The sequence below is a fragment of the Choloepus didactylus genome, chromosome 2 (assembly GCF_015220235.1).
Source record: "Choloepus didactylus isolate mChoDid1 chromosome 2, mChoDid1.pri, whole genome shotgun sequence".
NCBI classification, from domain to species: Eukaryota; Metazoa; Chordata; class Mammalia; order Pilosa; family Megalonychidae; genus Choloepus; species Choloepus didactylus.
The window spans coordinates 20,192,584-20,299,145 of NC_051308.1; the positions used below are offsets into that span (position 1 = coordinate 20,192,584).

At 42.0% G+C, this 106,562-nt stretch overlaps 2 protein-coding genes and 1 long non-coding RNA gene across 3 annotated transcripts; 2 read left to right on the top strand and 1 right to left on the bottom strand.

The window, feature by feature from the left end:
* Window positions 1-655: 655 nt before the first annotated feature.
* LOC119511144 (MICOS complex subunit MIC27-like) lies at window positions 656-2,158 on the top strand. The gene is given in 6 exon segments (XM_037805585.1): window positions 656-687; window positions 1,011-1,239; window positions 1,355-1,423; window positions 1,476-1,649; window positions 1,651-1,904; window positions 1,999-2,158. Coding segments are annotated over 6 exon segments (918 nt in total).
* A 7,717-nt stretch (window positions 2,159-9,875) lies between these two features.
* Window positions 9,876-95,949, bottom strand: GNG4 (G protein subunit gamma 4). Its single transcript, XM_037821555.1, has 4 exons — window positions 95,567-95,949; window positions 44,755-44,868; window positions 39,193-39,301; window positions 9,876-13,494 (listed from the first exon to the last, which is right to left on the bottom strand). The coding sequence occupies exons 3-4, from the start codon at window positions 39,289-39,291 to the stop codon at window positions 13,366-13,368; spliced, it is 228 nt and encodes a 75-aa protein (XP_037677483.1). The 5' UTR covers window positions 39,292-39,301; window positions 44,755-44,868; window positions 95,567-95,949; the 3' UTR covers window positions 9,876-13,365.
* Window positions 11,937-30,965, top strand: LOC119522871. Its single transcript, XR_005214554.1, has 3 exons — window positions 11,937-11,991; window positions 29,631-29,711; window positions 30,942-30,965. It is a non-coding gene; the product is annotated as an uncharacterized LOC119522871 (long non-coding RNA).
* Window positions 95,950-106,562: the final 10,613 nt, after the last annotated feature.

The window sequence follows — 106,562 nt, forward strand, 5'->3', positions numbered from 1 at the left end:
TGAATTGGTGCACTGGACTGACAGAAACCAGTAGTGCTATCCTGTGTGAAACATGAAAAGGAATGCATCTATTCCTGAGAGGGAGGTGGGGGGAGGATAGAAGGGACCAGGTCCTGCACAGGGAGGTGAACGACGAGCACCGTCAGTTGGCAGGGCAGACATGTCCCAGGGGACATATAAAATTACGGGTGATGTAAAACCCTCCTCCATCACCTTTGCCAAATCTCTAGTAAAACCTACATTGGGCATTAGTGCTTTTGGTGTGAATGGGCCTTTTTCTGGAGAATTCAAAGGCAGCTAGCCATCACAATCAAACATTGCATAAAAGTGGTTTTTGAACTGCTGGTTAGGATCCATTGATACATGTGAAAACAGTTTAGTGTGTCATACCCAGCATTTAAAAAATTAAATAGAAGAGAACAGAAAACATCAAGACACCCTGCACACAGTAAAAAAAAAAAAAAATTAACAATGGTTTTTGAAACTTTTGTTTCAGTAATATATATATATATATATATATATATATATACTGAGTTGTGATATCAAATGTGGGTTTTTTTTTGGGGGGGTCATGGTCAAAAAAGTGAGAAACTCAGGATTACAATATAATGTGATAACAATAGAATTAAGGTATACAGTGCATAGGATGCAAACCATGGTAATCCTGACAACTCAGTCCCCTAACAGGTACCCAGAATCCTTGTAAATGGAGGTTCTTGGTTCTACCTTTCCCGGTAGCGAGAATTAGAGCCTACCTCCCGTTCTTCCCACTCCTCCAAAAGGCCGTGTTTTTTGTTGTTGTTTTTTTTTGCCTCTGCCCACTGCCCTCACTGGCCGAGCCTACCTTGCTCAGACGGCTGCTTTCGATTTAGCCACAACTCCACTCCGAGCTGGCTGCAGCCCGGGAGACAGGAAAGGGAGGCACGAGGGAATCACGTGACCTGAGCACGTGTTACACGCCCGGCCCCCTGCACATTAGCCTCCTTTACCTCATCTCATCCTCCAATCAGACCTTCCCCTTCTACCCAAACTGCCACTTCGCTGGGAAATACGGAGAGACTCCGCCTACTACTGGGCAATGTGGGAAAGTACCTGAGGAAAGCCGAGAGCCCTTTCCTTCCTTCTCTCCCCGTGGTGAGAGGCTCCCAGGCTGGCGGACCACCGGGCCGGCGTGGGCCCTTGGGTCCCGGACCTCAGCCCCTCCGCCTCTGTATTCACGCGGGCTTTAAAGCTGTGCAGGTAATGAAAACTTGGGCGGAGAGGGGCACAGACGCAGCGACTGTTAGTATCATTGCTTCAGATATGTGAATTTGGAGAGAGACGGCGCTGAGCGAGCTACTGGTGATTGAGCTAGGTCTCCGATGAAGAGCGGAGTTCAGATGTGAAAGCTGATAACCATGCCTCCGGGTCTGATGTGTGCAGGGTAAGTGTATGTGCAAAGAAGAGGAACCCAAAAAGCAGATGGTAAACCATAGCAGCTGCCGGTATATACTGCACAGCCTCTCCAGTCTAAATATGTTGAACAGCCTGGTCATTTACAAATGGGCTTTGCTTCTATTTGCACTACAACTGGCCATTATATTCACTGGTGCAAGGGTGTTAATGTGTTTGTGGAAAATGGGATAATGGGTATAGTTTAATTTGGAAAAGGTAGATGCATATGTCTCTCTGAAGAATCTGCTTCAAGATTTTCTTCCAAAAATTGGAGTGATTATAATTTCAGGATTGACAGGCTTGGTTTCAGCCAGAAAAGATTCTAGATTTAAGAAAATTGCTTATCCTTGGAGACTGGCCACTTTAGGAGCAACTGTTTGCTACCCAGTTCAGTCAGTAATAATAGCAAAAGTAACTCAGAAAAAAGCATATACTGCAAGCCAGCAAATTTATGAAGCCATTAAATCATTGTGGGGAAAAAAAAAAAATCTCTCCCTGAATCTAAAGAGAAAACCAAACCAGAAAGCTATACTGAATTTGAAATAACTACAGTGACAAATCTAGACAGAAACACTCCGTACCTTTGCCAACAGATCTCAGCTCTGAAACAAAGATCAAATCAAAACCTACCTCAGGTGCTACGCAGTTTATGCCTGATTCCAAGCTCATGAATCACAGGCAGTCCCACCCAGAAGATACAGGCATGTATAGCACTAAAAGCTGAAACAGACTGCATACAAACTACAATTTTGTGAAGTTGCAAATAATGTTGAAAAAATCATGTAATAGGTAGCTGTGATGTGTAGAGTATAACTTAAATCAAGTTTCTTCCCTCACATCTTCGAATGTACAGTTTGACCAGTCACACAGTGATTAATACACAAACTGTGAATGCAATTCAAACAATACTAAATGATTGATGAGGAAGCACAGGTAGAAGTATGAGGATGCATTTGATGGCTTTTAAGAGCATTTATGAAAAACCAAGTGGAATAAAGGCATGATGAATACTGATGAGACTAAAATCTGAAAATATGTGTATAAATATACATATTTATGAATATGTGTATATAACTGCTTTATATTTTCTGAATTAATGTCAGCAAAATTTAGAATGATATGTGGAAGGATGTTCCCCTACCTTTTGTTTTTGGCATTTCCCAGAGCTGGAGTAAAGTATGCACATTTTATGGCAAAAACAAAAAAACAAAACAAACCTCAACAGGTCATGGGCTCTGGAATTGGTGGGGGAGCTGTTTATCTTGCAGAGGGGAGTGAGCAGACGCCAGGGCTGCTCTGGAGCACGCACTTTGGCACACTGTTGCAGACCCTCCAGATGAAATGTGCACGACCTTAAGAGTGAAGCTTTATACTTGTAATCAGAACAATTGAATTAATCAATTAAAATAGTTAAGTAGGGGGTAGAGAAGATGAGATCAGGGGAAGAATAATCACATGATTTTTCAGTCCCCTCTTCTCACTGTGGTCATGATAGGTCCAAAATGCAAATTGGACCATGTCACTGCCCTTCCCTCAAATCTTCTGTGGCTCCCCATTACCCTGGGGAAAATGTTCAAACTCCTTTCCTTGGTTTCCCAGGACCCTCACCACCAGCCCAGTCCTCCCTCCTGTGGCTCATCCTTTGCCACTCCTCCATTTCCAACTGCTTGCTCACGCTTCCTGAGCAGCTTCTAGAGTGCCCCCATCCCACACCTCTATGCTCTGCCTGTTCTCTCTCCCTACAGCTTTTTGATCTGGCTAATTCCTACTTTTTTTTTTCCCCAGGTTCTTTGTACAAAGGGATTTACCATGAGGCTAATAAAACTGAAGCTTCAGGGAACATTCCAAGGTTTTGCACCTAAGTTTGTGATTTGGTATTCCTTTCCTTAAAGGGGATGCCCAAATTGTACAAGTTTTTCATCTCAGAAAACCTGAATCTGCCTCTGTCTCAGTTTAGACAATTGCACCTTACCAACTCCTTAAAATGGGGATCTCATCTCCTAAATGCCTTCACTGACCCCATGTCCCCCTGGGACAGCCCTGTACATGCTTTCCCACCCTTAAACTCTGAGAAGCAATTTTGTCTGTCCTTGTACCTAATGCGCCGAGTTGAAAAGTGCCTAGTAGACAGTAAATAAAAATTGGATTAAATGCATTCATAGTTTGGTTTGGGAAAACAATACTCTTTATGTTTTCACAGGTATGCTATAAAACCTAAGGCAGGAATGAAGAGGAGTCGGGACTGGCCAAGACAGCAGTTCCAGATCATTGACCTCCCTGGGTCCAGTACATGCCTGGAGTGTGCAGCACAATCCACACAATGAATTGTGTCCCATTTCTTAGTGGTTAAAGGAATTTGTGGCAACTCCACCAAAGAAAGGTGTCTTAAATGTCTGCCCCGCCACCTAAGGATCTCTGGGTACAGACCATTTTTATGGAAAACACAAAAATAAAAGATACAAGCACCTCTCCAAACTTAAGAACTGTCAAATTTTCTTCCATGGAGAACTTGTTACATTATAAAATTTGCCTTTTCTTCTTTTTTCTTACTGAAGTCTCAAGTTACAGCAGTGAACATGTATCCATACCTAGTTACAGAGGTTGAGCCCATAACTCTTGCTCTGGTGCAGCCCTTGGAGTAGTGTTGTCCCCTTTCTCTTTTCTTTTTTCCCCCTTGTGGATTATTCTCTACAACAGGAGGACATAGTGGACTAAAGGACAGAGTAGTTGAGAACATGGGCTCTAAAACCAAACTGCCTGAGTTCAGATCACAGCTTTCCTATTTAGCAAACATGTGACTAGTAACTTAAGCAAGCTACTTGGCCTCTGTGGGTTTCTGGAGTTTTGTTTGCCTGTGACAGCTGCCTGTTAAATTTTCAGGAACTATGCAAACCTGTTGATGTCATGTTTGTAGCTTGAAATCAGCCTTGGTGGAAATATTCATACCATGGAAATGGGCAAATGTTGCAAAGCTGGTTATTACCATTTACCAGTGTACCACTACTCAGTTTCTTCATCTGTAAAATGGGAGTATTAGGAGTGTCTACCTCCGGGAGAATTCTGTAGGAGGAAGTGAGTTATGCATGGCAAATGCTCAGTAACTGTGAGCAGCTCTTGGTATTTCCCCATTTTACATAGTCCAGTGCCTTTTTGTTTCCTGTGCCCCTTTCTAACATAACTTTTAACATAGGATCAGCCAGGTCCAGCACATATATTAGTAATAAAAATTTTTTAAATCACTTAGCTTGATTAGGGCCTTAAAGCAATCAGTCCATTATTGATAGGAAATGTGTGGTCTAATATTGTTTATGAGGTATATCCTGATGACATATATAAAATTAAAATTCTTCTAAAGCTAGCCCTGTTTATGAGCAGACACTGATGACACAAAATTCTTCTAAATCTCACACTGATAATTTTTGTTATACATATTCCATTTCACTAGGTATTAGGAAGAATTTCTTCTTTGGGGTTTCTATTTTTCTTCTCCCAGTTAAGGCTAAAAATGTAATGAGAATTTATTACAGCATTTGGTGGTTCAGTAAACAGACATGTTTTTAAAAATTCAAGTAGCTGAGGTGAAGTACTACTTCTCATTAATTATACACATGTTAATAAAGACTTTGGTGAGCAAATAAACTCTTGGTAATATATTATTGCTATCTGAGTGCTAAAAATATAATATATATTAGGAATATCTGACTCACTCTGTTCATTAATGCATTAATCACTTATGTATATTCAAATATGAATGTTATGCTGATAAAGCTTAAGTGCAATGTTTTCTTAAATGTGTCCTTAATTTACTCTCAATAGGTGGGGGGGGGCTTATTTTCTATTAGTTTTAATGATTAATAAAATATGTATATCTTAATCTAACTTTATCAGCAATTAAAATATAGTAAGTGAAAGTGTCATTAATCTGTAGTCTGTGATCACAAAATCATCATATATTCTGCAGCCAAGCTGGCTTTATATTGGAGAATGCTTCCTCCAAGATGTTTATAAGTTCATCTCTTCAGACGACTGCCTCTTCAGAAAAAATATACTGTAATAGCCTGCTTAGTGTGATGTTTACAAAATACCAGATATCACCATTTAAGAGTCTGAAGTAACATCAGTGTCTGCGTCCTGGGCTGGGGAGGTTGAACTCGATGCCACTGAAGCTCCTCTCGCTCAGGATGCTCTCATGTTACCAGATAAATAAATACCTTTGTTTGCCTCTGGGAATTCTCTCCTCTGCAGTGACAAACTTTTTGCAAACCTCCTTTTCTGTCAGTGGAGATGAGTCCAGTCTCTGCAACCAGATTGCAGGAAAATCAATACAATAGATTGCTTGCTCTCAGGCAACAAGGGACACCGCCAGAGGCCCCAGGGATGCCCCATGGAGTCCAGCTTCCCCACACTTCCCTGCTCTGCTTCCCAGCCCCCATAGCTGGGGTTCCCGAGTCCCTTATGGGTCAGTTCCAATCTGTGCCTAAATAGCCATGTCCCCTCCCTGAATGATTTGGTATCCACTCCTCCTAATGAGGCCTACCTGGGATGCGGGATCTGGAATATTCTCCTGACCCCAGCTCACCACCACGAGGTTTCTGCCCTGGGGTTTCCAGGCCTGAGTTCTCCTATCCTTTGTGTGTCCTGGTTGGCAGGATTAGGCTTCTGCTTAGATCTCCACCCCCAAGTTCTTTTCCACCAAATTCTAGTCCTCCAGACTCATGACATGAACCAGGATCTTGCTCTAGCCAAGCCCATCATCGGGGCTGGGGCTTGGTCCCGGCTATCTGAGGGTTATATCCCCTTCCCCGCCCTCCATGTCTCGAGTCCCAGTGATAACTGCCAACCTGCCATGACTCTTCACCATCATCTTCCAAGATGGCCCAACTCTCCTCTGTTCAGTTGTTTCCTATTTCCATCTGTACCCTTGTGTGTAGTAAATAATTTGGCCTCACTTAGAGAGAGGTGTGGCTTTTGTCCTGGCTGCAATAAAAACTCTGGACACTGAAGCTTGGATGAGCGTCCCTGGTTGGTAACACACATGGATGTGAAGCATCCTGACTCCATGGGCAAAAACATGGAAACTGTGTGTTTGGGGACCCTCTGCAACCTAGCTCTATGCATCTCTTCTTTTGGTTCCTTCTTATTTGTATCCTTTTTGTGATAATAAAACTGTGATCCTAAGTATAGCACTTTCCAGAGTTCTCTGCGTCATTCTAGCAAATTGTCAAACCTGAGTAGTGGGAACTCTGGTATTTGTAGCCAGTTGGTCAGAGGTAATAGTGGCTCTGGGAACTCCCAAATATGGGGCCGGTGTCTGAAATGAGGGTGGTCTCGTGGAGGATTGTGAAGTCTGTGAAGTCGGCTTTAACTGGATGTGTCAGAACTGCCGGGCACCCGGGTGTATCACAGCAGCAGACAAAGCGATCGAGAGCACGCACTCTGGCACCAGACTACCTGGGTTCAAGCTTTGCTTCTTCCTAGTAACGTGACTTTGGCGAGTTATTTGTCTACTAAATACCTACCGGCTCAGTCATTAATTGTGTGGAGACTCTCCTTTCTGCTTGAGTATTTCTTATTCCTCTGTAATTTTAACTAAAGAGAGCTGTGACAATGTAAAGACCAATAATGGCTAATATGAAACAACTAATTATTTGATCAGGAAACAGGTGTTATAAAAGTGGCATCAGCTGCAAGGGCCTGAATTTATTCAGGACAATGGATTCGTTTCTTCTGCCCTGGAGATTAGTTTATACTTAGAACTGAGGTAAGTGAAGTCTAACTTAGCTTGAAAACAAAAAACACAACATAAAATAAAATGGAAAAAATAATAAAAAATGTAAAGGCTCTGAGCAAATGAAGGGAATTGTACTAAATAATTTGGAAAGAAAAAATCAGAGAATTAATACTTGCACACAAACCTGGCCAGGGTAATAACAGGCTTCTTTTCTCACAGAAACCTTTAAATACCCCTACGCCAAATGATCAGCATTAGGCATAAGCTAAACCCACAAATGTTACCTTTGTACTTCACAGGACAATGTCTCCTTCCTCTTCAAGCTGCTCTTTCATTTCTCACCCAGAAGTGGTGCTTCCCTGGCTTAAATGACCACAATTAACCCAATGTTACGAGGTGCATTTAGAGTATGCAGGTGCTTCATGCTTTTTAAATGGCAAGTAACTGTGAGGATGCTCTAAAATCAATAGTGACCCTTATGGTTTCCTAGTTTGTGTGTCTGTGTAGTGGGGTTTGAGGAGATGAGAGCTTTTGGCTCTTAAACTCCTTGGTTTAATGACAGGCAGTATGGTATGAAGGCAGGAGGACTGATTTGTATTCAATTCCAGTCATTTCATGATTGCAACTGGGGCATGTTCCTTAATTTGAACCCCAGTTTCCTCATATATATACAAAGAGTATAAATCTACAGGGGATGACAAATTTTACAACATAGTTGTAAGGATTAAAAGATTAACTGCTTTGCTCAGCACCAGTGCCTGGCATAAGTGAGTGCTCAACAACTATTGGTGGCTCTGTCTCCTTCTCTTGGTTACTATTTCACAGGCACTGCTGAAGGTTCAGTCTCACTGGTCAGCAGCTTATGGAGAACGTTGAAGGAGAGGCACTCAAGCCAAAAGGTATTTACCTTTCCCTCATTTACTGAGTGTCTCTCATGTGCCTGGTGACATGTGAGGTGCTGGGGATACATACAGCGGTGAGTAAAACCAGGGCCCCTGCCTGCAGGGAGTTTATACCGCTATGGGGGAAACAGATCTTCATTGAGTAATCACATACACAACTGTAAAATTGCACTGATGACGTGCTGTAAAGGAGAGGTTCACAGTACAATAAGAACCTATAAAGAGTTTTGACCTAGTTAGAGAGGTCAGAGAAGGTTTGAGCTTTCAGGGATGCTTGAATCAAGATCTAAAAATTAAGTAGATGTTTACCTGCAAAGTGAGCCGAGTGTGGTAGGCGAGGAAGCAGCAGGTGCCAAGCCCCTGTGGCAGCATGGAGCAGGGCTGATAAGAAGGCTTGAAGAATGACCAGGGTGGATGGAACACAAGGCTTTGAAGTGGGGGACTGAGGTCTGAAAGTGAGCTGGAAATTAAGTAGGGGTGACAGCATGCATGGCCTTGTGGGCCAACCTCTGTCATCAGGAAATCTTTGTAGGTAAGTGATTACAGTAAATACAGTAACATCAACATATGTTTAACTATCATCCAAGGGCTTGAAATTCTATAAAGTTAGTATATCTAAAACAGAATCAAAGGTAGAGATTTTACTAGAAACCAGCTGGAATGTCGGGGTGTGAAAATGGAAGCTGACACTGGTTTGTCCACACTTACCTCCAGAAGCTTTAAAATTGGGCCAACACCAGCTTATCCTCCCCTCCCCTACTGTTCTTGACCTGGGGAGGGCAGAGAATTGTTCTGATCCTTCATGGAAACTGCCTGTGATCTGGTCTTCTTGCCACCCTAAAGACCTGACAGAAATGGAAGTGTAAATAAATTCTGCCTGATTTATTACCTTAGTTCATATTCATCTCAGGTTGAAATGTTAGTTGTTCTCATCATCCTCATTATTATTTTAGTCTTGATTTTGAAAAGTCACCAGAACAAAATTCTTTCTGACCTTTGTTTTGCTCACCTCCCGTGACTCCCTTGGAGGAGGGCTGCTGACATCCTATAGATTCATTGTTGAGTTCAATGGGGCCGAAGCTCAGAATCAAAGGTAAGACCTTCTGACTCATGTGGTAGGCGTTCCAGTGTGAAGCTACTCCGTGATCACCCTGGTTTGCAACATGTCAGAGCTGAGAGAAGGAAAATGGCAGAGACTACATGGATACGTAGAGCATATACGAGAGCACCAGGAACCCTCGGAAACAACTGGGGGCTTTGAAGGGTGGCTAGAGCTCCCTGGGGGTGGAGAGCAGAATCAAAGGAGCAATGTTTGTGATTGTTAACCTGACCTCAGTTGTCTCTTTGGGCTGGTAGGTTGGGGTCGCTGTTAGAAGATGCGTCATTGCAGAGCCTTTAGTACTGCTCCTTCCCTCAGAGGTGGTGTTTGGTAAATGGGATTTTATGGCAGCTTTTTCCTTCTTTTCATTCCTGATGGCCAGAAGGCAAGAGAGGCTGAAAGGATTTCTTTTGCCTCATTAATAAAGCAGCTCATGTAAGAGGGAAATCCCAGTAGGATTCCTCAGCTTTTCCCCAAAAGACACTGATTCCACAGCATGGCTTTCACATATCCTATTCATGGGGAACCGTCTGCCTAAGGCTTAAAGCCTCTCTGTTCGGGCAGTTGTAGACTGTATTTCAGATTTCGGCATGTTTGTCTAGACGTGGTCAAACACACTTTTAAAAATGCCCTACTCGTGAGGTTATATCTAAAGAGGAGCAAAAAGTTGAGCAAAGTGACAGAGAAGAAAAACCAGTAGGATTCTTGGTTGCTAGCCACAGACACCAACTTTTTATTGAAGTATAACATACATACAGGAAAGTGCACAAATCAAAGTGTACAGCTCAAAGAATTTTCACAATGGAACACACTCAGGTAACCAGAACTAGATCAAGAAATGGAACATCCCACAAGCAACTTGTGCCCCATTCTCATTATTGTCCCCTCAAGAGTAACTACGATCCCTACTTACAACAGCATAGATAGTTTTGCCAGGTTTCTACTTTACGTAGATGGTTTCACACAGTGCCTACCCTTGCCTTCTCTTGCTAACCTTAGGCTGGTGAGATTCACCCATGCTGTGGTGTGAAGGTGCAGATCTTTCATTCTCATGTTGTATAGGATTCCATCATGTGAATATACCATAATTTATCCATTCAGCATGGGCATTGGGATACTTTCTAGTTTGGGGTTATTATGAACAGTGCCTCTGTGAATATTCTAGTACATGTCTTTTGGTGACTACTTGTACACATTTCTGTTGGGAATACACCGAGGAGCGGAATTCTTTGGTCACAGGGTATGCACGTCCAACTCCAGCTATTTCCTGGAAGAATAGGGATTTTATTGGATGGAGCTTGGAGGCTCAAAGAATTGACAGCAAGTGAGAAAGGAGACCTAGGAAGATGGATAGGAGCTGAGACAGCTCTGTGGGGCCGAGGAGTAGAGCAGGAATGTTCTGCAGGACACTGCCATTCCTGGGCGTTGATACCAGTGGACATCCCATCCCTGCAGACTGCTGCCACCCCTGGACACCACAGCAGTAGCCAAGAAGTGAATCTCAGCATCCCTTCCTTTCTGTGTCTCTTGTGCCAGGTTCCCAGTCCCAAGCAGGAGAGTCCTAATAGTCCGTCCTGGGTCACTGACCACTCCCAGGCTGGTGCAGTGCTGGAACAGGGGTGCACCTAAGAGAGAGAGAGGTCTCCACAGGGTGAGAGGGGCCCTGCATCCCACTAAATCTCTGTGTAAGGGTCATCTCCATCCAATAGGAAGGAGGTCAGATGCTGGATAACCAAAGTGAAAGGGGGAAAAAAAAAGACAAATGTCTGCCTCAGGTGCACTCTGTATTACAAGCTGGTTTTATTTCATTCCTCTTCTAATGGCTTTTAAAAGGGGGAAAGGGGCTTGTTCATCTGTTTGTGTATCTCATAGTCCATGTGCATAAACTCGTCCTGTAAGAAGAAGGAATGGAGTTCAGGCACTCTTCAGAGAGGGGAACCACACAAAATGCCATAGGTTTGGAAGGAAGAGGTGTAGTGAAAGGACAATAAAACGTTTCATAGAGGAATGTAAGGAAGAGAGGAGAAACAGGAAAGAGAGGACAATGGGAGGCAGAATATGGAGGAACCATAAAAGGAAAAACTAAGGGGAAGGATTTTGTGGCAGTCCCAGAGCCAACTATTTCTTGATCTGGTTTCACTGGATATCTGTGCTGTCCCACTTTCTCAGCTCACCTGATGTGCTTTTATGAATTGTGCTTTGCTTCATCACGTTAATGATGTTGAGATGGACCACAGAACAGAGATTCTGGCATAAATCCAAATATAGAAGGATCGGAATCATTATGACAGACAGCAAACAATTCCACTAGAGATTGAGTCTGCAGCTTCCTAACAATACTGGTGTCATCAGTGAGTTTTAATGAAACCAATAATGGGGTTCAACAAAAGGATCAAAGAATTCAAATGTACTAAAACAATTTTCAAGGTAGCAAGTCAATAATTGATTTGAAAATAATATTTGATTCTTTGTAGGCAATTTTACATTATTCCTTCAACCCAAACCATGTTATCTTTGAAGTCACCCATTCTTCCTTATATTACGTCTTGGCATATCATACATTTATATGTTTTAAATAATAATCAGAGCTTTCATCTAGGCAGCACCTCTCTTATTTCTTCCTAGACAGAAAGGCAGGAGGAGTAATTATCATTGTCCCCAATTTGCAGATCAGAACACTTCAGGCACACAATGGCTTGCCTTACACCACACAGAAAGCTGCCCTCAGAGTCAGGGAGAGTCTGTTTCCAAACAAACGGAATAGGAAAAACTTATACAAAGAGCTCTCTGCCTCCATGGTCTACCCTCCTCTTTCAACAGGAAAGGTACGATTTTTGTGTTTTTTTTTTTTTTTTTTTTTTTTTTCCGGGGAGGGGGCCTTAAGCTCTTCTTCAAACCAAGAGCTTAAGTCACTGCTGTCTAGTCTTCCCTGGGGGATCTGCGTATCTTCTGCAAGCTGTCAAAATATGGGATCAACGCACCTTCTACAGGCAAAGATGGGAAGAGAAGTGCACTGCTGAGCAACACAGGTGTTTGCTGCACTGCACGGGTTCATCCTGTTTGCAGTTCTACCTGCAGGGTTAGCAGAAGGCAACACAGTCCAGGGGCTAAGAGAGAGGGCTCTGGGACCAAACCTCCTGCACCCACATCCCGGTTCTTCTGCTTACTCTCTATAACCTTGAGCAAATGACTTAATTTCTCTGTGCCTCAGTTTCTCTGTCTCTAAAACAGGTATACACTCATGGGATTGCTGGAGGATTAAATAAATTAATACATGTAAATGATTAGATCAGTGCTTGGCACATAGTAATCTGTAGCCACTATGACTCAATCCTGCAGGACAGAGTACCCCCTGGTGAAACCCCAGAGGCCCTTATGATTGGAAACCATGTTAAAACTACCCAGTAGGAGCCAGAACAGAAGGGAGCAGGGAAAGGTGGCTCATGGAGAGGGGAGATGGCGCCCTCGGGCAGGTCTCAATGGAGCACACAAAACAGAGCAGTCACGGTACACCGATGGTCAAATCTGGCACAACACTCCTCTAATGTCTACATCTATAGAAGGACCACCTACAAAATGTCAGTAACAAGCTGTGGGAAAACAGGGGCAAGGACCCTCCCCCAGGTTCTGGGTCACACAGCCCCAGCTCCAGGAAGATACAAGTTAAGAAAACCACTCAAAGCCACTGGATGGTTTCCTCTGTAACAGGATGATGGAAACGTGGGACCTGGAGACTTCCCAGAACTGCTCTCCCCAGCAAGGGAGGTGGGAACGTTACCCATATATTTCAGTCGGTCAAATGCTCTAATTAAATCTGAATGAATTACTGTGACTGGGGAGGTCTTGGGTACAGTGTTCTTTCCAATCAATTATCCACTGAAATTTATTAACTTGATGTATTTAAACTTGGCAATTGATGTTTAAAAAATGTAAACCCTCAAATCCATACTTATTTTACTTGGCACATTTGTTATTTGGCTATAAAAATGTCTATTTTTTTTTTCCAATAATGAAAATAAAATGAAGATGAAAAGAAAAAAGTGAAACTGGATGCAATGGAAAAAAAAAAACGTCAAACAAAACCAATAGTGAGTTGGCAGGGAGGGGTGTGGGGCGAGCTCTCTAAGGCTAAGGGCATGCGTGAGCTCTACGAGGGATGGTTCCCGACAGAAAAGGAGACGTCTTCATAACCAGCAGAGTTAGAGAATGGTACAAAAGAACTTCTTCTCTCGGAAGGGGTTTTCCGATGCAGGCACTGGTACGATGAGAGGGTCTTCCCGCACGTGGGCTTCACAGTAGGCCAGCAAGTCGGCTGCGGCCTGGGAAACCTGAGAGGGAAAGAAATGCACAGGCGTTTCTGTTAAAGGCCGGTTCCCAGAGGGTGGTCCACGTGGAGCGCGGAAGGGCCCCGAGGACAAGCTGTATCTTGTGCATGGCCCAACACAAGGCCATCCCCAGCCGGCAGGAGGGTTTGTGCAAACTGGAGGTTTCCTAGGAACAGCTAGAGGCATGAAGATGTGGACGCCCTCATTCTCTTAATCGAGTGATGAGTAGAAACTCCAGGCTGGTAGCCACTAATTATGCTGCTTAACCATCCCTAGAAGAATAAGACAGAGTCTGCCCCTTGTCAAGCCAGGGTGATTATATTACTGAAATCCATGCTCCTGAACAATACATAGAGAGATTTTATCCTCCTCAGCAGAACATACATTTAGCTATGTATTTTAAGCACATGTGTTTGAATGCTTAAGTTGGAATCGGCTTTCCCCTGTGGAGACAGTTTCTCCCCTCCTTTATCCTTCCAGAGTTTTCTCAAGCCTGCCGATGAAACTGTCTGCTAGCTTACGTCCAGGAGTTCCAGAGGAAAATCTGGGTGACAGCGGGCAGGGCACTGATAAGCACTCACTAAGACGCAGATGAAGTTGCAAGCTCATTTTGCCTGAGGTCTGTGTCATGTGTTTGATAAATGCATGGCCTGTGCATGAACTCATCCTGCCAATTAGATTGTTCTGCCTGTAAGTGCTGATTAGAGGCTTAAGGCAGGGCTAAGTATATAGCAGTCAAATGAAGTCCTTTTAGTACTTTTCAATGTCTAAACCTTCTCTAGAATGAGAAAAACACTCCACACAAGAAATAAAAAAATGTTTTAGAGCTTCCAGTACACATGAGCCACACACTTTCCTGTCTGGGTTTAAAAGATTGGCTTATCTTCCAAAATATTACAGAGATTCTACTTATGATTTCCAGCCCAGACCAACCCACTTTAGCAGCGACTGGAATTCTGCAAGTAACACATTTGTAGTTGAATGTTCCATGGAGAAAGACAATGAGATAGAAAAAGGGTGTCAGTAACCCAGTCCAATCCCTTTATCCAGAGGCTGGTCCACTGCCTTATGGGGCCCAGAAATGGCCATATAAAAACCATAATAAAAGTAAGAGTTAACATTTACTGAGTGTTTATTATGTGCCAAGTACTGTAATAAATGTAGCAAATACAGTACCTCATTTAATTCTTTGGTTAAGTACAATTCTTTTTTTTTAAATTCAGTTTTATTGAGATATATTCACATACCGTAAAATCATCCACAGTGTACAATCAACTATTTACAGTACCATCACATTGTTGTGTATTCATCACCACAATCAATTTTTGAACATTTTCATTACTCCAAAAAAAAAGAATGAAAATAAAAGTAAAAAAGAACACCCAAAACAGTCCATCCCCCATCTCCCCTTATTAATTTAATTTTTGTCCCCATTTTTCTACCCATCTCTCCATACAATGGATAAAGGGAGTGTGAGCCACAAGGTTTTCACAATCACATAGTCACACTGCGTAAGCTATACAGTTATACAATTGTCTTCAAGAGTCAAGGCTACTGGGTTGCAGTTCAACAGTTTCAGGTCTTTCCTTCTAGCTATTCTAATACACTAAAAACTAAAAAGGGATAGCTATATAATACATAAGAATAGCCTCCAAAATGATCTCTCAAATCCATTTGAAATCTGTCACTGAAACTTTATTTTGTTTCATTTCTCTTTCCCCTTTTGGTCAAGAATACTTTCTCAATCCCAAGATGCTGGGTCCAGGCTCATCCCTGAGAGTCATGTCCCACGTTGCCAGGGAGATTTAGACCCCTGGGAGTCCTTGTCCCATGTAGTGGGGAGGGCAGTGAGTCCACCTGCCCCATTGGCTTAGAGGGAGAGGCCACATCTGAGCAACGAAAGAGGTTCTCTGGGGGTGACTCTTACGCACAATTATAAGTAGGCTTAGCCTCTCCTTTGCAGTAACAAGTTTCATAAGGGCAAGGCCCAAGATCGAGGGCTAGGACTTCTAAACTGGTAGTCCCCAATGCTTGTGAGAATATCAGTAATTACCCAGGTGGGGAAGTTTAATATTTCCACATTTTCCCCAAGTGACTCAAGAGGGCTTTGCAAATAAATTTTTATTCTCTGCCCAAATTACTTTGGGACATATTGGGGCTTCACACTAACCTGTAAAAACCAACTAGATCTCACGCCCTATTGAAAGTTCCGTGTAATTATGGTGTTTGTATAAACTGACCATACAAGTTAAATTATATAGTGTGTTACAGAAAATATAGATTTTACACAAAAAGACATCTCTTCCTTTGGTCTTACACAGAAGTTGAAGTTTTAAATCACCATAAATATTGCCCTTTACCCTTTAGGTTGATTTGCCTTAGTCCTAACCATACTGGCTCATTCATATCTCTAATTGAGGTCTGAGCTCTTTTTCAGCTTTTTTTTAACCATTGCTGTATGAGATAATACTGACATTCATAACTGCCAAACTCTAGCTCTGAGTCTCAGGTGTCACACAGATACCTGAGGTTTCAGGAACTGACCAGTTATACACAAAGAGCCCAGCATCTCAGAATTTAGAGATAACTATTACAACTCAGGAATAGACATGACTGCTCTAAGAGTTTACAATGTAGGGACCTTTACAATAAGCCTTCCCCTGATAACCTATGCTCTCAGATTCAATTCGGTATTAGCGAGGTGTTATAGTGTTTGTCTTTTCATTTCTGACTTATTTCACTCAAAATGCTGTCCTCAAGATCCACTCACCTAGTTTCATGCCTCACAACTTCGTTCCTTCCTGTAGCCACTCAATATTCTATTGTATGCATACACCACAGTTCGCCATTCTGTTCGTAAGTTGATTACCCTTAGGCTACCTCCATCCACTGCAAATCGTGAATACTGCTGCCATAAACACCCGTATGGAAATATCCATTTGTATCCCTGCTCTCAGTAAGTACTATTCTTAAAGCCCTTTACAGATGAGGAAACTGAGGCACAAAGATTAAGAAACATGCCCAAGGACACACACCTGGTAAGAGAGGAAGCTAGATGATTGTGGTGATAAATGTACAACTTTATTATGATACCATGAACAACTGATTGTACACTGTGGATAAATGTATGGTATGTGAATATGACTCTATAAAATTGTAGGAAAATATATATATAGGAGTAAAAGTGTTGGAGGAAACATGGTGAGAGGGATGATGCCTCACCAATATGGACTAACTACAATGTGTAAACTCAGAATTGAATCTTAGAACATAGCCTAACGTGGACATAATAATTGTAATAGTCCCTAGATTGTAAGCTCTTACAGCAGTTAACTCTATCCCTGAATTGTAATGCATTTCTCTAAACTTTGAGATGCTGATCCCCTAGCGTATAACCTGACTGGTCTCTGGAACAATGCATATCTCTGAGACACCTGAAACTCAGAGCTAGAGCTCGGCAGATATGAATGTCAGTATTAGTGCATACAGCCACTGTCAAAAAAAAAAAAAAAAAAAAAAAAAGCTGAAAAAGAGCCCAGACTTCAATTAGTGATATGAATGAAGCAGGTCTGGTTAAGACCAGGGCAAGCCAGGCCAAAGGGTAAAGGTTGAAACTGTTGTGTTTTAAAACTTCAGCTTCCATATGAAACCAAGGGAATAGATATCTATTTGGTACAGGATCTAAATTTTCTAAATGGTACAAGTCTACAGTCGATTTGTTCAAACACCACAATTGCATGGAACTTTGAATAGGAAGTGAGATATGGTAGGTTAGTATAGGCTAGAGTGAAATAGTGACACATCTCAGAGTAATTTGGGCAGATAATAAAAAATATATTTACAGCCTCCCCCTCCCCGGCCCCGAGGATCTGGGGGAAGGTGCGGATGTGCTGGACACCCTCACCTGGGCTGGTGTTGATGTTGTCACAAACACTGGGGCTGGCGGTTTGATGAGCCCTTCCCCATGAGCTCCTTGTACAGTTGGTTTCCGAGTGGTTTAATTCTCCAAAAGCAACCTCAGGGAGGTGCTTCAGTGCCTGCCCAGGCACTAGAAGGAGGGGAGCCAAAAAAAAAGCTGGGGCTCTGGGGGACCGCCAAGTGAAGAAGACATCTGGCTAGGCCCACATTCTGGTGTCATATCAGTTTATCTTCTTCCCTCCCAGCCCAGTGTCTGCAACACCTTCACAGACACTCTGTTAATGTCTGACCTTGCTACTTCTAAGTAGGCCTAATCTAGGAATTTTTCTATCACCTCCCAAAGGTGATATTGTATTTGCTGTCACATTTTTTTCCCCAAGAACACAAGTGGTTCTTAGATTGCCTCCTTTTGTTGTTGTTGTTGCTTTAAGATCACAGTTGCGTGTGCTTAGTTATAACCATAATCCTGTGGATTACCAAGTCCTGTCTGCTTACTTGTACAACAATAATCAATACAAAATTAGTTGGTATTAGTGCCAAAGAATAAGCACTCAGTTTAAGACCAAATGTACAGACGTAAGGTGGTTTCACACAACACTAATTTCCTTGATGTATTCAGAATTATTGAAAAGTAACACCAAGGATGATCTACTTATAAGCAGCTAGGTTTAACAGAGCATAAGTCATAACAAAGTAATGAAGAGATTTTTCCATCTTAATTGTCAATCCCCTTATTTCATTTGGTGTTCAGTGTCCCTTAATTCCTGTATTACCAAAGTATCTTGGACAGCACCTGAAGTTTGTCGTAATGTTATCTGAAAAGATAAATATATGTAATGAACACATATTTTACAAACATCTTCATGAGACTTACACATGATAGGTAACATCCTGACACACAGTTTAGAATCCAGGCGTTATTTAACCTAAAGCTGCTCCTTAGGTTGAGTGGGAGGGTTTTCATTATCAGCCCTAGATTGATTTTTATGGTTTGAGGTTTCCTTCAATGCATATAAAATATAGATTGCAGATACTGCCAAATCTTATAAGATAATCTGTCATTTGTGAAACATAATAGATAATTAGCTTTCAAGGAGATTTTATTCAGTTGAAAATTTTAAACTTCCTTACCCTTTATACTTGCCCCTCAAATCTAAAGTCTGCTCTACCTAAAGTGCTCTGTGATGAAATGCGCAGACTCCCCTCTTTGGTATTTAACTAAGTTACAAGAGAACAGATGTTGAGAAGAATCAGCAGCCTGGGAACAAACGGTGGAATTTTACCATTACATTTTAGAGTAAAAGAGGTGATTAAAATAGCCCAAGTTAGCACATAATCCTGTTAGCTGTGCTATAATTACAGGCTTCAATGATGGGAAAAAATGTTACAATTACTATAGTCACATTCCATGACAGGACAGATGACATAATTACTATTCTGGCTGTAACACTCACTGCATTTATCCTTTGCATCTAAAGTAGACAGACCCACACCTATTTCTCAGCAATCTGAATCTCTCTAGCAATACTATTTGGAATCAATTAAAAGCATCTTTGTTGGCTTTGCCTGTCCCTCCCTCTGCCCCAAGAAAACAAAGCAGGATCACAGGTTGCAGTCACCAGGATGCCATGTCAAAGCAGGTGTGTGCTCCAATAGTTAAGAAAGCATAAGCCAGTTATCCCTTGTGTGATCCTCAGGACATTACAGTTCTATGACTCAGCTCCAAATTTGGAGCAAAGACTGCAGGGTGAATCCTCGTGATTTTTTTTTTCTTCAACTATCGGAAAATATTTGAGACCAACACACCAGTTCCTAATGGCAATCTCTAGATACATCCATATTATGGCTTCCAGTGCATCTCAGCCACTACTTTGCATAGGTCTGGATGAATACAAGCAGTGCTCAATCATGGGTAAAGGGCCTGTAAAGGCAGAGGCTTCTGTTGGCCCAGGACAGTGAGGCTGAAGATGGCATCTGGTTGGGAGAGGGTGAGGTTACACATGGAGGTGGAAACCAGAACTTTGGAGGAGAGGTGGGGTGCAGGGGAAGGGAAGATATGTGTGAATAAATGAATAATGCAACAGAGAGTCTCTAGACTCTAGATATACCTGGACCTTGACTTAACCGAGCCCTTTCAGCTGGTTGGTACATGTCCTGACAGTTATCTCTCAGTTTTGATAGTTTCCAATTTTCCACAAGTGTGCTGGTTTGGAGCTGTTATGTACCCCAGAAAAGGCCATGTTCTTTTAATCCATTCCTGTAAGTGCAGATCTGTTGTGGGTGAGACCTTTTGATTATTTCAATTTAAGATGTGACCCACTCCATTCAAAGTGGGTCTTAATCCTTTAAGCACAGAAAAAAACAAGAAAGCGTAGAGAGAAAACGCCCCTGGAGGAGCTAAGAGAGGGAGCCACTGAAGCCAGAAGCTGAAAGCAATGAAATCTGGGAGACAAGAACCAGCAGATGCTGGCCATGCGCCTTCTCATGTGACAAAGGTGTCCCAGAAGCTGGTGGTCTTTCTTCAGAGAAGGTATCTTCCTGTTGATGCCTTAATTTAGACATTTTTACAGCCTTAGAACTGTAAATTTGTAGGCTATTAAATCCCCATTGCAAAAACCACCCATTTCTGGTATATTGCATTCTGGCAGCTTTAGCAAACCAAAACAACAAGGAAAGCCATAATTCAGTCATTTTGCAAGTTTAAAAGTACAACACTTTATTTTGTGATAGAGACTAGTTTGCCACTCGTGACTTCTGGGACTTAGAGGTGACAGAGGAATAGCAACAGAAGGTTCTAGCTCTGGAAAGATTGTGGAGAGGAGGGGTATCTAGACAGGCAGCACTAGGTTTTGAGTCAAGAAACAATGTCCCTATGGGGGAAGAGAAATGAAACAAAGTTTCAGTGGCTGAGAGATTTCAAATGGAGTTAAGAGGTTATTCTTAGGCATTATATAGATATCCCTTTTTAGTTTTTAGTGTATTAGAATAGCTAGAAGGAAATGCCACTATCCTTGATTCTTGAAGATGATTGTATAACTATATAACATATATGGTGTGACTGTGTGATTGTGAAAACCTTGTGGCTCATATTCCCTTTATCCAGTGTATGGTCAGATGAGTAGAAAAAAGGGGGACAAAAAGTAAATGAATAATAAGGGGGGTGGGAAGGAGTATGGAATGTTTTGGGTGTTCTCTTGTACTTTTATTTTTATTCTTATTTTCATTTTTGTTTCTTGGAGTAATGAAAATGTTCAATAATTTGATTGTGGTGAAGAATGCAAACTCTATATAGTTATGTGTATATATATATAAAAGAAACAATGTCCCCAACCAAGCTGTATTCAATGGTAATAGCTGTGTCACCCTGGGCAAGATGAATGCTCTGTACACTCAAATGTCATTTTTGCAAAGAGTAATGGCAATATCTGCTGGTTCATGGATAAATGATAAAATGGATGTCATTATACATACAGGATGTTATTATTTCATTCTTAGTATGGCCACATTCAAGAAGAACAGAAAAGTTATTTGAGAAATACATGTGAGGAAGTTTCTCAGAAATTATCAGAGCAGTTTGATGTCCACAGTGTCCATAAACAAAACATCACCTGGGGGAGGAAGAGCCTCTTTTCTTTTTCAAATGCACATTATATTAAGGGCAGTGTTCCGGTTTGCTAATGCTGCCGTTTTGCAAAACACCAGAAATGGATTGGCTTTTATAAAGGGGATTTATTTGGTTACACAGTTACAGTCTTATAGCTATCAAATGTCTAAGGTAAGGCATCAACAATCGGGTACCTTCACTGGAGTATGGGCAATGGCATCCAGAAAACTTCTGTTAGCTGGGAAGGCACATGGCTGGCGTCTGCTTGCTCCCAAGTTGTGATTCAAAATGGCATTCTGCAAAATGTCTCTGTTTCAGCTTCTTGGGGAAAACTCTGGGCTAGTGCCTCGAAAGCATCAGTAAAACTCTGGCAAAACTCTGCCTTCAACAGCTGTCTTCAAAATGTCTCTATAAGTTGGCAGCAGCTAGTGCCTTCTGTCTGAGCTCTTACATAGGGCTTTTAGTAAACTAATCAAGGCCCACACTGAATGGGCGGGGCCACACCTCCATGGAAATTACCTAATTAGAGTTATCACCTACAGTTGGGTAGGTCACATCTCCATGGAAATGAGTTAATCCAATGATTTTAATTTAATTAACACTAATACATCTGCCCCCACAAGATTGCATCAAAGAACATGGCTTTTTCTGGGGGACATAATATATTCAAACTGGCACAGGCAGCATTCATCTTTTCCTAATCTACTTCTAATAGTCTACTCTTTGATTGAATTAAAAAAATGTTCTTCTTTTATCTGATACTACTTCTAGAATTTCTTGTTCTGATCATCTTTTCCTTGAGTTTATTTCTAAATTTGATTATAAAAAGTTATCATTGGAATAGTTTAATTTTTAAAGGCCTATGTGAGAACTTCAACCTTTTCTGACACAGGATGGGAACATGAAGACAAAGGTTAAACCTAAATTTCTAAACTAGCAGAAGGTGGAGTGAGAAAGCATCACTATGCACGGTTCATACTAGACTTACTGAAAAGGCAGAATCTATAACCCTTGTCACTAGATTCCTGGCTGGTTCATTCTCTGGTTTGGCTTCACAAACTAACCCAGTAGTGTTTTATCTTCTGGATAAAAGCAAAACCATAAAAAACACATTTTGTTCTTTCATAAGAATTCACAAACTGGCAGTGCTGCTGAAGATTCCTAGGAAGTGGTAGAAAAAATAAGGGTAAGACACTTGTTAAAGATATATTTGTTGGAAGAATTACAAGGAAAAAACTCTGGTCCTAATGTAAATATGATGTAAGAGACAAAGCAAACTTCTGGCCACTTACCATTTGGCTCCACTAAACAGATTGGATTATTCACACTGATGGAGGAAACCAGCAGTAAAGACAATTTCAACCTAATTTATGCTTACATTGGAATATTATGATTTTTATTAATATGTTTACATAAAACTATTGCCATATTTTGCACTAGGCTTTCAGTGCCTAAGGGAATGGGGAAGGAAGACATGGATTCTATACAAAATGAATAGTGTACATGTGGATAGTTAAATTTGTTTAATTTGATTATCAGTAGTAAAAACAAACTCGTGGATGTGTAACACAAATTGCTTGAGGTTGGTGGGGTGACGGTGAGATCCTATGTGGAAAGAACAGAAAGAGTCCCTTTTTCTGTTTACTACAGCATGTGGTCACTGTTCTCTCATGGTGTCATAGTTTCCCAGGCTACTATAACAAATACCATAAAATAGGTTCGCTAAATGATGGACATTTATTGGTTCATGGTTTTGAGGCCAAGAGTAGTCCAAAATCAAGGTGTCAGCAAAGTGATGCTTTCTCTCCAAAGTCTGTAACATTCTGGCGCTGGGTGCTGGCGATCCTTGGGGTTCCTTGGCTTATAGCCCTGCCTTGCACCACATGGAAATGTTGTTTCCTTTCTCTTCCTGGTTCTACTGACTTCCAGCTTCTGGCTCCTCCTTGTGGATTTCTGTGACTATGGCTGAATTTCTTCTGCATGTGAAGGACTCCACTAATCTGGATTCAGACTCACTCTCATTCAGTTGGGCCACACATTAACTAAAAATAACTTCAATAGTTCCTATTTACGATGGAGTCACACCCACAGGAATGTAGATTAAGATTAAGACCATGTCTAAATTGGGGTACATAGTTCAATCTACCACAGTCTACCCTTTGGGCCCCAAAAAGACATGTTCTTCCCACATGAAAAATACATTCACCCATTATAACATCCCAAAAGCATTAAGACATTTCAGTAATAACTTTAAATCCAAAGTCCAATCAAAACCAGCTATGGGTGTGGTCAGTCCCGAGGCAAAATCCCTCTCCATCTGATGGACCTGTGAAACCTGGAAAACAAGGTATCTTCTTCCAGAATACAATGGTGGGACAGGCAGAGGCTAGATATTCCCATCCCAGAAGGGAGAAATTGGAAGGAAAACAGGACTCACAGGCCCAAGCACATCAGATACCCAGCAGGGCAAACTCCATTAGATCCCAAGGTTTGAGGGTCAGCTGTGGATCAGTTTTGTCGTCCAGGTCTTCTGGAGTGGCAGCTCCACCCATTCCAAGTGTTTGTGCAGAAGCCATGCTGTTCCTAAATGCTGGAGCCTAGGATCCACCCTCTCCAAGGCTTGCTCTGCTTGGTCTTGCTTCTTCTGAAAACTGGAGTGTCAGTGTCACTCTCTTCAAGCATCGGGGTGGCATTCAGACTTTTCCCAAGCTCTACAACTAGACCCCACCCTCTTTGAGCTCTGGTGTGGTGGCTGAACTCTTGAGCGGCAAGCCTTCCAAAACTGAATGCCAGGGCAGATGATCTGCTCCTCCAAGAGCAGGGCAGATTCACTCCTACAACACAAGTGGGTGGGTCCTTTCTCTTGGCCCAAGTAGATCTTTTTGGTTCAGCCTTCTGCTTCCATGGTTCTTCCCTTGAAGTTATTCTTCCTTCGATTTGTCCCTTCTCTGTTCCTTTCAGACCAGGCAAGCAGTTCTTTTTTCATACAAATTTCACAACAACTTTTTGGTTTTGCGTGCCGTTGAAAGGGGTCCAAACCATCAGACAAAAGGACCTTCCACAAATCCTTCCTGGATAACTGCATTTCCCATCCTGGCTTCCTCTGAAATGGCTGACTAGATCCATGTGCAGCTACAACCTCTTTAGCAAAAGGTTGTTCAGTTAAACCTCTTGTGGGGCCCTGTTCTCTGGGGAGTCACTTCCCAGAAGCTCAGGGAGGTCCCTGATGGAGCTGCTTCTGGCCCTAGTCTCAGAGCACACTATCTGGATAGGCTGAGAATTTTCCAAATCATCAGTTGCTGGTTCCTTTGGGCTTAACAGTTCAGTTCTCAGCTTATTCCTTTCCACTCATATTTTACCTTAAGCTATAAGTTGAAACCACATGGCATTTTCTATACTTAGCTAGGAAATCTCTGCAGCTAAATATCCAAGTTCATCACTTACAAGTTCTGCCTTCCATCCAACAACAGAATACAATTTTGTCACGTTCTCTAGTGTCTTATAATAAGGATCATCATTTTTTGAGTTCCCAAAAACACTTTCATCATTTCTTTCTAAGGCCTTACCAGAAGTACCTTTAAAGTCCATACAACTACCAACAGTCTCTCCAAGGCAACCTAGGCTTTTTTTTTTTTTTTTAATCAAGCATCTCAAAATTTTTCTAACCTCTCCCCATCAACCAATTCCAAATCTGTTTCTACATTTTAGCTATTGGTCATAGCAGCACTCCACTTTCTAGTATCCAAAACTGTCTTAGTTTTTCTGAGCTGCTATCACAAATACCATGACTGATTTTGGGTTAAACAATGTGAATTTATTGGCTCACAGTTTTGAGGCTAGAAGAAGGCCAAAACTGAGGCATCAGCAAGGCAATGCTTTCTCTCCAAAGTCTGTAACATTCTTACGCTGGCTGCTGGTGTTCCTTGGCTTGTATCCCTGCCTTGCATCATATGGTGATGTCCTCTCCTTTCTCTTCTTGGTTTCATTGACTTCTGGCTCCTCCCTGTGGCTTCAATGACAATGTCTGAATTTCTTCTGTTTATGAAAGACTCCAGTCAAGCATATTAAGACCCACCCTCATTCAGATGGGCCACACCTTAACTAAAAATAACGTCTTCAAGAGATCCTATTTACAGTGGATTCACACTCAGAGGAATGTTGATTAAGATTAAGACCATGTCTAAATTAGTGTACATAATTCAATCTACCACACATGGAAGGCTCCTCCACCTTTCAAAAACCACCACACTCCATAGATGATAAGAACAGAGTAGGGAGTGATTAACTGGGTTTTCAGGGCTGCAGGGGGTGGGGGGTGGTAGTGGCGGTGGTGGGGGAAGCACCTCTGTTGAGGAGGTGAATCCTAAGAAGGAATTTATTTTTTGAAACCACTATTTTTTTATGTTAATAATCCTTATTTGCTAATTAATTAAAAAGTTATTTAATTAAATAATTTTTAACAAAAAGTACAAAGACCGAAGTAAAAATGGATGAAACCTTCCTATTTGGAGACGACATTTGGTGAAAGACATCTTACTACACATTTTCGTACATTTTCATGTAAATAGGATACCATGCATGCTATTCTGTAACTTGCTTTTTTCACTCAATACAGATCGACATCATTGCTTTTAATGAAAATATAGCATAACATACTAACCAATCCCTATGGACAGACACTTGATTTAGCTTCATGTAAGTCTTGAAGTGTTGGCTATTGTGGGTCTTTTCCATTTCCATATAAAGCTTTAGAATTAGTTTGTTGATAGCCACAAAATATAACTTCCTGGGATTTTTATTGGGATTGTGTTGACTCTCTAGATCAAGTTGGAAAGAACTGATATCTTAAAAATACTGAGTCTTTCTATCCATGAATATGGGATATCTCTCCATTTATTTAGATCTTTTGATTTCTTTCATCAGAGTTTTGTTGTTTTCTTCATATAGCTCTTGCACATATGGTATAAATTTGGTATATTATTGCCCATCCTTTTACTCTCAGCCTGAGTTACTTTATTTTAGGTGTATGTCTAATGCAAAATATATATATATTTTTAAAATTACATATGAGAGTCTAATTAGTTTTCCCATTTACATTTATTGTTAAACCAGATATATTTGGTATTGCTTCTGTTTTTGCTTTTTTATTTTTACACTTTTTTTTGGTTTTCTAGTTTCTGTTATATGGTATTTATTTCTTGTCTAGTAACAAGTTTTTATATCCTTATAGCTTTAATATGTTTAAAATATATTAATCCATATCAGAAATGAAGTTGTATCTGTTGATTCACACCTATGAAATATAAAGAAATTGGCTATAATGGACAGTTGTCATTCATCTTGTCCCCCAGCAATGGAATCCTTATCTATATGGAGGAATTATCTACTTTATGAGTCCCAGTGTGGGGAAAAGATTACCTTTTGTTACAGGATCTGAAAATGTTAATCCTCACTTTCCTAGAATCCTTTGCAACTTGGGCACAAGCATGTGACAATGGTTCTATCTATCAGACACAACTGTGTCAGATTTTGACTAATGATATAGGAGGGGAGGGATTGGGAGTTCTGTCTCTGGTGGAGTGGCAGCAGCCGTGGCTACAAGGTTGAGTTCTGGCTCAGAAGTGGCAGTGTTATAAAGTGTAGCATGAAGTGCTTGGTCAGGATTGCAGTGGTTCCCTCATCGAACTATTCTGCAGCACAGTTTTGAGCATTCTTCCCAAAAGCTTAGCCTAAAGTCCCTTTCTCCAGCCCTTCCAACAATTCTATGAGCTATCCAAAATCTCTTTAATGAATTCCTTTTGTATTTACTCATCCAGGGTCAGCTGCTGTTATTTGCAACAAAGAACCTTTACTGACAGGTTGGCACACTTATACTACCTACGCTTCTCCTGCCCCCACTTCATATAAATATTGTCTGGGACTGTCACAGTCTGTTACTGACAAATATTTATTTTTACATCATATAGATTTTTCTGAGAAGAATGACAAAAATGACATTTTATTGTAAATGTGATCACTACAATTATTCTTAATTCTAAGTTTGCATTGATTCAATAATTATTGCTGCTTCTTTTATAACATGCCATTACCATTTAGAAGTTATTTTGATTCAGCCTTCGGTTGGCCATATTACATGTTACATACAAATATGTGCAGAGTACAGAGGAGGCAGCATCCTACTGGGCCTGTGGCGCTGGCAGGAATCTTGAATGGGAAGGTCAACTCTGAGCAAGGGAGAGACTGAAGAACCGAGTCACTGAGATCAGGAGCAAGGAGCTAGTTTCATATCAGGCCTGGCAATTTGAAAGAGTAGCAAGAAAGAGGATACAAATCTTTATAGAGATATGAAGTTGAAAGCCTCTAAGGGATAGAAATCAAAGCCACTTGTATTAAGTTACCAAGAACAGTAACAGAAGCAGCGACATTAAAATACATTACATTTTTAAATGAAGGCTCTAGTAAACATGGATTCATAGTGAAGTTGCCTTTGGATTCAGAGAATCCATTAACATAAAAAAAGTTAGCAATGCTACTGTAACCCAAAAGAATTTGGCTAGATCAATTAGCAACAGTGGCTGAAAAACTTGCTAGACGTCACCTAAATGACTGGTCTATTCCTTATGTACCTAAAATAAGCTTGCAACTCTTCAAAGAGACAGTGGTGCAGATTGCTGGTAGGCATTCAGTGGTGATATGGTGCAGTAAGGGATTTGGTGCCCCAACCATGACTCATTTCTATAAAACAATTCAGAGTAACCACGTGCCACTCAAAGACTACCATTCTGGATGTGGAAGTAGTAAGGCTATAAAGAGTAAGAACTGAGAAGACTGACCCTATTCCATTGACAGATAATTAAGCAGAATTCCAAGATCCAGAAAATATAACCTGGCAAAGACTATTGGCCACCAGTGGTAGATTCTCGAGGAAGAACACCAGTGGAGAGCGATGGCTCAGGCTGACCTCTCTGTGGTGAGTGAAATCATGGCTGTTCTGGCTTTCCCCAGTACTCTAAATGATAAGAAAGAAAAGACTGGCAAAATGGTGGTGGTGCTATCTAATGAGAAGGGGGATCTTATTAGTGCTGAAGATCTGGGGACCCATGGTGCTCTGACAGTGCTTATGAAGAATGGAATCAACGTCAATCTCATGTAGACATTAGTGGGAATTCTAATATTTATTCTTGCTGGGGAATGAACTGCTTTAGTGTAGCAGACTCAACCGCACTAAAGCTTGTTTGCCCTGATGGCTCTACAGTTACTGAAGCTGAATTTGGAGCAAGCCTTGCACTGAAAAAGTTTTTAACAGCAAATGCTGATATTCTGGTCTCTTCTCTCCTGTGGTACTATTTGTTGCTACTGTCAGAACTCTTAAAATGCCTGGGGGAGACCAAAAGATACAGCTGGATTGACTCCACCAAAGGCTTCTATGGAGGAAAATCCATAGCTCATGGAAAAAGGCTTTGGCAAGTTTTAGAAACAAATCAAGAATACCAAGATGTTTGGGGTTCCAGCAGCAGTGACTTGAATGCATTCAAAATGGATACAGAGGCTGTGTTGGATCTCAGCCGTTGCCTCACCAATGAACATAGGGCTTCTGATACTTTGAAGAACACTTCCTGGACCTGGGCACAGGCTGTTCAGAGGGCTCATCCTGCAATGCCAACTCCTTTATGATGCTGAGCTTTCAGCTGAAGCCTCATCACACAGATCTGTGGGACAGGTAACACTGAAGTGGTCCTAGCAGCTGAGCACAAAGCTGAAGACTATACAAAGGCAAGGGTTTAGACATCTGCCAAAAAGCACGGTCTTCATTTTAAAACTCTGATCTAAAAAGAAGTGCCTGCAGGTTTTGTTTTATTTGTGATGTCTAAGCCAATGTAGTTGCAGGTTCCCTATATCCCTTTATCCCTATATCCCATGCACAAAGTGTGTGATGGCTGGACTGTTGTCTCACCTGCCTCTGATTCTTTGATATCGATTTGAGTTGGAAGGGTTGTTCTAACTAGATTGAGTCCCCTCTCCAGCTTGACCAATGCCTGCTGTGCCCCAGGCAGGTGTGTGGGATCCAAAGATGATCATCAAAGATGATGCTCATTTCAATCAACCTCTCTTCACAGCTTCGATCAGACTCATCTTTTTCTCTTACGTATTTTCTTAAGTCTGTCCTCCATGTCGTTAATTAAGTTTCTACAGCATGTGTCTTACTCCTTGCTCCTTTTAATGGTGTTTGCCCCCCCCATTCATTCCTTAGCTTTTCTATCTCCACATTCAACACATTATTTCATCTCTTCTTTGAGCTCTTGTTTCACAGATTCTATGTTTGCTTTAATTTTTTTTTGAGATTACAGAGCAGTTACTTTATGTTTTCTTTGGTTTACTAGAAGAAGACTTCTTCCTAAAGGAATGCTTTTGTGTGTTGTACCCTGGTCCTTGACATTTTGGTAAAATATTCATATAGGTCTAATGTTTCTTTTTTTTTCTTTTTTTCTTTCATTCTTTTATTCTTTGAAAAGGGGGCAGTTCTAACTAAGTCTGTTATTTGACCAAGAAGTGTATGAGTAGATTCTCCTTGACCTCCTCAGTTTACTGAAGCAATATTTGAACACTGTCTTTACAGCATGGCTGGAAGGCTATCATTCCCTCATTCAGCATTTTGAGTAGGAGATGAGATTGGAGGCAGTGGAAAGTCAAAGTTCAGGTAAATTGTTCTTTACCATTTTCCCTCGAAAAATGTTTTATACTTTCCCCAGACAGTGTGTCTAACCCCACGTAGGATGTCTTCTTGGACTTTTGGCTAGTTCCCACTGGATAAGCAGGCCGCTTTTATGTCAGCCAGGTGGGTGGACTGCAGAGGCTCACAGGTCAGTGCCTATTTTTCTCTCCGAACTGGCATTCGTGGGCGAATAGGTTTTTTCCAGGCATAAGAGGAAAAACCTTCCAGATGGAGAACATATTGTGTGAAAAGGCAAAAGGGCATGTTACAGCATGGTGCATTCAAGGGATTGCTGGAGAAGGTATGTGTGTGGATGTGGAAGGGGGTGCTAAGAGATGAGGCTGGAAGGGTACTGATGTTTCCTAAATATAACAAATGGGCTGAATCAAGAGTTTCATATGACATGCTTAGGCGTTCATATTTTATTCACTGAAGAGTTTTAAGTAGGGGAATGCACAGTCCGATTTTTATATTATATCCATTTAAAAGGGAAGAGGATGGATGTGAGGGGGTCAAGGCTAGAAGCAGGGCAACCACCCAGCTGATCAGTGTGACTCAGGAAGGAGAGGAAGGGCCAGAGCTGAGCAATTTTCAAGAAGCAGGAGCAGTAGGATTTGGGAATATAGTAGACATGGGGGATGAAAGAGAGATAACTCTCAAGTTTTGGGTTTGAGAGACTGGGTGTTTGGTGGTATAACCAAATAAGGCAGGATAAAATTAAAAAGTTTAGTTTGGGATGAGCTAATTTTTAGGCTTTGAGGGATGGAACAGAAGGCACTTGGATATAGAGAACCAGAGCTCAGGGGATTGGACTGGAGATAGAAGTATGTAAAAAAAGTCACAGGAGTAGATGAGTTTACCTAAGAATACCCTGAAGGATTAAAAGAGAAACGGGCTAGGGATAGAATGTGGAGACTAGCACTTAACACAGCAGAAAGAAGAAGACCTAGAGATGGAGACAGGAAGGAGCAATCCAAGACAGGAGTAGAAAAAGTTACCACATTTCAGATCAAGGTGGGCAGGGGAATTACGGGTTAATTATGGATCAGTTTAAATTTTGAAACAAAAAATACTGGTTAAACACTTTGAAAAAAAAAAATCCTTATCTTGAATGCAATGACAAAACACATTTTGACGGCTTCAGTAGTTAAATGTAAAAAGTAAATGAATAAAAGAACTAGAAAAAAATGTAGGTGAATGTTCATCTGATTTCAGTATGGAGAAGGCCTATGTATAAAGCAAAGGACAAGGAAAATATTGACAGTTCGGACTACATAAAAGATTTGAAACATTGGTACATCAAAAGTAACCGAAGGCAAACAACAAATTGGGAAAACGATTTGCAAAATATGATATGCAAGGAACTCTTACTAATCAAAAAGAAAAAGGTAAGCACCACAATTGAAAACTGGTAAAGCACTGGAACAGGCAATTCATAAAAGAGCTTGAGTTCATGTAGCATATATTATATCCACATAAAAGGAGAGATATTGTATGTTACCACTTCTATGAACTATCTGAACAATGTAAAATCAATGTCTTATAAGAATATTGGGGACTTAGTGATAGACAGAAGCTAGTGAGGAGAATGATAATCTAGTATGTTCAGATATGTTAACGATGGTGAATTCAAAGGTATGGTAACAGATAGGGGTGATGATTGTTTGTTAATGGGATTATAAGTATCAGAGCTGTATTGAAGGTGAATAGGAATGAAAGTGGTTGTTTAAAGGCATATTTCCCACAGATCAGCACCACAAATATAGATAGGTGCTTGCATGATATACTTCTAAGGTATGACACGAGTACAGAGAGTTGACAACAGGGGGGTACATGGGAAAAATCTTACACATTGTATACTAGGGACTATAATTAACAGGAATACCATACTAGTATTACACAAATACTAGGGATAAATAATTAAGGGCTGACAAGAGCTATGAGATGTTTTGGGTCATGAGAGTCGTTTAAAATGGAAAGTGATGAGGATTGTACAACTAAGTGATGATAATGTGAGATATGGATGGGTTATCATGGATATAACATATGCTATGTGAACTTAGGAACCCCCTACTTTATAAGTCAAGCCTTCAATATTGAGGCTTGCTCAGGTGAAACTTATGGCTGTAAAGAGGAGGCTTGGCCCAGCTGTAAGCCTAACTCTGCAAATAAATTCATCACCCTCCCCATGATGCGGGCCAGGACCCCCCAAGATGAATGAGCCTTCCTGGCGACCAACGACCAACGTGGGACATGGATTCTGGGAAGGAGCCTGACCCTGGCATCAAGGGATTGAGAGTGCCTTTTAGACCAGGTTGTCCTGGAGGTTACTCCTACGTAAGCTTCACCTAGATTTGCCAAATGACCATAATATGATAAGCCCAAGTCCACAGCGGTCCTGAAAACCCTAAAGAATACCCAGATTCCTATCTGAGATTGTATAAAAATTTCATCACTAAGTTTATTCATCAGAAACTTGAATCCTTCATAGTGCGCCAATGCCAGCTAAGTCCCAAAACCCAGGGGCAATAATAGCCTCTTCAAGAACATCAACTAGATGTGTCCCCTTTGCTCATAAAATCAACACCCCTTCCAACATGAACAAGTTAGGGTGGTCACTGCCTAGACATCCCTGAAGATTAGGAAAGTGATTAAACTAGAGGAAGGGGCAGCAACAGACAAGAAGGAATTTAACTAAGGATTATGAATATTGAATCTCTATGTAATTTACTTTTTCTTGGTTTCTAGGATATTAGAATAGTTAGAAGGAAAGAATTGAAATGGTGGAACTGTAACCCATAGCATCCTTTGAAATTTGTTCTATAGATACTTGTTAAATTGTAACTTGAAAGCTATACCTTTTTGTATATATGCTATATTTCACAGTAAGGAAATAACTGAAACTATGGTACTATAACTCATAACTTTGGAAATTTCCTATTTTTCTATTTGTTAAATCATACTTTGAAAGATATTACCTTTTTGTATATATGTTATATTTCATAATAAGGAAATAACTGAAACTGTAGAATTGTGACCTATGATATTCTTTGAAATTTGCTCTCAATTTGTTGCACTTGGAAAGGTATCACTTTTATATATATAAATGTTATATTCTACAATAAAAAATAAATAAAAAAGAAAGAATATTACAATATTACTATTAACTATGGTCTATAGTTTACATTATTTGTATTTTTTCCATATACCACCCGATCTTTTGTTTATAACTTGTAACAGTGATGTACATTTCTTCTAGCTCATGGAAGAACATTCTTATATTTGCACAATTAACTACAGTCATCATCCATAGCAGGGTTCACTATCTTACACAGTCCCACGTTTCATCCTCTAGCTTTCCTTCTAGTGACATACATGACCCTAAACTTTCCCTTTCAACCACAGTCACACCCATAATTCAGTGCTGTTAATTACACTCACAATAATGTGCTACTATCTCCTCTATCTATTTCCAAACATTTACAATCAACCTTATTAAAAACTATGCACAAATTATGCATCAGCTCCTCATTCTCTAACCTCATTCCACCTCCTGGTAACCTATACTCTAGATTTTACCTTCGTGAGTTTGCTCATTATAATTAGTTCGTATTAGTCAAAGCTGCACTTTCTCAACCTTCTCAGCCAAGGCAGCCCTTCACTGTCCTGGCAGCTCTGAGGGAGCCTATTATCTTAAGTCTCCTCCTCTGCCTTTGTCTAGGGCCGTTGGAAGGAGATAATCAAAACCCGTGATCAGTGATCAGCGATTGGTGATTGGCCCGTGCCCACCCTGGATCTTGGGGGAAATGGATTTTTATGCCCCTTTCTGGCACCAGCAATATACACCGGGGCGGAACCCTGCCACTGCCTGCCGTGAGAGTGGGGGATGGGAGACGGGAACTGCCTGGCAGAGAGAGCAATTCACTGGTGCTCACCAGCCTCTTTCTCCAGCTCTTCCTGGATGCTGTGCAGTGTTCTCCTGGACTCTGAGGAGTCAAAATAGTTGATTCAGAGCATTCCTGCCTGTTTAATAGTCATTTTGGAGATTCCTGCTCCACCACCTTCCCACAATCTTTGTACTAATGTTTGAACACTTGTAAATTTAATTTTTGGATCATTTTCTGACCAAAAATTTTCTTTTGATAATTTATCATCTTTTCATTTAAGCACCAAATTAAAAAACCTCAATATCAAAAAGTAAATGGGAACTTTTATTTTTTTTTAGCTAGTTCCCTTTTTCTGTTTTCTCCAAATTTTTATTAATATTTATTGAAGGAAATTGTCAACAATTGTCATTATTAGTCATGATACAATGTCTTTTCTTTGATGTTAATATCTTACAGCACTAGTCACACTTCTAAATACCTACTTCTGTTGCTGTCCCTCAGGCTTTTAGTGCATCTATCATCTGAAATTCCTCTTTTCTTGTCCTCATTTAAAATATATAGTCTATAGAAAGCAGTCCCAAGAAGGGATTGATCTCTCTCTCAACAAACAGCAAATAAGGCTTGTGTTGACAAAATTAATCCCAGGCCAGTGGTTTTTATTTGGCAGCCCTTTTAGAGATTATTAGCACACAGCGCGGATGTTTGTGTTACCTACCACAGACCAAGGGCAAACAGAAAGAATGTGGCCATGAGTTACCAGTTTTCCTTCACAAGTTAATCAGTTGCCAGTGCTGCCTGTTTTCTCGTTCCTGGCTGAGAGTTACACATTCCTGGCTGGTGTCCACAGCCCATGGGACAGACATTCCGTTTTCCTCTGAAGCACAGAAAATCAGGCACCCTGAGAGGCAGCAAATGGAGAGGGGCCGCCGTTTGGCATTCCTTCCCTTCCAGCTCCTTTCCCTCCAGGCCTGGGACTGAGCAGGAGCTCTGACCCTCTCTTCCATGGGAGAGCAGGTCCTTTGGAGCTGAGCTCCGTTCTCGGGCTCTTCAGGCACGTTCCGGAGGCTCTTTTCTCCGTTTAAGTCTCATACTCTGCTCAGCTCCGAGCTGCCATAACTAATTGTCAGATTTCCCCTATTTGGTGGTAAATGTCATACTTACACTTTTCTGCTAGAATTTTAGATTGTTTATATTGTGAGAAAAAGAATAAGGCTACAATGGTGTACTTTCCATGGGGATCAAAATACTCCCTAAATTCATCTTTTATGTGCTCTTCATTTATTTTTTAGGAACCTGAATCTTATTTTCCTAGTTTTTTTTTTCCCCTTCGCTTTTTGCAAGCCTATACAGGTTTTGTATTGAGTCTTCTTTGTGTTTATGATGATGTGGGGAACATTTACATCTTTTTTAGGAGCTGATGTGGGTTCTTAAAGAGGAACACCCCACCTTTGCTGGGAAAATGTCTTGATGGACTTCTAGGGAGTGAGACCTGAAAAAGCATGCTAAGGAAACAAAACAAGCAATATCCTGCTTTTTAAGTGGGGCTTGTAAACTGCCTTTTATTTTTGCTGAGTACTAGCCTGCCATTTAGGGACAGAAGTTGTAGACTAACTGAAATCCTTTGCATGACAGAGAAGAGTGGCCTGGGTGGGGGGAAGAAACCAGGGAGGGGGATAGCTCAGGAGGAGGACAAAGCAAGGGGGGCAATCGATGAACATGACACGAATGAATGGAGGGAGGGGGGCAAGAAGGGTGTGTGTGGGGAGAGTCTCTGAACTAAACTGTATGTAGGTTTGGGGTCTTACTGTGGGCTATGAGGTGTAAAGCCTCCCCTCTATGTCCCCTACAGACTCTAGAATAAAGTCTACATTTGAACTAGTGCTTTTATGTAAATGATGTTTTGGGGGGCAACAAACAGGACTTTAGCTACAGTTTTCTTCTGCTCACTGTCCCGGCCTCTGGATTATTACTATTATTTTCTTACTTTGCCACCTTCTCTTTCCTGTGATGCACCTCCCCTTTATTCTCTCCCTCTCCCCCTCATGAGTGGCAAACACAGTCCTCTCCTTCCTTCCTCCTTAGACACACTCTCAAGCCAATAAACTACAAAGCCCGGAGGTGGGTTCTGAAGTTGGCTACAGACTGTGCCAGCTGTGGGGCTCCCTTTTGGTTTCACGCCTGTGCCTGCCCCAGTCTGGGCTGTCCTCCCTGGGTCCCCATCTGTTGTATTCCCACCTGGGAGCCAGCTCTGTGGGACTGTAATTGCAATTATTCTCCCATGGAACCTCCAGCCGTTTCCCCTCCGGCTTGTCCTTTCCTCTCTCCTGGTTCTGATGAAAGGCGATGCACACTCACCTCTTTGGCCTCCTCACCATGCAGTCAGCTCAGGTCTGATCTATTTCCCTCTTTAGAAAACCGGTCTCAGCATTTTCATCCATCTGAACTGGGCATTCCTTTCATAGTTTGTAAGAGTACACTGAATTTTATGAACTGTTCCTTTCCTCCTTTCATTAGGTTTCCCTCTGCCGTGCACTGCCCAGGCTCCTTTTTGCTCCTTCCTCTCCTGCAGTTACCTCTGATCCATCCTAGAAAGACCAATTCCTCTCCCTTGTGACTCTCTTCCTCTTTCTTACCTCAAGGGTATCCTTGATGACTCCTCTTTATTTTCACATTTTGTTTTTACAGTCCAGGTATTGGAAATCAATACATGCCTTCGTTTGCCAGGAACTGCATCAAATAGATTTTTCTCCAAAGCCATACTGTGCCCTTTTTTTCCCACTCTGAAGCAAGGGGTGTCCAGTGCTTAAAACCAAGTGTGATTGCGCAGGGATGGCTGGGATGTGGTTCCTCAGGTGCCTCTTTCCTCGGGCAGCCAAGGGATCATCTCTCCTACAACAGAGCTCTGCAACTCTGTCCTGAATAAACACCTGACATGGCCATGACCAGCTAACTCCCTGGAATCACCACAGAGTCTGCAGATGCCCCGGAAGGCCCTCCCAGTGATCCTGTAACCACGTTTCCATAACATAACCACCACATGAACATGTACCAACTATTATGGGTTGAATTTGCACCTCCCCCCCCCCCCAATAGATGTGTTGAGGTCTTAATCCCCAGTGCCTTAGAGCGGGACCTTATTTGGAAACAGGGTCATTTCAGATGGAATTAGTTAAGTCAAAATAAGGCCAAACTGGATTAGGGTGGGCCCTAATCCAATACGACTGGGATCCTTATAAAAGGAGGGAATTTGGACACAGACCCAGTCCTACAGAGGCAGACACTGAAGCCCACGGATTGGCAGCCACCAACAGAAGCCAGGAGAGAGGCTTGGAACTGATTCTTCCCTAGAGCCTTCAGGGCGAACATATTTGATTTTGGACTGCTAGACTCCAGAACTGTGAGACAAAAAATTTCTGTTGTTTTAAGCCATCCAATTTGAGGTATTTTGTGATGACAGCCCTAGGAGATGAAAACACTGACCATACCTTTGAATACCATATTAGTAATGAACTTTTCCTTGGATGGCTTATGACTTCTTTTCCTTCCTTTAGAAGCAGTGCAAAGCCTTTAGTGATTCTTAAAGGGCCTTCCACGTGGGGACATAAGGTCCCCCCATTGACTCCTGGAGTGCTGTTTGTAGCAGGTGAGGATCGGTTATTGCAGGATTTGATCTTTCTCACCAAAGTAGAACTCCCTGGCACAGCAACTGTCTTATGGTCAAAAGTGGTGCCACCATCTTTCCAGTCCTCTGCTGTGGAACTTGGTGGTTGAGCTCCAATTTCTCTCTCTCTCTGGTGTCTCCCACAGCTAGTCTCCAATCTCTGCTAATTCTCCTGGTGCATTTGACTGTCAGACCCTGCCTTTGCTCTCTGCTCTACATCACGCCCTATTTCTGCTCCTCCTTACCTCTTCTGATTACTTCAGCAACTTCAACTGCCTCCTCTCCTCTGACAAGTTTATCTGTTTGCTGACAGGTGAGTTCACCTTAAACACCTGTCATCTCATGGCCTCTCCCTCACCCCAAATCATTTTCACGTTCTGCGCCCCGTGTACTCAAGATGTGGCTTATGAATGGCAACCCCCCAAAAGCTGCCCACAGTGTGTTCCCAGCACAACCTGCAGCTCTGCCAGTCAAGTCCGATGGCTCAACACTAGCCATGATTGGCTAATTGTGGCCTTTCCTTCTCCCTCACTTATCACCTCAGAACCAGCTCACAACTCACCACTTCAACAAGTCTTCTCTGAGCAATATAGTAGAGTCCACCCCATTCATGTTTATATCTGAGAATGGTGCCCAGTGCAGGGTGGGTGCTCAAGGAATGTTTATCAAAAGAGTGACTGTTACCATGTCTTCTTTCTCTTAATATATCTTTTTCCAGACTTTAAGCCTGCTGGCATACTGAATGTCTACACAGGCATTTTTAAATTCCTTGCTGTACTATTGACATGTGACCTGTTTTAATAATTGTTTTATGGGTGTTAACCTCGCTCCCTTCTCTAGCCTAGAGATCAAGGACTGGTGTGTAATTTGTAGCTGGTGTCAGTGTGTGCAAAATGTAGACACATAAGTAATACCGGTCCTGCCATACCAATTTACATAGTGCTGAATTACCTCAGTGCTTCATAGACCATTGTGTCATATTCTGAGCATGTTTTCTATTTCCTTGGAAAATTGTACCCAAAACCCCGGGGAAGAGAATAACTACCCTTCTAGAGGTGGGAGCTGGTGCTCTCTGGCTGGAACTCTAGAATGAGAGGTGGTCTCGGTGACGGAAGCTCCAGGAGGGGCGGCTCACATTGCCCACAGAAGGCTTTAGGAGCTGCTTGTTGTGCCCATGGATTCTGCCTTTTTAAAATCCAGATGCCTGGGTGAGGCCCCTGGTTTTGGGTCCCCCAAGACCATAGAACACATTGGACTTGAGTCTCTTGGTGCCAGATTCACGACCGCATTCCAACTCTACTACAGTCGATGCACCAAAACTGCATGTGAGAGCCACAGGCTTTTCCTGGGCCCCTGCTTGCCTCTAAGTGGCCTCTGGGTAATAGCTGGCTTCATCTTGCTTCAGCTCTCCCAGCATGAGCAGATCTATACTCATCAGTGAAACGAACACAGTGAGAGGTGGCTGGCATCTTTCTTCACTTTCCCCAAAGGAACATTTGACAAACACAGTGTATGGTTCAATGCTTCGCTCCCAACAGTGCCCCTGTCAAAACATCAGATGTTGTCTAACCTCAAAGTCACTGTATCAGACAGAAAAGCTGTGACTGATCTCATTGTTAAATGCTCTTTCTAGCCTATTGGCATGACAACAGAGCTAAATAGAGCTGATATGAATATGAGTCTATTTTTGGCAACTCCTTAAGGAATCCGTGCACACTGTGTATTTTGTATCAGTTGAATCCTTGGGCACATTCAGAACTCTGAGGCAAACACTCATTTGTAAATGTTACAGCTACCGAGGTTGGCTGGATGTTCTATTGGGTGACCTATCGATTCTCAGGAGCTGCTGTGGAAATGGGGTAATGCTTCAAGTTGAATTGCAGCCCGAGTTTGGCAAGGCTGCCTGGGGCGTGCTTACCTTGACCCTGTCCATGCAGGCTTCCATCTTCAGCTGCTCCACAGCTTTCCTGGCTTGGGAGATGCTAGTGGTGCTGTTATTAGACATGCCTTCTTTCATTCTGCGGCCCCTAAAAGCAACCAAGGTTAAAGAGTTGGAGTGCTGCTTTTCCAAATGCAAGGTTAGGTCCAAACCAGGGAGCAGTTGAGAGCACGGTTGCACTTGGCAGCAAAGGCTCATGTGAGGAGAGCAAAGAGGGCTTTACTAGAGCCATGGGAGCAAGACGCTTATTCTTTCCTTTCTAAAGAGCTTCTCAGGACTGGGGAATCTGTTGAAGATTACAGATGGTACCAGGTTTACTTTCCTATCATCACCAGGACCATAAGTGATACTTTGACACGAGTACAGCTCTTTGTTAGAAATAAATCATTTTCATAGATATTTGTTTACTCATTCCTTACAGAAGGCAATTCTATTAAGCAGAGCAATATTAATTTTTGTTTTATAAATGAAGCAAGTGTAAAAATTAGAGGAATTGAGCCAATAGCCAAAGGTCCCGGAGTCAAAATTTGTGGATCCGGTATCCAAAGTCAAACCTTTGAATCCTACCTAAGTGTTCTTTCTACTGTCTCAAAAGGACATTGCCAGGAATCTAAGACTCCAAGCACAAGTTTCCAAAGCATAAAATTGCTTTATTGTTCTTTAATTTGCTGTCATTCAAAAAAGTTTACTGACCTCATATTAGGAGTTTGTTTTAAAACAAAATAACACGCACACCCCCTTATTACACATAAATTTGCTTTTTGAGAAGGGGGAAGAGATTCTCCTAGATCTGCCACAAATTGACGTCACATGACTCAAAACAGACCACTGCAAAGCTAACTGTTCATAACACAGCACATGCTTCATCTAATGAGAAGCCGCTTGGAGGAGGTCTAATAATTCAAGTCTGGGAGCTGGGAAATGTAAGTGACAACAGCTTCTGATGGTGCTGTGGTGGGAGAAGGCTTGGCCAGTATCTTGGTGCACAGGCCAAGCTCTCTCTGTGGCTTTCGTCACGTGAGCTAACAGTCTGGCTCAGATGGGGCATGATGACAACTTCATTTGTCCACAAGCAATTTTTTAAAAAGAAAAGATTCTCATAATAACGCATAGATCAGCCACCTAAACCAGAGTTTAACAGGTTTGTGTTCCTATCTTGGTTGGGAACTTTTACTCAACAAGAAGGGGAGAAGCAGCATGACTAGTTGGGGGCTTTGAAATTCGGGGAACATCCTCCTAAACCCCCACTGTGTAGAGACGTGCTTGCATTACTGCATGTGTGTTTGGGCCCGTGTGTGCCCACATGCCTGCAAGGATATGTCTTGTGCCCGTCTGTGTGTGTGGCCATCTCTGCATGGAGGTTTATGTGTGTCTGGGTCCCTGTGCATCCTTCCAAAACTAGGGAGGGAACACAGTCTAGTTTCCAAGGCTTCCTAAACTGAAGCTAGTAAAGGACTCTAAAATCATTGCCCTCAAATCCTGACCATCCCTCCCCATTCCAAGGTGTGTTGTCTTTGGGCTTTTAGGAGTTGGGAAAGTCAACAGGAGCAGTAATCGCTGAGGATGAGGAAGCAGAGCCTGGGATCAGAAGGAGTGGAGAAAGTGAGACCTAGGGGAAGGAAAACGGAGGGGTCAGGGGCTCTGCAGCTAGCTGTATGTGTGTGAGTGTCAGTGTGTGAGAATGAGTGTGTCTGTGTCAGTACATATATGTGAGTATGTGTGTAATGTCTGCGAATGAGGGTTTGTGTGTGAGTGCAAATGAGAGTGTGTGTAGATAATGTTACTACCAGAACCAAAGCCTCATCAGAGCCCCTTGAACTGCCTCTTCCTTCTTCCAGGCCCTGGGACTTGCTGCATTTAAAATGCCCTGAGCCCACAAAGAAGGGCACATTTCAACACTCTCCACTCCACTACACCAAAGGAGAACTCTGGCTGAATGCTTTGTATTTGAAAAAGACCTCACCAAGCTATAAAGATGGAGATAAAGTAAGCTGGTAGGGGAGTGGGGCTCCCACTCTCTGGGTGGCTCCAGTAGCCAGGAATACGCAGCATCTTCCTCATGGACTGTAACCCTCTCATGTCCTCTCTGCTCCATTCTTCAATCTCCTCAGTTCTCACCACCTGCGCTATGCTCCAACCCACTTCTGCCACCCACAGCCAAGGCCTATCCTGGACCTGGTCCACGGTTAGGAGGCCTCAGTATCGTATCCTGCCTCTGACCACACCCTCTGATAGCTTCGTTCTCTCACTCCTTTTTCCTTTTTCTTCGATGTAAAGCACCATCCCCTCCATTGGTGTCTCCGAAAGACAAGGCCTCTCCTAGCTTCATTCAATTCCATATTTAGCCTAAATGATGGGAACCAACATTGCAACCCCTCTTTCCCAACAGTTCCTGACTTGCCTTGCCCCTCCCTCTTTCCCCCAAACCTCACTCTGTATCAATCCACCTCCTTCCCGTCTCTTCTCTGTTAAGCACCACTGGAAACCAACCCCCCAAACTCTGGGGACTCCAACAGCCACATTCCAGCATTAGTTGGATGCTTCAAAGCTGTCTGGAAATATTATTCCATCCTGAATCACCCCTCCCTCCCTTTCATCTTCCTATTTCTTCATCACTTCCTCACCACCTCTATCCTCTCATTCATAGTAAAAGTTCTCAGCCCCATCTGTATAGAGGAAAAAAGGCCATTAAGGCAGAACCCTCCTTAACTCTCCCCTCTCTTCCCGCCACCTACAGCTCATGTAATCGACATCAACCCCTCTCTCCTTCGGCGCAGCAGCTCTTCGCCTGCATCCGGTCCTGCTGCTGCCTGCCCAGCAGCTCCTCCCCCTCCACGACAGAGGCTGCAAACATCGGACTCCCACGTCCTCACCTCCCTTGCAGAAGGGCCGGAGCCTGTGACCAAGCTCTAATCAACGGAATCCGAGGGGAAGTCCGCAGGGGACTTCCAGGAAAGGTTTTTCTGGCTAGTAGAGGCACGAGAGGACAAACTCCTCTCTTTGGCTGCCTTGACTGAGTGATGTCCAGAGCTGCAAGAAACACATTGACCAAGAGAAGGAAGTCAAGAGACCCACGGACAAACCAGCCCCAAGCTCTGCGCTGAACAGATCCTGGAAAGTCCACTCTGACTCCTCGCTGTGCAAGAGAACATTCTCCATTGCCTGCAGCCGAAAGAATTTTCTTGTCCAAGGCTGATACTTCCACCTGTGGATGGCCTGTCCCATTCCCCAAAGGCTCTATTAACCTCCCTCCTTCTCCTGTAAGGTCAGCGTCTCTGGCTTCCTTCTCAGAATATAAAATTATATTCATGTCTTTTTCCATCTGACCATCTTAAAACAAACAAGTAATAATCACAACAAAACAGAAAACTCTCCCTCCCCCCACCTCAATTTTCATTCTTGCTCAAGAAGGAGGTAGAGAGGTAATGACGAATTCCCATATAAAGGGACCCCTTAGGTAACTAAACAGGAAGAGATTCTAAAAATAAGGACGGAAAGCTCTCCTCCTGGTACACAGGATAAAAAAGGCTGCAACACCTTCTCTGTTCGCTTCCTCAGCCCTCTCTGATTCCATTTATAGGACATTTACTCGTTGCCATCAATGATTCCTAGGCTGTTTCATGCCTGCATATTCATTCTCTCTTTTTCCACCTGGACAATAAGGTTTCTCACAGCACAATACCAGGAACCCCGATTGCGAGCAAACAGACCTGGACATCTGCATAGTACAATTTTCCTAGGTGATTCTGGCACATACCAAAGGTTGAGAACCACAGATGGCTGTAAATACTTCCTACCTTATCATTCCTTTGTATTCCCCCAAGTTACCTTCCAAGGTGTTCCATGTACCTCAAAGACTCTCTAAACCAGTCCTTTTTGAATATTAATATGTATATGAATCACTTGGGGGCCTTAATAAAACACAGACTTTGATTTGGTGGTCCAAGATTTTGCATCTCTAAAAAACTCCCAGTTGCTACTTTGAGTAGCAAGGCTCTAAATCACAGAATGCGAATATTGGAAGGGAACATAGAAGTCCAGGTCCAATCCTCATATTTATCAGATGAGAAAACATATTCAGGGATGTTAAACAGCTTAATTCCAAAGGCCCCTTTAGTGGAAGTGGAAGGTAGCATTTCCCTGATGTTGCTCCCAGCCTGTCACCCCTCCTAGGCCAAGTGGAGCCTCTGGGGCAGGACTTGGTCCATCCCGCTCTCCTAGGACAGACTCACCCTCAAGTGCTCCTACCCCTCACCTAACTTGGGGGAGAGATGGCAGGGAGGGCCCACCACCCGTGGTGAAGGCAGGAAGCTGGCAAGGGAGAAGGAAGTGGCTTTTTCCAGCTAAACTAAAATCAAAAGACAATGATATGACCCAGAGAGAAGGTTTCTGAGGCCCTCCCTCCCCCTATCTGGCCAGTGACCTCCTAGATTCCACTTTAATAACAGCTCTATCCTTTCAGGACTATCTAGATGCCACATTTCTATGTGAATTTTTTTATGTATCTCTACACATATGTATATATCCATCTGACCTTGACCAAGAAGGCAGTTTTACAAGAAGAAAAATAGAAGTTGGGACAAAGTAGAGTTGGAATAAAGCTAAAAATTCCCTCTGACTATCCATGGGCCAAAAATTTGGCTCTTGAGCTTTTTAAAACACAAGGCTAAACAGAAAGCAAGCCAACTGCTCAGGGACTGGCCTCGGTACTGCTGTGCTCAGACACTGCTTTCTTCTTGGGCACACAGGAATGCACTCAACTCACAGGTTTCACAGGAACGTTTCTTATGGGCTGTATCTTGTGATGCACAGCTCAGAAAAATCAAAGTTGGAGAGAAGACCAATGCAAGGTGATTAAATCCCCAGCGTTGCTGATCTGACTTGATTCGGGAAGGTCGACAGGATTTAGAATACCTGGAAGTGTGGATGTCATCATGTCTTTTCAGCCACCCTCCTTAAGAATGATTTATCACTAAGGAATTTTTGACAACTATCAGCTGGCTGAGTGCTGCTGTTGGTCTCCCTGGCAATTGCCTGGAAGTCAGCTACTGGCAGTAAAGACAGACCCTGGGCCTCAAGGGACCAATCAACTTGGGTCAGAGGGTGTGGTGAGGGTGGGGGTGTTGGCCTTTGTCAAAGCGAGATGCTGAACCGAGACGCTTGCCCGAGTAAACATCTCTTTTGCTCTGGGGGAAGCTGACAGCATGGTCACCAGTGGAGATGGCTCCGTACCCCTCCCCTGAGTCCCCCAACAGGGGGCACATCCATTCTCACCGGGGATAATGTGAGGTGGTGCACTGCCCCCACGGGTAGTGTGGTGGTAATTCGTAAAATGGGCTCCATAAGGATGCTACACTGGAGTGTGGGAGAGGAGGACAGGAAGGCAGTAACTGCTGGAAGAAGAAAACGACTGGGGTGAGGACCTAGCCATGGACCCAGGTTCCCAACAGCCAAATGTCATTCCAAGCCCACTTGGGCACTCCTGGTAAAGATACCTGTTCTCCAGAGAGCACCCGCCCTTGGACCTGTCACTCTCCTTACCTGAGAGGGCAGCACGGTGGGAGCTGGGGCAGGTGGCGGAGGTGGAGGGCAGCGGCAGCTGTCGGTCTGTCACCAGACGAGAGGCTGGCTCAGGTCTTCTGTGCTAAGCTTCACCTGAAAGCACAACCAAAGGTGTGTCTAGAAGTGCAGATGGAAGCCCAACTCTTTGTTCTCGGGGTCCCCCAACCGCCTCCTCTCCCATCGTAGCCCTCTCTTCTCTCTCAGAAGCTTCCTTTTTAAGCCTGAGGACTCGTCTATCAGAGCCTGGGCTAGACGGCTTGCTACAGGCAGAAAGAGAACCCTTAATCTGACAGAGAGCAGGCTGGGGAGGCGACTTCTCCAGGCACAGCCCGGAGGTGGGAATGTGCTGTCAGTCTCTCCCCTGCCCCCAGCACACCAGCCAGGTTACTCTGCAGTTTATCTCCTGCCCGACACTCGCCATCCCAGCTCCAACCAAACCTTCTGCCAAATGGAAATCATTCCAGGTGTTTTTTGCATATTATAAAAGTAATATTAAAACCCATTGAATTTTACACTTTAAATAGGTGAATTGTTTGGCATGAGAATTATATCTCAATAAAGCTGTTATTTAAAAACCATGTTCACTATGGAAAAATGTGAAGACAGAGAAAATTACGAGACAATAAAGACCAATTACAATTCCTTTTCCCAGAGACAATGATAGTTAACATATTGATGCAATTATTCTTACAAGTATTAGAAATAGCTTGATTTGAACCAAAGGACATTTAGCACAGAGGAGATGTCTAAATCAGATGACTCTTAAGGCCTCTTTGAACCCCAGGCTCTCCATATAGAGACGGAGTCCCCTGTCCCCACCCCCACCCCCCCCAATTGCCTGACTTGGGGATAATGCGTTCATTCCTCAGGGGTTTTCTTAGTGCCCTGACCTACAGCAGGATCCTGATGAATTTAGAGCAAATGTAAATGCCTGACTGGGAGGGACTAATAGCCCTGGTTGCTCCCCTGGCAAAAGTGGAATCCAAATTAGTTTTGACTTTGAACTTCAGGGGAGATTGTGTGTGAAGTGGTGCTTAGTGTACTTTACTCAGCCTCTTTTGCATTTTCACAAACCCCACATGCCTGCTGTTTTGAATGTGACTGTTACTTCCTGTTAATGTTATTTGTTGGACTTGGGTCCTTCCTACCTACCCAAAACTGTTTGCCTTTTATGTAGTTTTATTCTATCTCCTTTCCTATTTTCTCACCCCTCTGCTATTAGAGGAAACTTTTGTTCACATTTCTTGTCAATTTGCTAACAATGCTCTTGAGAACCATTTCATTCTGTTTCTAAGTCACTGATGTTCCAAATTGCTGGTTGATCTCAGCCACCTGGGGTGGGCCCAGAGGAGCCTCAACTAGAGAAATAAGGAGGTGCTCTCATTTCCCCCCACCCCCCACCATGAGCTCCCCTATCCCATGGTCAGCTTCCAAGGGGAGGGAGACAGATGGACAAGTCCTCGAGGGGAGGCCTGCTGAGAGGGGCCAGGACTGCTTCTTGCAGGTGTGAACCCTAAATCCTGCACACTAGAAAGGTGACTTTCAAGTCTAGCCCCAGGAATCTTCTGGGTCCACCCTTCCAGAAAGGCATGAAACCTTGGGGACAAAAACAACTCGATAACTCCTCTCTCTGGCCTGCTGGTACGTTCTGTCCCTGGGCACCTCCCAGATGCCCGTCCCAGCCTGCGGACACAGCCAGAACAACCCAAACCCCTCTTCACATAGCAACTTCTATTCTGATCATCTAATCTTTGTTCTATAATCAGATTTGCCCAAGGGGATGTTCTCTACTCTCAGTATCTCCATTCTTAAAAGACAAATATTCCTCTGACTGGGTGTCCACATCACATCTCATCACATCACATCCACATCACATCTCCCAAAAAGCATCCTGCAATAAATGCTACAAACAGAATGAGAAAAGAACAAGAAAAATACAGATGTGATGTTCATATTTGCTTTATTAAATAAATTAATTATTTCGTACATCTACATATCTTTTCTGAAAAAAGGCCTACGGCTTTGTTCCAGTTTGCTAATGCTGTCCTTTTGCAAAACACCAGAAAAGGATTGGTTTTTATAAAGGGGGTTTATTTGGTTACAAAGTTATAGTCTTAAGGCCATAAAGTGTCCAAGGTAAGGCATCAACAATAGAGTACCTTCACTGGAGGATGGCCAATGGCATCCGGAAAACCTCTGTTAGCCTGGGAAGACACGTCACTGACATCTGCTGATTCCGGGTTGTGTTCCAGCTCCTATCTCAGCTCTTGTGCATCTTCAAAATGTTGCTCTTGGGGTGTTCTGTCCTCTCTTAGCTTCTCTGGAGCAAACTCTGGCTAGCAGAAGTCTGCTTTCAATGGCCATCTCCAAAATGCCTCTCTCAGTTGCTCTCCAAGATGTCACACACAGCTGCTCTGCTTCTAGGACTGTGTGGCTCTTTTTAAAGTGCTCCACAGTGATCCAATCAACACCTACCCTGAATGGGTGGGGTAATATCTGCATGGAAATTATCCAATCAGACGTTTCACTCACAGTTGATTGAGTTGTATCTCCATGGAAACCCTCATTCAAAGGATTCCAATCTAATCAACGCTAACATGTCTGCCCCCATAAGATTGCATCAAAGAACATGGCGTTTTGGGGGGCATAATACATTCAAACCAGCACAGGCCTTGTGCAACATGTTCTCTTGACAAGCTCCACGAAAAAGGGTTTTCTAGTCATAGAAGTATGAGAAATGGCCATTACGTTACTCCTCTCTTTGGAGACGCAAAATGTACACTGACACATTAAAGACTTCAGAGGAGTCCTGAAGGAGCTCCCAAAGTTGTTTTGTTTGTTTTTTTAAATATAACAGCATGTTCTGGTTTGGTAAAGCTGCTGGTATGCAGTATACCAGAAATGGGTTGGCTTTTACAATAGGGATTTGTTAACTTCCAAGTTTACAGTTCAGAGGCCATGAAAAATGTCCAAATCAAGGTCTCAGTAGGATGATACCTGGACCCAGAAGGCCAGCTACCAATGAGTTCGGGCTCCTCTGTCACACGGGAAGGCACATGGCAGCATCTGCTGGTCCTTCTCTCCTGGGTTTCGTTGGTTTCAGCTTCTGGCTGTGTCATTCCTCAGCTTCTCTGGGTGCTTCTCTGAATTTCATCCCTGGGGCATTTTTCCATGAGCTTCTCTTAGTTTTCTGTGTGACGTTTACCCTCTCAGGAAGGACTCCAGTAAGAGAATCAAGACCCACCCTGAGGCACTCCTCAACTGAAATAACCTAATTGAAGTCTCACCCAAAATAGGTCCACACCACAGGAATGGATTAGCTGATCTTTTCTGAACATGATCTTTTCTGATCTACCACTTCAAACTACCACACAGTGCTTCCCACACTTTTCATCACACAGTGGGGTAAACCAGCCGAGGCAACTGGCTCCACTGATCGATAACTCCCATCCACCTTAGACCATTCAGACACCTCTGCTGCCACACCAGCTCCCTGTGGGATGCTGTCTTTGGCTAGTGTATTAGGGTTCTCCAGAAAAACAGAACTGACAGGATACATATATGCAAACATTAAGAGATTTGTTATAGGGATTGGCAATTCTGTAGAGCAGGCTGCATTTTCGGAACTCAATGAAGGTGACATTGAATTCCCCAGAAGAAGCTGCAGGTTGGAAACTCTGATGAAGGTGATGTTGAATCTCTCAGGAGAAGTTGGCTGGCTGACGTAGACAGAGAAATTCTTTCTGACTGCTGAAAACTGCAGTTCTCGCTTTAATGCATCTAACTGGATGAGGAGATTCCTCTCACTGCTGAAGGCACTCTCCTTTGTTGATTGTAGGTCTAATCAGACTTCAACTGACAAATGGTTTAAATCCATCTATGAAATACCCTCAGGGTATCAATCAGGCCAGTGCTCACTTGAGCAAAAACTGGGCACCATAACCTGGTCAAGGGGACACATGAACTTAACCATCATGGCTTGTATCAGAATCGCCTGGGAACTTGGTAACAACACTATTGCCCTGGCTCTATCCCACATCAACTCTGGGCCTTTGTGTTCTTTATTAGCTCTCCTAGGGATTCTGATACACAACAAAGTTTTAGAACCACTGCTCTAGAAAGTCCAGTGGTTCTTAAAGTTTGTTGTACATTTGAATCACTTGAACAGCTTTAAAAAATCCAGATGCCTCAGTTATAGCCCAGACCACTAAAATCACAATCTCTGGGGAGGACTCAGTAATCACTGCATATTTAAAATCCCCAAATGACACCAAAGTGCAGCAAAGTTTGAAAAACACTGCTTTAGTCACTGCCTAGGTCAGTGAGTCTCAGACTTTAATGTGCATGTGAATCACCTGGAGATCTCAGATTCCTGTTCAACAGATCTGGAGAGAGGCCAAGGAAAAGGCTAGCCCATGGCCCCGGTTCCCCAAAGTGTGGTCGGATACCAGCAGCATTTCCTAGGAGCTTGTTAGAAATGCAGAATCCCAGCCCACCTGGGACCTCCAGAATCAGAATCTGCATTGGAACCCGTGATTCCTGTGTACATTAGAGTTTGAGAAGCTCTGTTCTAGACTAGACTAACCTAGTTCTGCTGTACGTGGGATTTTGAGCATAAATGAAAGGATTGTACTGAAGACGCCTGAGTCAGTAGTAAAAGTGGGGAATAGTATAAAGTCCCCACTCTCCTGACCCCTAATGTTATTCAGCTTTTTTGGGCTCCTCTTTAATATAAAGTTTTAATTAATTCTGGTAGTTCTTTGAGCATCCATCAGGAAAACACTATTCAATTTCTCCTCATTTCCTTGGCATTTGCATAACATCTTCCAGCCAATGCTTTGAACATATTTCAGAGTCAACCCACCAACCTACTCTGCACCCCAGGAAGAGGTGCTAGACACCTTCCCTGTTCATTGCTATTTCTCAAAATAAAACAACTGCTTGGTGCTGGAGAGGACTCACCTCCTGACTGTCTTTCTTGATCTACTTGCTAAAGCCAGACGCTTTAGAAAGCACTGAATTTTGCCAAGAAGTTTTAAAAATTGTGTGTGTGCGTTTTTTTTTTTCCTAAAGAGAAGAAAATATACTCGTCTCTAAACAAGATCCTTGGTCTCACTGTGAGGATATGGGATTGAGGATCCACCACTTTGCCTTCAGTTCAGCCCGTGAGGGCAGAGGCTGTGTTTTACTCATGTCTCTGTTCTCAGGGCCCAACACAGGCAGGTGCATGTTCGACAGTCTACACAAACATGGCTAATGTGTGTATGAAAGAACAAACTCTGGTTTCAGAGGAGTGATTTTAATTCTCTATGTTGCTGTTTCAGTTCTTAAATGGAGCTAACTTAGCTCCCTGGATTGTGAGCTATAATGAACTAGTCCCATGTATTTACCGATGGCATTGTGCTAGGTCTTGACGAACTAGAAAAATCACAATCTCCATTCTCAGGGAGCTTGCACTCTGGTGTGGGGGTGACACACATTGTTCAAATAATTGTGCTGATGAACGGAATCTTACAAATGGAAGTCTAACAACTAGACCTGGCCAGAAGCATCTATGTCAGTTTCTATGATAGATTCTGAAGCTATAAGGGGGGATGAGATCATTTTCCTGCCCTTAAAGAGCTCAGGTTATAAGGGGGAAAAGATACATAAACAAGTAATGTTCATAGCATGATAGGCATATGTGGGACTAGTCATCTAAAAGAATCCATTCTCCCCTTTCTCTCATAATTTAGTAAGGCAGGTGACTGCCTAGCTAGACTTTTCCTAGCTTCCCTTATAGTTAGGTGTGTCTATGTGGCTAATTCTTTGTCAACAGAATGTGAGTAGAAATGATGAGTGACACTTCCAGGCTGGGCCTTAAAACACTGTGCACCTCTGAGCTCCTTTTCTATCCAGGAACCCAGAACATGGACATGTCTTCAACTTAACTTCAACAAGGGCTGGCAAGGACAACGTCCTGGGTGGTAGTTATCCAAGTGTGGTCTCTGGACCAGCCCCATCAGCACCAGCATTCACTGGGGCTTATCAGAACTGCAAGTTCTCAGTCCCCACTCAGACCTACCAAATAGAAACTCTGGGAGTGGGAAGTGTTTTAACAAGCCCTCCAGGGATTCTGATACTCACTAAAATTTGAGAACCACAGTCCTAGGAGATGGGCAAGAAACAAAGTAAATGAACCTGCATCCTTGAAACATCACCTGGAGCAGAGCTGCCCCATCAACCTGAGCTACTCACCCCTCCAGCTCTTATGAGAGAGAGAAATACATTTCTATGTTCCTTAAGTCATCACATTTTGGGGTCTCTTTTTCACAGTAGCTTTACATCTACCCTAACTAATATAGTATTTCAACAGAAATCTGGATAAGGTACTACGGGAACACTCAGTCAAGAAAATATTATAAATCTCGAGACCAAAATACTAACTTAAGATACTTGATTTGGGAAAGCAAATCCAATAAAGCATATAATTACAGCAAAGATTCCTCCTTGAGAGTAAGCTGTGTTCACTTCTAGGGTTTAACACTTCTGGGGATGGTAGACAGACAGGTGGGGCAGCCTTTCAGGCCCCTCATTTCCATAGGAAACAATCAGCTTCACTGGAGACAGAGAGCCCCGAACACAAACTTGGTTTATTAAAAACACCATGGCCTTGAGTTACTATTTCTAGTACCGCATAGAGTCTATGTGCAGATTTGTCGCTTGGTCCAATCTCTACAATTTTGTGTCTGGGTCTTAGGGATAAAGGGGACTACAAGAAGAAATGTAAGGAAGTTGGTGTTTTTCACCCTAAAATCTCTGTTAGATATTAGGTGCATAGGTAGCATTGCTTTTGTCAAAAAGTTGAAGTTCTGATACCTGTGACAGCATGGAAGCACCTTGAAGAAACCATGTGGAATGAACAAGTCAGACACAAAAGAACAAATATTGTATGATCTCACTGATATGAAATAATTAGAATAAGCAAACTCATAGAGTCAGAATCTAGAATATAGGTTACCAGGGGACGGGGTGGGGATAGGGAATGGAGAGTTAAGGCTTAAAATATAGAGTTTCTATTTGGGGTAATGGAAAAATTTTGATAACGGATGGCACTGATGGTAGCACAACATTGTGAACATAATTAACAGCATTGATTATATATTTGAATGTCATTAAAAGAGGAAATGTTAGTTTGTACCAGAAAAAAAATTTTTTTTAAAAGTAAGTTGAAGAGTTCTCCCAAATTTCAGAATAATCATTTAAGATAAATTGCTTTTGAATTGGATTTCACTTATTGAGGTGACACCTTAGAGTATTACAATGGAGGTCACACTCGCTTCCACACAAGGAATCTAAACGAAAGAGAGATCCTAATTACCCAAGACGTCTCTGCAGCACAACAGGCAGTCTTTAGCAAGGACGCCAACTTTCTATATGCACGTACGGAAATCAAAAAGTGGCATTTTAGCATCTGTATTAGTCAGGGTTCTCTAGGGAAACAGAATCAACAGGAGATATCTGTAAACACAAGATTTTGTAAAAGCGCCTCATGCAACTGTGGGGATGCACAAGTCCAAATTCCGTGGGGCTGGCAGTGAACTGGCAACTCCGAAGAAGGTATCTGATGAACTCATCAGGAGATGCTGGCTAGCCAAAGGGAAGGTTCTCTCTCTTCTCCCTTAAAAGCCTTCAACTGGTTGGATCAAATCCAGCTGATTGGATTCTCTCATTGCAGAAGACACATCCTTAGTTGATGTAATCAGTCACAGATGCAGTCAACTGACTGATGATTTAATAAACCAGCCTTCTAGTTTATTATCCAGCCACAAATGTCCTTGCAGTAATGGCTAGGCCAGTGCTTGCTTGACCAGACACCTGGGTACCATCACCTGGCCAAGGTGACACATGAACCCAACCATCACAGAATCACATGACAAATTTGGCTCTTTCTCACAATCATTCCAGGACAGAGCTGATGAAACCATGGGTAGGCCAAAACTGACTTGTGGGGATGTCCTCTATTCCTTTAACCTTTTCTTTTGAGCTTGTTTAACCACAGGTCATATAACCTGAGCATGCAAGAAGCACTGACTCTTGTCCTTTAGATGACCTTTGAGACACCAGGAACAAATATCACCTCCCTTGAACCAAGTTTACAAGGACAGGGAAACATTGGAAGCAGATCAAATGTGAAAGGTCCTACCACATATGAACAACTCTACAATGAACCAGTTGGACTATGCCACTTCTGTCCCCACCTCTCACCTTCCGTTCCCATAAAATCTCCCTTAACTCTCAGATCAGGGAGACAGTTGAGCCTTGCTTCCTGTCTGCTTGCTGGTCAACCTTGCAATCAAACTCTTTCCTCAAAATTCCTTTGTCATAGTATTGGCCCCTGTGCACATCGGGCAGCGAGCCCTTGCTTGGTAACACTGACAGGCTCCAAAACTTGAGGGGAGCAGTCAAGAATCAGGCTTGATGTCTACAGTGGGAACAGTCCTGCTTGGCAGGGACAATACTATCCCCACTGCTGCTCAGACCATTTTGCAAATTAAATACTGTGGTAGTCAAGCTTGATGCATTTTACAATTTGGGTCTCAATTACTCAATTTACATTCTGATTGCCTGAAAGCATCTGCTTGATCCAATAACATCGAATCACACAGATGCTAAACAAGCGCAGGGATGAAAAGCTTTTAGCACGGTGTGTATTGTAATGTACTTGAAAGACCAGAAATAGGAAGAACACACTGGGTTTGAACAATGATGGGGCCTGCTGGTCACTGGTTACCAGGATGCCCTCCTTACCTGGCCTCTGCTAAGGTCAAGAAACCTAGAGATGGTTAGCAGACCAGGTAATATATTTGCAAGCATTTGACAAATTAGTGCAGAATAAAGAACAGAAAGAGAAACCAGATCCATCATCCATGTGACCCTAAACACTTTCTACTCTTTCACCTATGTGGTCACCCTGGACACCTCCTAAGCATTTCTTTGGCCTTGTTGACAGAGTCCCAAAATCTTAACCAACAGAAACAAAAGTTTAAAAGTCTACTAGTGTTCTGATGCATTCTTGTCAGTCCTTGAAGAGTATGAAGTTAACTCTTTTCCTAATTGCTGAATCAGGTATTTAAGTTGCTCAAACTGGACTATGAAGTTTACCAGTGTAAAAAGCAGTGAAGATCAAAAAACCATGCTCTGTGTGGGGTGGCTTACTGTTTATACAGATTTTTTATAATGAGATAATTTTCATTTGAGTCTCAGGGTAATTCTACTGAAGTCATTGTAGAGAGGAAGAAAGGCAGTTCAGAGATTATATGGCTGGGCCACTACCCAGGATTGTAGGTACAGGTCTGTGCTTATCTTTACAAAGAATTATACATTTTTTATTCTTGAGAACATTCATAAGAAACACTTCCTGAGAATTGCATGGTGGTTTACAGCTGCATGAGAGAAATTCATCTTAGGTTAGTGGGAGCATGGATTGAGAAGCAGCCTACACTACAGAACTTATAACCTATATCCCTATCTCAATTTCCTCATTTTACAAATGAGATCACTGGGGTTTAGACAGGTTAAGTAATTTGTCCAATGTCATTAAATAGCTAATAAGTAGTGAAAACATGAGGAGGACACAAATCAATTATTCAATCATCCATTCATTCAGCCCTTACCATGGCAGGCATTGTGTTGGGCACTGAAGAAATGAGGAAGTGAATTGAACATGATTTCTGCCCTCTATTTAGTGTGGGAGACAAATTTAACAGCAGCAAATGCAATGAGAAATTCAAAGTTCTACCATAGAAATCTGTAAAGGTAGAAGGGCCAAACAAGAGGAGATGATAGATTCTGGTTGGGGGGTGGTGGGGTGAGTAGGGTAGGGGTGGGTAGAAGGTGGTTAAAAGAGCCTATACAAAATAAGTGGATGGCTCAGAAAACTCTGGATAGTTCATTATGTCTGTAGCCCAGGAGGGGCAGGGGTCAGATTAGGGAGGGTCTCGAATGTCATGCTAAGAGGGTGGGACTCTGTATCAAGCAGGCAGTTGTAATCAAGCGAAGAGTATTTAAGCAGAGAAGTAATAAGATTTCTCTTATATTTTAGAAAGATCACTTTCACCTAGTGTGGAGAATGGACTGGAGGTAAACAAGATAAGCAAGTGGGCAAGTTAGGAAACTACACAGGAGATGGGGTGAAGGGGACTCACGGAATGTTATTATGAGGATGGAAGACTGAGAAGACGTGGCTAGGATGTGGGTCCTAGGGAGGTGGGGAAGGAAGGCTGCCAGGGCACTGAGCCACGCATGGTTCCATTCGCCAGGTTTAGGAACATAGAGAGTGGGCTTTTTGGGGATGTGCAATGAGATCAAGTGGGGGCACGATGGATGTAGGGTACCCTTAGGACAGCTGACAGTTGGCCTAATAGGAATGCAGCTCAGAGGCAAGTTTGGACTGAGGATGGAGAGTTGCAATTCATGTCCTTGGAAGTGGTGGTAGCAGTCTTGGTGCAGGACTTAGCAGGTGAAGGTGGAGCATGAAGAGAAGGCAGAGCTTTCTGCGCAGAGCTGGGACACAGGCCAGCCTGGGAGGACTGGGCAGAGGAAGGAGACGCCATGCTCACACCTCTAGTCTGTTTCTTTCAAAGGACTAGATTTTGCACTTCCGTCTGCATTTTCAGATTTGTAGACGTAAAAGATTTTACAGCCAATAAAACAAATAAATTATTCTGTACAGACCACACGGCACAAAATTGCAAGGCTTGGTGTCTGGGGCTTTGAAAGGTGAAAATTTTCAGAATGGAAGAGTGAGAGAAGAGCTATCATGTCAACACTGACATCAAACTCTTACGTAGTACTTAGTAGGGCATAATGCAGCTGTTGGCTACTACCGCTCGGTAAAATCTGGTGCCTCCATCTACAGACGAGTCCATTCTGTGAATTAGCTCAGCTATGTACATCGTACATCACACACTTTATAGTCAAAATGCCAGTACAAAATTAGTGGGTCATGTGCTTTGATCCATGGGAATGAATTCATGCCAATTCATCCACTGACCCCTCCTGACCAGAACCCTTTTCATCTCACTAGTGTAGTTTTCCAGGCATCTTGCTAGGGTTAGGGACGTTGTGCCCAATTTCAGAGCAGAACAATCTAGTGTTATCAATGAGGGGAGAAGCCCTGCCCCTCCCCTGGAGGGTTTCTCCTGCCCAGGGCGGTGGTCAGCCCTGACTCCTCACACAGGGTGGGCCATTTGAGACAGGTCCCCCAACACCATGGCCCACCGCTGCCCTGCTGGAAACAGCGCTCTCAGCAGACAGGGCAAGCTGTCCTATTAAGATGGGGTGGCTCCCTCCTCTGGGATCACTTACAGGAGATACTGTTTTAAAGACCCCAGTCCCTGGGAGTTGCATTTTCTCTGTTATTTACTTTTAAAAATGTTTTAATATTAAAAAAAAAATTATTTGGTAGCAATCTCATGTTTACATAAAGGTTGCAAGTATGTTTCAAAGGATTTTTTTCTGAACCATTTAGCATGAGTTGCCAGCCTGACTCCCCATCACCTCTGAATACTATGTACAAATGGACCCTCATTATTTGTGATTTCCTTACTTGTGAATTTACCTACTCACCAGAACTTATTTATAAGCCCAAATTCAATTCTTGCCATGGCTTTCACAGCCTGTCACTGACCTGTGCAGAGCAGTGAAAAATATGAGTGGTATGATGCTCACCTTCCCAGCTGAGGTTGAACAAGGCAACGCTCTGCTTCTTGTCTCAGCTTTCACACTGTAAACAAGTGTCCTTTGTGCAGTACATTAAGTGCTGCGATTTTGGCATTTTTGTGCTGCTGCTGATTGTGCTGTTTAAAACGACTTCAAGGAACAGAGCTAAAGTGCTGTCCAGTGTTCCTAAGCACAGGAAGGCTGTGATGTGCCTTACGGAGAAAATATGTTAGAGGAGTTTTGTTCAGGCATGAGTTACAGTGCTGCTGGAGTGAGTTCAATGCTATTGAATCCACAATATATGTCAAATAAGGTGTTTTTAAACAGAAACACACATAAAACAAGGTTATGTATTGAATGACTGATGAAAATGTTGCAACCAGAGGCTCACACACCCTGTATTTTCTCTAGGAGAAATGGTTTACTACTCATTACTTCAGCGTTTGCAGCAATCATATAGAACATAATTACCGCAGATAAGGGATTGAATCGGCCGTATTTCCTGCAAATATGGACATTTTCCTACATCACAATACAACCCACAAAATCAAGAAATTAACATTGATACATTACTCCCATCTACTCCAAGACCCCTCTGAAGTTTCACCAAATGTACCAATAAGTCCTTTCTAGCAAAAGGATCAAATCCAGAATCCTATGTTGCACGTAACTGTCATTTTCTTTAGTCTCCTTCAGTCTGGAACAGCCCCTCACCTCTTCCTTAATTTTCATGGTCTGCAACACTTTTGATGATTATAGGCCATTATTTTGTAGAATGTCCTTCTATTTGGGTTTATGTTTCCTCAATAGATTCAGGTACTATTTTGTGGCATGAATCTCACAGAAAACATACTTGATTCTTCTCATTGCTTACTATCAACAGGCACAAGGTTTCAATTTGTCCCATTACTGATGATGTTCATTTTGACCAGTTGATTAAGGTGCTGTCTACCAAGTTTTTCAACTCTAGAGCTACTTTTTCTTTTTGTAATTCATAAGCATTTTGTGGGTAACTATGTAAACTTGTTCTTCATCAAGCTTTCAGTATTTTCATTTGTTTACTGATATAAGTAAGGACTCATCGTTTTCTACATTATTCAATAGATTATAATGCATTACTATCAGTATTTATTTATTTTTAAAGCAGTTTATAGAGATATATTCACATACCATACAATCCATCCAAAGTTTGCAATCAGTGGCTCTCAGTATAATGTCCAAGTTGTACATTCATCACCACAATCAATTTTATAACATTTTCCTTACTCCGAAAAGTCCCCTACCCCTTAGCAGTCACCTCTCAATCCCTCTAACCTTCCCCAGCCCTACATAACCACTAATCTAATTCTGTCTCTATAAATTTATTTATATTTACATTTTATATAAATGGAATCATACAATATGTAGTACTGTGTCTGGTTTCTTTCATTTAGCATCATGTTTTTTTTTTAATTATTGTTTTCTTTAATTAGAGAATTATCCCCCTATTGTTGACACTTTGCATTAGTACCTTTGTTACAACTGATGAAAGAATGTTAAAATATTACTGTTAACTATATCCATAGTTTAAATTAGGGTGTATTTCTGTCCATATATCACCCTATTATTAACACCTTGTAATAGTGTCATATGTTTGTTATAATTCATGAAAGGACATTCTTATACTTGTACCATTAATCTCAGTCCATCATCCACAATAGGGTTCAATGTGTTAAACAGTCCCATGTTTTATCTTCTAACTTTCCTTCTAATAACATACATGACCCCAAACTTCCCCTTTCAACCACATTCACACAGATAATTCACGGCACTTAATTATATTCATAATAATCACATTCATAATAATGTGCTGCCATCACCTCTACCCATTTCCAAACATTTACAACCAACCCAAACAGAAATTATGCACAAATTACACATCTGCTCCCCATTTTCTACCATTCTATCCCCTGGTAACCTATATTCTAGATTCTAATTCCATGAATTTGCTTATTACAATTAGTTCATATCAGTGAGATAATACATCATTTTTCCTTTTGTGTCTGGCTTATTTTGTTCAACATAATGTCCTCAGTGTTCATCCATGTTATTGCATGCAACAAGACTTCATTCCTTCTTACAGCTGAATAATATTCTATCATACATATACACAACACTTTGTTCATCCATTCCTCAGTTGATAGACACTTGGGTTGCTTCTCTCTTTTGGCAATTGTGAATAATGCAGCTATGAATATTTGTGTGCAAATGTCTGTTTGAGTCCCTGCTTTCCGTTTTCCTAGGTATATACCCAGGAGCGGATTGCAGATCATATGGTAGTTCTGTACTTAGCTTCCTGAGGAACTTCCAAACTGTCTTCCACAGCAGCTGAACAATTTTACATTCCCACCCACAGTGAACGAGTGTTCCTATTTCTCTATGTCCTCTCCAACACTGGTAGTTTTCTGTCTTTTTCATAGTGGCCATTCTAGTAGGTGTGAGATGGTATCTCATTGTGGTTTTGATTTGCATTTCCCTAATGGCTAGTGATGTTGAGCATCTTTTCATGTGCTTTTTAGACATTGTATTTCCTCTTTGGGAAAATGTCTATTCAAGTCTTTTGCTCATTTTTAAATGGGTTGCTTGTCTTTTCATTGTAGAGTTGCAGGATTTCTTTAATATTCTGGCTCCTAAACCCTTATAGGATATGTAGTTTCCAAATATTTTCTCCCACTGTGTAGGTTGCCTTTTCACTTTCTTAACAAAATCCTTTGAAGCACAAAAGGCTTTAATTTTGAGGAGGCCCATCTACCTATTTTTTCTTTTGCTGCTTGTGCTTTGGGTGTAAAGTCTAAGAAACAATTGCCTACTACAAGATCTTGAAGAAGCTTCCCTACATTTTCTCCTAGGTATTTTATAGTCCTGGCCCTGTATATGGATATCCAGTTCTCCCAGCACCATTTGCTGAAGAGAATATCCTGTCCCAGTTGAGGGGACTTGGCAGCCCTGTCAAATATCAATTGGCCATAGATGTGAGGGTCTGTTTCTGACCATTCAATTTGATTCTGTTGGTCAATGTATCTACCTTTATGCCGGTACCATCCTGTTTTCACCACTGTAGCTTTGTAATATGCTTTAAAGTCAGGAAGCATGAATCCTCCATCTTTGTTCTTTTTCAAGATGTTTTTGGCTATTTGAGGTCCCTTATCCTCCCAAATAAATTTGATAATTGGCTCTTCCATTTCTGCAAAGTAGGCTGTTGGAATTTTGATTGGGATTGCACTGAATATGTAAATCAATTTGGGGGGCACATAGAAAGTCCTTCCATTTATTTAGGTCTTCTTTGATTTCTTTTAGCAATGGTTTGTAGTTTTCTGTGTACAACTCCCTTACATCCTTGGTTAAATTTATTCCTAGATATTTGATTCTTTTAGTTGCTATTGTAAATGGAATTTTTTTCTTGATTTCCTCCTTAGATTGTTCATTACTAGTATTTAGAAACAATATTGATTTTTATGTGTTGGTCTTGTATCCACCACTTTGCTTAGCTCGTTTAGCAGCTCTAGTAGCTTTGTTGTAGATTTGTCAGGACTTTCTATATATAGGATCATGTCATTTGCAAATAGTAAGCTTTAATTCTTCCTTTCTAATTTGAACGCCTTTTAATTCTTTTTCTCGTCTAAATGCTGTAGCTAGAATTTCCAGTACAAGACTGTGGGCACCCATGTCTTGTTCTGGTTCTTAGAGGGAAGGCTTTCAGTCTTTCACTATTGAGTGGGATGTCAGCTGTGGGTTTTTCATATATGTCCTTTATCATGTTGAGGAAGTTTCCTTCTGTTCCTGTCTTTCAAAGTGCTTTATCAAGAAAGGATGCTAGATTTTTGTCAAATGCCTTCTCTGCATCAATCAAGATGATCAGGTGGTTTTCCCCCTTTGATTCGTTAATGTGGTTTATTTCCTGAGTTGAACCACCCTTTTTATACCTGGAATAAAACCCATGTGATCATGGTGTATAATTCTTTTAATGTGCTGCTGGATTCAGTTTGCCAGTATTTTTTTGAGGATTTTTGCGTCTCTATTAATTAGAGAAATTGGCATGCAATTTTCTTTTATTGTGGTATCTGTATCAGGCTTTGGTATTAGGGTGATGTTGGCTTTATTGAATGAGTTAGGTAGTGTTCCCTCCTCTCCCATTTTTTGGAAGAGTTTGTGCAAGATTATGTATTAATTCTTCTGGGTTGTTCATGTGTTTCTAAGAATTTTTTCATTTCATCCAGGATGTCTAATTTGTTGGCATGCAAGGTTTCATACTATCCTCTTATGATCCTTTTTATTTATATGGGGTGACTAGTATTGTCCCCCCTCTCATTTCTGATTTTATGTATTTGCATCTTCTCTCTTTTTTTTTCTTTGTCAGTCTAGCTAAGGGTTTGTCCATTTTTTTGATCTTCTCAAAGAACCAACTTTTGGTTTTGTTAATTCTCTATATTGCTTTTTATTCTCAGTTTTATTTATTTCTGCCCTAATCTTTGTTATTTGTTTCCTTCTGCTTGCCTTGGGATCAGTTTGCTATTCTTCTTTTAGTTCCTCCCGGTATGCAGTTAGTTCTTGGCTTTTAGTTCTTTCTTCTTTTAACGTAAGCCTTTAGGGCTATAAATTTCCCTCTCAGCACTGTCTTCGCTGCATCCCATAAGTTTTGATATGTTGTGTTCTTGTTTTCATTCATCTCGATACATTTACTGATTTCTCTTGCAATCTCTTCTTTGACCCACAGATTTTTGAAAGTATGTTGTTTAACCTCCATATTTTTGTGAATTTTCCAGTTCTCCACCTGTTATTGATTTCTAGCTTCATTCCATTATAAGAGAAAGTGTTTTGTATAATTTCAGTTTATATATATATATTTTTTATTGAGATTGTTCACATACCATACAATTATCCAAAGATCCACAGTGTACAATTAATTCCCATGGTAACATCATACAGCTGTGCATCCATCAACACTTAATTTTTTTTTCAATTTTTAGAACATTTTCATTACTCTAGAAAAGAAATAAACACAAAAAAAGGAAACTCAAATCCTTCCGTACCCCTAAACATGCCCCCCTCCATTATGATTCATAGTTTTGGTATAGTACATTTGTTACTGTTGATGAAAGAATGTTAAAATACTACTAACTGTAGTAAATAGTCTGCAATAGGTATATATATTTTTTCCTATATGCGTCTCTATTATTAACTTCCAGTTATAGTGTCATACATTTGTTCTAGTCCGTGTGAGAGATTTCTAATATTTATATAGTGAATCACAGACATTGTCCACCACAAGATTCACTGTTTTAAACATTCCCATCTTTTAACCTCCAACTTTCCTTCTGGTTACATACATGACTCTGAGCTTACCCTTTCCACCACCTTCACACACCTTTCAGCACTGTTAGTTATTCTCACAATATGCTACCTTCACCCCTGTCCATTTTCAGACATTTAAGTTCACCCTAGTTGAACATTCTGCTCACAATAAGCAACTGCTCCGCATTGTTTAGCCTCATTCTATATCCTGGTAACTTATATTTCATGTCTATGAGTTTACATATTATAATTAGTTCCTATCAGTGAGACCCTGTAATATTTGCCTTTATGTGTCTTATTTCACTCAATATAGTGCCCTCAAGCTTTCCTTATCAACCCATTTCTTTTAAGATGGTTTTGTTCACACACCATACATTCTGTCCCAAGTAAACAATCGTTGGTTCCCTGTATAGTCATGTATTTATGTATTCAGCACCACTGCAACTATCTACATAAAGACTTCTCCATTTCTTCCACAAAGAAGGAGAAAGAGTCAAAGAAGGCAGAGAGACAAAAGAAAAAGAGAAAAAGAGAGAGAAAAAAAGAAAAACAAAAACAAAACTTGACAGCTAGAAAGCAACAAAAGGAAAGATAGCATTAATTTATAGTAGAATACAGAGTCAGATAACATCACCAATGGCAGGAGTCCCATACCCTTCCCCTATTCCCCTCTCCCACCATATGCATTTAGCTTTGGTATACTGCCTTTTTTTATATAAAAGGAAGCAAAATACAATGTTTTCGTAAATTATAGCCTCCAGTTTGCATTGATTGTATCCCCCCCCCCAATCCCACCCTATTTTTAACACCTTGCAATGTTGACATTCATTTGTTCTACCTCATGTAAAATCATATTTGTACCTTTTATTACAACTCTTGCGCACTCTAGGTTTCCCTGAGTTACACAGTCCCAGTCTTTATCCTTCATCTTTTGTTCTGGTGTCCCACATGGTCCCAACCTTCCTCTTTCAGCCATACTCACAGTCATCTTTTTTTTTTGTTTGTTTACTTTTTTTTTTTAATCTTCATTTTATTGAGATATATTCATATACCACGCAGTCATACAAAACAAATCGTACTTTCGATTGTTCACAGTACCATTACATAGTTGTACATTCATCACCCAAATCAATCCCTGACACCTTCATTAGCACACACACACAAATAACAAGAATAATAATTAGAGTGAAAAAGAGCAATTGAAGTAAAAAAGAACACTGGGTACCTTTGTCTGTTTGTTTCCTTCCCCTATTTTTCTACTCATCCATCCATAAACTAGACGAAGTGGAGTGTGGTCCTTATGGCTTTCCCAATCCCATTATCACCCCTCATAAGCTACATTTTTATACAACTGTCTTCGAGATTCATGGATTCTGGGTTGTAGTTTGATAGTTTCAGGTATCCACCACCAGCTACCCCAATTCTTTAGAACCTAAAAAGGGTTGTCTAAAGTGTGCGTAAGAGTGCCCACCAGAGTGACCTCTCGGCTCCTTTTGGATTCTCTCTGCCACTGAAGCTTATTTCATTTCCTTCACATCCCTCTTTTGGTCAAGAAGATGTTCTCCGTCCCACGATGCCAGGTCTACATTCCTCCCCGGGAGTCATATTCCACGTTGCCAGGGAGATTCACTCCCCTGGGTGTCTGATCCCAAGTAGCGGGGAGGGCAGTGATTTCACCTTTCAAGTTGGCTTAGCTAGAGAGACAGGGCCACATCTGAGAAACAAAGAGGCATTCGGGAGAAGGCTCTTAGGCACAACCATAGGGAGGCCTAGCCTCTCCTTTGCAGCAACCGTCTTCCCAAGGGTAAAACCTGTGGTAGAGGGCCCAACCCATCAAACCACCAGTCCCCTATGTCTGTGGTCATGTTAGCAACCATGGAGGTGGGGCAGGCGAACACCCCTGCATTCTCCACAGGCTCCTCAAGGGGGCACTACATCCTTTTTTTTCCTTGTTTTTTTTTTTTTTTTTTTAACTTTCCCTTCTTTTTTAAATCAACTGTATGAAAAAAAAGTTAAAAAGAAAACAAACATACAATAAAAGAACATTTCAAAGAGACCATAACAAGGGAGTAAGAAAAAGACAACTAACCTAAGATAACTGCTTAACTTCCAACATGTTCCTACTTTACCCCAAGAAAGTTACCTAATATAGCAACATTTCTGTGAACTTGCTCCTACTATATCCATCATAAATTAACAGACCACAGTCATTCTGGGCATCCCCAGAACGTTAAACAGCTTATCTGTTCTTCTTGGATTATTGTTCCCCCTTCCTTAATTGCTCTCTATTGCTAGTTCCCCTACATTCTACATTATAAGCCATTTGTTTTACATTTTTCAAAGTTCACATTAGTGGTAGCATATAATATTTCTCTTTTTGTGCCTGGCTTATTTCACTTAGCATTATGTCTTCAAGGTTCATCCATGTTGTCATATATTTCACGAGATCGTTCCTTCTTACTGCCGCGTAGTATTCCATCGTGTGTATATACCACATTTTATATATCCACTCATCTGTTGAAGGACATTTGGGTTGTTTCCATCTTTTGGCAATTGTGAATAATGCTGCTATGAACATTGGCGTGCAGATATCTGTTCGTGTCACTGCTTTCCGATCTTCCGGGTACATACTGAGAAGTGCAATTGTTGGATCGAATGGTAACTCTATATCTAGTTTTCTAAGGAACTGCCAGACTGACTTCCAGAGTGGCTGAACCATTATACAGTCCCACCAACACTGAATAAGAGTTCCAATTTCTCCACATCCCCTCCAGCATTTGTAGTTTCCTGTTTGTTTAACGGCAGCCATTCTAACCGGTGTTAGATGGTATCTCATTGTGGTCTTAATTTGCATCTCTCTAATAGCTAGTGAAGCTGAACATTTTTTCATGTGTTTCTTGGCCATTTGTATTTCCTCTTCAGAGAACTGTCTTTTCATATCTTTTGCCCATTTTATAATTGGGCTGTCTGTACTATTGTCATTGAGTTGTAGGATTTCTTTATATATGCAAGATATCAGTCTTTTGTCAGATACATGGTTTCCAAAAATTTTTTCCCATTGAGTTGGCTGCCTCTTTACCTTTTTGAGAAATTCCTTTCAGGTGCAGAAACTTCTAAGCTTGAGGAGTTCCCATTCATCCATTTTCTCTTTTGTTGCTTGTGCTTTGGGTGTAAAGTCTAGGAAGTGGCCGCCTAATACAAGGTCTTGAAGATGTTTTCCTACATTATCTTCTAGGAGTTTTATGGTACTTTCTTTTATATTGAGATCTTTGGTCCATTTTGAGTTAATTTTTGTGTAGGGTGTGAGGTAGGGGTCCTCTTTCATTCTTTTGGATATGGATATCCAACTCTCCCAGCCCCATTTGTTGAAAAGACCATTATGACTCAGTTCAGTGACTTTGGGGGCCTTATCAAAGATCAGTCGGCCATAGATCTGAGGGTCTGTCTCCGAATTCTCAATTCGATTCCATTGATCTATATGTCTATCTTTGTGCCAGTACCATGCTGTTTTGGCAACTGTGACTTTATAATAAGCTTCAAAGTCAGGGAGTGTAAGTCCTCCCACTTCGTTTTTCTTTTTTAGAGTGTCTTTAGCAATTTGAGGCATCTTCCCTTTCCAAATAAATTTGATAACTAGTTTTTCCAAGTCTGCAAAGTAGGTTGTTGGAATTTTGATTGGGATTGCATTGAATCTGTAGATGAGTTTGGGTAGAATTGACATCTTACTGACATTTAGTCTTCCTATCCATGAACATGGAATGTTTTTCCATCTTTTAAGGTCCCCTTCTATTTCTTTTAGTAGAGTTATGTAGTTTTCTTTGTATAGGTCTTTTACATCTTTGGTTAAGTTTATTCCTAGGTACTTGATTTTTTTAGTTGCTATTGAAAATGGTATCTTTTTCTTGAGTGTCTCTTCAGTTTGTTCATTTCTAGCATATAGAAACATTACTGACTTACGTACATTAACCTTGTATCCTGCTACTTTGCTAAATTTGTTTATTAGCTCTAGTAGCTGTATCGTCGATTTCTCAGGGTTTTCTGGATATAAGATCATATCATCTGCAAACAATGACAGTTTTACTTCTTCTTTTCCAATTTGGATGCCTTTTATTTCCTTGTCTTGCCGGATTGCCCTGGCTAGCACTTCCAGCACAATGTTGAATAACAGTGGTGATAGCGGGCATCCTTGTCTTGTTCCTGATCTTAGAGGGAAGGCTTTCAGTCTCTCACCATTGAGTACTACGCTGGCTGTGGGTTTTTCATATATGCTCTTTATCATGTTGAGGAAGTTTCCTTCAATTCCTACCTTTTGAAGTGTTTTTATCAAAAACGGATGTTGGATTTTGTCAAATGCTTTTTCAGCATCTATTGAGATGATCATTTGATTTTTCCCTTTTGACTTGTTAATGTGTTGTAATACATTGATTGATTTTCTTATGTTGAACCATCCTTGCATGCCTGGAATAAACCCCACTTGGTCATGGTGTATGATTTTTTTAATGTGTCTTTGGATTCGATTTGCAAGTATTTTGTTGAGGATTTTTGCATCTATATTCATTAGGGAGATTGGCCGGTACTTTTCCTTTTTTGTAGCATCTTTGCCTGGTTTTGGTATTAGATTGATGTTAGCTTCATAAAATGAGTAAGGTAGTGTTCCATTTTCTTCAATGTTTTGAAAGAGTTTGAGTAAGATTGGTGTCAGTTCTTTCTGGAAAGTTTGGTAGAATTCCCCTGTGAAGCCATCTGGCCCTGGGCATTTATTTGTGGGAAGATTTTTGATGACTGATTGGATCTCTTTGCTTGTGATGGGTTGGCTGAGGTCTTCTATTTCTTCTCTGGTCAGTCTAGGTTGTTCATATGTTTCCAGGAAATTGTCCATTTCCTCTACATTATCCAGTTTGTTGCCATACAGTTGTTCATACTATCCTCTTATAATTTTTTTAATTTCTTTGGGATCTGCAGTTATGTCACCTTTTTCATTCATTATTTTGTTTATATGGGTCTTCTCTCTTTTTGATTTTGTCAGTCTAGCTAGGGGCTTGTCAATCTTGTTGATTTTCTCAAAGAACCAACTTTTGGTGATATTTATCCTCTCTATTGTTTTTTTGTTCTCTATGTCATTTATTTCTGCTTTAATCCTTGTTATTTCTTTTCTTCTACTTGGTTTAGGATTGGTTTGCTGTTCATTTTCTAGCTTCTTCAGTTGATCCATTAGTTCTTTGATTTTGGGTCTTTCTTCCTTTTTAATATATGCGTTTAGTGCTATAAATTTCCCCCTTAGCACTGCTTTTGCTGCATCCCATAGGTTTTGGTATGTTGTGTTCTCATTTTCATTCGTCTCTATATATTTAGCAATTTCTCTTGCTATTTCTTCTTTAACCCACTGATTGTTTAGGAGTGTGTTGTTTAACCTCCAGGTATTTGTGAATTTTCTAAGTCTCTGATGGTTATTGACTTCTAATTGTATTCCATTGTGGTCAGAGAATGTGCTTTGAATGATTTCAATCTTTTTAAATTTATTGAGGCTTGTTTTATGTCCCAGCATATGATCTATTCTGGAGAAAGTTCCCTGAGCACTAGAAAAGTATGTGTATCCTGGTGATTTGGGATGTAATGTCCTGTATATGTCTGTTAAATCTAATTCATTTATCAGATTGTTTAGGTTTCCAATTTCCTTATTGGTCTTCTGTCTGGCTGATCTATCTATAGGAGAGAGTGATGTGTTTAAGTCTCCCACAATTATTGTGGAAACATCAATTGCTTCCTTTAGTTTTGCCAGTGTTTCTCTCATGTATTTTGTGGCACCTTGATTGGGTGCATAGACATTTACGATTGTTATTTCTTCTTGCTGAATTGCCCCTTTTATTAGTATGTAGTGGCCTTCTTTGTCTCTCAATACATCCCTGCATTTGAAGTCTATTTTATATGAGATTAATATTACTACACCTGCTTTCTTTTGGCTGTAGCTTGCATGAAATATTTTTTTCCATCCTTTCACTTTCAGTTTCTTTGTGTCCCTGTGTCTAAGATGAGTCTCTTGTATGCAACATATTGATGGTTCATTTTTTTTGATCCATTCTGCGAATCTATATCTTTTAATTGGGGAGTTTAATCCATTTACATTCAACGTTATAACCGTGAAGGCATTTCATGAATCAGCCATCTTATCCTTTGGTTTATGTTTGTCATATTTTTCCCCTCTGTCTATTAATATACTTTATTGTACCCATACCGAATCTCTTTAGTACTGAACCTTTCTCCAAGTCTCTCTGTCCTTTCTTTGTTTCTCTGTCTGTAGGGCTCCCTTTAGTATCTCCAGTAAGGCAGGTCTCTTGTTAGCAAATTCTCTCAGCATTTGTTTGTCTGTGAAAAATTTAAGCTCTCCCTCAAATTTGAAGGAGAGCTTTGCTGGATAAAGTATTCTTGGCTGGAAATTTTTCTCACTCAGAATTTTAAATATATCGGGCCATTGCCTTCTGGCCTCCATGGTGGCTGCTGAGTAGTCACTACTTAGTCTTATGCTGTTTCCTTTGTATATGGTGAATTGCTTTTCTCTTGCTGCTTTCAGAACTTGCTCCTTCTCTTCTGTGTTTGACAGTGTGATCAGTATATGTCTCGGAGTGGGTTTATTTGGATTTATTCTATTTGGAGTTCGCTGAGCATTTATGATTTGTGTATTTATGTTGTTTAGAAGATTTGGGAAGTTTTCCCCAACAATTTCTTTGAATACTCTTCCTAGACCTTTACCCTTTTCTTCCCCTTCTGGGAAACCAATGAGTCTTATATTTGGACGTTTCATATTATCTATCATATCCCTGAGGCCCATTTCGATTTTTTCAATTTTTTCCCCCATTCTTTCTCTTATGCTTTCATTTTCCATTCTGTCATCTTCGAGGTCACTGATTCATTGTTCAACTTCCTCTAGTCTTGTACTATGAGTGTCCAGAATCTTTTTAATTTGGTCAACAGTTTCTTTAATTTCCATAAGATCATCCATTTTTTTATTTAGTCTTGCAATGTCTTCTTTATGCTCTTTTAGGGTCTTCTTGATTTCCTTTGTCTCCCGTACTATGGTCTCATTGTTCACCTTTAGTTCTTTGAGTAGCTGCTCTAGGTGCTGTGTCTCTTCTGACCTTTGATTTGGGTGCTTGGGCTAGGGTTATCCATATCGTCTGGTTTTTTCATATGCTTTATAATTTTCTGTTGTTTCTGGCCTCGTGGCATTTGCTGAACTTGATAGGGTTCTTTTAGGATTTGTAGACCAATTGAAGTCCTTATTTCTAATTTATCAGATCTACAGCTTCGTGGAGTACACTTTCTCTAACTAACCAGCAGGTGGCGTCCACGAGCCACCTGTTCTCCACAAGCCAGTTCTCCCCTGCTTAGCCTTTTTGGTGAGTGGGGGAGTGAGTCTTGTGGGGTCCAATTGGTGTACCAAGCTTGCGTGTGTAGTTGGTGTTGCCTGCCCTGTATATGGGGCGTGTTTCTGGGCCGTCAGGGGGGGCGTGGCTCTAACAATCAAATCTCCCTGGTGATCCTAGAGTTTTAAAGCTGCTGCAATAGTCTAATCCTTCAGTTCAGTCCTGCCACAGTTTGTCTCTGCCACTGACCCACAAGTCCTTGGTATTAGCATATGGCTCCTGAGACTTGCAAGTGGGCCCCTCTTCCAGGCCGTGCACCCCGGGTCCTCTGTTGAGGGATGACTGTGCTATGTCACAGGCGAGTGCCGTCCCCCCAGGGCAGTTCTGGGCTGCTGGGCTGTGTAGGGAGGCTCCCAGTCTGCTGAAATGATGGCTGAATGGGGCTTTGTTAATTCACACTGCTCTACCTTCCCAACTCTGGGACAATCAGCTGAGGTTGCAGGGAAGGCTAATGTCCACGCCCAGTTTTGTGGTGTGTGCCTGTTATTTGAAGCACTTCCGTCACACTGGGTTGTCTGGGGCAGCTCTGGGCTATGGGGCTGGCGATGGGCAGGAGTGTTTCCTGTCCACCAGGATGATGGCTGTGAGCTGACACCCCCCTTTTCTTGGGAAGTTGTGGTGTTTAGTGAATTTTCTCAGCCACTGGATTATTGCCTTTTGTCTCAGAGCTCTCCTAGTTCTGCTCTTGACTTGACCTGCCCAAATTGCAAGTCTTTGAAGCTTTCTGTATTGGGCTTCTTAGAGTAATTGTTTTAGAAAAAGAAAAAAGGATTAAAAAAAAAAGGGCCCTCCTCACAGATCTAATGGGTTATTGAAATGCTAAGAGACAAAGCAACCAGGGCCATTAAGGAAAGGTCCACAGGGCAGAGAGATCAGCTTTCCTTCGTGATTTGCATATGCGCCTCAGGGCCTGAGCTGGGGCCTGAGCTCTGCCCTTCCCCTTTCTATGTTCAACAGAACTCCAAAAATCCTCCGCTTTTATTTTGGAGTTTTTCGTGTTGTTTTTTTTCTATGCCTGTCTCCTCTCTGCTGGGCTGGCTGCTCTCAGATTCTCTGGTGTCTGGTCTCCGTCTATCTATGGTTGGAGTTTGGATCAGTAGAATGAGTTTCCGATAAGGGCTGCCACTGCAGTTCTCCCTTCTCCTTCCCGGAGCTGACAGCCCCTCCTCCCACGGGACTGAGCCTGGCAGGGAGGGGCGCGGGTCCCCTGGCCGCAAAAACTTACAGATATCGCTGATCTCAGCAGTTCCACGTTTTCATGAGTGTTGTATGAAGTATGCCCAAAGTCAGATTGCTCTGTGGTGTCCAGTCCACGCAGTTCCTGGCTTTCTACCTACTTTCCTGGAGGAGTAACTAAAACATACAGCTCACCAGTCCGCCATCTTGCCCCGCCTCCTCTCTTTGTCTCTTATAACAGTTTTGCATTTCAAGTCTATCTTTTCTGATATTAGTATAGCTGCCCCAGCTCTTTTTTGGTTACTACTTGCATCGAGTATTTTTTCCAACCTCTCACTTAAAACCTATTTCTGTCTTTGGTTCTAAGGGAAGTCTCTTGTAGAGAGGAAACAGACGGATCACATTTTTTTATCCATTTTGCCAAGCTGTGTCTTTTGATTAGGGATTTTATTTCATTAACATTCAGTGTTATTACTGTAAAGGCAGTACTTCAATCACACTTTATCCTTTGGTTTTATAAGTCATATCTTATTTGTGTCTGTCTTTTTACCCTTTTATTTACCCTTACTGATAATCTTCATTTCCATACTCTCCTCCAATTCTCTCTCCTGTCTTTTCCTTTCAGCCCACAGAACTCCCTTTAGCATTTCTTATAGGGCTGGTCTCTTGTTGATGAACTCTCTCAGCTTCTGTTTATCTGTGACTATTTTCAACTCTCCCTCATTTTTGAAGTAGTTTTGCCAGATAAAGAATTCTGGGCTGACAGTTTTTCTCTTTCTGTACCTTAACTATATCATACCACTACCTTCTCACTTCCATAGTTTATGATGAGAAATCAGCATAGTCTTATCAAGATTCCCTTACATGTGATGAACTGCTTTTCTCTTGCTGCTTTGAGAATTCTCTCTCTGTTTTTGGCACTTGAAGTCTGACTAGTATGTGTCTCAAGTTGGCATTTGAAGTCTGACTAGTATGCGTCTCAGAGTAGGTCTATTAGGATTTATTCTGTGTGCCAGTTTGTATTGTGTCCCCCAAATGCCATTATCTTTGTGGTCTTGTGGGACAGACGTTTTGGTGCTGGTTAGATTTGCTTGGAATGTGCCCCACCCAGCTGTGGGTGGTGACTTTGGTGGGATACTCCCATGGACGTGTGACCGCACCATTCAGGGTGGGCCTTGATCAGTGGAGCCATATAAAACATGCTGACTCAAAGAGACCGGACGGAGTGCAGCTGGGAGTGATGTTTTGAAGAGGAGCAAGCTTGCTAGAGAGGAACATCCTGGGAGAAAGCCGTTTTGAGGCCAGAGCTTTGGAGCAGACGCCGGCTGCCTTCCCAGCTAACAGAGGTTTTCCGGATGGCATTGGCCATCCTGCGGTGAAGGTACCCGATTGCTGAGGTGTTACCTTGGACGCTTTGTGGCCTTAAGACTGTAACTGTGTAGTGAAATAAACCCCCATTTTATAAAAACCTATCCATCTCTGGTGTTTTGCATTCTGCAGCATTAGCAAACTAGAACATTCTGTTTGGAGTATGTTGCACTTCTTGGACATGTGTATTTATGTCTTTCATAGGAGTTAGTAAATTTTCAACCATTATTTCCTCAAATATTCTTTCTGCCCCCTTTCCCTTCTCTTCTCTTTCTGGAACACCCATGACATGTATGTTTGTGTGCTTCATACTGTCATTCAGATCCCTGAGACCCTACTCTATATTTTTCCATTCTTTTCTCTGTACGTTCTTTTGTCTGCATGATTTCAATTGCCCTGTCTTCTAGCTTGCTGATTCTTTCTCTGCTTATTCAAATTTGCTGTTGTATGCCTCTAGTATATTTTTAATCTCTTCTATTGTGCCTTTCATTCCCCTAATTTCTGTTATGTCTCTTTTTGTACTTTCAAATTCTTCTTTAAGCTCACTCAGTGTCTTCTTCATATCCTTTGTCTCTTTACCCATATTTTCCTTTGTCTCCATGAATTGATTTAGGAGATTTGTTTGAACATCTTTGATTAGTTGTTCCAAAAGTCTGTGTCTCCTCCAAAGTTTTAATTTGTTCCTCTGACTGGGCCACATCATCCTGTTAGTTAGTATGATTTGTAAGTTCTTGCTGATGACTAGGCATCTGGTTATCTTGATACATTTACTCTGAAGGTCAGTTTCTCTCTTTTTCTCAGGGTTTTATTGTTGATCGGCTTTGTATTAATGCTCTTTTTTGACACTTGGTTCAATCTATTTTAGTCCTTTAGAATCGTTCATGTTAAAAAAAATTGCTTGTGATTGTGAAGATAAGGTTCATGTGTCAACTTCGCTAGGTTATGGTGTCAAGCAAGTACTGGCCTGATTGTTACTGTGAGGGCATTTCATGGATTTAAATAATCAGTAACTTGATTGCATCTATGGCTGATTACATCCACACTCAACAAGGAGACTGTTTTCAACAGTGAGAGAAGTCTCATCCAATCAGCTGAAGGCCGTAGAAGAGAACTGATGACTTCAGCAGTCAGAAGGAAGATTTTCTATCTTTACTTCAGCCAGTCAGCTTCTCCTGGGGAATTCACTGAAAACCTTCATTGGAGTTCCCAGCTTATGGCCTGTCCTATGGAATTTGGACTTGCCCATCCCCAAAGTCATGTGTCATCAACTCCTATGATAAATCTCAGAATATTTATCTCCCGTGGGTTCTGTTTCCCTGGACAACCCTGACAACCACAATAATATTCCTTTGTTATCCTTTTAATGTAAATAGGTTCGGTAGTGATGTCCCATCTTTCATTCCTGACATTGGTAATCTGTGTCTTCTCTGTTTTTTTCTTAGTCAGTCTAGCTAGAGATTTATCAATTTCATAGCTCTTTCCTAAGAACTAGGTTTTGGTTTCAGTGACTTTTTGTATTATTTTTGTCCTCAATTTCATTAATTTCTGCTCTTATTTCCTATCTTCTGCTTGCTTTGGGTTTAATTTTCTCTTCTTTTTCTAGTTTATTAAAGTGGAAGCTGAGGTTATCAACCAAGACCTTGCTTCTTTTCTGAAATAATAATTTAATGGTATAAATTTCCCCTTAAGCACTGATTCAGCTGAATCCCATAAATTTTGATATATTTTCAATTTCAATCAATTAAAAATATTTTTAAAGTTCCCTTGTAACTTCTTCTTTGACCATGGGCTATTTGGAAATGTGTAAAGTTGGATTCCAATCTCAGTTTAGTTTAGTGTCTTTTCTATTCCATATATGTGCCACTCAGGGTTACTCTGAGATTTGTGTTGTGGTTCAAATCTTAGTTTGATTCTCAAAGCTTCTGCCATGTGGCTTTGAGTTTGTCCTATGCATGTGCAGCTCAGGAGTGAGGCTGAGATTTTTGTGGTTTCATACAAAGAATTAAGTGATCCACTGCCAGGATAACGAATGGAATCTCCAGGATTCTCCTATATTCTCCAATTCACAGGCCCCTTTTTCCTGTTTCCTTGACCAGAAAGACAGAGTTTATCTTGGAGATTTAGGTCCTAGTAACACCATCACGCACTCACCCTTGGGGCAGAGCTGCATGAAAGAGAGAGAAAATAAAAAGGACCACAGGGGCCCCTTTCCTTGGTTCCTCTGGCCAGAAACATGGAGTCTCTATCAGCATATTAGCTGCCCTCACCCTGAGCCACCATGCAGTGCTGGTAAGGAGGTCCACTCTCAGGGCAAACCCAGGAGTAAAGAGAAAACCAACCAACGAACAGGAAATGCACCTCCATACAGGCTGCTTCTTGAGTTTTGCCTCTCCTCCATAATCTAAATGCTTTTGTTTACTTTTTAGAGTCCTCAGACGGTTGTTTTTGGTATTTCTGCAGAGTTTTAGCTGCAATTAGCAGAAGAGAGGAGCTGTCATGGGTAAACCCCACCCTGGCTTTTCTGGGTGCTGTTTCTTCTGCCTAGAATGCCTCCCCTTCTTGTCTGGGTAACACCTATTCATCGCTTACAAATTGGCTCAGCTGTCCCTGACTTCCAGGTGATCTTTCCAGATCCCTCCCACCTTTCAAATTTGGGTTAGAAGTGCCTCCTCCACCCCAGCCTCTTGCACAGTACTCATAGTGCTGTTTGTCTCTCCACCAACCAGGAGCTCAGTAAAGAGAAAGACCTCATCTTCCCTGCTCATTGCTGTATTCATAGCTCACAAAAGGATGATGGAAGAATGAATGAATGTTCTACTATGGAACTGAATCTAAATTAAACAGAGAAAACGGTATCTGCAATCATGCAAGAACTCCACATTTTTAAATGGTGTGTTTGAGCAGGAAGGGGTCAGTGGGTCTCGAGCCTTCACCTGGCCAGTGTTGCTGGAACCAACAAGCCTAAAGAACTTGGCTTTCTCAGTCCTGAGAGAAACAGTCTCATACTTGAGACTATGACAAATACCATTTTGACATGATGTTGTCCCAACGGAGAAACCTTTTTTACAAAGGAGTGACTGTTAAAGAAAAATGATAGTTTGAGTTTTCCATGTTATTTTGAGGTTTTGTGAATTGTGATTTAATAAGAGAGAAAAGGACTGATGCTGTCATATTTCAGCTCCTATCATTATTCAAAAAGAATGAATTTCCTATAAACATGACTATGGCAAACTGTTAATTTTTACATTCTTGGAGAATTTTGTTTTAATAGGATGATTTGGCTCTGTAGTATTAGGATTTTACTTTATATTATGTGTGTGTGAGTGTGTGTATATGTATACCACAAATCTATTTCTCATTTCCATTTGTCCTATGAGATTTTCTGGTAGTAACACAGATCAAATAAAGCTTCTTTGCTGTCTTTGGCTCCACCACTATTTCCTCTCACCTTTCGCAACCTGCTCCTGGTCGTGGTCAAGAGCGTTACTTGCATACAGGCTACTGAATGCCAGAAACAGGACTGCCAGTGACCTGCAGCTCTAAGGAAAATCAGTAACACTCTGCTGAGTTTCTTGAACCTGGGGAACAACTGTCCTAAGAAAGTGGCTCAGGGGAAAACCAGAGCCAGCCAAGGCCCTGATCTGTGAGGAGCTGGCTGAGGTGGCTGCCAGCCTGACGAGGATGGGATCACCAGAGGGCAGGTGAGGGGACTTGGAAGAGGGAATAAGGCCCTGTGACCTATATAAAGCCATGGAGATGGTGTCCCTTCTGTTTCCCCTCACCACTTACCCTGGGGCAGTACTTTCCTATCTTTCCCCTGTCACCTTCCCAACCTCTTTCAAAGCTGATGTGTAGGGCCCGGACTAAGGTGAGGCTTGGGAGGCACCTAGAGTGCAAAATTTAAGGAGGGGTCACTTTCAGGGTTGTGCAAGCACCAATGCTGCTCCTGCATGACCCTGAGTTGGGGTGCCTCTCTAGAGTGTCTCACCCAACACTCTGGCCTACCCCACCCTCCCTCCCATCCTGAGGCAAATGCCTTTAGGTGGGAGCCCCATTGACCTCCCCCCCTACTGGCCGGAGTCAGGGTCCACTGGGCAAATTCCTCACCCCTGACAGGTCCTTTCCCTTGGCCATTACTACACAGTTTAGAACCCCACATCAGAAACCATCTTTGGGGTATGTGCTGGTTTGAATCTACTGTCCCCCACAAAAGCCATGTTCTTTTAGTCCAATCTTGTGGGGGCAGACCTATTGTGGGTGGGACCTTTTGATTATATTATTTCCACAGAGATGTGACCCTGCCCATTCAAGGTGGATCTTAATTAGTTTACTGCTGTCTTTTATGAGACGATAAAAGGCAGAAACATTTTGAAGAGCGCTCAGAGATGCTTAGAGAGAAAATGCCCAGAGACGCTTTGCAGACAGCCATGAAACCAGAACCAGGAGAGAAGCTAAGAAATGGAATCCAGAGTTTGCCCCAGAGAAGCTAAGACAGGACCCCCAGATGCTTAGAGAGAAATGCCCTGGGAGAAAGAAGCAAGGATGCACAGGAGCTGACAGAGAGAAACTTAAGACAGAAGCCCAGAGACATTTTGGAGAAAGCAATGGAAACCAGAAGCTAACTCCGGGAGAGAACCAGCAGACTCTGGGCATGTGCCTTCCCATGTGATGGAGGAACCCCAGATACCACTGGGCTTTTCTCAGAGAAGGTTATCGTCCTGTTGATGCCTTAATTCGGACATTTTCATGGCCTTCGAACTGTAAATTTGTGAACGAATACCACCCCCCCACCCCCCGCCATTGTAAAAGCCAATCCATTTCCAGCAGCTTTAGCAATACTGAAACAGGCTGGAAGATTTCTCCTGACTAACTAGAGGATGAAAGACATACTATCAATATTGGCAGAGCTGAAGGAAAATTTGGTCATGTATCTCCAGAGTGACTTTGGCAAAGCTGTTTACTTTACTCTCTCCAAGCTCGGATTCTACATCTGTAAAATAGGTATAATTGTATCTACCTATGGCAGGGGGCAATCCCAGCACAGCCTGCCGCATTTCCCTGGACCCACAAATGTACCCTGTGCTCAGGACCAGATGTGTCACCCTGGATAAAACACAAAACCCTAGCAGATGAGGGGACTGCAGGCACATTCCTTCCCCCACTGCCCTCAGCATATGTAATCAGTCACTGGAGACAGTCTAACCTGGTGGGCATGTTTTACCTCACCCGACCCACACCCTGGTGGTATATCTGTCCCTGGGGTTCTTCCAATCTGGCAGCTCATGAACACAAGAGAGGGGGCTGCACGTAGAACGTGTCCCTGCGTCAGCCACGGATGGAAACCCGCTGGCTACGGGAACTGACACCAAGTGAAGCTGACCTTGCTCCATCTCATCTCCACTTGAGTAAAACATCTTTCCATCAGAGCCTGTGTGAGTTGTGCTTTTGCTGGTGACCCGACACCTGTGTTGGAGAGGGCTGACATCTCTTTAGGTGTCTCTCCTTCTGACTGACACTACCACGTGGCATTGTTTTGAAGATGAAATGAGCTAACGTGAGAAAAGGGTCTAGAAAACTGCCTGGCACAGAGCAGACGGCCCTCAGTAAGTGGCAGTTATCACTAATACGATGGAAGAGCATGGGATGTGGGGTGTGGAAGTGGTTCTATCCTTCGGACTTTTGAGAGAGAGATTATTTTACTACGGCCTCTCCCTGGGACATTGTCAGGAGCTGCAGCACTTCTACATTCTAGTTACCATCCTCAAGGAGGAAGGGTACTTGGAGTAGAGTGAAGATTTTGAAAGAAAAACCAAGTCCCTTATTTTCAAATACACAAGACAATGGTATTTTGAGATACTAACCTCCATCTCCCTGTTTAAGGACGGGAAGGACTTGGCAGGTTAAAAAACAGATATGGTCCAAGAGTCTTTTTGGCTTTTGTTTCCAAAAGCCTAAGCTTTAGTTATGGGAAAGAATTCAGGATATGGGAACAGAATGTCCCAGCTAGAAGCAGGAGGAAGAGTGGTGCTGCCTCCAGGACCAGAGAGTGACCCTCTCTGCTGGGGATGCGAGGGGGCGGGTGGGGTGAGGGTCTGCAGAGCTTCCTTAGGTGGGGGATGAGGGGTTGGCAAGACTCCAGGAAAAAAAAATGAGTCTCGAGGAGATTTTTTGTGCCCCCAGACAGGACCCTAGACCTGAAAAAGCCATGAGTCTAAAGGGGCCATACTCATCAGCTAACGGGTGATCTTCTGATGGAGGTTTGCCTCCAGCACCAGAGAGGCAGCTCTCCCACACTTGTACTCTGCATAAGTTCCGGGGAGACCCTGATGCCACTTCAGGCAAGCTGGGGACACTCTGTAAAGTCTGAGATTAAAGTTCACGGCCAACCGCAGAAAGCATGCTTCAGTTACAGTGGACTTATAAGGAAAGTTAGGAAAGTCACCATTTCCCACACCCGAGTTTGCAGATTGAGCTTCACACCAGCCCTATTCATCGTGATTCACAGGTGCTCGATGTGGCCTTTTAAATGAAGGCTTCTCTGCAGGACCCAGCCGTCATCCCTGGGCGCTTCGTTTCACTGTTCACCAGTCCACGCACTGTTGCATTCAGAAAGTCCTCAGCCTCCTCTGATTCTGGGACTTTCCCACTCCCACCTGACCATGACGCCTGGCCTCAGCATGTCATCCAGTTCCCTGTGGCTCACTAACCATTTATCAAGAGGCCGCCTCCTTGATGACCTGGAATCACGGTGACCGACACTCGGCAGCCAGAGCACCCTCAAGTTAACCACGCCACTGAGCCCGACAAAACCGATCGCGACCTGGAAGACTCTGCCACGCAATCCCTCTTTGATCCAAACTGGCACGTGCTCTACTTGGAAGTGACCAAGACAAACACCTGCTTAATTTTTCATGCAGGGAGTTATCAGTAAACAGGTCGAGGGTGACATATTTATAGAAGGCAAAACAAAATAGTAGCCCAGATAAAGCCACTGATTTCAATGGCTTTAATTTTTAATTTTTAACCATATCAGTGCTTAAAAGGTAGTGGACGGAATAATTCTTCGGAAATGTCAAATACGATTGCAAGGGGCTTAAAAAAATTGGTATCAAACTTCCTCCATGTAATATTAGAAATTAAATAATTCCAGGCCATCCCTAGCCCTGAGTATCTGAATTTACTCCTAGGTGCTCAGCAATTTTCCATTTTCAGGCTTTTGCTTCCACTATTTTATATACTCTACTTCTCCCTGACATACCACCTCAATTCTTCCTGTTAAAACCCTTCTTTTCTCAGCTTCAAGGTTTCATTCAGAGGCTACCTACCTCTCAAACAAAGCCTTCCCTGAGCTGGCCTCCCACCTTTGTCCCTGGACCTGACCCCCACGTTATATTATATGACACTTTTGGGCTCCTTATTGTCCTCGCCACAGTAGATCTTGAATTCAAATAATTGGGAACATGTCTTTCTTCTCTTTCTTTATAGACTGCTAGCTCATTTAAGAGCAGGCAGCTTGTTAAATTCATTTTTATACCCCCATGGCACCCAGCAAAAGGTTTTAAACTCAATAGTTAATTAACTGAATGCAAAAAAGCAGTATCACCTCTCTTTTCTCTCTCTGGTCAATACCATGGGAGCAGAAATGAAGGTGGCCTCTGCCTAGAGGTTCAAATATCATCAGCCAAAAGGGTTCCAGATCTCATTTATTCTTTTATAGGGGGTGTTTGTTTATTTCCAAATGGAATTATTCCAGATTTTTTTTGCTAATTAAGTGCTCCTTATAAAAATTTCCAAACTCCATAGGGAGGGGTACCATAGGGAACTTCAATGAGAACTGCTTGGAACAGATTACACACCTCTCCACATTTACCATTCTCCTGCTTTTTAAATAGTAGAAAGATATTTAAAGCCTCCATTCCTTATAAATTCACATAAACCAAACACAAGCTCATGAAAGAGGCAGGTAATATTTATTAAAGATATATAAGAATTCCCTACTATACTGTTTCAGAAAGCTTCTCAAATCATCAGCACCCTTAAAGCTGTCAGATACACACCTTCAAAGCATTGCAAGTACTTGAACACTTGCTGTTGAGGACGGTAGCCCACAGCTCAGCTACTTGAATAATCAACACAGACTGATGCTGCTGCATGGCAGAACCCTCATCAATAGCAAGCAACAGAAGCAACATGTTTTGTTCCAGGGAATTCTGGCGAGAGCTCACGGTTTGTCAAGTGCTGTTCATCTCAGCTTGAGATGGCAGTTGAAGGCTCCCTGCCAGCCTGTGCCACACAGTCTCCCTGTCGTAAACAGGCCCATGCTGAGTTACCAAAAAGCTTTCCTGGAGTGGGGTGTGGGCGTAACCTTGGGAATGACTTAGGATGCACGGCCTGTGGACCCGAGAGGGCCATACTATTGGCGAGGAGTTCTGAATACTTTATTAACTGAAACACAGTCATAGTTGATTATCCATTACTCTGTCCACTGGAAGCCTCTATTAACCAATGCTTCTGGAGGAGTCAATACTGAGAACTGGTGTTCATAGTCACGATGACGAGGCAGTGCTGGGTTCTAAAGCAGTTTCCGATTTAAGACCGTTTACATATCTAGTGTATTTTACTTTTTCGAATTCTTTGAAGAGTGGTGATATGTGGACTACTGTATCTCTGTTAACCAAAAGATGGCACTTTACAGACAAGAAAAACTTTTATTCTGTGAACACATCAAATAACAGAGCTTAAAATAACCCGAGATGGCTCAAAAGACCACAAGCAGAGGGTCAGCGGGCTGTGTAATGAGGCTTGTTACTTCCCAGTTGCAGAACACCTCACGCAGGGTGAGGTTTACTTTACATTCTTTTTATCTTTATGCCCTCTTTTGTGCACAGACTGAATAGTCAGCTGCAGAACAAGCTGCCGGGACTGAATTAGAGAATTCTCCCTGCAAGTTAAGTAGGAACAGATCAAATACTCCCAATGCTGGTTCTGAGGACATAGCCTAAAGAATTGAAAAAAGAATATTTTTTCAGATAGGGAGAGCAGTTGTGGAGATTTGTGTCTCATCTTATTTCTATTTTCAATTACTTATATGTCTTTGAGTAAGTTTTTATGTCTCTCTGCACTTCAGTCTCCCCATATGTAACATCTTCTTAACCCCAAAAGTAAAATGCCTCAGGTGAACAAAACCAGTAGACAACTTGGCAAATTTATAAATATTAGACATTGCCACCTGACTTTTTTGAGATTAGGCAACAATTTAAGGGCTTGATACTAAGAAAAGTAAAAAAAAAAGGAAAAATACACTATTGTAGTTTTCATTCCAGATTAGAAGAATGTGTAAGACCAAATCACTATTTGAGGGCAACTGTCTTTAAAAGAGGAAGAAGTGACACTGAAAGTTGTCACCTACTTATTAACACTGTTGATCATTTGTTATATGCATTAGAAAGATCTCTTTGATTAGACAGAACAAAAAGAAAAGCAAGGACTGAGCTGGATTGGCAAGACAGGAGAGCAGGATGGGGTAACCCAGGGGGCTGGTGGTAGGACCACAAGTAAAGCAGAGCAGCTGGCACTGAGAGACAGACCTGCTCCATCACTGACTTTATCAAAGTGGGAGCCCATGCCCACAGGAGGCTGTGGCCGTTCAGGAGCACGTCACCCAGGCTAAGGCCTGTAGAGACATGGCCATGTCAAGGAAGCTCACAAACCCCCTGAAGCAGAGGTAGGATCCTGGATGCACTGACTGGTGGTGTGTGCAGGACCCACCTGTGCTGCTCTTCTTGGGAGGACACATCTGAGGTGGAATCTGCTACCTTATTTTCTTGTAGGAACATTTTGGGGTCATTTTTTCCTTGAGAGGCAATATCATGCAATGAAAACAGTGTGGGGTTGGTGGCAGAAGCTCTGAGCTTTCATCCTGGCTCTGCTGTGCACCTTGACCAAATTCTGTAAGCCTCAGTTTGCTCGTTCAAAACTGGGGATAAAAATACCTGCCTCCCAGTGTTTCCGTAATGATCAAGTGGATATGGATATGTGAATGCTTTTATTTATTTTTTTTTTTATTTTTTTATCTTCATTTTATTGAGATATATTCACATACCATGCAGTCATACAAAACAAATCGTACTTTCGATTGTTTACAGTACCATTACATAGTTGTGTGAATGCTTTTAGTAAACTACAAACTGCTAATCAAATGCTACTTTCTGCCCCTCTGAAAATCTAAGCATGGACTGTAAAACACCTGGAATATAAATTAGGCAGACATATCTGGAGTAAATACTTTCAGGTAAATACTTACTATGCCTAATAATTAAAAAAAAAAAAAAAAACCTTTAAAAACATTGCCCACAACTTCCTCTGACCATTTATTCCAGTCAAAAGATGAGGGATGGGGGTTATTTTATATTAAAGAGCAAAACAATGGGAATGAACAAAAGAGTTATGAGGTGGAAACAAGATGTTTGAAAATAAGGAAACTTAAAATGCTTAAGGATACTGCACTTACCCAGAAGGCTGTCCTTAACTAATGGAACTAGGGGCACGTTTCTAACCATCTGATAATGGAGTAAAGGTAGAGAGATTTGTAGCATCAGACAACTTAGTCTGCCTCTGGCACAGGTGGCTGTGGGTGAGGCGGGTGAGCTGGGTCTGGAGGGTTGACCTCTGCTCTCCGGACACTCACTGTCCTGCAGGCCACTAAAAAGGAGCCCAGGAATAGCTGTGAAGGCCACGTCCCTCTCTTGGCCCAGAAGGGCCTCGATATCCAGGCCGCTGCCCCGCCACCTTGCTGGCATCACCTTCTACTATCCCAGTCTTCCCCGACAAGCTCCGGCCCCACTGACCTGCTGCTTTGTAATCCCTTCTCGGAAGGAGAGATGAAAAGGTGACAGCGGATAAATGCAGGGTCTGGAACCAGATGGCTGAATTCTGAATCCTGGATCTGCTCATTACTAGCTATATCGCTTTGGATAAATTAGTGAACTTCTCTCTCTTTAGTTGCAACATGAGAAAGGCAAGATTTATATCAGTTTCCTATTGTTGCTGTAATTAATTCCCACATACTCAGTGGCTTGAAACAACACAAATTTATTACCTCATAGTTCTGGAGGTGAGAAATCTGAAATGGTCTCACTGGGCTAAAAGTCGAGGTGTCGCCATGGCTGCTTTTCTTCTGCAGGCTCTAGTGGAGAAAGCATTTCTGTGTCTCTCCCAGCATCGAGGGGCTGCCTAACATCTCTTGGCTCATGGCCTCTTTCTCCATCTTCAAAGCCAGCAGGGGAGCATCTGCAAACCTCTCTCTGGTCTTCAAATCTCTCTCTGACTCTGATCCTCCTACCTCGCTCCTTCACTTAAAGTAAACTTTACTGTGGTAACATTTCTATAACATAACATTTGCCATTTAACTGTTTTTAAGTGTGCAATTCAGTGGTGTTAGTACACAATACTGTACACCACCATTCCATTATTAAAACTTTTTCATTACTACAAACAAAGACTCTGTACCCAGTAAACAACAACTCCCCAGCCCCTGGTTACCTTTGATCTAGTTTCTGCTCACTCTAGACGTTTCACATAAGTGGAATCATAGAATGTTTGTCCTTTTGTGTCTGGCTTATTTCACTCAGCAGTAACTTCAAGGTTCATCCATGTATCATGCATCAGCACTTCATTCTTGTTTATAGATGAATAATATTCCACTTATGTCATTCTTGTTTACAGCTGAATAATATTCCAATTATGTATATTCCTTATTTCATTTATCGATTCATGTGTTGAATGGCATTTGGGTTATTTCCGTCTTTTGGCTCTTGTGAATAATGCTACTGTGAACACTGGCATACAAGTATCTATTTGAGCCTGTTTTCAATACTTTTAGGTGTGGAATTGCTGGAACATATGGTAATTGTATGTTTAATTTTCTGAGGAAACAACAAACTGTTTTCCATAGTGGCTGTACCATTTTACATTCCCATCAATGGTGTCCAAAGGTTCCTATTTCCCTGCATCCTTGAGAACACTTGTTATTTTCTGTTGTTTTTTGTTGTTGTTGTTATTCTGTTTTGTTTTTTAGTAATACCCATCCTAGTGGATGTGAAGTGGTATTTCATTGTGGTTTTGATTTGCATTTCCCTAATGGTTAATGATGTTAAGCATCTTTTCATGTGCTTATTTGCATATCTTTTTTGGGGAAATGTCTATTCAGCTTTTTTGCTCATTTTTAAACTGGATTGTTTGTCTTTTTATTGTTGAGTTGTAAGTGTCCTTTATATATGCTGGATATTAAATTTTTACCAGATATATGATTCAAAACTATTTTTTCCCATTCTGTAGGTTGTCGTTTCACTTTCTAGGTAATATCCTTTGATGCACACAAGTTCTAAATTTTGATGAAGTCCAATTTATCTATTTTTTTCTTCTGCAGTTCATGCTTTGGGTGTCATACTTAAGAATCCACTGCCAAATCCAAAGTTATGGAAACATACCCCTACGCTTTCTTCTAAGGGTTTTATGATTTTGGCTCTTATATTTAGGTACTTGGTCCATTATGAGTTAATTTTTGAATATAGTATGAGGTAGGGGTCCAACTTAATTCTTTTGCATGCGGAAATCCAGTTGTCCTAGCACCATTTGTCAAAGAGACTATTCTTTCCCCATTGAATGGACTTGGCATCTTTGTTGAAAATCATTTGGCCACAGACGTATGGGTTTCTCCCTCTTTCACTCTTTAGATCCTTTGTGATTAATAATCCAGTACTCTTAATCACACCTGCAAAATTCCTTTTGTCATATAAATAACATCTTCACAGCTTCTGTGGATTAAAATTTGAATACCTTTGGGGGCCTACCACAATAATTATCAATAATAAATAGTTGATACAATGTAAAACACTTATAGCCTGGCATGTAGTAAGCATTCAATAATTATAGAAAAACAGTAATTGAATAAAGTTTTATAATTATAATAAAATAATAATAATTATTGAAATAATAAGATTGAATTATTATTATTGTTATGTGCTGTAGCATGGCTCCCAGCCTGAAAGCCTTCACCACTCACTCAGCTCTATCCTAACCCTTTCTTCTAGCCAAATCCTGAAACCTCATTCAGGAAGCCTTCCCTGACCTTCTGGGCTGGGACTGGTGTCCTGTTGTGCTCTGGTGAAACCTGTTCTTAATTCCATGCCGTATATAATCATCTGTCTCCCTCACTAGATTGTAAATGCCTGAAGAGCAGACACCACACTTTACTCATGTCTGCAAATTCCTATCACTGGGCACATGGCACACAGTAACCCTCAAATATTCCATCAGTGACTAATGGTCCTCCCTGACTCTTCAGCAAATACAGGTGAATGAGCCGTGCAGCAGGCCAACCAGTGGAGAGAGCAGGCTGTTTGCATTCTCTACGTGCCTTCTGGTGCCCCGGCACACAGTGTTGCTGCTGTCTGCGGGAAGGCAGTGGTGGTGGGAAGGCTGTACTTGTTATCATACTCTGAACACAGGCAGTTCCTGCAAAGTGAGTAGCTAGTTTCCCCATAACAGGAGGCTCTCTCCATTAAAGATGGGGAAGACAGATGAATGCATTTAGACTGGAAGGAAACCTGGTCTCCAGCAGGTATTCTCAGCTAGACCGCATCTGTTGGCAGTTATCACCTCTGGCTCCAAGAGGGGTGAGGAAGGCTGGCATTGGAAACAGAAGCCAGGGGATGCTTAACCAGATTGGGGGTTATTGGAAGTAAGGAAGGGCCCACAGAAAACACCTAGTTTAGTGGTTCTCAAACCCAATGGCTATAAAATTAAACCTACAGATTCCCAGGCCCTAGCCCAGGCTTGCTGGGTCAGAATGTTCAGGGGTAAGACCCAAGAAGCTGTATTTTTGAACTGAGCTTCGGATATCCAGCCTGGTTTGGGAACCACTAATGGGTCTACTCTTGATTTTAGAGATAAACTGTGCTGTAAATAAACGGTTCTCCTAACACTGGTGTAAAAATTGGGAGGAAAGGCCAGTGCAGTTCATTGTCAAGCAGACCCACTGTTAACCCATCAGGCCACACATCAAGAAGCATGCACAGACAGTTCTAAGCAAGCAGCTCTTCTAACCCAGCAGAGTCATGGTGGGTTGGGAGTTGCCAAGTGGCCTCTCCACTCCAATTAGCCCTCCTCAGATTTTCAGTATGTGTGGGTCTTTGATCCAGCCTTTCAGGGGCACCCTTCTGGATGTCTCTGTGATCAAACTCCCCTGTGGCCCAGAGATCTACTTCTTTCTCTCAGCCTGGCACCTCAGCATCCGAAGTCACTCGTCCATCAGTCTTGTCTCTGGATCAATGGGGCATCCACAGAACAATCAGGCTAGGAAGACATCAATTTTGGAGTGAAAAATATCTATATCTTGTGTGTTACTTGCTAAAAGAGTCTCTGTCCCCTCCTCTACCTTGGATTATATTACCAAATGCTCCTTTTGTTATATGGAGCTTCCTTTTATGTTAGGGGTGGGCTGGAAGGAGATTGAAGGGGGAACAAATAGAACCTGTCCTGTCAAGGAAAGCAGCTGGGTATAAAATAACCTGTGGACCTGCCAACATTTTCACCTGCTTCCATTTTCGCTGGCTCCACATATCAGACAAGTTCATGTGGGCAGTAACCTTAACCTTGGGTCAACATGGTAAATCCTTCCATGGCTACCCTATTTAAAATTTGCAATACCTCTTCCTTCAACTCCTTATCTCCTTTTCCTACTTTCTTTTTCTTCCAAGCACATTTTAAGATGCTTATTTATTAATTTACTTATTTAAATTATTTTTTTATCTCTATTAAGATGTAAATTCTATGAGGGTAGGGATGCCTGTCTCCCCTTCCATGGCCTGTTTTTGTTCACTGCTGTATCCCTAGCACTTAGAGAAAGTACAGTGAGAAAAACCAGCAGACAGACATGATGAGAAACCAAGGAAAGAGAGAGAAAACCCAGCAATGGGGTGTATTTCACAGCTAACAACAGAGGGCAGGAGAACCCAGAGGAGGGGATGCACTCAGGCCTGTGGACTGGGCCAATCTGCAGGGCTGCTGAGGTACGTTGCCATGGCTACCCCGCAGCGGGCCTCAGGCCACTAAAGCTTGGGGTGCGAAGGGAGGTGACCAGGAGGTTTGGGTGAAACATGAAACGAAAACTCACTCTTGCATAGAGACACACATGCATCAAAGGTTAATAAACTGTGATTCTCCAGTGTCAACACTCTCTAAGACACTGGTGCTAGCAGCATAAGATCAAATCTGTAAACAGTACTGGGACAAAGAAATCACAAACAAGAGACAGAGCAGCAACCACTTGAACACAGAAAGAATGAGTCATCCAGGAAAATGTGGCGGTCACGGGTTTGCTGTTGTTTCTCAAAGCCTGGCAAGACCTGCAGCTACAAGGGTTGCCAATCAGGTGGGTCCCTTTTAAGGGAATTTGATATATGAATGCCTACGTTCAAAAGTGTGTGCATTTTACAGAATTTTAATATTGCCCCAAACTTCATGTATGTTCTTTGAGGCATGGACAGCTGTACTTCGTTTAGCATGCTCTGCATCTCCTGGGGCCATCTCATCCACCCCATGGCTTCACCTGGGGACCAAGGACTCCCCAGGCCACCTCTAGCCAGATCTCTGCTCAGCCCTGCCTGCACGCTCCACCGGGATGCTCCTCGGTCACCTCCTAACTCGGCAAGCCATACGCTCTCTTCACTTGCCCAACCTGCTCCAGTAATTCACTAAACCAGGTTAAGTTCCACCCCTCTCCATTCAGGCACGCAAACTAGGAACTTTGGCTGGAATCTCTGGTCCCCAGCATCTCCCTGTCTCCATTTCCCTCCACTTATCAGAAAGCAACCCAACTGACGATACGGCCTGAGCATTCTAAGGACTGTTGCCACTGAGCGTTCTCAGAATGTTCCCTGCTGACCCTCTCATTCGGCTGCCTTGTTCCACAGGGCAGTCACAGCCAGACGGCCAAGGCTCGGATCTGCTCTAACCTGCTTCTGCTTAAAAACTGCTTGGGATTCTCCATTCTTCATAGGATAAACTCTTCCCCATGTCACTCAGGACTCTTAATAACCCGGCTCCATCTGCCTTCATTGCTCTACCCCCTGCTCTTTCACAACTGCCTGCCTTTGCATCCTCTGGTCCTCTGCCTGGAAAGCCCTTTATCACTGGTCTGGCTTGAAAAATCCTCCTCAGCTTCCCAGGACCAGCTCAAGACACGCTCTCCTCTTCTGAATCCCACTACTCTCAGGAAGAATTAATGTTACCGTAATCTTTATTCCCACAGCACTTTAAACATGTCTATCATAGCACTAATCCATGGGCAAGTAAGCTGTTTTCACACATATACTCCCCTCAAGATAATGAGTTCTTTGAAGGACAAGACCATATCTCACTCACTTTTAAATTGCCAGTGCCTAAAATATCATGCATATATTACAGATGCTTGACACATGCTTAGTAAATGAATGTTTAACAAACATAATTTACATATCATTTTTGAGGAACCCATTTATTGCCTACAGTAAAATACATGCAATGAAAAGTCCTCCATAGTTTGGAGCAGTAACACATAAAAACTAGAAGGAAGCTCCCAAATCCCAGCACTGAGAAGGTTGTTTATAGTGTGGATCAGCAGAATCCTGTGATGACAAATCCCATTACAAAAAAACATTCCATTTGATAAAAATGAGCATGGGTCCAGGCCAATGGTCAACTTATTTCAGACACTATTTACTGCAACAAAGTCTAGCACAAGGAGTACAAGGAGAGAAACTGCAGAGTTCCAAGGAATTTGACCCAGTAGAGAGCAGAATGAACCCTAGGGGAAACAAAGACTGGGTCATATGCACAGGACACACCACTTTTAAAATGTGTATTGTGGCTATATATATACATATATATATATATATAACATAAAGTTTGTCATTTTAACCATTTTTAAGTATGCAATTCAGTGGTATTAATGAGATTCACAGTAGTGTGCTACCATCACCACTATTCATTGCCAATACTTTTCCATTACCCCAAACAGAAACTCTGTACCCATTAAACAATAACTCCCATTTCCCCTTTCCTCTCCCCCCAGTCCCTGGTAACTTGCAACCTACTTTCTGCCTCTATGAGTTTGCTTATTCTAGATATATCACATAAGTAGAATCATATATTTGTCCTTTTGTATATGGCTTATCTCACTCAACATAATGTCTTCAAGGTTTCTCCATGTTGTAGCACTGATCAGAACTGCATTGCTTTTTACAGCTGAATAATATTCCACAGTACAGATACATCACATTTTGTTTATCCATTCACCTGTCAATGGACACTGGAGTTATTTCTACCTTTTGGTAATGTGAGTAATGTTGCAATGAATACTGGTGTACAAATACCTGCTCAAGCCCCTGCTTTCAGTTCTTTTGGGTTTATACCCAGGTTTGGGATTGCAGGGTCACGTGGTATACCATTCTATGCTTAACTTTCTGAGGAACCACCAAACTGCCTTCCACAGCAGCTGCACCATTTTGCATTCCCACCAACAATGAGCGAGGGTCCCAATTTCTCCACATCCTCTCCAACACTTATTTTCTGTTTTTTGTTTTTGTTTGTTTGTTGTGTTTTTTTTTTTTTAACATACTGCTTTTGCTAAACCTCTTTGTAAGGGCTCTGGAAACGGGAGGGTCATGACATAGTGCTGGCCTCGGGGCTCACTTGCTGGAACCTCTGCAAGGTAGAGCGTGCACTGAAAGCTCAGTGGGGAAAGGGCCAAAAAAGACAATTTTTAAAAGATGAACCAGGTGGAAGAGAATGTGGGGAAACACTGTCTTAGTTTCCCAGGGCCGCTGGAACAAATTACCACAAACTGGGTGGCTTAAAACAATGCAAATTTATTCTCCCACAGTTCTGGAGGTCAGAGGTCTGAGATAAGTGTTGGCAGGGCTCCCTCCAAGACCCGGGGAGAGAATCCTTCCGTACCTCCCCAGCTTCCGGCGGCTGCCAACAATGCTGGCTGTGGCTGCATGACTTCCGTCTCTGGCCTTTTTCTCATGCGTCTGTCTGCTCGTCTCTCTTATGAGAATGCGTCATTGGATCTAGGACACCCTCTGGTAATCCATGATAATTTCATTGTTAAAAACCTTCAATTATTAATCTGCAAAGAACTTTTTCCAGTTTCCAGCATAACTATTTGGAGGCCCCTGTTCAACCCACCAAGAACACCAAACTGATTGAAAAGTGGCTGCCAGAGACAGGGAAAGGGTGGCAGGATCAGAGCTGGATCTACCTGGGAACCCATAAGGTTCAGCTAAGCCAAGGGTGTGGTGAGCACATCCCAGCATCATTCCTAAGGCTCCAGTGACCCTGTCCCTGTTAGACAAGCTTCAGCTGCAAGAGGGAAGTGTGTGATACCGATGAAGGCCAATTTATATATTTATACCTCACCTCATTCCAGAAAGAATGCAGCGGTTGGCATCACCGTCAGTTTCTTTTTGGTATTTTCCTTGAAGTGCAACCCTTTGGGATGCTTCACTCATGTTCCATCATCATCCTTTCCATGCCAACCATGGCCCTCAAGAGTCAGGAAGCCTGTGTTCCTATCTTCACCCCACATTCCCATAACATCTGCTTCCCCCTGTTTAAACTATCAAACGTACACCTATTATAACCGAGGTAAATCTGGTCTCCTTAACTAGGTTGCAGTCTTCTCACTTCTTGGGAGTAAATAAGCACCGACAGGCTGTTGCAGCCTTCAGGTTGTAAGTGCAGTTAACTGGGGCACAGAGAAAACAATTTTCCCAAGACTGCTGAATGAGGAGTAAAATCAAACAGGGATTGATTCATGCCAGTTTAGTATGACGAAAGGTCCTGCTGGAAATTTCCACTAAGGGTGTGCACAGCAAGAACAGCAAGGCAACAGGGCAGGGTAGATGCCTCTCCAAATCAGGATGGAAAAACACTCCTGAGGATGACAGAGCATCCTAACAACAGAGGGAATTAGGGGAAGAAATGCAGCTCTTCCCAAGGTGTATTAATGATTTGACTCTAAGCACATAAAAGTGTTGCTTGACTTGAGGGTGTGAGACAGAACTTGCTGGATGGGGAGTGTGTAGTGTGGTGGTGAGCAAATGCAAGCTGCACCAGCCTGTCCTGCTGCCGGACCTTTGTCTCCTCTGCCTTCAAGGGCCTGACCCCAAGAAGACAGAGCCCCAACAGGAGGCATGAGTGCTGTAATAGGCTGAGAGGTGGTCCCCAAAAGATATGTTCCCAGAACCCGTGAACATGACCTTATTTGGAAAAAGGGTCTTGCAGATGTAATTAAGTTAAGGATCTTGAGATGAGATCATCCTGGCTTACCTAGGTGGGCCCTAAATTCACTGATGAGTGTCTCAATAAAAGAGAAGACACAGGCAGTGGAGAAGGCCATGTGAAGATGGAGGTGGAGACTGGAGTGATGCAGCCACAAGCCAAGGAGCACCTGCCACCACCGGTAGCTCAACGAGGTGTGGAGACATTCTCTCCTACAGCCTCCCAAGTGAGGTTGGCCCTGCCGACATCTGGACTTCAGACTTAGAGCCCCCAGAATGGGAGATTATAAGTTTGCATCGTATCAAGCTGCCCATTTTGTGGCAATTTGTTACGGCAACCCAAGGAAACAAATACAACTACTGTCCTTGCCTCACCAACAGTCTCTGCACCCCAAGGCACAGAGCCCTGCTGGGCCATCATCATAAAGGACGACCTGGCTCCCAGCAGACAGCCTCCAGCAAGCTCCCCAAATTGCTTGGCCTCCCACTCCCGTCCCAATATTCCCTTGCTCTTTCTTTCTGTCCTTTTTTTAAATCCCATTTCTTCTACTTGGACCTATATACTTGGGCACTGTTTTGTTAAAGATCTCTTGATTTTACATATTTGTGTAACTGAATATTGGAAGAAGAAAATACAGTTGAATTTGGGTGGTGCAATTAGAGGGGAACATCTGTTTTTCATTTTAACATCCTTCAATGCAGCTGTAAAGGTGTTTTAGTAATTATTTTTGAAAGAATTAAAAACGTTTCCCCTCTTTCTATTCCTATCACCCTGACCCTCTTTCTTGGTGGTGATGGAGGGTGGGGGTGGAGCAGACGACCACCATGAGAGCCCAGGATGAACCAACAGGGACTAATGAGAAAGGCATAAAAGAGCAGGTGGTTACCAGTTAATGGATCACAGGCTTTATACACATGTCCATGAGGTGGGGGTGCAATGAACAATCACTCAGACCCCAGAAGGATACTTAGAGCATTATTTTACTCTCTCTGGGGTCCCTTCCACAGCTTCACGGCAAACATCCCACTAGAGAGAGAAAACTCAGCAACCCAGGGAGAAGTGATTTGAGAAATCTGAGAAGAAAGAGGAACAAATCTTCACTTTTGGGAGAGGAGCACATGCCTAGTTCCTGGGTGTGGGTCTTTACACAGTTCTTCATTGCTTCTTCTCTTCCATATGCCTCAATCACTTTTGTCATTTGTGTAACTTTCTTTTGATTAGTTAAAAAAAAAAAAAACACCACTACCTCTCACTAGACACTTTGCCACACTCCTGAACAGAGAAAACACTAGCAGTTACCACTAAGTTTTTGCAAAAATAGTTCAGGTACTGTATGAGGACTGGATGAGAACATACGCCTGACAGTGTCCAGTCCGGGGCCTAGTGACCCCTGGTCCTTCTTTCCCCTTCTGCTGTCTGGGGCTCCCCACCCAGTCTGGTCCTCTTTGGTTGGGCCTTTGGTGACTTGTTTGCAGATACCCAGGAACCTGTGGGCCACAAGGACGACCAGCTTCTCCACAGCTACCTATACTTCTGCACTCCCTTGGACACCCAGCACCCATTCCACAATAAGCACCAAGGCTCTCAACAATCGTGCATGCACTCCACCATCTGCACAATACCTGCCATTTTGTTTTTCGACTTCCAGCCAGGAAAACTGATTGTACATCAGCTGCCATTTGACCTAACAAAAGCTCCTTGATAATTAAAGTGATTTGGAATGCTCCAGCTAGCTTACTGAATTGATCTCTTTTTAAGAACCCATTGTTTTCTCCACAGTAGATTTTTCTTTCAGCAGTATTTCTTGCTTCTGTTTCCTTCCCCAAATTGAAATTTTATTTGTGCTTTCACTTTGGATCATTTATTTAAGGCCATTGGTTTATTCCTCATGTAGTTTTAACCAGCTACCTCTTTCAGTAGTATTATGCTAATTTCCATACTATAATTGAGCTTCCCATTTTAATCTCTCTACCTGCATAATAGAAGTCCCTTTGTGCCTGAATAAGTCCAGAGTGAATGAAATACCAAATAAAAAAAGAAAATCAGTAAGATCAGATAATAGTACATGTTCATAAAGCTGCTCTGAGAATAAATCAGGTAACATTTGCAAGAAACCGTTTCAAAATTCCACGAAGAAAGAGGTAATTTACTGACATGCATTATAAGCATTCTTCCCTCTTCAAATAAAACAAAAAAAGAGGCAAGCCAAGAAAGATGCGATAGTGAGCTGTGGGCTATAAATAAATGAGAAAGATTTGTCTGTTGTGCCTACTCTCAGCTATTTGGCTACCTGACCCAGTAAGTCAGTAAGTAGTGGTCCTGCAGTGAGTGTATGTGCATGGGGGGAGGGGAGGTTAGGGGTGATGGTGGAGAAAGTGGCATTACACCCAACCACTCCTCAATTCCCAAGTGTTCCTTTCTTCCTGAGACAGCTATAGGACACCTGCTTCCCCAGGGATCAGGCGGAGGACAATGTCCCTGTGTTTCCACCTGGTGTTCTCCCTTTTCAAAGAATACATTCAGATTTGGGAAGCTTCGGAGATTTGTTATTTGGCTTTAAAACTGTAAAATGAATATGGAAAGCTTTTTTTTTTTGTTTTCCTGTTGACTTGCATGAGGAAAATCAAAGGCATCTGCCCAGCCAGTCATGGGGGGGGAACCATCCTTTGCCACGCTCTCCCTCAGCAGACCCAGGATCTTCCACAGGGGGAACGGTGTGTGTAGGTGGAGCCACAAACAGGAAGCCGATTGCCCTAAACAGTCATCAGCCTAATAACCCCACGGTGAGGCTGCTCATTAACCACCAAAGCATCAATAAACCTCGTCTTTATATTAACACTTAGTATTTATTGTCATAGCCATCTCTTATCATGACTGATAATTACGACAACCCTGCACTTTAAAAATAATTCATATTTTAAATATTCAGGGTCTTGTTTCTCAGGACTGGAAAATGTTTTCCATGCATCACCTCAGTTGTTCCCACAATAGCGTCTTGCAGGGAACAGGGCCAGATTGGACGGCAGTGTGCCTCCCCTCCCCCACCACACTCAAAAATCATGAAAAGGAACTGCCCAAGGAATCAAGAAGCCACTCACAGACCCCAGGTCCTCTCACTTCCACTTGACAGGGGATTTGCCGCTGAATTTTCCTGTCCCACTATCAGAAGCACCATGCCTCACTCGTGAAGATATGACAGGTTTTAATGGGGAAACACAGGTGCAGCCTAGGAGGCCTTTTGCTCTGGCTGAAACACCCGGTCCCGGGCCAATCCTCTGCAATTCTGGGCAGTGACTGAAAGAGATGTTGGGGGACACAGGGAGCTGGGGCAGAGGGTGGGAGACCCGGTGTCCATGTTCCATTCTACCACTTGATCAAACTTTAACATTTATTGGTTTTATAATACCCTAGCTCAGAATACACGAAAATAAGCAAATCCTTCGAAATTAAAGTCTTCTCCAGCCACACTTTGTGCCCCCATCTCACCCTCCCGTTATTTTTCTGTGACAATTAAAAAATTAAACCAAACCTCTTTCAATTCTGCTGAGTGCGCGCGCTGCGAGCCAGTAATTTCAGCACCAGCCTTGGGGACAGACGCCATAAGGGAGGGGAAGAAACCCAAACCTTCGCCTTTCTAGCCCTTGTCACCACCGAAATTGCTCCCAAGGCAGATGTCCCTGGTTGTTGGGGGAATCAAGAGAGCTTCTACAGGCACTCGCCAAAGACATTTCCCCAAATAAAATGATGACCAACTAACCCCACCATCTCCTTCCACTAAGGTCCTCTTCATCTGGGGAACGTCCCTGCCGCGAGAACAGCAAACGCTCCGTGACCTACATATGGAAAAGGGGTCTCCCGGTAGCCTCCCATCGCTTCGAGCCAGAGACCGGGAAATCCCCGACTCCTGGGCGACCCCCTAAGTGTTTCCAGTGGATTGACCAAAACTGTCCTCGGGCTTTCCGAGGGCTTGGTGGGAGGGGCCCAGGATGGCGCTGGAGCCACCGCGGAGCACCCGCGCTTCGCGGCGCACCGCCGGGTCGCAGACACCCAGCGAACCAACGTACCCGCTTCACCTCACCTGTGCGGGCACCTCCAAGGCCGGGCTCCGCTGCGTGGGACGAAGCTGTCGCCAAGATAATTACACGTTTTGTTGTTGCTGTTGTTGTTGTTTTTACGCGCTTCCACTTACATCTTTAGGACGACCGAAGCGCCAGAAACCTTTTCTCTAGTTCCAGAGACTTTCCAGCCCGAGTTTTCCTGTTGTTTCCGGCTCGCACCGGGCTCGCTACAGCGAGGGGGCTTTGCCTTCCCCACCCACAAACTCGGGCCGGCTTCGCCTCTTTCACCTTCTGAACAGACAGCAGCCGAGACGCCGCTCGCTGATTCCGTGCCCCAGAGAAGGGTCTCCCCTCCGCGCCCCCGGCTCCCGCCGCCTTCCCCGGCGCCCAGCGGCTGAGCCCACTTACCCGGAGCGGGGCGCCAGGCACTGCGGGAGGGAAGCGCGCGGGCCGAGGGCGCCGCTCACGCGCGGGCTTTGTCTCCGGCGCAGTTCACGCGGGGGGCGGCCTGACCCAGCGGCATCGCTTCTCCTCCGGGCGCGGGGCTGGGCGCGGGCTCGGGCGCGCCGGCGGGGGCAGTGGGGCTGCCCCGATACGGCTGGCGGGTAAGGACCCGGCTCGGCTGCGTCCCGGCTCCCTGCGCGCCTCGGCGCCTAACGAGTTCGCTATGGAAACGCGCGCCCCGCGCCTCTCCCCTCCGCCCCGCCCCGCGCAGCTCCGGCCGCCGCCCGCTCCCGCGTCTCTGCAGCCCCAGCCACCAGCACCCCCCGCCCTCCCGGGCCTGGGTAGGGAAGCGAAGCGAGGGAAGGACCACGTAAGGGGTGGGGGTGACGGCAGCTAAGCACCCTCCCCTCTCCTCTCCCCCTCTCCTATTTGAGAATGAAATCACCAAAACGCAAAGTGATTCATTTAGTCAAATCCCACTCTCCCGGCCTCTAGGACTTGTGTCCAAGCCGGGCAGGCTTAGGGAGCTGCGACCTCCCGACCCCCGCCTCCTCCTCTCCACGTTGGTCGCGCCCACTCGGCTGCAGGGTCTCGCCCAGCGCGCGGGAGGGGCCGGGAACTCCGGGTCGCCGCCGCCGACGTCAGTGGTGCGTCACTGGGGCTCCCGCGCCGGGGCTCCGCGCGCTCCCCGCCCCGCTCCCCGCCCCGCGCCGGAGCCCGCGTCGCCCAGAGACCAAGCCCGGCGGGGGCGCGGCCAGTTCCATCCTTCACCACAGAAGACAGAAGATCCCTCCGAGAGGGGGGCGGGGCGCGGGCAGTGAGTGGAAAATTGCTCAGTACCTACGAAAATTCGCGTGGCATTGTCTGCACTCGCCCGGCGAGAGGAAGGGGCCGTGGCTAAGGTTAACGCTGGCGTCGCTAAGTAACGGGGAGTGAAGGGAGCCGCCGAGCCAGCCCCCCATTTTTGGGAGTGAGGGCAGCGCCGGCTGTCACGATCGCAGTTAGCCACCAAGAAAGCGGGATAGAAATTCTCAGTATTCATGGAGAGCGGAAAACTGTTTCCATGGGAGCTCCTCGGTGACTCTTGGGATTTAGATAACGACTGCTCACCAGGCGTCTTCTCTTTTGGACTAAAAACATTTTGTGATTAATATAGAGATTTAAACCCTCTTATAGTCCTCTTACTTTAGGGAAAAAGAGCTAGAGCGCCGTCCATTTTCCAATTCTTGGGAAAAGAATACACCTTTGCAATAGAGAAATGAAAAAAGCAGTGTTAGCAGGATTTGTTGGAAACGAAGGCCAATATTAATTCCTTTATAAAACAACCAAAAAACTATGGTTGACGTTTAGGAAATATTTGTTTGAAAATCTACATTCCTCATCATCCTCAACCATCAGCAACGGATACTTGTTTCTTAGATCTCTGATCCCCATTGATTTGACATTTGCCCCAGACAAATGTGCACCTTAGTGCAGTCCTAGTGTCTAATAAGATGAAATGCAGACACGAGATAGGCCCACCCGGGGCCAGCAAACATCTCACATTGATTTTTTCCCACAGGCCCGTGTCCATTTTAAGACATAGAACTAAATTGTAGTAAGATGACTAAGCCACTAACTGTCCACAGCATTTTTAAAATTGATAAAGATATAAGGGTACAGCATTTCAAATTCAACAAGTCCAAAATTGGACTCACTATTTCCATGCCACAATCTTTCTCCTGGTTTTCCTGCCTCAATGGCACCATTCACCAAGTGGTTGGATAAGGCAGAATCCTGTTTTCTATCACCTTAATTGCCAATCTCAATCCCAATTCATCACTTTCAAGGAAAATCAGTATCTACTTCCAGATACCCCACCCCCTTTTTTAACCTTTCTAACATTACACTATCCTTTCAAGGTAAAATAGGTCTACTTTAAAGAGCAAGAAAAGGGAAAATTGTGCATCTAAGCCAGGGGTTCCAAGGTAAGTACCAGGACCAAAAGTATCAGCATCACCTGGGAACTTGTTAGAAATGCAAACTTTCAGTCCCCACCCTAGTTCTACTGAATCAGAAATCCTGGACATGGGACCCAGGAATCTGTGTTTTAACATTCCCTCCAGGTGATTCTCATTCTGTACAATTTGTGGACATCATTTAAGAGTGCCAAAACAACACAACATACACCTGGTTCCAGAGCTGGGTATCAGTTTTCCTGGTAATATTCTAGGAAGTCTAGTCTGTTTTGTTTTTTTTTTTCTGATATTAATATAGCCACTGCAGATTTCTTGTGATTAGTGTTTGTATGATATATATTTTTCTTTTACTTTTTTAAAAAAATTAATAAGCTTTATTTTTTACAGTTTTAGAAAAATTAGAAAAACACTTCTGCTTAGAAAAATTAAGCAGAAAGTACAGAGTTCCCATGTACATCTTCCCTTGCTACAGTTTCTCCTATTATTAACATCTTGAATTGGTGAAGTACATATTACAATTGATGAACAAATATTGATACATTTTTATTAACTAAAACCCATAGTTTACATTAGGGATCACTCTTTGTGTTGTACAGGTCAATGGGTTTTGACAAATGCATAATTTCATATATCCACCACCACAGTATCATACAGAATAGTTTCACTGCCTTAAAAATACCCTGTGCTCCTCTACTGATTCATCCCTCCATACTTGCCCCCACTGAACCCCTGGTAACAACTGATCTATTTACTATCTCTATAGTTTTGCCTTTCCAGAATGTCATACAGTTGGAATCATACAGTCTTGTAGCCTTTCCACACTAGCTTCCTTCACTTAGCAATATTCATTTAAGAGTCCTCCAGTATTTTTGTTACCTGCTGCATCATTTCTTTTTATCACTGAGTAATATTCCAGTGTATGGATGTACCATAGTTTCTTTATCCATTCATCTCTTGAAGGGCATCTTGGTTGCTTCCAGTTTGGGGCATCTATGAATAAAGCTGTACACTTTCATGTGTAGGTTTTTTGAGTGGAGATAAGATTTCAACTCAATTGGGTAAATACCCAGAGCTTGTGTTTAGCTTTGAAAGAAACGGCCAAATTGTCTTCCAAAGTGGCTGAACCATTTTGCATTCCCATCAACAATGAATGAGAGTTCCTGTTGTTCCACATCCCTGCTAGCATTTGGTATTGTCAGTTTTTTGGATTTTAACCATCCTAATAGTTATGTAGTGGTATTGTTGTTTTAATTTGCAGTTCCCTAATGACATATGATGTTGAGTATCTTTTCATCTGCTTATTTGACATTCATATCTTTTTTTTTTTTTTGGTGAGCTGTCTCTTCACACCCTTTTGCCCATTTAAAATGGGTTGTTTGTGTTCTTATTGTGAGTTTTCAGAGTTCTTTGTATATCTTGGATACAAATTCTGTATCAGATATGTTTTTTTACAAATATTTTATCCTAGTCTATTGCATGTCTTTTCATTGTCTTAACATCCTTTCACTTATAACCTTTCTGTATCTTTATTCTTAATGTGAGTTTCTTGTAGACAGCATAGAATTGGGTCTTGCTTTTTTTATTTAGCCTGACAATCTGTGCCTTTTAATTGGAGTGTTAGGTCATTTACTTTTTATGCAATTATTATATGGTGGAGTGTAAATCTACCTTCTTGCTATTTATTTTTTTACTATTTGTCCTATTTTTCTTCATTCCATTTCCTGCCTCCTTTTGGATTAACTGAGTCTACTTTAGTATTCTATTTTATTACAAGTATTGGCTTATTCTTCCTGTGTCTCATTCTAGTGTTTAAAATATGTATCTTTAATTTATCACAGTTTATTTTCAAATTACATAACACTTTTTATTTCATATTAGACTTTTACAACAGTATACTTCCATTCCTCCTCTTCCATCATTTGTACTATTTTGTCATCTTTTCCTTTTACACATATAGTAAACCCCACAATAAATTATTTTTTGCATTGAATTGTCAATTTTCTTTTAAAGAAATTTTGAAATGATTTTTTTTAAAGTCTCTTGTAGTTACCATTCCAATGTTTTCATTCATTTGTGAAGATCTAAATTTCTATCTGGTATCATTTTCCTTCTATCTGAAGAATATGTTTTAACATTTCTTGCTATGCATATCTGGTGACAATGATGATTTTTCTCTGGCTTTGTCTGAGTAAGTCTTTATATCGGTGTGCAAATGTCTATTCACATCCCTGCTTTCAGTTCTTCTATGTATATACCTAGTAGCAGGATTGCCAGATCATATGGCAATTCCATACTTAGCTTCCTGAGGAACTGCCAGACTGCCTTCCACAGCAGCTGCACCATTTTACATTCTCACCAGCAGTGAATGAGTGTTCCTATTTCTCCACATCCTCTCCAACACTTGGAGTTTTTGTTTTGTTTTGTTTTTTTTTAATAGAAGCCATTCTAGTAGGTATGAAATATCTCATTGTGTGGTTTTGATTTGGATTTCCTTAATAACTAGTGATGTTGAACATCTTTTCATGTGCTTTTTTAGACATTTGTATTTCCTCTTTGGAAAAATGTCTATTGAATCTTCTGCCCATTTTTTAGTTGGGTTGTTTTGTTGTTGAGTTGTAGGATTTCTTTATATATTATAGATAGTAAAAGTCTTTATTTTGCCTTTTTTTGGGGGGATATTATTGTAGGTTGACAGCTGTTTATGATGGCAGGGTAAGTCTGTTCCCAGTTTTCCCAAAATGGACAGAAGCAGAAGTTTCTGGTCTACCTTTTATGCCTAATTTTTCTCCATCCTCTCACTTGTACCTTATGTCCCTGACACGCTGATAGCCTCCAGTTCCAGCTTTTTTATACTTTTGAGATGTGGCACCATTGATTTCTTTCTATGCTAGACACATACCTGGTAAATTCCTGTTTTCTTCAAGATTCAGCTAAATCATTAAAACCTTTATGAAACCTGACCTGACTGCTTCCTGGACCCCATTTTTTTAAAAAATTCAATTTTATTGAGATATATTCACATACCATGCAGTCATACAAAGTGTACATTCAGTTGTTCACAGTACCATTATATAGTTGTGCATTCATCACCAAAATTAATTTTTGAACATTTTCATTACCACACACACAAAAATAAGAATAAAAATTAAAGTGAAAAAGAACACTGGGTGCCTTTTTTTTGGCCCCCATTTTTCTATTCATCTATCCATACACTGGACAAAGCCTGGACCCCATTTTTAATCACTCTGATAGATAGATGCTGTTGTTATAAAATTTACCTAATTATATAACAATGTTGTTATTTTTCATTTCAGTATTTGTACTTTTGTGTCAAGCTTATTTCACTCAACATGGTATTTTCAAGGTTCATGCATGTTGTAGCATGTATCAGGATTTCACTCCTTTTTATGGCTGAATAATATTCCACTGTATGTATACACCACATTTTGCTTATCTATTCATCTGTTGATGGAACCTGGGTTACTTCTACCTTTTGGCAATTTTGAATAATGCTGCTATGAACATTGGTGTGCAAATACCTGTTTGAATCCATGCTTTCAATTCTTTTGGGTATATACTGAGAAGTGTGATTGCTGGATCATATGGTAATTCTATACTTAACTTTCTGAGGAATCTCCAAACTGTTTTCCACAGCATTTGCACTGAATTACATACCCACCAACAACATACGAGTATTTCTATTTCTCCACATCCACTCCAACATTAATTATTTTCTGTTTTTAAAAAGTAATAGCTATTCTAGTGGGCATGAAATAGTACCTCATGGTTTTGATTTGCATTTCTCTGATGGCTGATGACATTGAGCATCTTTTCATGCATTTACTGGCGATTTTTATGTCTTCTTTGGAGAGATGTCTATTCAAGTGCTTTTTCCATTTTCTAAATTGAGTTGTATGTCTTTTTGTTGTTGAGTTGTAGGCGCCTTTTATATATTGTGGATATTAAAACCTTTATCAGATATATGTATTCCAACCACTTTTTTCTCTTCTGTACATTGTCTTTTCATTTTTTTTTATAAAGTCCTTTGATTTACAAAAGTTTTAAATTTTAGTTGGGTCTCATTTATCTATTTATTCTTTTGTTGTGCATGCTTTTGGTGTAAAGTCTAAAAAACCACTGCCTAACACAAGGTCCTAAAGAGGTTTACCTCTGTTTTCTTCTAACAGTTTTATAGTTCTCCTTCTTTGATCCATTTTGAGTTAATTTTTGTATATGGTGTGAGGTAAGGGTCCACCTTCCTTCTTTTGCATATGACTATTCAGTTCTCCCAGCACCATTTGTTGAAGAGACTGTTCTTTCCTCATGAGTGGACATGGCACTCTTCAAAGATCAAAGGTGTGAGGGTTTATTTCTGAATTTTCAATTCAATTCCATTGGTCTATATACCTGTCTTTGTCCAGTACCATAGGTTTTGATCACTGTAGATTTGTTTTAAAACCAAGAAGTGTGAGTCCTCCAACTTTGTTCTTCTTTCTCAAGATGTTTTTGTCTATTTGGGGCTACTTACCCTTCCATATAAATTTGATGATTGGCTTTTCCATTTCTGTGAAGAAGTCTTTTGGAATTTTGATTGGATTTGAGTTGAATTGGTATATTGCTTTGGGTAGAATTGACATTGTAACAATATTCTTCCAATCCATGAACATGGAATGTCCTTCCATTTATTTAGGTCTTTTTTGATTTCTTACAGCAATATTTTGCAATTTTCCATGTACAATCCTTCACATTCTTAGTTGAATTTTTTTTTAAATAGAGAAATTGTGAATTTACAAAACAATTGTGCTTAAAATACAAGATTCCTATATACCACCCCACCACCAACACCTTGCATTGGTATGGAACATTTGTTACTAGTGATGATAATGCTTTTTTTTGGTACTATTATGTACTACATTTTTAATAGCAGTTACCTTTGTTAAATTGATGAAAGATCATTAAATTAGTTCTAAATATTTGACTGAATGTCTGATTGGTTGCTCCAATGTGTTTCCTCTAAAGTTTTAATTTGTTCCCTTGACCAAGCCTTCTCTTCCTATTTCTTTGTATGGCTTGTGATCTTTTGTTGATGTCTGGGCTTTTATAGTTTTGATGTGCTAACTCTTGAAGTAAATTTCTCCCTTACCTGGGGAGTGTAGATTGGCCATGTATTAAGTGTTTTCTTCAGTATTTGGCCCAGTTTATACTGAATCTTTAGAGCAGCCCTTGTTTAACAGTTTGGAGTTTCTTAAGTCCTTTTGCACCTGCCTCTTACCCTGGGCATGTGTAGTAACTGCTAAGATTACCCTATTATGTGTGACTGTTTCCCTTCCAGGAGAGTATTTCCTTCTCTGTGATCTCTTCTGAGAAACAGATTGTTCTCCTCGGTTGTTATGATTTGTTCTACTTCTCTCCCATGCTCTGGGCTGCCTTTTCATTCCAGGTTTTAGTCCTGAGTTCACCCTTCCTGGCCAGTGGTTCAAATTCCTCTCTTCAAGTGGCTTTTCTGCTTCTGGTAACTTCCACGTTTGGGGATCCTGATCCACAGAGCCAGATGTGTTCAATGTTCAAAAACACCTGATTTTTCTGTTTAGATGCACCAACAGTTAGGGACTGGGCTGGGAGTGTGCACAGCTTGCCAATAGTTCTGCTGCAGGTTGCTCTGATTTCTGGAAAACTGGTTTGTATGCTCGTGCATGCCAACCACTAGGGCTCTGCCTTGGGACTATGTGGGCTTGGGTCTCTGTACCTGAACGTGCATAGGATCTGAAGTCCCTACTGTGGGTGGCTCTGCGGTCAGTGACCACTGCAGGAGGTGCCAGATAGGAGGGTTGCTGCTGTGTCTCTTAACCAGCATGGGACTAGGCGTGGGGAAGGGGTCTGGAGGGGCAGGTCCATAATGCTCTGCTACTTTTTATTTGGTGTTTTTTTTCTCCCCCATTCCAGTCATTGTTTGTGGAGTCTTTCTCCAGTCTCTTATCTTCCTCCAGAGTTCTAAGCAAGTTGCATCTGCCCTTTTATTTAGCTGTCTCTAAGGCAAAACATTGGTATCTTACACCACCATTTTGATGATGTCACTTCTCTGAGCCTTATCTTTTGAACATTATTCCTGGATAAAGTTTTTAGGAATCCACTGACAGAGGGATAATTAAAAACTTCAAAATATTGTCTGATGTGGAGTTATTTACTGCAGAGAGAAAATATAAGGACTTACCAGATTGAAGGAGAGACCGATTGCTTTTGGAACAATTTGTCCCTGAGTGATAAACAAATTTTGTTCTTAAATAGGGTCCTAAATAAAACCTTTTCAGTGGATCTATAAAAAGATGTAGTAATCTCTGAGCAGGAATGTGTACATAGCTCTGTCATTCTTACTTTTATTTTTATACGAATTTTCCTGAGATAAACATGTAAAAACTGTGATCTAAAATAGATGACCAGATAGGAAGAAAGAGAGTCTTTGGGGAAGTTAAATAGGTTAGCGCCAAGGTAGGAGTTTCTTAGCAAAGGAAAAACTAGAAAAAAGTGTGTAAGTGAAGATAACCCAAGTATGGGCTTCAAATTCTGTAAAAACATCAACCAAAGATAAGGAAAGGCAACCAAGGACTTGGCAGCTTATTTTGGGGGGAAAGTTTTCCTAAAAACAATCAAGCAAAGACAACAAATGAGTTTCCCTCCCTCCCTCCTTTCCTTCCTTCCTTCCTCCTTCCCTCCCTCTCTTTTTCCTTGTAAAAAATTTTTTTTGCTACCTTGTAATTGCACTGTTTTTGACTCAAATAGTTATCGACTGTTTTACTTATCATATTCAGTTCTCAATGACTTTTGCTGTTTTCAAAATTTATGTATGTTCACAAGAGAAAGATTTCTCAACACTAAGTATATTCAAAATAGTCAACTGTAGGATCTGAAAGAAAATTTAAATGCTGTGGAACACAGTAGTAAAGAGACCACCAGTTTAACATAAAGCAATGGGAGAGAGAATGGCTCACTAAGTGTGCACCAGTATGAGGCTCATCTCTGAGGCAGAGCTGAAACTGGATGTGCAAATGATGCCTGTAGCTGATGAACCAAGAACAACGTACATATATATATATAAATGCACATGGTGGAAAGGGGTGTGGAATACAACTGTTCTTTCAGTATCAACTACAGGCTGTGTGGGGCATTATGTGTTGCAACTATGTCGTCCAGAACCATTCCAGAAAATAAAATAGATGTCTAATTCTTATCAGAGGAACACAGATGAGTAGATTCAACTTGGTTACAATAAAATATCACAATGTAGAAAATTATATATAGAAACTATATAATGAAATTAGCTATTAATCAGTTGTATTAAGGTCATATCGACAAGTATGAAAATTATATCTTAATTTTTACTAAGATCTTAGAAAAGACAGTCTTTTTTCTTAATGCTTGAAACTGATTTTAAAAGTGATTTTAACAAAATTAAAGATTGAACAAGTGATTTTAACAAAATTAAAATCTGAGAATGAACAAATGGCTTCAGAAGCCATTCTTTAATGGTGAGACCAGTTTAATTCATTTTGGAAATGAATCAAACTTTGCCACAAAACAATCTTTTCTAAAATTGTCTCTCATTAACTTTGTTCATGGGGGAAGAAACAAGCTCAGCACTTGAGGAAGGTTATTGTAGCCCAGGCTGAAATGACCTTCTAGTTGTTCTGGCCTTAAAGGACACATCATTAATTATTTTCTCTCAGAGCTGAGTTGCAACCCAGTGTCCCTAAAGTGGTAGGATTTATTTTTCTGTTCATGTGATATAACACAAAATTTAAAATTGGTGGTGCCTCCTTCTGATCTCATGTGGATCAAAGTGTTTATATTTTATATTGGTAAATGTAGCTGCTTTTTAAATTGTAAAGTTTAAAATTGGACATAATGCTAGGGTAAATATCCGAGAAATATGTTGTGTAATACGATTTGCTTTGTGTGATATTCCCAAATCCACATTTGGGCCAAACCTAAAAGCTTTTTTGCTTCCCTTTGACCTCAATCTTGAATTGTTATGTCAAATTACAATTCTTCCTTTTGTTTCCTCCCCCATATACCACACAACTGCTAATGCTTTTCAATTGGTCTTTCTGGTTAAAGGTTTTAAACCTGTTAAGTTTTGAAGTGCTTTGGTTTCATAGTGTATGCAGTATTATCCTGAGAATAGGAGTACATTGAAAAAAATAGTACAGCTGTCCACAAATAGTTAACAAATTGGGAAAACTGAAGAATAATCAGCAAAGTAAGGGGAATATAAGAACTCCAATAGTTTCAATCTCTACCTAGGTTCTTTTCAGGAATAGTGATAAAATAAATGCTAAGCTTTTGAGTTTCTTTCCTCCCAACTAACTTTTCTAAACATTGACCTTTGTAGCTCCTCCTTTTTTGCTTTAGACATTAACAAGTCATCCAAATTGTAAGAAACAGATCATTAGGTATAAACTCCTCAGGGCTGGAAAGAATTTCTCTATTCCCTCATCATACCTGTCAGCTAGTACTGTGCTTACACATAATTGGCATTCAATTAATGCTGTTGAAAGGATGAATCAAACTGAAACTTGCAGGTAAAGTGGAGACATTTGAGTTTACAGGTCTACACAGATTAAATGCCACTGCTGAATTCTCTTGGGGACAGCTCTGCTCTCTTGAGAACTCATAGGGCACTGCAAAGGCAAAACAGGGGGGAAAAAAAAAGAATTCTGCATTCTTGGATTATTGTTTGTTGAATTCATGTATGATTTTGCAATGCTCACTAGAAAACATGGGGTGCACACAGGATCTTCTATCATTCATCACACCCTTTGTCCACTGATGCTCCCACACCATAGACTCCTCACAAATGGAAGGCATCTGACCCCATCTTCACCATTGAATTTCTATTTATCCATTAAGTCTAAACAAAAATTTTACTCCCTCAAAGGGCTTTCCTAGATCACCTCAATTTAAATTGAATTCTTTCTGTTATATTCTCTCACAGTACCCTATACTCT

Coding starts and splice junctions, on each gene's coding strand:
- GNG4 (XM_037821555.1), bottom strand. CDS start 39,291: ATGAAAGAAGGCATGTCTAATAACAGCACCACTAGCATCTCCCAAGCC. Junction 13,495..39,192: donor CCTGCATGGACAGGGTCAAG/GTAAGCACGCCC, acceptor TTTCCCTCTCAG/GTTTCCCAGGCCGCAGCCGA.